Here is a 132,558-nt window from a genome sequence, read left to right on the forward strand (position 1 = left end):
CCAGAGTGGAGCTGCGCCGATCCGAAGCCAGGAGCCAGGAGCTCCCATCCGGGTCTCCCACGCAGGTGTAGGGGCCCAAGGACTTGGGCCATCTTCTACTGCTTTCCAGGCCACAGCATAGAGCTGGATCGGAAGAGGAACAGCCGGGACTAGAACCGGCGCCCATATGGGATGCCAGCGATTCAGGCCAGGGCTTTAACCCTCTGCGCCACAGCACCGGCCCGCCTTGGTCTTTTTTTAAAAAAGATTTTATTTGAAAGGCAGAACCACATAGAGACGGGGAGACAGATCTTCCATCCACGGTTTGCTCCCCAAGTGGCCAGAGCAGCCAGGACTGGGCCAGGAGCTCCGTGTGCGGCTCCCACGTGGGTGCGGGGGCCACGCACTTGGGCCACCACTGCTGCTTCCCCAGGCCATTAGCACGGCATTGGATCGGAAGCAGAGCAGCTGGGAAATGAACCGGTGGCCATGTGGGACGCCAGGCCCCTAGGTCACGCTGAGTGGGGGGCAGGGCTGGCCCGGCTCAGGGCCGTGGCTGCCTGTGCGTGGCTTTGCCCGCCCCCCCCCCCCCCAGCGGCCGACAGCCCCAGCTGCTTTGTTTTGTTCGTTTCCGGATTTACTTGGCCGACACTCGGTGAGGAGGCCTGTGCCGCAGTTGCCATGAGCTGGCGCGGCGTTTGGCCAGCCCGGGGGCCGTGGCGAGGGCTCCCCCCACACACCTGCTTCCCTGAGGGTCGTCCTCCCACGAGCTCACCCTCTCCCTCGGTGTGTGCTGCCCAGGCGGCCTCGTGCGCAAAGTCCCGGCACCCGGCCCTGCAAGCGGCCCCCGCGGCGTCGCCTGCCCCGACCACGCTCATCCCCGCCGCCCGGTCTGTCCCCGGCCCCGCAGGTGCACAGGATCTACCGAGGGGCTGGTGGAAGCTTCCAGAAGGCGCAGACGGAGTGGAGCACGGGCGCGTGGCGGAATCCCCCGTCCCGGGAGGCCCAGTACAACAACTTCTCAGGGAACAGCCTGCCGGAGTACCCCACCGTGCCCAGCTACCCGGCCAGCGGCGGTCAGTGGCCGTAGAGGGAGCCGTGGGCCCTCCACCTCGCCGTGGTCCCCACTACTGCCCCTCGGAGGCCCAGCTGGAACAGAAGAGGGTGGGAGGCCGCCGGGGGCCCCGACCCGTGTTCATCTCACTCCTGACGAGCTCCCGCGGTGCCTCCGTGCGGGCCGGGACACCCTCCTGCGGCCACTCTGCAGCCCCGGCCCTTTCTCCGGCGCGTGGAGTCGCCACCCCCCGCCTCAGGGCTGCTGGCAGCTGACGGGCGGTCCCACTGTGGGCTCCTGGGCGCACCGCCCGGCCCTTCCCAGGGGGAGACGCCCGCGGCCCATGGCCCCCAGCCTGGGAAGAGGCCTCCCGGGGCCAGGCTGTGCTCCCGGGCAGGTGTCAGGCTCCACGGTGCCCCCGCATCCCACCCCCATCCGTGTGCAGCCAGGGCTATGGGGGACGGTCGGCGGCAGGTCCACTGCCTCGGCCAATGATCCGTGCCTCCCTGCTGGCCTGTCCAGCCACGGGGCCTGCCCCACGCTCCCCAGCCCGGGCCAGGGGTTGGCACTGGTGCCTGGGCAGGACCTCGTTCTGCTGCCCCGGATCTGGGCCCAGTCTCCGGCGCAGGCGGCTCCGGCCCGTCCCTGCCATGAGCAGACCTGAGGGAGGCCACGTGTCAGCACAGTGGGCGTGGCGTGTGCCACGGGGGCCACCCGGGCACGTCCTGTGCCTCGTGAGGGCCTTGCGTCCCCCGCCCTGTGCAGGGATGGCTGTCCCCTTGGGAGACACAGAGCAGCCGAACCACAGACTCCTGCTCCGTGACGACCCCGCCCCCCCAGCCAGGTCCCCACGGGAGGAGGGGGCCAGCGCAGGGGCAGCACCCGGGCCCAGAGGTGTCCCCGCAGCCGCCTGCCGGACCCCTCGAGACACCGCTGTGGCTTTGTTAGCTGGAGCTTTGGGAATAAACCTTTTTGCCTTGAACCGCATGCAGGACAAGAGTGTGCCCGTGTGTCCGTGTGGGTCAGACCCGGGAGGGAGCGTGTGTGCCCGTGTGGGTCAGACACGGGAGGGAGCGTGTGTGCCCGTGTGGGTCAGACCCGGGAGGGAGTGTGTGTGCCCGTGTGTCCGTGTGTGTCAGACCCGGGAGGGAGCATGTGTGCCCGTGTGGGTCAGACACGGGAGGGAGCGTGTGTGTCCGTGTGTGTCAGACCCGGGAGGGAGTGTGTGTGCCCGTGTGGGTCAGACACGGGAGGGAGCGTGTGTGCCCGTGTGTGTCAGACACGGGAGGTAGCGTGTGTCCGTTGTGGGTCAGACACGGGAGGGAGCGTGTGTGCCCGTGTGGGTCAGACCCGGGAGGGAGCGTGTGTGACCGTGTGGGTCAGACACGGGGAGGGAGCGTGTGTGCCCGTGTGGGTCAGACCCGGGAGGGAGCATGTGTGCCCGTGTGTCCGTGTGTGTCAGACACGGGAGGGGAGCGTGTGTGCCCGTGTGGGTCAGACACAGGAGGGAGCGTGTGTGCCCGTGTGGGTCAGACACGGGAGGGAGTGTGTGTGCCCCTGTGGGTCAGACACGGGAGGGAGTGTGTTTGCCCGTGTGGGTCAGACACGGGAGGGAGCGTGTGTGCCCGTGTGTCCGTGTGTGTCAGACACGGGAGGGGAGCGTGTGTGCCCGTGTGGGTCAGACACGGGAGGGAGCGTGTTTGCCCGTGTGGGTCAGACACGGGAAGGGAGCGTGTGTGCCCGTGTGTCCGTGTGGTTCAGACCCCGGGAGGGAGCGTGTGTGCCCGTGTGGGTCAGACACGGGAGGGAGCGTTGTGTGCCCCTGTGGGTCAGACCCGGGAGGGAGCGTGTGTGCCCGTGTGTCCGTGTGGGTCAGACCCGGGAGGGAGCGTGTGTGCCCGTGTGGGTCAGACACGGGAGGGAGTGTGTGTGCCCGTGTGGGTCAGACACGGGAGGGGAGTGTGTTTGCCCGTGTGGGTCAGACACGGGAGGGAGCGTGTGTGCCCGTGTGGGTCAGACACGGGAGGGAGCATGTTTGCCCGTGTGGGTCAGACACGGGAGGGAGCGTGTGTGCCCGTGTGTCCGTGTGGTTCAGACCCGGGAGGGAGCGGTGTGCCCGTGTGGGTCAGACACGGGAGGGAGCGTGTGTGCCCGTGTACGTCAGACACGGGAGGGAGTGTGTGTGCCCCTGTGGGTCAGACACGGGAGGGAGCGTGTGTGCCCGTGTGTCCGTGTGGGTCAGACCTGGGAGGGGAGCGTGTGTGTCCGTGTGGGTCAGACCCGGGAGGGAGCGTGTGTGTCCGTGTGGGTCAGACCCGGGAGGGAGCGTGTGTGCCCGTGTGGGTCAGACACGGGAGGGAGCGTGTGTTCGTGTGGGTCAGACCCGGGAGGAGAGTGTGTGTGCCCGTGTGGGTCAGACACGGGAGGGAGCGTGTGTGCCCGTGTGGGTCAGACACAGGAGAGTGTGTGTGTGTCTGTGTGGGTCAGACATGGGAGGGAGCATGTGTGCCCGTGTGTCCGTGTGTGTCAGACACGGGAAGGGAGCGTGTGTGCCTATGTGTCCATGTGGGTCAGACACGGGAGGGAGCGTGTGTGCCCGTGTGTCCGTGTGGGTCAGACCCGGGAGGGAGTGTGTGTGCCCGTGTGCCCGTGTGGGTCAGACCCGGGAGGGAACGTGTGTGCCCGTGTGGGTCAGACCCGGGAGGGAGCGTGTGTGCCCGTGTGGGTCAGACCCGGGAGGGAGCGTGTGTGCCCGTGTGGGTCAGACCCGGGAGGGAACGTGTGTGCCCGTGTGGGTCAGACCCGGGAGGGGAGCGTGTGTGCCCGTGTGGGTCAGACACGGGAGGGAGTGTGTGTGCCCGTGTGGGTCAGATCCGGGAGGGAGTGTGTGTGTCCGTGTGTCCCGTGTGTGTCAGACACGGGAGGGAGCGTGTGTGCCCGTGTGGGTCAGACACGGGAGGGAGCGTGTGTGTCCGTGTGGGTCAGACACGGGAGGGAGCGTGTGTGCCCGTGTGTCCGTGTGTGTCAGACACGGGAGGGAGCGTGTGTGCCCGTGTGTGTCAGACACGGGAGGGAGCGTGTGTGCCCGTGTGGGTCAGACACGGGAGGGAGCGTGTGTGCCCGTGTGGGTCAGACACGGGAGAGAGCGTGTGTGTCCGTGTGGGTCAGACACGGGAGGGAGCGTGTGTGCCCGTGTGGGTCAGACACGGGAGGGAGTGTGTGTGTCTGTGTGGGTCAGACACGGGAGGGAGCGTGTGTGCCCGTGTGTCCCTGTGGGTCAGACCCGGGAGGGAGTGTGTGTGCCCGTGTGCCCGTGTGGGTCAGACCCGGGAGGGAGCGTGTGTGCCCGTGTGGGGTCAGACACGGGAGGGAGCGTGTGTGCCCGTGTGGGTCAGACCCGGGAGGGGAACGTGTGTGCCCGTGTGGGTCAGACACGGGAGGGAGCGTGTGTGTCCGTGTGGGTCAGACACGGGAGGGAGTGTGTGTGCCCGTGTGTCCGTGTGGGTCAGACCCGGGAGGGAGCGTGTGTGCCCGTGTGGGTCAGACCCGGGAGGGAGCGTGTGTGCCCGTGTGGGTCAGACCCGGGAGGGAGCGTGTGTGCCCGTGTGGGTCAGACACGGGAGGGAGCGTGTGTGCCCGTGTGGGTCAGACCCGGGAGGGAACGTGTGTGCCCGTGTGGGTCAGACACGGGAGGGAGCGTGTGTGTCCGTGTGGGTCAGACACGGGAGGGAGTGTGTGTGCCCGTGTGTCCGTGTGGGTCAGACCCGGGAGGGAGCGTGTGTGCCCGTGTGGGTCAGACCGGGAGGGAGCGTGTGTGCCCGTGTGGGTCAGACCCGGGAGGGAGCGTGTGTGCCCGTGTGGGTCAGACACGGGAGGGAGCGTGTGTGCCCCTGTGGGTCAGACACGGGAGGGGAGCGTGTGTGCCCCTGTGGGTCGACATGGGAGGGAGCGTGTGTGCCCGTATGTCCGTGTGGGTCAGACACGGGAGGGAGTGTGTGTGCCCGTGTGTCCGTGTGGGTCAGACCCGGGAGGGAGTGTGTGTGCCCGTGTGGGTCAGACACGGGAGGGAGCGTGTGTGCCCGTGTGGGTCGACATGGGAGGGGAGCGTGTGCCCGTGTGGCTGTCAGTGGCTCTGGGGACACGGGACACGTCCGTGGCTCTCGGAGCCACTCCTGACCATCCTGGCCGTGGCTGTGCAGGGCCACGCCACCTCCAGAGCCGCCACAGCTACAGCCTGACCCTGCTGTGGGAGCTGGAGACAGACGGACAAGGATCTCCCAGCCGGGGCTGGGCCGGGCCGTGCCGGGAGCCAGGGGCTGCATCCGGGTCCCGTGGGGGCGGGGCCCCCGGGCACGCGCAGTGTCAGCAGGAAGTGGACTGGGAAGTGGACCTGGGACCTCGATTCGGAATGTCGTTTTCCAAAAAGGCCAGCGTGGCCTTGCTCCCCGTGTCTGCCGAGGGGCTGGGGGCCGGCTGCACGGAGGACAGGCCTCGCCCCACCGTGTGCACCCACAGGTGTCGCGCTGCCCTGGAGGCCGGGGCCGGCGGGTTCATGGAGTGGGGGGGTGGGAGCCCCCTGTGGGAACGAGGAGGAAGCAGCCATGAGCAGCCCCTGCTCTGGCCTCCAAGCCCCTGCTGCCCTGTGTGCGCGTGCTCTGTGTGATCCGTGTGTGCTGTGTGCTGCACGTGTGTGCGCCCACGGCGGAGCGACTCTGGTTCCCAGCAACACTTCCCATGTGCACACACACACGTGTACAGTGCCCCGTGCACACACCAGCACACACACGTGTACAGTGCCCCATACACACAGCACGCACACACGCACGTGTACAGTGCCCCCGTGCACACAGCACACACACGTGTACACGTGCCCCCGTGCACACACCAGCACACACGTGTACAGTGCCCCGTGCACACACCAACACACACGTGTACACGTGCCCCATGCACACAGCACACACACACGTGTACAGTGCCCCCGTGCACACAGCACACACACGTGTACACGTGCCCCCGTGCACACACCAGCACACACACGTGTACAGTGCCCCATACACACACCAGCACACACACGTGTACAGTGCCCCATGCACACAGCACACACACACGTGTAACAGTGCCCCGTGCACACACCAGCACACACACGTGTACAGTGCCCCATGCACACAGCACACACACGTGTACAGTGCCCCGTGCACACACCAGCACACAGGTGCGCACACACACACTCCCATCCTTCAGACCAACAGCAGCGCGTGCACACGGCTTCACACACTCAACCACGGCGGTATCATGCCCGGCGCCCACTGGAGGACGCGGAGCCCCCGCCCTGAACCCCTCTGTCACCCCGGAGGCCGTCCCAGCCTCTGCCCTGAGTTGTCCCCCTGCCCCCTCTGAGCCGGGAGGGGTCCCACTGCTGGCTACAAACGCCAGCCCATGGTCTGACTTTCAGAAAGCTGGCGGGCCGTCGGAGCCCCACCCTGCTGCCTGCCAATCAACTAGCGAGCAGTGATGCCCCCTCCTGGGCCCAGGGCAGGCATCACCAATCAATCAGTGATGCCCTCCTACAGGGCAGGCATCACCAACCAATCAAGGATGCCCTCTTTACCGTGCTGGGCAGACAGCGACCATGAATCAGCCGCACCTGCAGGAAGCCAATTTGGCGGTTCAGGCCGCGTCCACTGCACCGTCACAGACGAGGCTGAGGCCAGGGCACTGGTCAGGGACAGCTATGGGGGCAGACCCACCCCTCTCAGGATCGGTGTCGCCTCCTGTTCCTGGAGCAAGCTATGCAAAGAGCAGGGTCGTGAGCGCGCCCCGCCTGGCCGGCGTCCCCGAGCCCTCCAGTGTCCCTCGCACCGGGCCGTCGTGACGGCGGGACCGTCGTGACGGCGGGAAACCCCTCTGTAATCGGAGCCGCCCGGTGGCTGCATCGCCCCTGGCTGGCAGCGCCAGGCTCCCTGGGAGGCCCAGGCCCCCAGTGCCGTGTCCACAGGGTGGCAGCCGGAGGGGCCCCCTGGTGTCCAGCGTTGGGACCGGCCACAGCTCCTTGGGGCCCACAGGGCGGCCGGGCTCGCGTCTCCTCTTCTGGAGGGTGGGGCTGCTCCCCAGCCGGCCCCCAGCGCTCCCGGGCGAGGAACTGCCCAGCGGCCTCAGGCACAGGTGGACAGACGCCGACGCCCAGTGTGGGGCGAGAAGCAGGTGGCAGGCTGGCCCGTCTCCCACTGGCTGAGTCATGGGTTCCCATGGTACATCCGTGAGGGCAGTGGTCAGCCCCAGCTGACCCATGAGGTGCAGGACCCTGGGGGGGTGCTGGCGACCTACCCTTGGCCACACAGCCGCTGTCGGGCCCCACTCCGCGCAAAGCCAGCACTCAGGTTTAGGAAAGATTGATCTGAAAGGCAGAGGGGGGGGAGAGGTAGGGAGAGGAAGGGAGCGAGAGGGAGGGAGAGGAAGGGAGAGAAAGGGAGGGAAGGGGAGAAAGGGAGGGAGGGAGAGAGAGGGAGGGGGAGAGAGAGGGAGGGAGGGGAGGGGAAGAGGGAGGGAGGAGAGGGAGGGGGAGGGGAGAGAGGAGGGAGAGAGAGAAGGGAGGGAGGGAGAGGAAGGGAGCGAGAGGGAGGGAGGAGAGGGAGGAGGGAGAGGGAGGAGGGAGAGGAGAGGGAGAGGGAGAGGGAGGGAGGGGAGGGAGGGGTCTCTCCTCCACTGATTCACTCCCCAAGGCTGTGCCAGGCCAAAGCCAGGAGCTCCCTGGGTCTCCTCGTGGGCGGCCAGCCCGCACCGCGCCCTGCCGGTCACACCTTCGCCCACTGCGATGCACAGAGCCCCCTGCCAGGGGCTGTGCTGAGGTCCCTGAGCGAGAGCCCAGGGACAGCGTGGCCGTCGCTCCCCACCCCGAGGGGCCGTGGAGCTCACATCCATCCCACGGTCCCTGCAGGCTGGAGCCCGTGGAGCCGGCACTGGTGCCGCACGGAGGGGACACGTGGGATCCTGGGGTGGGGAAGGAAGAGGGGGCTTGGAAGGCACGGGGGGTGGGGGGGAGGACGGCGCCAGCCCCACCTGGCTGTCCCGCCCCAGAGACAGCACCCACAGACGCCCCAGAGCACAGCACCAGACGCCCGGGTGACAGCACCGACAGACCCACAGACGCCCGGGTGACAGCACCCACAGACGCCCCAGAGCACAGCACCAGACGCCCGGGTGACAGCACCCACAGACCCACAGACGCCTGGGTGACAGCACCCACAGACGCCCGGGTGACAGCACCCACAGATGCCCCAGAGCACAGCACCAGACGCCCGGGTGACAGCACCACAGACCCACAGACGCCCCAGACCCACAGACGTCCAGGTGACACCCACAGACGCCCCAGAGCACAGCACCAGACGCCCGAGGTGACAGTACCCACAGACCCACAGACGCCTGGGTGACAGCACCCACAGACGCCCCAGAGCACAGCACCAGACGCCCGGGTGACAGCACCCACAGACCCACAGATGCCCCAGACCCACAGACGTCCAGGTGACACCCACAGATGCCCCAGAGCACAGCACCCAGACGCCCAGGTGACAGCGCCCACAGACCCACAGATGCCCCAGACCCACAGACGCCTGGGTGACAGCACCCACAGACGTCTGGGTGATGCCCACAGACACCCGGGTGACAGCGCCCACAAACCCACAGATGCCCCAGACCCGCAGACGCCTGAGTGACAGCACCCACAGACGCCCGGGTGACAGCACCCACAGACCCACAGACGCCCCAGATCCAGACGCCCGGGTGACACCCACAGACGCCCGGGTGACAGCACCCAGACGCCCGGGTGACAGCACCCACAGATGTCCGGGTGACGCCCACAGACGCCCCGGGTGGCACCCGCGGGTCCCAGCGCTGGGCTCGGCCCTCGGCGCCCCGCCCGTGGGGATCTGGTCCCCGCTTTCCCTCGCGGGCCGGGGCTTCTCTCTCCCAGCGCCCCCCGTCTGTCCTCCCTGCCCACGCGCCCCAGGCCCCCCACGCCAGCGGACCCACAGGGCTGAGGACTCCCTGGGCACCCCCTCGCGCCCCGGGGCGGACTTGGGTCCTGGGCCTTGGAGCTGCCCGCACCCGGAGGAGCCCCCCACGCCTTGGCCAGTCGGCCCTTGTCCGAGTCTCCTGTCCAGCACCGGGGCTGGACAGCGCGTGCCCGAGCAAGCCCGTGGACGGCTCCCGGCGCCGCCCGAGCGCCAGCTGGGCGCAGAGCTGCGCTGGCCAGTGGCCCGCGGTGACCCGCCGCCCGGGCCTGGGGCCTCGGGGGCCGGGGCCACAGCCTTTGCGATGCTTCCGTCCCCACGGGGCTGGGACCCCGGGAAGTCCACGCCCCCCCTCGGCCGCGGGGCCTGACCACTGCTCGGTGCCCCCGCCCAGAAGTCCAGGTGGGAAAACCCCTCCCGCCCCAGCCACACCACGTCCGGCCTCTGCCCGCTCCCCGGCGCGGACGCCCCGCCTGCCCGTGACGTCAGGTGGCGAGACCGTGACGTCACAGACAGGCCGGCGGGCGCGGCGTCGGGGCGACCAGCCACGCGTCGTCATGGCGACCGCGAGGCGGGGCGGGCCCGGAAACCACGCCCCCCGGGGGGTGGGCCAGGCAGTCGGCCCCTTCCCCACCCGCGCGCGCCCCCGCAGCCGCGTGTCTCCGCGTCCCAGAGCGGCAGCGGCGCGGAGTCTCGGCGCGGCCGCAAAGCGCGACGCTCGTCGTGCCGCGCCCCCCGCTGTCGCAAAGCGCCGCGACGCCGCCCGGCCCGGCCGGGGCTCCGCCCCCGCGCTGTGACGCGCACAGCGCGCGCGCCCCAGCTGCGCCTGCGCAGAGGCGCGCGCAGGCCGCCGCCCCCCGCTGGCCGACGCTGGCGGCGTAAGGCGCGCGGGCCCGAGCGGGCGCGGCGGAGCGCGGCGAGCCCGGCGCCTCCCGCCCCGAACATGCGGAGGCCGGCCCCGGCGGCGCGGGAGCCGGAGCGGGGGCCCGAGAGCGCGCCGCAGCCGGAGCCGGAGCGCGAGCGGGCGCGGGGGGCGGCGCGGCGCCGCTGAGGCCGGCCCGCCGCCCGCGGCCCTCGGCGGAGCCCAGGTAACGCCGCGCGCGCCCGTGTCCGCGGCCGCGCGCCCGGCCCCTCCCCCCGCCGCGGCCCCGGGCCCCAGCGTCCCGGTGACGCCCCCCCGAGACCCCCCCCCGCACCCCCCAGCCCCCCGCCCCCCGCCCGCCCGCGCTCCCGCGGCCCCTGAGCCCACGACCCCCGGGAGGTCTCGGGAGCCCCCGCCGCAGGCCCCGCCCCGCAGGGGCCCCGGGGTCCGGACGCCCCCCCGCACCTGTCCGCGCCCCGCCCTGTGCTCGGAGCCCCCCGCCCACCTGGGAGGGCCGGGCCGCTCCCCACGCCGCGGCGCCCTCCCCGCCTGTGGCCCTGAGACTTGGGTGGGGGGCCGGGGTCTGGCCGGGGGGAACCTGTTGCGGGTGCTCCTGGGAACTCCCGGCCCGGGCTGCGCCTCCCCCTTCCGCCCTGGCCACCGGCTTTGTTTTCCGGAAACAGGGACGGGGAGGGAGGGGGGAGACGTCTGAGCGGCGGCGGCCCCCCCGCAGCTTCCCCGGGGGCCGGGTGGGCCGTGGGGCAGCCCCTGGGCGCTGTAGGTGGACAGGCCAGCGCGGCCGGCCTGCTGGCTGCCGGGCACCGTGGCTGGTGGGGGTGGGAGGGCTGGGGGACCCGCGGACGCCCCTCCGGCCCTGGGGAGAGCCCAGCACCTGGCAGGGGTCAGCAAGGGGGGGAGGGGCGCCCTGGCCCCACCCTGGGCGGGGCCTCTGGCTGCGTCCTCCGGTTTGAAGGGGGAAGTTGGGTTCTGCCGGCACCTGGTCTGTATCTGCACCCAAACACCTGGGCAGCACACGTCTGGGCCAGGCGTTGGTTCAGCCACCCCGAGGTGCGCCCGGCCCAGCAGGGACCCCTAGATGCGCGCCGGCCAGCCGTGCAGGGACCCCCGGGTGCGCACCTGGCCCAGCAGGGACCCCCGGGTGCTCCCGGCCCAGCAGGGACCCCCAGGTGCGCCCGGTCGAGCAGGGACCCCCGGGTGCACCCAGCCCAGCAGGGAGGCTGGACCTATCTGGGGAGGGGTGGGAGGAGCTGGCTCTGCCTCCCGCCCGGGGCTGTCACGGTGCCCCGGGCCAGGCGGGACCTCCAGTGTGCCCACGGCTTCGTCTCCTGGCCCCCAGGACAGTGAAGGGCGAGGGTTGGCCGCAGCGCTCTGGGCAGCGCCAGCTCTGCGTGACAGGTGCAGGTTTCCAGGCTCCTCTTCTGGACCTCAGCCGTGCAGCGGGAAGTGGGCTCGGGGGCCAGCACCAGCCGGAGGGGGGCCAGCACCAGCCCGGGGGGGGGCCAGCACCAGCCAGGGGGGCCGGCACCAGCCGGGGGGGGGCCAGCACCAGCCAGGGGGGGGCCAGCACCAGCCCGGGCCTCCGTGGGGGGCGGTGGGTGCAGCCTGGCCCGGCCTTGGTGCCTGACGTGTGTCCAGGCACTGTGGGCACTGGGCTTTGCTGGGCTGCAGGTCAGACGGGCCGCAGCGGCTTCCCGGTGGCCATGGCCGTTGCCGGCCGGGCTGTGGGGACCTCTGAGACGTTGTTGAGGATCTGCTGCGGTTGGGGGCCGGGGCGGGCAGTGAACCACACCGAGAGGCTGTCTGCCTGCGGGGGCCCAGGCAGGGGCGACGCTGAGCAGGGCGCCCCGAGTGTGCAGCTCTGAGGCCGCTTCCTCCCCCAGGCGGGGCTGTGCCGCACGGAGGAAGTTGGGGCCCCCAGGCCCAGCTTGTGGCGAGGAGGACCTGGGGCCCCGCCCCTCCCCGTCCTGCCACTGGCCTTCCCGTGTCCATCTGCGCCCTCCCTCGCCGCCCCAGGGTGGAGGTGCACGGTGGACCTGCCCAGACCCGGCTGGCCTCGCTGGGCCGGGCGCCGCACCCTGTGGGCCTGGCCTGCTGGCCGTGGGGAGTTGCTGTGTGGCTTCAGGCCCTGTGGGTGGGAACCCAGCTGCCCAGCCCTGGTGAGGCCGTCTCTGGAGGCTGATGCTGGCACAGAGCAGGGCTCCGGGGGGCCCAGGGGCGCCCACCTGCCTGTGCTGCCTGTCCCCACTCCCGTGCCTGGTCACCTGCCAGGTGGCCGTGTGGGCCAGGGTCCCCTCGGTCTGCTCTGAGGGACCCGGTGTCCACCCTGCACAGGTGCGGGCCGTGTGGCCCTCGGCTGTCCCCAGGCTCCTGTCTACGTGGTGTGCCGAGCCCCTGGCTACCACACTGGGAGAGGCAGGTGGTCTGGTGCGGGCGGGAAGGCCAGTGGCTGCGGGGCCGCCCACAGGAGTGCCCTGGGAGGAAGGGCATTGTGGGGACCGGGGGCCACCATCAGGGCAGCAGAAGCCACAGCCCCGGTCAGAGGCAGCTGCTGGCCGTGGCCACGTCGAAGGCGGAGCTGTGGTTTCACCCTGGTCCACGGTCATTTGGAGCCAGTGACGGCGGACCCCGCCCTCTGCAGTGGGCCGAGCCCCGTGTGTGGATCTCGCCCGCAGGTCTGGGACTTGTTCCCAGGGTGACCCCAGGTGAGGTGGTGCCACCGTCGCCCGTGGCCCTGCCAGTGTGGGGGCGTGAGCTCACCGGGCCTCTGCGACATGGGCATCTGCAGGTGTGTGGGGAGCCCTGCTGACCAGGGCCACGCTGACCGGGGCCACGCTGACCGGGGCTGTGCCGACTGAGCGGTGCTGACTGGGGCCCTGCTGACTGGGGCCACGCTGACCGGGGCTGTGCCGACCGTGAGCTGTGCTGACTGGGGGTCGTGCTGGCCAGGGGCCCCGCTGATCTGGTGCCGTACTGTCTGTGAGCCGTGCTGACTGGGGGCCGTACTGACCGGGGGCTGTGCTGACCATGAGTTGTGCTGACCAGGGGCTGTGCTGACCGGGGGCCATGCTGACCGTGAGCTGTGCTGACCGGGGGCCGTGCTGACCAGGGGCCATGCTGACTGTGAGCTGTGCTGACCAGGGGCCGTGCTGACCGGGGGCCCTGCTGACCGTGAGCTGTGCTGACCGGGGGCCCTGCTGGCTGGGGGCCGTGCTGACCAGGGGCCATGCCAACTGTGAGCTGTGCTGACCAGGGGCCCTGCTGGCTGGGGGCTGTGCTGACCGGGGGCCGTGCTGACCAGGGGTGTGCTTACGGTGGGCACCTGTGGGTGTGTAGGGGGCTGTGCCGTCCATGGGCTGTGCCATCCATGGGCTGTGCTGACCGTGGGTGCTGCTGACCCTGGGCCTCGTGGGTGCGCTGTGTCGCGTGCCTGCAGCTGAGGAGGGTGGCCGGAACGCCCCTGCTCTGGCGGGGGCAGGGCGCTCCTCACTCGATTCCTCCAGTGGGGGGTCTCAAAGGACGAGGGGAGCGGGCTGCTCGGTGACAGCTGTGGTGGGGTGCACGTGGGGCGAGGGGAGCTCCGTCACGCTCGTCAAGGATGTGGTGCCTCCGCTCGAAGTGGTTGTGGCTGCCGCAGGGAGTGCCAGGGACCTCGGCCACCGGGGGTGGGGCTGGAGCAGTCCCGGGGGGGCCGTCGTGGCTGGGTCGTGGGTGTGCGGTCCCGGGGGGGGGCCGTCGTGGCTGGGCCGTGGGTGTGCGGTCCCGGGGGGGCCGTCGTGGCTGGGCCGTGGGTGTGCGGTCCCAGGGGCCGTCGTGGCTGGGCCGTGGGTGTGCGGTCCCGGGGGCCGTCGTGGCTGGGCCGTGGGTGTGCGGTCCCGGGGGGGCCGTCGTGGCTGGGCCGTGGGTGTGCGGTCCCGGGGGGGCCGTCGTGGCTGGGCCGTGGGTGTGCGGTCCCGGGGGGCCGTTGTGGCTGGGCCGTGGGTGTGTATGTGGGCCCTGTCACAGCAGAGATGCCGACTGTAGCTCCCGCTGTGAGAGCCGGGTGTGGCTTTGGTGGGCGTGGGCTGCGCAGGGACCCTGACCTCGCAGAGGCCAGCAGGTGTCCCCGTGCTGTCTGCCCTGGCCACCGTGCTCTCCGCCAGCTCTGGTCAGACAGCCTGCCTGTGCCTCGGCCAAGAGTCAGCCTGGGACGTCCGTGCCCCATCCCCCGCCTGCCGGGGTCCTAGGGACGTTTCCTTTCCTCCTGGGTTCTATTTATCTGAAGTCAGTTACACGGGGGAGACCCCTCCCTCCCTCACTGGCCCCCTCCCCAGGTGGCTGCCACCGCTGGGGCTGGGCCAGGCCGCAGCCAGGAGCCAGGAGCGCCAGCCGGGTCTCTGCTGCTCTCCCAGGCCACAGCAGGGAGCTGGATGGGAAGTGGAGCAGCTGGGACTCCACCCATATGGGATGCCGGTGCTGCCGGCGGCACCGCCATGCAGCCCCATCCTGGCTTCCATGGCAGTGTGTGGCTCAGGTTCCTGTCGATGCCCCGTCCTGTTACACAGAGGCTATGGGAGGAGTCGGCCCGTGGGCGCCCCTGGCACTTCCGCGGGGCCGTGCCTGCTTGTGCCCCGGGGTCACCCACAGGCTGCAGCCTGCGCGGCACCGGCCGTCCGAGGCTCCCCCGGCAGCGTCTGTCTGAAGGCCATTCAGGTTCTGTGTTAGAGGACGGCGCCAGGCCTCCACCCCTGGTTTAACTAAGGATTTGTTTTTATTGGGGCAGAGAGGGAGAGACGGGGGAGCTTCCATCTGCTAGTTTCTCCCCAAATGGCCACAGTGGCTGGGGCTGGGTCAGGCCGAAGCCGGGAGCCTGAGCTCCATCCGGGTCTCCCACGGGGGTGCAGGGGCCCCAGGCCATGGGCCATCTTCTGCTGCTCTCCCAGGCCACAACAGAGAGCTGGATGGGAAGTGGAGCAGCCGGGACTAGAACCAGCGCTCATGTGGGATGTTGGCACCGCAGACGCCGGCTTTACGTGCTATACCACAGCGTGGGTCCCATTTCTTCCTAAAGATTTATTTATTTACTTGAAAAGCAGAGTAACAGAGGGAGAGAGAAAGACAGAGGGGGGTCTCCCATCTGCTGGGTCACTCCCCAGACGGCCCCAGTTGCCGGCGCCGTGTGAGCCAGGAGCCAGGAGCGCCATCGGGGCTCCCGCGTGCGTGCCAGGGCCCAGCACTCGGGCCCTCAGTGCTGCTTCCCGGGTGCATCAGCGGGGAGCCGGATGGGACGCGGAGTGGCCAGGGCCCCCACGCCGTTCCCACAGTGCTGCCCTGGGCGTCCCCGCCGTCCTCCCGGCTGGTCTGCACCCAGCTCTTCCGAAGGCAGGCTTTGCTCCTGTGTGGCCAACTCCTGTGTCGTAGGTGGAAGGCAGAGAGGGGGACAGGTGGTCTCTTGTCCCTAAATGGCCCCGAGGGCCGGCCCAAGCCAGGAGCGTCGGGGCCTCCCACATGGGTGGCAGGGACCCAGGGCGTCCCAGGCAGCAGCTTCCCCTGCTCACCCGCCCACCCCGAGGCAGACGCCTGACCCGGCAGCCGCGGCCACCTTGCCCAGGTTACAGAGCGCAGAGAGAGAGAGGTCTTCCATCCCTTGGTCCACTCCCCAGATGGCCGCAACAGCTGGGGCTGCGCCGATCAGGAGCCAGGAGCCCCATCCAGGTCTCCCATGGGGTGCAGGGGCCCAGGGACGTGGGCCATCGTCCACTGCTTTCCCAGGCCACAGCAGAGCTGGGTCGCAAGTGGAGCAGCCGGGACTCGAAGCAGCGCCTGTGTGGGATGCAGGCCCTGCAGGCGGTGGCCCCACCCGCTGCGCCCAGCGCCGCCCACGCCTTATTCTCACTGCGGTGAGACCTGGGACGGCAGCCGCCTCCCGTGGCATCCCCAGCCTTAGCACCTGGTCCAGGCCAGGCTGCTCGCACCGCCACGGCAGACCCGGGGAGGGGCTGGCTCCTGGCTTCAGCCTGGCCGGGCCCCCGCCCCGAGGGCATCTGGGGAGTGGCCCAGCAAATGGAGGATCTTTCTGTCTCTCCACCTCTGTATCACTGTGCCTTTCAAAATAAAGAAATCTAAAAAAAAAAGAAAGAAAGAAAAAGTCCAGGGCTGGCTGACCTCGTCCCGATGTCTCTGCAGGTGGGGCTGTGGGGGCCCTGGGTGGGTTTCTCGTCAGGAGCGTGGCGTGGCGGCCATGGCTGGCACTGTGTGTGGCTCCCGGGGTGCCGAGACCCAGGTCCTGCTTTCTTGGGGCAGGATGAGTAGGGCAGGGGCCCCGTGTTCCCTGGGTTACGGGGCGGCCCACAGGCAGGGACCACCCGCCCCCTGCCCCATGGGCTCTGCCCCGCCCCTGTGGGCTCTGGGCTGGGGCTGTGCAGCTGATGTCAGCCCAGGGACTATGACATCACTGTGTCAGCCCACAGAAGGGGTTCCCGGGGCCCTGCAGCAGGGGAGGCGGCCTGGCCGTGGAAGATGGGGGGCTGCGGCAAGAGCAGGGCAGGTAACCGCCCGAGGTGGGCACTGCGTCGGGCAGAGCGGCCAGCCCCCAGCCCTGGGCCCTGAGGGTCAGGTGCAGGCCACGTTGGACCTGGCAGCCCTCCCCCGGGATGGTTATTTTTAGCTCCGGCATCTTGGGCCTGGGCTGTACTGGGGTCACCCCGCCTCAGTCAGGTGTGGCCTGAGCACGGGGGCGCGTGCCCACGCCCAGCCCCTCCCTGGTCCAGCCTGGCCTTGTTCCAGGGGCACGGCACCCGGGAGGGCCAGTGCCAGTGTTGTCCCCACACAGCCTTTCGAGTTGCTGTGGGGGACGCAGGCCCAGGTCTGGGGGGGCTGTGTTGTACTCGGGGCCGGGACCCAGGCCCAGGGCTGGGGGGGCCGTGTTGTGCTGTGGGGGACCCAGGCCCAGGGCTGAGGGGGCCATGTGCTGTTGGGGACCCAGGGCTGGGGGGGCTGTGATGTGCTGGGACCCAGGCCCAGGGCTGGGGGGGCCAAGTTGTGCTGTGAGGGACCCAGGCTCAGGTCTGGGGGGCTGTGTTGTGCTCGGGACCCAGGCCCAGGGCTGGGGGGGCCGTGTTGTGCTCAGGGCCAGGGCCCAGGCATAGGGCTGGGGGGGCCGTGTTGTGCTCGGGGCCAGGGCCCAGGCATAGGGCTGGGGGGGCCGTGTTGTGCTCGGGGCCAGGGCCCAGGCCCGGGGCTGGGGGGGCTGTGATGTGCTGGGGCCGGGACCCAGGCTCAGGGCTGGGGGGGTCGTGTTGTACTGTGAGGGACCCAGGCTCAGGTCTGGGGGGCTGTATTGTGCTCGGGGCCAGGGCCCAGGCCCAGGGCTGGGGGGGCTGTGATGTGCTGGGACGCAGGCCCAGGGCTGGGGGGGCCGAGTTGTGCTGTGAGGGACCCAGGCTCAGGTCTGGGGGGCTGTGTTGTGCTCGGGACCCAGGCCCAGGGCTGGGGGGGCCGTGTTGTGCTCGGGACCCAGGCATAGGGCTGGGGGGGCCGTGTTGTGCTCGGGGCCAGGGCCCAGGCCTAGGGCTGGGGGGCCGAGTTGTGCTGTGGGGGACCCAGGCCCAGGGCTGGGGGGGCTGTGATGTGCTGGGACGCAGGCCCAGGGCTGGGGGGGCCGAGTTGTGCTGTGAGGGACCCAGGCTCAGGTCTGGGGGGCTGTGTTGTGCTCGGGACCCAGGCCCAGGGCTGGGGGGGCGTGTTGTGCTCGGGACCCAGGCCCAGGGCTGGGGGGGCCGTGTTGTGCTCGGGGCCAGGGCCCAGGCCTAGGGCTGGGGGGGCTGTGATGTGCTGGTGCCGGGACCCAGGCCCAGGCTGGGGGGGCCGTGTTGTGCTCGGGGCCAGGGCCCAGGCCCAGGTCTGGGGGGCCGAGTTGTGCTGTGGGGGACCCAGGCCCAGGGCTGGGGGGCCGTGTGGTGCTCAGGGCTTTTCCTGGGTGGGGGTCACTGCTGCCCATGCCCTGCACCTGCCTGCTCTAAGCGCCGACGGCCCTCCTAGTCCCATGGGGCTGGTGGCTGCCGGGTGCCCCTGGTTGTATCTGGGGGCGCGTGTGGGGGTCTGCCTCCTCCACGGCTGTGGGCAGCACCGTCTCCTGGCCGCAGCGGCCCCATGGCTGGTGGGCGACGGCCCCGGCAGGTGGGACCTGAGCGTGCGGGTGGGAGGTGTCTGGCCCTGCCCGCCCCAGCTCGGAGCCCCCTCTGGGCGTGGGATAGGAGTTTTCCCCTGAGTGAAGCCGCGTGGGCAGTCAGTGCCCGTGGACAGAGCCGTCCCTGTTGCCAGGGCGGGGTCCCAGACTCTGGGCCTCCACTGGGGAGCTGGCATTGCATGGGGGTCCAAGCCCGGGGACCTGAACCAGCCTGCGTGTGCGAGGCCCTGCCCTGCGTGTGCGAGGCCCTGCCCTGGGTGTGCGAGGTCTGCCCTGGGTGTGCGAGGTCTGGCCTGGGTGTGGAGGCCCTGCCCTGGGTGTGCGAGGTCTGCCCTGGGTATAGGGGCCCTGGCCTGCATGTGGAGGCCCTGCCCTGGGTGTGCGAGGCCCTGCCCTGGGTGTGCGAGGTCTGGCCTGGGTGTGCGCCCTGCGTGTGCAAGGACTGGCCTGGGTGTAGAGGCCTTGCCCTGGGTGTGCGAGGTCTGGCCTGGGTGTGCAAGGTCTGCCCTGAGTGTGTGAGGTCTGGCCTGGGTGTAGGGGCCCTGTCCTGGGTGTGGAGGCCCTGCCCTGGGTGTGTGAGGTCTAGCCTGGGTGTGGAGGCCCTGCCCTGGGTATGGAGGCCCTGGCCTGTGTATGGAGGCCCTGCCCTGGGTGTGCAAGGTCTAGCCTGGGTGTAGGGGCCCTGCCCTGGGTGTAGGGGCCCTGCCCTGGGTGTGTGAGATCTAGCCTGGGTGTGGAGGTCCTGCCCTGGGTATGGAGGCCCTGGCCTGTGTATGGAGGCCCTGCCCTGGGTGTGCAAGGTCTGCCCTGGGTGTGTGAGGTCTAGCCTGGGTGTAGGGGCCCTGCCCTGGGTGTAGGGGCCCTGCCCTGGGTGTGTGAGATCTAGCCTGGGTGTGGAGGTCCTGCCCTGGGTATGGAGGCCCTGGCCTGTGTATGGAGGCCCTGCCCTGGGTGTGCAAGGTCTGCCCTGGGTGTGTGAGGTCTAGCCTGGGTGTAGGGGCCCTGTCCTGGGTGTGGAGGCCCTGCCCTGGGTGTGCGAGGTCTGGCCTGGGTGTGCGCCCTGTGTGTGTGAGGCCCTGTCTTGGATGTGGAGGCCCTGCCCTGGGTGTGCGAGGTCTGGCCTGGGTGTGCGCCCTGCGTGTGCAAGGTCTGGCCTGGGTGTAGAGGCCCTGCCCTGGGTGTGCGAGGTCTGGCCTGGGTGTGCGAGGCCCTGTCCTGGGTGTGCAAGGCCCTGCCCTGGGTGTGCGAGGTCTGGCCTGGGTGTGTGCCGTGTGTGCGAGGCCCTGTCCTGGGTGTGCGAAGCCCTGCCCTGGGTGTGTGAGATCTAGCCTGGGTGTAGGGGCCCTGTCCTGGGTGTGGAAGCCCTGCCCTGGGTGTGCGCCGTGTGTGCGAGGCCCTGTCCTGGGTGTGTGAGATCTAGCCTGGGTGTAGGGGCCCTGTCCTGGGTGTGGAGGCCCTGCCCTGGGTGTGCGCCCTGTGTGTGTGAGGCCCTGTCCTGGGTGTGGAGGCCCTGCCCTGGGTGTGTGAGGTCTAGCCTGGGTGTGGAGGCCCTGCCCTGGGTGTGCAAGGTCTGCCCTGGGTGTAGGGGCCCTGTCCTGGGTGTGGAGGCTCTGCCCTGGGTGTGCGAGGTCTGGCCTGGGTGTGCGCCCTGTGTGTCTGAGGCCCTGTCCTGTGTGTGGAGGCCCTGCCCTGGGTGTGTGAGGTCTAGCCTGGGTGTGGAGGCCCTGCCCTGGGTATGGAGGCCCTGGCCTGTGTATGGAGGCCCTGCCCTGGGTGTGTGAGGTCTAGCCTGGGTGTAGGGGCCCTGTCCTGGGTGTGGAGGCCCTGCCCTGGGTGTGCGAGGTCTGGCCTGGGTGTGCACCCTGTGTGTGTGAGGCCCTGTCTTCGATGTGGAGGCCCTGCCCTGGGTGTGCGAGGTCTGGCCTGGGTGTGCGCCCTGCGTGTGCAAGGTCTGGCCTGGGTGTAGAGGCCCTGCCCTGGGTGTGCGAGGTCTGGCCTGGGTGTGTGAGGCCCTGTCCTAGGTGTGCAAGGCCCTGCCCTGGGTGTGCAAGGTCTGGCCTGGGTGTGCGCCCTGCGTGTGCAAGGTCTGGCCTGGGTGTGCGAGGCCCTGTCCTGGGTGTGCAAGGCCCTGCCCTGGGTGTGGAGATCTAGCCTGGGTGTAGGGGCCCTGTCCTGGGTGTGGAGGCCATGCCCTGGGTGTGCGCCGTGTGTGCGAGGCCCTGTCCTGGGTGTGTGAGGCCCTGCCCTGGGTGTGTGAGATCTAGCCTGGGTGTAGGGGCCCTGTCCTGGGTGTGGAGGCCCTGCCCTGGGTGTGCGCCGTGTGTGCGAGGCCCTGTCCTGGGTGTGCGAGGCCCTGCCCTGGGTGTGTGAGATCTAGCCTGGGTGTAGGGGCCCTGTCCTGGGTGTGGAGGCCCTGCCCTGGGTGTGCGCCGTGTGTGCGAGGCCCTGTCCTGGGTGTGCGAGGCCCTGCCCTGGGTGTGTGAGATCTAGCCTGGGTGTAGGGGCCCTGTCCTGGGTGTGGAGGCCCTGCCCTGGGTGTGCGCCCTGTGTGTGTGAGGCCCTGTCCTGGGTGTGGAGGCCCTGCCCTTGGTGTGTGAGGTCTAGCCTGGGTGTGGAGGCCCTGCCCTGGGTGTGGAGGCCCTGCCCTGGGTATGGAGGCCCTGCCTGTGTATGGAGGCCCTGCCCTGGGTGTGCAAGGTCTGCCCTGGGTGTAGGGGCCCTGTCCTGGGTGTGGAGGCCCTGCCCTGGGTGTGTGAGGTCTGGCCTGGGTGTGCGCCCTGTGTGTCTGAGGCCCTGTCCTGTGTGTGGAGGCCCTGCCCTGGGTGTGTGAGGTCTAGCCTGGGTGTGGAGGCCCTGCCCTGGGTATGGAGGCCCTGGCCTGTGTATGGAGGCCCTGCCCTGGGTGTGCAAGGTCTGCCCTGGGTGTGTGAGGTCTAGCCTGGGTGTAGGGGCCCTGTCCTGGGTGTAGGGGCCCTGCCCTGGGTGTGTGAGGTCTGGCCTGGGTGTAGGGGCCCTGCCCTGGGTGTAGGGGCCCTGACCTGGGTGTGGAGGCCCTGCCCTGCGTGTGCGCCCTCACAGGCCGCGGCTGTAGGTGCTGGCTCTCTCGGGTGATGGCCCCAGGCTGGCTGTCACCCCACTTCCTGAGCGTGGGACCCCAGTGCAGTGCCCACCTGGGAGGTCTCCCCAGATCGTGGGCAGGTGGATGCTGGGCCTGAGGGGAAGTGGGTGTCGTCACGAGAGGGAGGCACTGGGGGCCCAGCCCAGTCAGGAGCCCTGCTGGGTATGGCCCCAGGACACAGAGGGGCCGTGGGTGGACCCCAGGGCTCGGGGACGGCTGGGGGTGGAGTGGACGCTTTGCTGACCTGCACAAGGGGGCCCGGGCGTGTCTGTCCCCGCGCTGGGGCGGCTCGTCCATCAGGCGAGGGGAGGCGGGACCCAGGAGTTGTGCTGGTCTGGGGGGCGCCCTGGGCAGTGGGGCAGCTTGGTTGCTGGGTCCCCCCGGCTGGCTTGCCGCTGGCTTGTGCTGATGCCACCAGCAGGGTGGGCCGAGTGGCCATGGGGGTGGGGCCGTGGTAGACCCTGGCGGCTCGGGGGAGCTCACACAGACAGGTGCGGACTGGCCTTCCCTGCCTCCCGTCTCTGTTCAGTGCCACGCCCAAGGCGCCCGAAGCCGCAGCTGGGGGCCGGGTGGGGGCGGAGCAGCTGGGGCGGGGGGGGGGGGGGTGCGGAGCAGCTGGGGGCGGGGGGGCAGCTGGGCGGGGCACACCCCTCAGCAAACACCTCCTCCCGGTGGCCCTTCCCTCGGGGGTCCTCATCCCGCGGGGCCCTCATCCCGGAGGTCCTAAGGCCAGGATGAGGGTGCCCCGTGGGGGCAGACACGCTGAGGTCCGGCTCCCGTGGGCTGAGCATGAGACGCGGTTCCAGAAAACCACGGTCAGTGAGAAGGGGCAGGCTACCGGGACCTGCCTTCCTCGGCCACCACCGTGTGCCCTCCCGCAGGGCCCGTCCAGGCCGGTGAGAGGGCCGTGACCAGAGGGAGGGCGACAGGACGAGAGGTGGTGCAGGGTCCCGCACACGGGGGACGCTGTACGGCCAGGGATGGGGTGGGGCAGGGCGCTGCGGGAGGTGTCGGGAGCAGGTGAATCCAGACTGGAGGTGGAGCTGTTTGACTTGCGTTTTTTGTATTTGAAAAGCAGGGTGGGGGGGTGGTGGGAGACAGCTCTTCCATCCCCTGGCTCACCCCCCCATGCCTGTAACAGCCAGGGCTGCCAGACTCAAACCGGAAGCCGGAAGCAATCCAGGCCTACCACGGGGGGGGGGGGGTCAGGGTGCCCAAGACCCCCGGGGTCTGCGTGCACTGGGCTGCGTGGGGGCGGGGCAGCTGGGACCAGAGCCAGTGCGCGTACCCGGTGCAGAGGGGCGTTCACGTGACCGTCATGTGGTGCACAGGGCGTGGTGCCGCTCCCACAGACCCTCTGGCTGTCTGCAGAGAGGGAGGGGAGACAGCTTCCACAGGGGCCTGCTGCCAGGACGCGCCCCTCATTTTCACAAAAGACTGATGACTTGAAAGGAGAGAAGTGCTTCCGCTGGGTCCCTCCCTGACGGCCGAGCCTGGGCCAGGTGGGGGCCAGGAGCCAGGAGCTCCCTCCGGGCCTCCCGCAGGGTCAGGGCCCAGTGCTGGGACAGGTGGCAACCGTGTGGGATGTGGCTTTGCCCACCGTGCCGCAGCGCCGGCCCCGAGGACCCTTTAAATTGAGCTGGCGTCCTGGGCAGCTCTGGGCCACGCAGAGGCTCCAGGTCTCCCGGGCGCTCGGGCACTCCGGCCCGCGGCCTCGGTGGGTTGGTTTTGTTCGGGGGTGAGGGCTTCACTCCCCAGGTTGCTCACAGGACTGGGGTTGGTCCGGGCTGACGCCAGGAGCCAGGAGCTCCGGCCGGGCCTCCCCTGTGGGCGACAGGGACCCAGATGCCTGAGCCACCCCCGCCGCCCCCGGGGTGGTCAGCTGGGAGCCGCGGCTCTGCCCTCGCTGGGTTCAACAAGCTCATGTGTGTATGTGTGTCTCTGCATGTGTGTGCCTGTATGTGTGTGCGTGTGCATTGTGTGTTTACAGATGTGTGTCTGTGCACGTATGTGTACACACGTGTCTGTTATGCGCATTTGTGTATGTGTGTTCAAGCGCACATGTGGGTGTGAGTGCACGTGTGTACGTGTGTGAGTGCACATGTGTGTACGTGTGTGTGTGTGTGTGTGTGTTTGGATGCAGCTTGGTGCCCAGTCGTGGCCGTGTAGGCGGCACTGTCTCCGGACGGAATGGCCGGTCCCTGGCTGGGAGACGAAGCCACGGGCACTGGTGCTGGATGGGTACAACGTGACCAAGCCCAGGGTAGGGACCCCGGGTGACCTCGGGCTCCTGCGGGCATTGAGGGCCTGGTCAGCCTGGGTCCTGGTGTTTCAGACCCCGAGAGCACCTGCTCTCCATTCTGTTCCTGGCCGCTGTGCCGGCCGCAGGGTCTGACCTCCGTTCCCCGTGAGGGGGCGCTGGGCCGCAGGGGGCCTGCTCCCGGTGCCGTGGTGGGCGCGTCACACGGCGGGGGGGGGGGGGGCTGCTCCTGGCGCCTGGTAGGCGTGCGGCCCGTGCACCGTGGCTGGATGCTGCACACGGGCGGTGTTGGCCGGAGGAGGGTGTGGCCTGTGCCGGTAGGCGGAGCTGTGGCACAGGCCAGTTGGCCTCACTGCGGGCTCCCCTTTCCAGGCCCTGCTGTGGTGGGGGCCTTGTGGGCGGCCCCACCCCTGCTCCGTGCTGAGTTCTGGGGGGGTCGTTCCCAGAGTGCACCAGGCCGGCAGGAGCCCTGTCCTCAGCGTGGTTCTCTGTGGCCCTCAGGTTCGTGGCCCCGTGGCCGCTTGTGGACGCCAGGAGCCAGGCCTCCCTCTGTCCCTGTGTGTGACACAGGAGTGGCCCTAGCCCCTCAGTCCCCTGCAGCAGGAGGCTCAGGGCCCGGGGGACAGCAGGCAGCGCCACCCTCCCCTCCCAGCACCCTGCGCGGCCCTCCATGGCAGGGTTCCCGCCCCGGGTGGTCCTGGGTGGAAGAGGCTGGGCCCCGCCAGGTGCCCACACTGCAGAGCGGGCACCTCCGGTCTCACAGATGCGGCTCGGGCTGGCCGTGCCCATGTGAGCCGGTCACTCCTTCGCCTTCTCGCTGGCAGGGCTGGGGGCCGGCCGGGCCGGTGCCTCCCAGGTTGATTCTGAGGGTGGGGCCTGGGGCCGGAGCAGCATTTCCCTCCGGCCTGAGCAGGAGAGGCCAGGCCGAGGGCAGGAGGGCGTGGCCCCAGGCTGGAGCAGGAGGGGCACGGCTCCCGGCGGCCTCTGCACAGGGCCCGGTGCGCACTGCTTTGCCAAAGGCCTGTGATGGGTGCAGCCTGCACCAGGCTTCCTGCCGTATGGGGATTCACGGCCGTGGACACGGACAGTGGCCGGGTAGCAGGAAGGGGACGGAGGGTGGGGTCTCGGCCGTCCCAGGAGCTGCGCTGTGTGCCAGTCCCCCTCCCCTCGGTTGGGGCCCCACTGTCCCACCTAGACTCGCCCCACTGCCCTCAGCCCCACGACGCCCCCCAGTGGCTGCTGGGAAAACAGCCTGGCCAGGGCACCCCTGCCGCTCCCCCCGGGTCAGGCACCACGGGCCCTCGGTTTACCCTGTGCCTTCTCTCCACAGCTGGGGGCCACGAGATTTGAGGTGCGGGGACCGCCAGCAGCATGTCTCCTGTGCCCGAGAGCCACCCTGAGGCCACCGAGATGCGCGCCACGGCCGGGCCCTCGAGGGTGCACGTGCCCGCCGGCGCGGGGCTGTGGTAGCCGCCGCGAGCCCGCGCCTCAGCCGTCCGCAGCCTCGGCGTGGGTGTGGCAGTCACCGTGGAGAGGCCAGGGTACCACAAACTTATGGATTTGGACAAGAAAGGAGGGAGAGGGGAGTTGGAAGAGGGCCGGAGGATGTCCAGGAGCGGCGGGGGCCGGAGCAGCCACGGCGTGCGCACCTCGGGGGCCAGCTCGGGGGTCCTGATGGTGGGCCCCAACTTCCGAGTCGGCAAGAAGATAGGCTGTGGCAACTTCGGGGAGCTCCGCCTAGGTGAGCCCCCTGCGTGGCGGCCGGCGGGTGGGGGGCGTTGGGAACCGGGACGCAGGTGGGACTTGGAGTTCTCCCTGGGGAGGTGGAGGGCGGAAGACATGCCAGCCCCTGGTGGGGGGAGGGGCAGAGGCCTGCCCTGGTCAGCTCACGGGACCCCGGCATCCAGCGGTGTCCGGTGTGAGTGACTGGCACTCCCCGGCCTTCCTCCCGCCGGCCCCACCTGAACAGGGCGTGTGGTTGAAGCCTGGTGGGCTGCCTGGGGCAGGTGCTGGTGAGTGGGGTGGACTTGGGCCTGGGGGAGCTCCCCGGAGTGCTCCCGGCCGCTCTGCAGACTGAGCGGCATCCTCACCAGGAGTGTGCGGGGGCCCTGGCGAGCAGCCTCGCAGCTCAGGTGTCCCGTGGGTGCCGGCGCTGCCCCGCGGGCTCCGTGCCGAGCCGAGCCGAGCCCCTCCGGGTGCAGAATGTCCCGTGTACTCTCTGTCCTTCACATTGCACCTTTGGTTTCAGAATGTGTGCTTGTTCGGGCACGGTTCATTTGTAATTAAAATTTTAAATGTTTAAGATGTATTTATTTGAAAGGCAGAATGATAGAGAAAAATCTTCCATCATTGGTCCCCTCCCCAAACGGACCACGGCAGCCAGGACTGGGCCAGGAGCTGCACCCGGGCCGGAGACCCAGGCGCCGGGCTCGGAGCAGGCACTTGGCGACGGGCGTGGGCGCCAGGTGCTCCGTGGCCGCCCGCGGTGTGGTTTTAGGATTGTGGCTTCCTTCTGGTTCCTCCCCGGGTGAGCCCAGCGGCCAGCCCGGAAGCCACACCTGGTCCAGGTGTGTGGGCTGGAGCTGGGCCCAGGCGCTGCCTTTGGCGGCCCGCGATGTGCACACGCTGCCCAGGGGCCGCGGGGCCGGGCCGGGTGACTGCCTGCTGGGACCCGCCCAGCCGCCCGGCCCTGCCCGGCAACGGGCCAGTCACTCTGCGCTCGCTGTCCCTCTCGCACGCGGCACGCGGACGTTGGGCGGGGCTTCAGCTAAGGTTCCGTGTGTCTATGTCTGTATGTATGAATGTCTGTATGTCTGTCTGTATGCGTTGGAAGGCAGGGAGGGAGAGAGGCTTAAGTCCTGAGCGAGTTTGAAGCGATGGCTCCTTCCAGTCCACACCCGGGGTCCCCGGCTCATTTACCTGGAGGGGGAGCTGGGAGCCCCAGGCCAGGGCTTGTGCTGGAGAAGGCCCCCTGCCCGCGGCTCTGCGCGCTGTCCGCCAGCTGTCTCCCGCCACGGGAGACCGTGTTCTGGGAACACGCCAGCCTGAATTCTAGATTTTTTGTAGCAAATTAAACTTCCCCTTTGATTCCCTCTTCCCTGGAGCCCTCCCCCGCCGTGCTCCCCGTCTCGTGCGTGGGCAGGGTCTCGCCGCGGGGTGGCTCCCGCACAGCCTCTGCGTGAGCCCCGTGGCTCAGAGGGAGGTCTCCGCGCCCCGGCGGCCGGTTCCGGGGCTCTCAGCCCTCGCAGTGTCCCCAAGAGGCCTGCGTGAGGCTCGGAGCCCAGAGCCGAGCTCCTGCAGGGCTGCCCCACGGAGACGTGCGACACTGCTCATGGCCGCTGTGGCCAAATGCAGGACAGGTGGGCAGAGAGGCGCAGCCGGGTTGCCGTGGGGGTGCGCCAGCCGCAGGCCGGGGTCGCTGGCAGCCGTCCATCCGGGACGTGTCAATGCCTGGACAAAGCTTGGAGCGAGACCGCGGCCCAGCACGCGAGCAGAGCACCGCGCACGCGCGGCCTGAGCACACGCGCAGGTGCCCAGGGGTCCTGGGCTCGCTGCCAGCGGTGAAGACCTCCAGGTGCCGCCTTCCGGTCCCACCGCGTGCCATGTGCATGCGCAGCCCCGGGGGCAGCCGCGAAGGCCCAGGCACTTGGGCCCCTGACACCCACACGGGAGACCTGATGGGGCCCCACGCGGGACTTCGGCCTGGCCCACCCTGCCTGTCGCAGGCATTTGGGGAGCAAACCAGTACTGCCAGAGCTCTGCCTCTCAGGGATTGTTTTAAATGACGGCTTATGTAACACACACACATACACACAGAGCTGGGTGTTCCCCGGGGCTGACGTCCTGTGCGGGCGCCTGTGCGACCTGGAGCAGGAGGAAGCCGGGCAGGCCCGCGGGGACAGCCGCAGCCGGAACCGAAGCCGGGCCGAGCTGTGCGCTGGCCCTGGCGAGGCGGGGCTCCGCAGGGCGCTCGGCCGGAGGTTCTGGAGAGCCTGCGCAGCCACGCACCTCCGGGACCGGGGCCCCGCGCCGTGGGCTGTGATGGGAGGTGGCCTCGGGGAGCCCACGGGAGCTGGGTCGGGGCGGGGTTGCCATGGCGCAAAGCCGCGTGAAGACGCACTGGCTCTTACGCACCAGGAGCTGGCCGGCCTGGGCCTTAGGTCGCCCGGGGCGGGCGGGGGGACACGCCCTGGACTGGAGCGAGGCCGCACCGCAGTGGCCGAGCGGCTCAGGACTTGGCCCAGGCTCTGCCCTGACCTGCGAGGGCCTGGGCAGGTGTGCGCAGCTGTCCTGTCGGGCCTCCGACCCAGGGCGGGGTCGCTGGTGGCTCCCGCCGGTCCGCCTGGGGACGGGCGGGGCCTGCTGCCCTGACCGCGCCTCTGTCCCCGCAGGGAAGAATCTGTACACGAACGAGTACGTGGCCATCAAACTGGTGAGTGCGCCCCCCCCCCAGCCCACTGCAAGCTTCAGGCCGGGCCCGGGGCCGCTGCTAAACCCCGCGCCTGTCCCCAGGAGCCCATCAAGTCTCGGGCGCCGCAGCTGCACCTGGAGTATCGCTTCTACAAGCAGCTGAGCACGGCAGGTAGGCGGGCGGGGGCGGCCGGGGGCGGGCCGGGCCGCCGGGGGCGGGGCCGCAGGCACAGCCCGCCACGCCCCGCCTCTGCCCGCAGAGGGTGTCCCCCAGGTGTACTACTTCGGGCCGTGCGGCAAGTACAACGCCATGGTGCTGGAGCTGCTGGGGCCCAGCCTGGAGGACCTGTTCGACCTGTGCGACCGCACGTTCACGCTGAAGACCGTGCTCATGATCGCCATCCAGCTGGTGCGGGCGGGCGGGGGGCGGGGGCCGGGGGCGGGGCCCGGACCGCGGGGGCGGGGCCGGGTCGGGGCCGGGTCGCTGGGGCTGAGCCGCGCCCCCGCGCGCAGATCTCGCGCATGGAGTACGTGCACACCAAGAGCCTCATCTACCGCGACGTGAAGCCGGAGAACTTCCTGGTGGGCCGGCCGGGCTCCAAGCGGCAGCACGCGATCCACATCATCGACTTCGGGCTGGCCAAGGAGTACATCGACCCCGAGACCAAGAAGCACATCCCGTACCGCGAGCACAAGAGCCTCACGGGCACGGCGCGCTACATGAGCATCAACACGCACCTGGGCAAGGGTGAGCGCGGGGCGGCGCGGCGCGGGGGCTCCGTGAGCGTCAACACGCACCTGGGCAAGTGAGCGCGGGGCGGGGGCGGGCGCGACCCTCGCGGCCTCCCTGACCCCCGCCCCGCCCCCACCCGCAGAGCAGAGCCGCCGCGACGACCTGGAGGCGCTGGGCCACATGTTCATGTACTTCCTGCGCGGGAGCCTGCCCTGGCAGGGGCTCAAGGTGCGGGGCCGGGCTGCGGGGCGGGGCGGGGGCCGGGACCCCCCCTCCCCCGGGCGCTGACCCCGCCGGCCGCCCGCAGGCCGACACGCTCAAGGAGCGCTACCAGAAGATCGGCGACACCAAGCGCGCCACGCCCATCGAGGTGCTGTGCGAGAGCTTCCCAGGTGAGGGCGGGGGCCGCCGCGCCCCCTCCCCGCCCGCCCCCGCCCCGCCCCGCGCGCCCCCCGCCCGCCCGGCCCCGCCCCGCGAGCCGCCGCTCTGCCCGCAGAGGAGATGGCCACGTACCTGCGCTACGTGCGGCGCCTCGACTTCTTCGAGAAGCCGGACTACGACTACCTGCGCAAGCTCTTCACCGACCTGTTCGACCGCAGCGGCTTCGTGTTCGACTACGAGTACGACTGGGCGGGGAAGCCGCTGGTAGGTGGGCGGGGCTCCGGCGGGCGGGGCGGGGGCGGGGAAGCCGCTGGTAGGGGGGCGGGGCTCCGGCGGGCGGGGCGGGGGCGGGGAAGCCGCTGGTATGGGGGCGGGGCTACGACTGGGCGAAGCCGCTGGGGGCGGGCCGGGGCGGGGCTTCGTGTTCCACGGGACTACGACCGGGCAGGAAGACCACGGTAGGTGAGGGCGGTGCGCTGCTGGGCGGGGGAAGGGGGCCGGGCCTGGGGCGGGGCCAGGGCGGGGGCGCCGGCCCTGACCGCGGCCGCTCCCGCAGCCCACGCCCATCGGTACCGTGCACTCGGACCTGCCCGCCCAGCCGCAGCTGCGGGACAAGGCGCAGCCGCACAGCAAAAACCAGGTGAGGGCCGCCCAGGGCGCCGGGCCGGGGGAGGGGCGCGGGCGCCGCCGCCGCCTGACGCCCCCGCCCCCGCCCCCGCCACAGGCGCTCAACTCGACGAATGGGGAGCTGAACGCGGACGACCCCACGGCCGGTCACTCCAACGCCCCCATCACGGCCCCCGCGGAGGTGGAGGTGACCGACGACACCAAGTAAGGCCCCGCGCCCCCCCGCCCGCCCCCGGTGCCCCCGCCCCCGGTGCTCCCCGCCCGCCCCCGCCCGGTGCTCCCCGCGCCCCCTCCCGCCCGGTGCCCCGCGCCTCCGCCCACCGCCCGCGCCCCGCCCGCAGGTGCTGCTGCTTCTTCAAGAGGCGGAAGCGGAAATCCACGCAGCGGCGCACGTGAGCGGGGCCGCGGGGCGCGGGGTCGCCGCTGCGCGTTAGCCCGCGGCCGTCTGCGCCCGGCCCGGCCTCCCCGAGCGCCCCGCGTTCAGACCCGGCGCCGCGCGCATAAAGTCCGCCTTGATCCCTCGATCCAAAGCCGTTTTCTCGAGGGGCCGGGCCCGGCGGGGCGGGGCCGGCGGGGGCGGGGGTCCCGCAGCCCAGGGGCCGGCGGGGGCGGGGCCGCAGCCCAGGGCGCCGCCCCCCGCCCACAATGCTGCACCAAAGCTCGGCCCGCGGGCGGCCCCGGGGCCCCGCTGCGGGGGACTGGCCTTACAGCCCCGGCGGGGGCGCGGCCGAGTCTGGGTCTCGCTTTACGTGTACAGAAATGGCAGTGACCTGCTCCGATGCTTCCTCGAAGCCATAGAACTTAGGGGCTTTTTGTAAAAAAATAAAAAAACCAAAAACAAAACCACCCCCGCGTTAGCGTTTGGTCATTCCCGGGTGGCGTGGCCTGGACGGGGGCGCCGCCTGCACGCCCCTGCCCGGAGGAGCCGCTTCCGGGCTGTGGGACGCGGTGGTTTGGAGAGGGGTCCGCGGACAGGGGCGCCGGCCGCCGGGGAGGAAGGGGCGACGTCGGCCCGCGCGACCCACGGAACACACGGAGACCGCGCGTGACGCCGGGCGCTGCCTCCCCCGCCAGCTCCCTGGGAGGCGGCAGCCACGGCAGGTGTCCCCGGGTCCCTGCCACCGACGCGGGGGCCCCGACGGCTGTCTGGCCGGTGTCCCCGGGGAGACGGGGGCGGCACGCGCCCCCTAACTGGGGAGCCCCCTGCGCGGGGCCCAGGGCGCAGGTGGGAAGGTGGAGCGGGTTCATGGGGTACCAGGCCAGGTAGGGTTCCCCTCCGAACAGAGAGGATTCTCCCCGGGGGCTCGCCCTGGGGGGCGTGCTGGGGCCACCCCGGAAGTTTTCAGGGTTCGGGCGGGGCTGCTTCCGGAGAGAGCCCTGTGGGGCCCTCGCACCGCTGAGCCGCCGCCATCCCTAACTTCCCCAACACCAGCCGTGCACAGGTGTGGGGCCCAGAGGCTTCCGCGGGTAACACGGGTGCAGGGGTGGAGCGGCGCGCGTGCGTGTCCGTGTGCCCGCCTGCCGCCCGGGCGTACGTGCGCGGAGCTCGTCTGGTGCGCTGCGTGGCTTGCGCGTGCGTGGCCTCCTGGCTGTGCCTAGACGGCTCAGAGGGCGTAGCTGCCAGGGTCGTCCGAGCTGTTGCGGATTCGCCCCCCCCCGACGGGCGCCCTCTGCCGCAGAGCAGGGCGAGCTCGCGTGTGGGTCGCAGGCTCCTGCGGGTTTGGGCAGCCCTGGCGTCCTGGGGGCATGGACCGGGAGTGGACGAACACGCGCCCCCGCCGGCGCCCTTGTCGCCTGAGCCCGCGTCGGGTCCCGCGTCTGGGACATTTCCTGGGCCTGCCCCCAGCCCCTCACCCGCAAGGGTGCCTCCCAGAGGGTGCGGTGGGCGGCTCGGGGACACCGCACCCCAGCCCCGAGCGCCCCGTGCAAGTCCCGGCTGCTCCGCCTCCCTGGGCCACCCGGCCCCAGCGAGCTGGCCCCTCGGCCCCTCCTCTGCCGGGCCCTGGGCCTTCTCAGGCGCCGTGTGCCCGCCGAGCTGCGGGCTGAGCCGTGGCCCTCGGGGCGCCCTCGCGACGGGGTGCACGTCTCTCTCCAAGGGGCTGCGCCTGGGCCCTGGCGGCCGCCGTCCCTGGCACGCCCTCTGCTGCGGACGCCGACGCCAGCGCCCCGCGCGAGGAGCCGGGCCCCGCCGCCCCCGCCGCCCGCTGTCTCTCCGCAGGGCTCCGTTTCTCTGCTGGTTTCGCCCTTCTGCCCCTCGCCCTCTATTACTGTAAAATGTTTATTATTTATTTGTTTACTTGAGTGTTCAGAGGGCAGACAAGGGGGGCAGGAAGAGAGAGAGAGAGTCTTCCACCCGCTGGCTCACTCCCCAAATGCCCGCAGCAGCCGGGGCTGGGTCAGGCCGCAGGGCCAGGAGCCGGGAGCTCCACCCGGGTCTCCGGCGCCGGTGCAGGGCCCAGCACTCAGGTCACCGCTGCTGGCCAACGGGCGCAGTGCAGGGGCTGGGCGGGAAGAGCAGCAGCCCCCACCCCCGCGACCACCCCCCAGCTCGGCTGTGGCGGCCCCGCCTCCCGCGGTGGCCTCCTGTCCTGCACTTGACCCTGCGGTTTGAATGGCGCTCCGGAAGGTTCCGTTCCCTTTGGGCTGTAGCCAGGCCTCCAAGGTGAGCGTCATGTCGGGGTCCCCCGCCCAAAGGAACCGCTGGTGTTTGTCCCGGAACGCAGCCCAGCGCGCAGGGGACCCCGACTCCCAGCGTGGGGGGACAGGGGACGCCGCTGGCTGCCCAGGCCTGGGCGCCGGGGCCACGAACGTCCCGGGCAAAGTCACGTTCAGCCGGCGGCCCTGCCCCCACGTCCCACTCCGGCGTGGCCCGGTCCAGTGGGCATTTGGGAGGGAGCCTGCAAAGAAGCTCCCATTTTTATGTAAGTTTCTTTAATGAAAATTTTATTTTGCCACAAAACATGTTTAAGTCCGTATGTAGGAGGACCTGCAGTTTGTGAAAATAGATTGGGGGGCCGGCGCCTGCACTGCCGCCATCCATGTGGTTGCCCCTCTTCCGGTCCAGCTCTCTGCTGTGGCAGTGGACGATGGCCCAAGTCCCTGGGCCCCTGCACCCTTGTGGGGGACCCGGATGGAGCTCCCAGCTCCTGGTCGGCGCAGCCCTGGCCGTTGTGGCCGATTGGGGAGTGACCCAGCGGATGGAGGACCTCTCTCTCTCTCTGCCCTTCAAATAACAACTCTTCAAGAACAGACTGCGATGGACCCGTGAATGGTGTAAATGTCTATTTGAAGAGCGACGTGAAGGCAGAGGTCCACTGGGCTCTCCCATCCGCGGCCGGGCCGAGCCCAGGAGCCCACCGCCTCCCCGGCCGTCAGCAGGGCGCCACGTGGGCGGCAGAGGCGGAACCCCAGTGCCCCCTCCCCGGGTGTGTGCGTGGGTGGGGGTGTCGGCTTCTGGCCACCACTCGTCTCCCGCGGATGGTGCGTGCCGGCTCGGACCCCCGCGCTCTTCGGGGGTGGCTTCTGTGTGGCTGTGGCCCCGGGGCCACACCTCCCGTGGGGCCGTGGGCTGCGCCCGTGGGCTGAGCGCGGACGGAAGGGATGCGGCTCCAGACACGTGCGTTTCTTCCTTTATTTAAAAAAATCATCTGGGGGCGCGTGAGCGGCCTCCCATGGCAGGGGTCGTGGGGCGGGGGCTAGGCTATGTACAGGTGGGTGCCGCCCTGGGTTTGGCCAAAGCCTCAGCCCCGCCCCCGGCCTGGGCGGCCACACCCACAGCCACAGCGGCCACGCCCACAGCCACAGCAGCCACGGCGGGGGGCTCTGGGCGCCGAGGCCGGCCCCCACGGCGAGGCCCCGAGCTAGGTGTAGAAGACCCCGGGGCTCTGGGCCCGCTAGGTGTAGAAGATGACCCCAGAGCCCCGCGGCCCCGCTAGCTGTAGAAGATGACCCCGGGGACTGGGGGGCTCCGGGGGGCTCGGCCCGTTAGCTGTAGAAGACCCCGGGACTCTGGGGGACTCCGGGGGGCTCGGCCTGCTAGCTATAGAAGACCCCGGGACTCTGGGGGACTCCGGGGGGCTCGGCCCGCTAGGTGTAGAAGATGACCTCGGGGATCTGGCCGTCCTCCACCGAGGTGCCGTTGTTGTTCCCCGCGGCGTAGCAGAAGGTGAAGCAGGTCTTGGCGCCAGTGCTGGGGGACTCGTGGGTCACCTTGCGCAGGCCCTTGGTGCCGTAGTGGGAGTCGGGGCCCTGAGGGACAGGGGGCGCTCAGCGGGGCAGGCGGGCGCCCCTTGAGTGTGGCTGGTGGGGGCGGGGCTGGGGCACTGGGGGCGGGGCCGTGTACGGGGGCGGGGCGAGCCGGCACCTTGAGCGTGGTTGGTGGGGGCGGGGCCGGGTATGTGGGCGGGGCCCGTGGTGGGGGCGGGCGCACCTTGAGCGTGGCGCAGGCCGTGTAGTTGACGCTGGGCAGCACCTCCACCGGCTCCCTGAACATGACGCGGAAGGTGCCGGCCGAGCCGTCGCAGCTGAAGCCGGTGTCGTTCTGGCCCAGGACGGTGTTGCTGTCCGTGTGGATGATCTGGGGGAGGGGCGGGGTGAGGGGCGCCGCGTGCGGGGTCCCTGCCTCCCCCCGGGGGCGGGGCGGCCCGGCGCACCTGGATGTTTACTTGGTAGTCGGTGGGGCCGTGGATGGAGCCGTACAGCCCGAAGCCCACCACGAAGATGCGCTTGTTGACCGAGAACCTGGGGGGAGGGGCCGCGTGAGCGTGCGGGGGGGGGGGGGGGCGAGGGCTGCGTGATCCTGCGGGGGGCGGGGGGCCACGCCGCACCTGATGCGGTCGCTGGTGCCGCTGTAGCCCCAGCGGCTCTCCACCTGCTGGAAGCGGCTCACGCTGCACTCCTTCCCGCGTAGGCAGCAGCGCGGCCGGTCGATGAAGTCCACGCGCGGCTTGGGGTTCACGGTGAAGTGCAGGAAGAGGCTAACCACCTCGCGGTCGCCCAGGATGCCCGACTGCGCGGGGCCTGCACGGGCGACGCGCTCAGCGGGCAGTCGCCCACACCCCCACCCCCGCCCAGGCCAGCTGAGCCCCGCGTGGCTGCGCCAGCGCCCGCACCCGACGCCGGGAACGGCCCCAGGGCCCCTGGCACCCACGGGTGCAGGGTCGGTGCCCGGGGCACAGGGCGCACGGGGCTCCCCACACCCGCCCCACGGATGCGCCGGAGCAGGGTGGGCGCGGGCCCCCTCGGCAGGGCCGCCCCGCGTGGGACCGCCCGGCGCCGCGCACCTGCCGCGAACTCCTCGATGGTCATGAGCGGGAAGCGGATGAGGCCCAGGGCGGCGCCCAGCACCGCGCGCTTGTTCTCGGGCGTCAGGGGCAGCTGCTGCCGCTGGCACTCGGCCTCGGACCAGCGCACCGCGGCGCTGAACAGCCGCACCTCGCGGATGCCCAGCGTGTCGCGCTCCAGCACGGCCACCAGCGTGTCTGCGGGCGCGGTGCACGCTGTCACCGGAGCGCGCCCGGCCGCTCGGCCCCTCCCTGCCCCGCCCCCATCCGTGTCAGTCTGCTCGGCCCCGCCCCCGCCCCGCGGGCCCCGCCCCTCACCCAGGTCGATGTCCGTGAAGCCCTCGGCGGCGATGGCGTCGGCCGTGTGCTTGTCGATGCTCTCCAGACACAGGCTGGCCAGCTGCGGCTCGTCGAACAGGCGGGCCTGGGGACAGCAAGGCCGCCCGGTCCAGCCCCGCTCCGCGCCGCGCCCGCCGCGCGCCCGCCCCGCGCCCGCCCCGCGCACCTGCGTGAGCAGCATGAAGGCGTTGTCGGCCCGCAGGTTCTTCTTGAGGAAGTCCACGCAGTGGGCCTCCAGCGCCGGCACCGCGTACTTCTTGGCCGTGTACAGCGTGGTCATGACCGTCTCGGGCCCGATCTGCACCTCATCCGAGTACAGGAACCTGATGGTGGGCGCAGGGCTCTGAGGCGCCGGCCCGGCCCGGGGAGCCAGCACCCCACCCCCAGCCGCGACTTCCCCAGGAACCTTCTAGAATGTGTCCGTGGGCTGGGCTCCCCCCAACCCCCAGGAAAAGGCGCGCCCCGCCCAAGGCAAGCCCAGCACCGGCCACCGCCCTGCTCCACTCTGTGGGTGCACCTGGGGTCAACTAAGAAACCAGGAGGCAGAGCCGCTCATCCCGCAGGGCGCCGGTTCGAGTCCCGGCTGCTCCAGCTCCCACCCAGCTCCCTGCTGTGGCCTGGGAGAGCAGCGGAGGACGGCCCAGGTCCTCAGGTCCCTGCACCCGCGTGGGTGACCCAGAGGACACTCCTGGCTTCAGCCTGGCCCGCCCCCGCCGCTGCGGCCATCTGGGCGTGGCCGGTGGACCCCCCCCCCCCCCAAACCACCAGGCCTCACTTGAGCAGCGCCAGGAAGGCGGCGGGCTCCACGTCCGGCAGCTCGATCTCCGTGGACGTGGTGGCCATGCCCCCGTTGAACATGGCGTCAAAGACGGCGCTGCCCACGGCCAGCACGAACCTGAGGGAGACGGACGCCCTCAGCCTCCGCCAGCCCAGCGGGTGCCCCGCCGAGCACCCCGGAAGGCAGAGGATGGAGGCCAGGGAGACCCGGCCCCGGCCGCCCACCCACCCTCGCCCTGACGGACTCCCCGGGCGGAGGTGCAGGGAGCAGCCGGAGTCGCGTGGAGGGAGCGACGGCCCAAGAGGTGACGGTGGGGGTGACTGTGGTACAGCAGGTAAATGTTGCCTGCAGGGCCTGCATCCCATGTGGGCGCCGGTTCGAGTCCCAGCTGCTCCACTTCCTGTCCAGCTCCCTGCTGTGGCCCGGGAGAGCAGTGGACGATGGCCCAAGGCTTGGGCCCTTGCACCCCATGGGAGACCCACACGGAGCTCCTGGCTTCAGCCCGGCCGTTGCAGCCGTTTGGGGAGCGAACCAGCGGCTGGAAGACCCCCTCTCCCTCTCCCTCTGTACCTGTGTCTTTCAAATAAACAACACAACAGCAAAGCCAAGGCGCCAGGTCTTTGGGGTCTTCACCTCAAAGACCCGCAGCGAGGGCACTGCCCGGCCACCCGCAGAGCCGGGCTCCCACCGCTCCAGGGACCCGGGGGAGGGCGCCGGCCGGCAGGGGCGGGGCGGCTCTGTGCGGTGAGCAACGCGGAGAGCCCTGAGCACCCCGGCGTGTGGACACGCGTGTGCAGGTGGAAACCCACGCACACAGGGCTCTTCAGGCCCTCGCGGACACGCCCGTCTGAGGACCCCACGAGCCTCCTCGTCACGCCCAGCCGTTTCCATGCAGGCGGGGGCGGCCCACGGTGTCGGTCACAGGTGCCCAGAGCACCCCGCCCCCGCGTGGGGAGGCCCGGCCACCTCAGCGAGAGCCTGCTTTTCTACTTTTGAGTATTTCTTTTATTTATTTGAAAAAGTTAGGGGGGGGGGGTCTTCCAGCCACTGGTTCACTCTCCAGAGCTGGGCTGATCCGGAGCCAGGAGCCAGGAGCTCCATCCGGGTCTCCCACGCGGGTGCAGGGGTCCCAGCACTAGGGCCATCGTCCACTGCTCTCCCAGGCCACAGCAGAGAGCTGGCTGGGAAGTGGAGCAGCCGGGACTCGAACCGGCACCACATGGGACACGGCCCCTGCGCCGGCCCCTCTATTTTTGTCAAGGCCGATTTACTTGCGGGCTGGCGCAGCGGGCTAAGCCTCCAGCTAGGCACCAGCATCCCGGCCGCTCTCCCCCCAGCTCCCTGCCCGGCCTGGGGGGGCAGCAGTGGTGGCCAGGTGCTGGGCCCCTGTACCCGCCTGGGAGCCCCGGCCGGAGCGGGGAGGGAGGGGCGGCGGAGCGGCGAGAGGTGTGGGTGCCGGGGGCCACCGGGTTCAAAGTGTGCGGTGACCAGCACGGTCTCGCCGCCCTCACCGCGGACGGCCGCCTGCCGGCCAGACCCTAGTCAGCAGCGGCCCCGACAGGCCCCGCGGCCACGGAGATCGGAACCCAAACGACCCGCCCGCCTTCCAAGCAAATGAACCAAGTCTGAGTGAGTAAAACACACACTGTGGCAGCGGGCCGCAGACACCCCCAGCCTCCAGAAACGACTGGGGGAGCGGCCACGGCCACGGCCACGGCACCAGGCAGCCAGGGCCGGGCGCGGTGGGCCCCACGCCCGCTCCTGACCCCAGCTGCCCACCAACGCTGAGCCCCCAGCCCCCTGCCCCAGCAGCAGGGGAGCGAACGCCGGGTGGGCGGGCGGGAGCCGTGTCTGCCTCCAGGAAAAGACCAGCAATGCACACGCAAGGCGCAGGGGCACTCACACACCGCACGGCCCTGAGCACGGCGAGACCCCGGGGAGCGCCAGCCGCCCCCAGCACACCGGCCAGCCCGAGTTGCAGGACCAGAGAATGATCTAGCGTCCACTCTGGGTCACTCCCAAATGCCCGCAGCAGCTGGGGCTGGGCCAGGCTGCAGCCAGGGGCTCCGTCCGGGACTCCCCAGGGGCCCGAGCACTTGGGCCCTCATCTGCTGCCTCCCAGGCCCACCGGCAAGAAGCCGGATTAGAAGCGGAGCAGCCGGGACTCGAACCGGCGCCCACCCGGGATGCTGGCCTTGCAGATGGCGGCTTGGCCTGCTGGCCTTCACAAATAAAGTTTTATTGGAACAAAAGCACGCGCCTTTGCTGGTGGCTGCACAGAACCAGGGAGACGCGGAGGGGGCTGCACACGCAGGGGTGAGTGGCGGCACCGCCGCCCAGTCCAGGGGAAGGAGGAGCTGCCCGCGGCTCTCAGGTATCTGGGACCGCCCCACCGGGACCCACAAGCCACAGGTGAGGGCCGAGACCCTGCCCCAGGCTCCGCCCAGGCCTGGTGCCCACAGGCCCACCTGTGTGTGGTGGCCCCGGCCCCGCCTCCCCCGCACCGGCGCTCAGGGCCTGATCCCGACCCAGCACCCTCGCCCAGGGCCCAGGACCCCCGCCAGGACTCCGGTCACTGCTACCAGGGGCGGCGTGGGCAGGGCCGTGCCCTTCCCGCCTCTCTGGGGTCCGGGGGCACCAGCGGGGGGGGCTTCTCCGCTGCCCCCAGCCCCCCCCCCGGACGCTGCCACAGGGGGGCGCCGCTGCCCCACCTGCAAACGGTGCCAGCTGCACCCAGTGGACCCTCGGGTGTGGACGCGGGGGTGTGGGGGGCCGGAGGGCAGGGCCGCCCCCCACACCCGGTGCACCTCGGGGGCTGTCCCTTGTCCTGTGTTCCCAGGGAGTAGCGCGGCCCAGCCCACCCTGTGGCGAGCGGAGAGCCCAGGACCCCTGTGTTGGGCTAGGGGGTCCCAGCAGACTGGGGAGGGACGCACTGAGTGACCCATTGCACAGGCGTGGAAACTGAGGCACGGCAGGCTGGGCCCCGCACCTCTGCCCGCTACTCCTGCACCTGTCCCCACGGGGACGCTCAGCCACACACCCGAGACCTTGGCGGCGGCTCCATGGAAGCCGGGACCCGCGCATCCCAGCTCTGCGGCCGCCCCGGACCCCCCCAGGGGCTCCCCCTGCACCTCAAAGCCCCCGGGGCCAGGCCACGGCGCCCCTCACTTCTGTGGCTCCCGCCTGCTCACGCGGCCGCGCCCGGACCCCAGGCCCCCTCCACTGCTCTCAGAAGAGCGGCCGAAACACCTGTCCCCTCCGTGGTCCCCCTCCCTCTGATGGCCAAGTCCACGGGGCACACTCCGCCCCCAAGCCAAGGTCAGTCCGGGGCCCCAGCAGCGCCCCCCACCCCAGAGATCCGACCCCGGCTGGACCCCGCCGGGGGGCCGGCCCGCTCCTAGGATGACAGAGCAGAGCGCGGAGACCCGACGCACGGCAGGCCGGGGGCCCCGAGGACCCTGACACGGGGAGGAACGCACCGGGGGGGGACAGCCTTGCCCAGAACCGGGGGAACCCGGGAGGGGGGGGTGTGCGCACCCGGGAGGACCCCGCGCCCCCAACCCTGGCCCACCGCGGGAGCCCCAGGAGGGGGTCTGCTCCCCAGCCGCCGCCCCCCGCTCTTCCGGAAGGCGGCCTCGCGACGGGGAGGGGAGCCTGCGGCGGGGGCCGCGCGCCCACCTGTGCGCCGGGACGCGCTGCGCGCCGAGCCCCTTGCCCACCAGGAAGTGCACGTCGCACAGCACCTCGTTGTTGAAGAGGAAGGCGAAGCGCTCCTGCACCGTGGGCTTCGACGCCTGCCAGTTGTACGCGGGCTCGCGCAGCAGCGCCCCCGCCGCCTCCTCGCGCTCGGCGCCCGCGGCCTGCGCGTCCGCCCCGGGGCCCGGCGCGGCGGCGGCGGCGGCGGGGGCCGACCCGGGCGAGGAGGCGGCGGCGGCGGCGGCGGCGGCAGCGGCGGCGGCGGCGGCAGCGGCAGCGGCGGCCGCGTTGCCCGGGGCAGGCGCGGCGGCGTTGGCGCTGGGCCCCGGGGCGCCCCCCGCGCCCGGGCCGACCCCCGGCGGGCACGACGCGCGCCCGCCGCTGCCTCCCGCCGCCATCTTGTCGCTGCGGCGCGGGGGCGGGGCCTGGTGGGCGGGGCCGCGAGGGGCCGATGGGAGGCGGGAGGGCGGGAACAGGAGGCGGGCCGGGGGCGGGGCCAGGGAGGCTGCACGGGAAGTGGGAGTCTGGGGCCGGGGCGGGGCCCGGCGGGCGGTCCTGGGGAGGAGCCTGGGGCGGGGCCATGGAGGCGGGAGGGCGGGAACAGGAGGCGGGCCGGGGGCGGGGCCAGGGAGGCTGCACGGGAAGTGGGAGTCTGGGGCCGGGGCGGGGCCCGGCGGGCGGTCCTGGGGAGGAGCCTGGGGCGGGGCCGATGGGAGGGGACAGGAGGCGGGGCCGGGGCGGGGCCAGGGAGGCTGCACGGGAAGTGGGAGTCGGGACGGGGCGGAGCCCGGCGGGCGGTCCTGGGGAGGAGCCTGGGGCGGGGCCGATGGGAGGGGACAGGAGGCGGGGCCGGGGCGGGGCCAGGGAGGCTGCACGGGAAGTGGGAGTCTGGGGCCGGGGCGGGGCCCGGCGGGCGGTCCTGGGGAGGAGCCTGGGGCGGGGCCATGGAGGCGGGAGGGCGGGGACAGGAGGAGGGCCGGGGGCGGGGCCTGGGAGGCTTCACGGGAAGTGGGAGTCGGGAAGGGGCGGAGCCTGATGGGCGGGCCTCGGGCGGAGCCTGGTGGGCGGGGCCGATGAGAGGGGAACAGGAGGCGGGGCCGGGGCGGGGCCAGGGTGCCTGCACAGGAAGTGGGAGTCGGGACGGGGCGGAGCCCGGCGGGCGGTCCTGGGGAGGAGCCTGGGGCGGGGCCGATGGAGGCGGGAGGGCGGGGACAGGAGGCGGGCCGGGGGCGGGGCCTGGGAGGCTTCGCGGGAAGTGGGAGTCGGGACGGGGCGGAGCCTGATGGGCGGGCCTTAGGCGGAGCTTGGTGGGAAGGGCGGGGCCGGGGCGGGGCCAGGGGCTGCACAGGAAGTGGGAGTAGGGACGGGGCGGAGCCTGATGGGCGGGCCTTGGGCGGAGCCGATGGGAGGGGCAGGAGGCGGGGCCGGGGCGGGGCCAGGGGTGCCCCGGGAATGGAGAGTTGAGGGGGGGGCGGGGCGGGTTGTGGAGAGGGGGCTTCGGTTCTGAGCCCCGGACCCCAGAGCCAGCATCACACACTGGACCCGAACCCCTAACCCAGGTCTTGACTCCTGAGCCCCAGACCGCAGACGGTGAGCCCCTCGCCTCGGACCCGCGACCCCTGCCCTACGCTCCGTACCCCGACTCCGGGTCAGGCCCTGGATCCTGGATCCGTGTCCGACTGCCCAGCGCAGGGGACGCCTACACAGACGAGGACCCTCCAGGTCGCCAGGCGCCAGCAGTGGACACTCCGGTGACCCAGGACTGCGGGTCTAGGGGACCCCAAAACACGGACCGCGCGCGCAGTTCCGAGCTAGGAGAGCCTAAGGTGGGGCTCCTGGAGCGCCTCCCACGCGGCGCATCGGGCCGGCCCCTCCCCCGCCACACCTTCATTCTGCCCCGCAGTCCCCCCAGTCTTGCCCACTCTTCATATTTTTATTTTTAAGGCTTTGCTTTATTTATTTGAGAGGCGAGTGACAGAGAGGGGTCTTCCCTCTGCGGGTCCACTCCCCAGATGCCAACAGCCAGGGCTGGGCCGGGCTGGGTTGGGGGGGGAGGGGTGCAGGGCGCTCATAGGTCACCGCTGCCCCCCCGGGGTGCGCATGAGCGCGGGGGCTGGGACAAGGGTGCGCATGAGCGGGGGAGGGTCCTGAGCGGCGCTGTGACCCGGGGTGCTTATAAGGGCGGGGGGCTGGAGCTGGGAGTGGCGCTGGGACCAGTGGAGCGCTTGAGCGCGGGGAGGGGGAGCTGGGACCGGGGTGCGCACGAGCGGGGGGCTGGGACCCCGGGGTGCGCCGGCCCCGCCGCTGGCCTGCTCCCCGGGAGCCGCGCGTGTGTGGGCGGTGCCGCTGGGGGACTCACGGGCGCTTCTCCACTCGGGTGGGGGGCAGCTTCACTCAGCGTCGGCCAGGACTGGCACCCGCGTCCCTGCCCCGCCACGCACGGGCGTGGGAAGCGCCCTTGCGCAGAGCCAGCCGTTCTCGGGGACGCAATGATGGGCGACCCCTCGGATCCTTGCCCCCGATCGCTGGTGGGACCGCCTCCACCTGCGGCAGTGTCCACGCCCCCTCGTTTGCATACTACCGCTAAGGCCACGCCCCTCATTTGCATGCTGCCTGGGTGCTCCTGCTGGCTTAGAACAGGACTGGGTAACAGGTGATGGAAATGCTTTTTTTTTTTTTAATGATTTATTTATTTGAAAGACTTGGAGAGGGAAAGAGATCTGTCCGCTGGTTCCCTCCCTAAATGGCTGCTGTGGCCGGGGCTGGGCCAGGCTGGAGCCAGGAGCCCGGAGCTCCATCTGGGCCTCCCCCATGGCGCAGGGGCCTCACGGCTGCCTCCCGGGTGTGACAAGGAGACGGGGGTGCACGGGTGCGCCCAGGACGGAGCCTGGGAGTCAGCAGGGCCCTGGGGGTGCAGCCAGCACGGGCAGTTCCTGGGAAGGTCACTTCCTCAGCTGCTGGCCGCCCTGGCCTGCCACGGAGCCGCATTCGGGCCCAGCGCCTGCCTCCCCCCTCCCCCTCCCCCGGTGCCAGCTCCATTGGGAGGGGTCAGGAGCTGGGTCTCCACCCCAGGGGGCAGGGCTGCAGCATGGGGCCGCCGCTGCCCCCAGGGCAGGACTGGCCAAGCCTGTGCACCTGAGGGGTGACGCTTTCGGCGTGCAGGTAACACGCTGGCCGCGGGACACCCCCCCCCCCCAGCTGTCTGTGAATCCGACGGCACTGGGGACCCTCCTCGCCCAGGTCAGGCATTCCCCCGCCAGGGGTCTTCAGGCGAGACCCCTGGGAACCCTGCTGCCCGCTGTCATTGTCCAAGGCGTCAGCCATATCCAGAGGGAAACTGAGGCAGGGCCGGGCTTGGCTGTTGTTGCCCTAATTCCACGTGGAGAAGTTGAGTTTCAGTGGGGAGGGGGCTGGGGGAAAAGTCACCTCAAAGCCACAAAGCAGGAGCGGGGTGGCTGGGGGTGAAGCCGCCGCCCGCCAGCTGGTGGCCTGGGGGGGCTCCCTGCCCCACCCCCGCCTGCCCTCTGTCCGCCCCTCTGATCTCCGTCAGGGTCAGTGCAGGTGGCAAAGGGAGCATCGATGGCCTTTAGCACATTCACGAGGTCGGGGCACGGTCACCACACTGTAGAACGACCCGTCACCCCCAGCCCCGGGAGCGGTCAGCCCAGCCCCTGGCGACCCCGCGGCCTCTGTCCTGGACGCGGCCTGGCCTTCTGGGTCGAAGTCTCTCCTTGTAGCTTTTAAATAAAATCCATCTGGGCTCAGAAGGTGGCAAAGGGCTCCCCTCACCCGTTCTGGGCTCTGGGCACGCAGGCCCAGCACGGCCCTCATCTCACACCGGCTGCCCAGGGGTGGGGCTGAGATCCGGCCCGGGCCCCACCCGCTCCGGGATTTTCCTGCCGGAGAAGTGAGGTGTGGGGAGGGCGGGATCGGACAGGAAACCGCAGAAATAAAGCGCAGAGCCGCTGCTTGGAGGACAGACTGTCCCTGGCACGCAGCAGGGGCCACGGAGCGGTCAGCGGCCAGGCCTGCTGCCACCTGGGACGCGCCGCTCGGGCCTGCGGCTCCCCCGTGTCACCTTGCACACGCACATGCACACACGGGCACGCACACGCCAGCTGGGGCAGAGCCCTGGGGCCGGCAGGAGCCGGTGCTGCGCTCACGCTCGCGGGTGAAGGAACCGCGGGTCTCCTTGGCCACGCGCAGGGTGGACGCTCAGCCAAAGGCAGGGGTCTCCACAGCCAGGCCGGGGCAGCTGCTCCAGGCTGGGGTGAGGGGCTGGCACGCGAGCCTGCCCAGTGCTGTGGTGGCCCGGCAGGGCCAGGGCGAGGCCCGGCTGGACAACGGGGCAGGGGGCCGTGAGCCAGGTGACCTGGGTTCCTGGGCACTGCTGTCCACACCCGCTCAGGCCAACTGTTCTCTGACAGGTAACTGAGGTGGGCGGCCCCCCGCCCCCGTGTGCTGCTGGCCCCCATGACCTGTCCAGGGGCACGGATGGCCTCTCTGGACCTGCTTCCCAGGTGTCTCTGGCTGTAGGATTCCTCCAACCCACAGAACCACAGGGACGGGGAGCCCCGGAGACCCCAGCCTCCACAGGGCATGGCCAGGGAGCGGTGAAGCCCCCCACCCCCCCGGGGTCCCAGGTACAGAGCAGTTTGGAACATGCCCCTCCCCGTGGCAGGAACTTCTGGTCCCACATGCCCATCCTACAGGTGAGGCAACTGAGGCTGGCCCAGAACTGGGGGGGGGGGGCACCTGGACTCCGTGTGAGCGGCGGGGCTGGGGCCCAGGGAGGCTGCACCTAAACTTGGCTGGGGGGAGCAGTGCCAGCCCTAGGTGGGGCCCACCAGAGCTCTGCCAGGTGACGGCGGCACACTTCGGGGTGCTGGGGGTCCGGGTACAACCCGGGTGCTCTCACCGAAGGTCGGGGCTCAGCCACCAGGGCCCCGCAGGTTTGCGTTGACTTTTATTAAATGCGTACAAAACGGATACAAAAGCCGCGCGGTAAAGTGCTCGGTCCCCGCGGTGCCGGGCGTCCGCCCCTCGGCCGCCCCTCGGCCCGGTTCCGCGGGCCCCCGCCGGCCAGGCCCCGCCAACGCTCAGGTACCGACAACGGGGACGCCGAGTCAGCCCAGTTCTCTTGGTTTTGCTTTTTTGTTGTTGTTTTTTTTTAAAAAAAAAAACTAAACACGACGGCCGACCCGGACCCCGACTCGGCTGGGCCCGCGGACGCGCAGCGGGGGGTGGAAGCTCGGATTGCATAGTTTTCACCGCGGTCCGCGGCCGGCTGCCCCGGCTGGGGGGGCCCCCCCCCGCACTCCCGGGGCGGCCGAGGCCGATTTTCCTGAAGGTGGACAGCGCGGACGCTGCCCGTGGGGCCCGGGCCGGACGTGGCCGCGGTCAGACGGAGCCCTGAGAAGGGGCACTGCGGGCCCCCGTGTCGCTGACAGGCGGCTGTCCACCCCCCCTCCGCCGCGGGCCGGCCCCGGGCGGGGGGGGGGGGTCCCCAAGGTCAGCTGCAGTTTAAGGTCAAGGTCAAGGTCAGGGGCCTCGGAGGAAGCCTGGATTGTCAACTCTCCCCGGGACCAGGCGGGCCGGGGGCAGAGGGCGGGCAGCGGGGCGGGCCAGGCCCCAGGGGCCACTGTCCGTCCACCTGGGGGAGGGCGGGCCGGGGGCTGAGGGCGGGCAGCGGGGCGGGCCAGGCCCCAGGGGCCACTGTCCGTCCACCTGGGGGAGGGGCGGCCGGGGGTCCGGGCTTCACAGTAGGCGCCCTCGCTCTCGCCGGCGGCGGCGTGGCTTTGACACCGTTGAAAGGGGGAAAAACGTTGGGGTGCGAGGCGGGGAGAAACGGAAAAAAGGGGAAAACCCAACAGCAAACACCTATACACACACACAGCCGGGCCGCAGCCCGCTCAGCCGCGCTCGCCCACCAGCACCACGGCGCCGGCCGCCGGGCTGGCGCGCTGCCGCCGCTGGGCCAGCTGGGACTCGGAGGGCGGCGACAGCGGCAGGCAGCGTGAGGTAGCTCGGATGACCACGGGCGGGGCCGCCTCGGCCGCGTCCTCGCGCTGGGCCAGCTGCCGGTTCACGGCCATGGCCTCGGCCGCGAACGACGTGAGGTCTTTGGCACAGCTGTTCCTGCGGGGGCGGGGCAGGCGCTCAGGGAGGGTCCGGCGGAGGCCCCGCCCCCGCCCCAGGCCCCGCCCCCTCCCAGAGCGGCTCTCACCTCTGCAGGACCATGGGCGTGGGCAGGGTGTTCTCGGGGGCGCACTGCAAGGAGACGACGGGAGGGGCTCGACAGCGGGCCGCGGGGTCACCTGGGGTCCCAGGGCCAGGCCTAGCCCCCGCCCCGCCCCCACCTGCCCCCCCCAGGGCCAGGCTGAGACCTGCCCCGCCCATACCTGCCCCCCCCCAGGGCCAGGCCTAGCCCCCGCCCCGCCCCACCTGCGCCCCATCTCCAGGCCAGGTTGCGACAGCGGCTGCAGGACACACAGCCCCCACCCCGCCCCGCCCCGCCCCGCGGGCCCGGGTCCTCACCCCCTGCACCCAGGGGTGCTGCAGGACCTGCGCGGCGCTCAGCCGCTGCTTGGCGTCCCGCACCAGCAGCTTGGAGATGAGGTCTTTGGCGGCGAGGGAGATGTGCGCCCAGTCCTTGTCGGGGAACTCGTACTTGCCCTGCTGGATGCTCTCGAACAGCATGTTCTGGGGGCGCAGAGGGCTGGGCTGAGTGGCCGGGCGGGCGGGGGGCGCGAGTCGGATCCCTGCCCCGCCCCCAGCCCTGCACAGCGCACTCCGCCCCCGCCCCGCCCCCGCGCACCTGGCAGGCAGGGCAGGCTGCACAGGAGGAACCCTGCCCCGCCCCCAGCACACCGGCACGAACACTGCCCCGCCCCCGCCCCGCCCACTCCGCCCGCCCCGCCCCCAGCCCCGCCCCCGCGCACCTGGCAGGCCGGGCAGGCCTCGCCGCGGTCCCAGCCGCAGTCGCTGCCGCAGCGGCCCACGAAGGGCGGGTAGCCGCTGAGCAGGATGTAGAGGATGACGCCCAGGCTCCACAGGTCACAGCGCTTGTCATAGATGCTGGCTTCCTCGCTGAACGCCTCCACCACCTCCGGGGCCATGTACTCTGCAGAGCCGCACTGCGCAAGCGCGGGCGGGCGGGGTCAGTGGCTTCCGTGCCGCCCCGCCAACCAGAGTTGGAAGCCGGCAGCGCCCCGCCTCGTCAGCAGGTGCCACGGACCTGCCCCGCCCCGCCCCGCCCCCTCTGCTCCGCCCGACCAATCAGCAGCTGCTGTTGCAAGCCCGCTCGGCCCCGCCCAATCGGCAGGTGCTGCCCGTGGTCCCGCCCCTCCCCGCGCCTGACCGCTCAGCGTCTGGGGCTGCAGCCCGCCCCGCCCCGCCTCGCCCCGCCCAGCCAATCAGCCGCTGTTGCTAAGCAGAAGCCCCAGCTCCGAGGCCAGAGCGGCAGGACCGCGGCACCTGAGGGTTGCGCAACCACAGGTCCCCTTGGCCCCGGAGCCCCCGCCCCGCGGGCCCTCACCGGGGTGAGCAGCTCCGGGGTGGAGATGGGCGAGCAGTCCCCGTTCAGTTTGATGCCGCTGCCCAGGTCGAAGTCGCAGATCTTCACGGGGGACACCTGGCGGGCGGGCAGGGGGGGCGGTGAGCGGCCCGGGGGGCCCCGCGGCCCGCGCTGCCCACCTGCCCTGCGGCCGGCTCACCTGGTCGGGGTGCTCACACAGGATGTTCTCGGGCTTCAGGTCCCTGTGGGCGATGCCTGGGGGCGGGCAGAGGGCAGGGTCAGGGGTGCAGCGGTGACACCCGGTGGGCAGGGCGGGGCCGGGACAGCCGAGCGCGCACCTTTGTTATGCAGGAAGTCCAGGGCGCTGGCCACGTCCTGCACCACCACGCTGGCCTCCAGCTCGTTGAAGTGCCGCCGCTGGTGGATGTGGTTCAGGATAGAGCCTGTGGGACATGGCGGTCAGCGCCCCGCGCCCGCCTCCGCCCCGCCCGGCCCGGCCCAGCCCGGCCGGCCCCGCCTACCGCCCCTCATCTTCTCAAACACCAGGTAGAAGCGGTCCTCTTCCTCGAAGAACTCGATCAGCTCCAGAACATTCCTGGGGGAGGAGTTGAGGCCCCTGAGGCCCTGGGCCCCACTGTGCCGCCTGGGGGCGCCTACCTGTGTCCCCGGGGGGGAGGCGCCCCCCTGTGTCCCTGGGGGGCTGGGGCAAGCACCCTACCTGTGTCCCTGGGGGGGAGGCGCACCCCCTGTATCCCTGGAGGGGAGGCGCCCACTACCTGTGTCCCTGGGGGGGAGGTGCCCCCTACCTGTGTCCCTGGGGGGCTGGGGCAAGCACCCTGTGTCCCTGGGGGGCTGGGGCAAGCACCCTACCTGTATCCCTGGGGGGGGGCGCCCCCTACCTGTGTCCCTGGGGGGGAGGCGCCCCCTACCTGTGTCCCTGGGGGGCTGGGGCAAGCACCCTGTGTCCCTGGGGGTGAGGCGCCCCCTACCTGTGTCCCTGGCACTGGTACAGCATCTCCACCTCCCGGAAGACCCGGCTCCGGATGTGGCCCGGCTGCTTCTCAATGATCTGCATGGGCAGGGGACACTGGTCAGCGGGGGGACACTGGCGGCCCTGGGGGGACAGTGGCGGTCAGCGGGGGGCAGTGGCGGTCAGCGGGGCACTGGCAGTCAGCGGGGGGCAGTGGCGGTCAGCGGGCTGCCCGGGGCCCAGCCGGAGACTCAGCGCAACCTTTGCCCTCCATTCGGCAGTGCGGTCGAGGGGGCGCGAGGCTTGCTGGAGGCCAGAACTGCGGCGTCGGCAGGAGCGCCCACCCCTCCACAGGTCCAGAGGCTTCTGTGCCACCCCCCCCCCCCCCGCAGTCAGGTGGCTCAGCCGGGAGCAGCCACGGCTCTGCCCCACGTGACCCAGGAACCGGAGGCCTCGTGGCACCTGGCGGCCAGCCCGGCCGCTCGCTCTGGCCCTGCGGCTGCTGCCCCCGCCCTGCCCCCTGGCTCTGTGCCAGCCCGGGCAGCCGCCGTCCCCCACCCCTGGGGGCTGACCCTGAGAGCTGCCTGGCCACCCCGGGAAGCCAGCCTTGGTCTCCGTGGCCCCGTCCCGCCCCGGGCCACAGCGCCGGGCAGGCGCCTGCTGACTCCCAGGCCGCGCTGGGGTTGGCTTCCCAGGCTGCACATTCCAGCCCGTCCTGGCTGGGCTGGGCGGCCACTCGTGCCCAGGGCACCCTGCCCGGCGCTCTGTTCTGTTCCGTGACAAACACACCTGTGCCAGGAAGGGCAGAGGCGGCCTCGGCCGTGAGCCAGGCCCACAGGGCTCCCCGGAGCCCAGCCAGCCCCTGGGGACACAGCAGGGTCCCTCCCCGCTGGTGGGAGTCTTCTGGGGTCCCAGCTGGGGTCTGAGCCCCCAAGCCGCACCAGCCTCGGTGCCACCTCCCAAGAGGCGGCCAGGAGCTTCCAGGAGCCCCAGTTACCCTACCCGTGCCACACGGACAGAGCAAGGCCACTGGTCAGGAGGACGCTGGCCCCACACCCACCCCTGCGCAGGGCCGGGACCACGCCTTCCTACCCGGGGCGGGGGGGGGGGGGCCTGCCGAGGCCACGCCCGGCCTCGTGCCAGGGAGCACCTGGTGCTGCTTCCCAGGGAGCCTGGGAGCCGGCCGTGGCCGCGTGGGGGAGTGCAGGAGGTCTCAGTCACGGGGCGGGCCAGGGTCTGGGTGGGCAGGAGTGAGCCCAGGCTGGGTCTGCTGCCCGTGATGTCCCCTCTGCCGGGCTCACCCTGGGGCCAGCCGGCCTGCGTGGCCTCCGACCCAAGCCCCAGCTCTGGCAGGCCCAGCCCTGGCCGCCTGGGCAGGGGTGGGAGGGGCCCCAGCCCTCACCTTGACCGCGTACTCCTGGTTGGTGATGAGGTTGACGCAAGTCTGCACGCGGGCATGGGCGCCTTCCCCCAGCACATCCTCCTGCAGCTGGTAGACATCTGGGGCAGCGGGCGCCGTGAGGGCCTGGGCCCCCAGTGCACACCCGGCACACGCACACACACCCCGTGCACACACACAGAGCGCACACACCCTGTGCACTCACACACACCCAGCATGTCCTTCTGCAGCTGGTAGACATCTGGGGGCAGCGGGCGCCGTGAGGGCCTGGGCCCCCAGTGCACACCCAGCACACGCGCACACACCCTGTGCACACACACCCTGTGCACACACACCCCCTGTGCACACACACCCCATGCACACTCACACTCACACTCCCGGCACACATGCGAACACACACACACACCCCCTGCGCACACTCACACACGCACCCGCGCTCACCTTCGAACCTGCCCGAGAAGCTGTCGGTGGCGCGGCCCCGTTTCTTCTTCTTGCCCCTCTTCTTAGCATCCGGGATGTCGATGGGCTGGCTGGCGGGCATGTCTGTGCCGATGGCCGGGCCGGGGTCAGCAGGGCGCCCCCGGCCTCGACCCCCGCTCTCACCCACCCCCGCCCCGCCGCTCACCGGGGCGGGCCTCGAGCTCCGGGCTGTGGTCCGTGTCCCCGAGGTGGGCCTGCTCTAGGGACAAGGCCAGCTCCAAAGGGTCCTGTGCCTGCGGGGGGGGGGGGGGGACAGCGCACTCAGGCCCCGCCCCCCGCCAGGCTGGGACCCTGAGACCAGGGCCTGCCCACCCCAGGCAGCGGTGGCACCAGGGGCTCCCTGGCCCCGGGCGTCACGCTGGGGGGACTCTGCTCTCGAGGGGACACTGGGCCGAGCCTGGGACCTACGCGTGGCCACCGTGCCTGGGGTGCTGCCAGGGCCGGGGCTGGGCTCTGGCCTCGGTCTGCTCATCTCAGAACAGGGGCAGCCTGCACGGCCGGCTGACCACGGGCAGCCGGGACATCAAAGGGAACGGGCAGTAGGAGGGGTGAGTCACCGGGCGGGGCTCTCGCCGGGCGGCCGGGCCTGCTTTCCCACGGCCGGTGACCCTGGGCATGGCCCTCAGCGCCCCCCTCCCTCCCCACCTGGGGGAGCCCTGGTCTGACGAGGGCCGGGCCGCGTCCACACCTCCACGCGTGCCTGTGGCTGCCCGGACCGCCCGCTCCATCCAGCTCCGTCCAGCTCGGGGCGGGCAGCCCCCAGCCAAGCCCGACACAGCTGCTGACTCGGCAGACAGCGCCTCACACCCCTGCGCACCGGGGTCTGGCTGGGCTTGTGGGACCGGCGCTGGCGCTCGGGAGCCAGCCAGGAGGTGCTGCCCAGGCCCCACGGCCCCGGGGGCAAAGCCCAAGGCCTGCGGGCAGGACACAGAAGCCCCCCCGGCCCCTGACCGCATCCCTGCGTGAACCGGGGCCAGGCTCACCCCCGGGGGCCTGCAGGCCACTGGGGTGGGGTGGACGGGCAAGGTGGTCCTGCAGGGGCCGCAGTGGGAGGCGCGGGCGAGACCCTGAGGGCTCCATGGCAGAGGCGCCGGCCGCCTGTGCTCAGGCCTGGGCCACGGGATGGAGACGAGCCCGCGGGATGGCACGGTGACCGTGGCCCCGGCCCCCAGAGTGGCGGGAGGCTGGCACGGCACCTGCGGCTCCCCGTACCCTGAGACCGCCCAAGCCGGCCACAGCAAGGGGACCGTGGGGTGGGGGACACGAGGCTCGGGCAAGGCTCAGCCATGGCTGAGGCTGCCCACCCCAGGGCCAGTTGGCGTGGCCGAGACACAGCGCGGCTGCCCCAGGCAGGGGCGCTCCCAGGGCCCCCAGGCCTGGCTGAGCGCCTGTGCCTGTCCCCAGGGGCCTGGGACCTGCGCCGTGCACGGGGCTCCCCACCGTGTCACCCTGAAGGAGGTGCTGGGGAGGGAGAACCCCGGCGGCAGGAGGGCCGCCCCGGGTCAGGGCTCCCCGTCCACAGGCGGCTCCATCTCGGCTCTGGGCAGTCTTCGTGGCGGCCCGCGGTGTGGGCGGGCCTGGCGGGAGGCGCAGCCGCCCTGGTCTGTCCACTGACTCCCTCTGGGCTCCCGCCTGCCCCACGAGGGGAGAGACCAGGCCAGGAGGTGTCTCAGGCCCACCCAGGGCCTCGGGACCGCCAAGGCCACAGCCCCGATGGCCCCTGGGGACACTGGCTGAGTGGGGCCTGAGGTTCTGCCCACTCCACGCTGGCTCCCCCACCCTGGAGCTCCACCCGCACACACGCACACACACACATGTACACACACCACACACTCAGTTACAGTCACCCTCACATACACATGCCATCAGTGACTCTCACACGTGCCTGCCACACACCACGTTCACATACACTCAAACGCAGTCACCCTTACACACTGGCACGCACATAAATGTACACACATGTAGTCACCCTCACATGTGCACACGTATGCACACACCTGCACACACTCACACATAAATGTACACATGTAACCACCCTCACGTGCACACGTGCGCACACACATGTACTCACATGTACACACAAGTGCACGCTCACGCTCACATGTACAAACATGTAGTCACCCTCACGTGCACACGCACATATACGCACATACTAATGCGGTCACACTCACATGTACACACACATGCACATGCTCACACACTCACGTCCCGCCTCCTCCACCGGGCAACAGGTCCCCGTCCCGGGAAGCCGGGGAGCCATTACATAACCCGGCCGCGGGCGGGGCGGGCGCTGACATCAGCGCGTCCCCTGGGCCAGGCCCCGCGGGGCCCCTGCCCGGCACCTGCCCTCCCGCCCCGCCCCAGCCGCTCATGTGAGACCGGGCCGGGGCGCCGCCGCCAACTTCCCCGCCCCGACAGGAAGCGGCCCTCGGGCCGGGGTGCGGGGCTGCGGGGGCTCACCGCGCCCCCCACCGCACAGCCCGCGGCGGGAGCCAGGGGGGCTGCGACCCCAGGGAGGCCGCCCCCGGCCGCACGGAGGGCGGACCCCTCCCCACCGGGCCGGGGCTCGCGGGGGTCACGCGGCCCGGCTGGATCCCGACCGAGGGGACCCACAGGCCCTGCAGACCCCTCCCCACGGCGCTCGCCCGCCCGGCGCCTGCTGGACACACGGAGCCGGGGTCCCCGCGGGCGGACACACCGCGGGCCGCCCTGGGGTTCTGACGCCCTGGCCACACCGGGGGCCGGGGTGCAGCCTGGGGACCCCCCCTCACACACACCGGCGCCGACCCCGGCCTCACCTTGAACGAACGGTGGAAGCGCTGGAGGTCGGCTGTTTTCCGGTGCACCATCTTCTGTCCGGGCCCCGCCGGCGGGGGAGGGGACGCAGGGCCCGGGGGGCGGCCCGCGGGCGGGGGGGCGGCCGGGGACCGGACCCTGAGGGCGGGAGCAGACAAAGGGACGCGGTGAGCGGCGGCGCCCGGCCTGCTGGGGGCGGCGAGGGCTCCGCCGGGCCCCTCTGCCCGCGCCCGGGTCGGGGTCCCCGGGGCCCGCGGGCCGCACTCACCGGAGTCGGGCTCGGGCCGGGGCCGCAGTGCCGCCGCCGCCGCCGCCGCCCGACGTCGCGCAGCCCGGACCCCGCTCCGCGGACCGCGCGGGGAACAGCGCCGCCACCGCCGCCACCGCGGGACTCCCCCGTCTGGGCCGCCGCCGCCGAGAGGAGCCGGGCGCGCCGCCGCCGCCGCCGCTTTTATAGGCCCGACCCCTCGGCCAGGTCCCGCCCCCCGACGCAGGACACGCCTCGGCCACGCCCCCGCGCGGGAAGGGTGGGTTGCGAGGGGCGGGGCCTGCCCAGGTGTCGAGTGCGGCTGCGCGTCCTGGGGGCAGGCTGTGCCCGACTTCCTGGCGCGCGCCTGCGCAGTGCGGCGCACCGCGCTGGGTCCGTCGTCCACCTGCCCCTGGCCTTCTGGCCCTGGCGGCGGCGGCAGGACCTTGGCTCTGAGCCGGCTCCTGCCATATGGCCCCCTTTCTGGCCGTGCCCCCGGCCCGTCGGCAAGGTGCTGGATCCGCTCCCTCTCTCAGCGACGCCTCGCTCTGCACCTGCCATGGCTCCCACTCCCGGTTCCCCGAATCTGGCTCAGCTGCCCGCGGCCTGGGAGCCTGGCTGCGGAGGAGCCCTAGGGGTGGCCGCGGGGGACCAGGAAGGGGGCGCCTCCTGCAGCTTCTGCAAACCCTGACTTCCAAGATGGGGAGCCCCGGCCCCTCGGCTGCCGCCCCGCCCACCATCCCAGAATCGCGCATCCCTATACTGGTGAACGCCTTCCACTCCAAAGCAGCGGCCTCCACGCACTTGCTGCCCCTCCCCCCAGGCCACAGGGGCCTCCTCCACCCTGGGGCCGTTGGTGGTGTGTGTGTGAGGGAGTGGTCAGTGCTGCTGGCCCAGCCCAGGAGTGACCCCTCCCTCCTGTGTTCTCCCCTCCCCTCCCTGCCGTGGTGGTCCCCTGGGGGTCTGCGTGCAGGAGTCAGGGCAGTGGGGCCTCTGCCTCGACCAGGGTACAGCCACACTGCGAGGACGTGGGCGGGTGCTGGCCAGACGCGCGTGTGCACACGCGTGCTGTGTGTAGGCTTGTGAGCTTGGGGGGGGGGCTGCACACGAGCATCGCCTGGGCCACGTTTGAGGTCACGGCCGCAGCCCTGGCCCGGGGGCCACATCCTCCTAGCCTCCTCCCTGTGTGTCCCCTGGGCCCCGTCATGGCGCCCGTGTGCTGGGCGCTGGTTCCAGTCCCGGCTGCTCCGCTTCCTATCCAGCCCCCTGTTGATGGCGACAGCCAGAGTGCTGGCCCCTGCGCCCACGGGGGAGCCCTGGGTGGAGCTCCTGGCTTCGTCCTGGCCCCTCCCACCCCACTCCAGGAGCACCCCCGTTGCGACAGCACAGGGCTCCCCTGAATCACCCGAGGTCAGAGCCCTCTGCACGTACCCGGGGGGCAGCCAAGCCCCGTGTGTCAGGACGCGGGGGCAGGCGTTGGTGGGGGGCTGGGAGGGGCTCCAGGACACGTCCCGGGCACACACGTCTCTGTTGTCCATGGGTGCATGGACGCTGGACCTGTGGAGACCCCCGCAGGGGTCCTGAGCCCCACCTGGGAGGGGCAGGCCGGGCAGCCAGGGAGAGGGACCCATGGCTGGAGGAGCTCCTGGGAGGTGCTGGCCCCCAAAGGGACAAACAGGAAACGGGGCGGGACGCAGGTCCTGGCTCGCCCCCGCCCTCCACCCTCTTCCTTCCCTCGCTTCCCTGCCTCCCCCTCCGGCCGCCGGACCCCCCAGCCTGGCCACTGGCACCCCCACACCTGAAGCAGCACACAGCAGGGCACCCTGTCTCTCCCCAGGAACCCTCCGGTGCCCCTTCCAGGCTCAGTGCTGGCTTCTTGTCCTGGGGTCTCAGTGGGGGGGGGCCCAGTTCCCCCCACCCAGGCTCAGCCCCATTGCTTCCTACTCGGGTGGCCCTGTCCCTGTAGCCTGGGGAGCAGGTGTCAGGAGCGGCCCCTTGGCCCCGCCCACCCCGGCCTTGCAGATGGGGCCTGGGGTGAGCAGGTGCGGGGCTCTGGGCCCCTCTGAGCCCCGGGATGCCACCAGTCTCCCCCCAGCTGAAGCCGCAGGGAGCCCCCAGCCAGCACCTGCTGTCCCACCCCACAGGCCAGGGCTCACAGCACAGCCGCCCCTGGGGGCTCCAGCATCCAGCCCCGGGCCCAGGGATGGCCATGTCCCCTAGGCCCCGCCCCCATGCCCGGGCTGGAGGGGCGTGGCCAGTCTCAGCACCTGCGGCTCAGAGACCTCCTGGCCTTCCCGCCCTCCCTGGCCCTGGGCCTTTGGTTTTGCGCTGGGGGGGCGGGGCTCACTCGACCACTCCTCCTTGGGTCTGGCTAGGACCTAGGGGTTCCGTCATCCGGAGTCCACCTCCTGGGCAGTGTCCAGGGCTTCTCAGGGTCTCCACAGCCCAGCTAGCCACAGGGGGGGCCCTCTGTCCCAGCTGTAAAGATGCTGCTTGGGACGCGACGCCTGGGTTCGAGCCCTGGTTCTGACTGCAGCTTCCCGGCTGCTTCCGGCGCCTGGGGAGTGACCCAGCGGGTGGGAGCCCGGTCAGTCTCTCTGCCTTTCAAACTGACCCGGTGTCGGTGACTGCTCTGGGCTACCGGCACCGTGTGCACCGGCCCCACCAGGGGTCACAGCGGCCCGCAAAGCTGGCGTCTCGCGTGTGCAGAAGCAGGCGTGCACACTGTGCATCCGTGGAGAGGGGGGGGGGGGCGTGACCCTGAGCGCCCTCCCCAGCCCGTGCCCTGCTCGGAGCCGGCTCCTGAGCCTCGGGCAGGGCTCAGACCTGGTGCGGGAGGAGCGCCCGGGGCTCAGGGCCAGTGGGACCAGGTGCAGCCCGGCCCCTGCACCCCCTTCCCATTAGGGCCCCTGGGGGTCCCCGGATAAGCAAGGGGCTCGGCAGGGGCGTGGCCTCCCTCCCCGCTGGCAGGGACATCTGATGCAAGTGGCCGTAAGAGTCCCGTCCTGCCGGCTGACTCACAGGCCACATCCCAGCGGCTCGGCCAGGGCCGCGCTGTCCTTGCTGGGGGCGGGGAGGGAGGGGCGTGGCCAGGAGCTGCCGGTGCTGGGCAGCTGTGGGGCCCACGGCCAAAGGTCACCAGCGTGCCCCAGTGACCGCGACCAGGCCCCGAGGAACCCGGGCAGCACTCTGGACACTGGGGGCGCCCAGTGTCCAGGCCCGGACGACAGGCACGCGGGCCACCCTGGGAGGGGCACGGCCACGGTGGGCAGGTCTGGGTCCGGACCAGCAGGCGCGGGAGGGGTGCGCGTCCCCGGAGGCAGAGGCCCGGGGAGGGGCCCTGGGCCAGGGCGCTCACGGACCTGCCCGGCCCTGCCTGGGGTCAGCTGGGACTGCCGACCCCCGGAACCCTGAGAAGACCCCTCCCCGCCGCTTCAGGCCCGAGCCCACCCCGCGCCGGCTCCCCCCAGACACCCCAAGGCGCCTCCTCTCCCGGGCTGTCGGGCCCCTGGGCCGCCCGTCGCCCTCCACCCCGTCAGGACCCCGGGGGCCACCGCAGGCTGCGGTCGCGGATCAAGGACCGCGCGCCTGCGCCCTGGGCACCCCGCGCCCTCAGGGACCGCGCGCCTGCGCCCTGGCCGGAGGACCCGGAACCCTGGCCCTGGGGGCGGGGGCGGTTGCCGAGGTAACGCGTTTGCGTCACGAGCCTGGCGCCGAGCCCGGGCTCTGAGGGCGTGAGAGGCGAGGCCCGAATGATAGACCAATAGGATCCCAGAGACCGTTCGAGAAGGGCGTGGCCAGGGCCCGCGCTCTAGCCAATGGGACTGTTGTTGTCGGGGCCGCGTGAGGAGGGCCGCGCCTCTCTTAAAGGGGCCGTGCATTGCTTACCTCCAGGTTGCCAGCAGAGGCCTGGGTCCAGGTCTGGGGTCACCGGGGCTGCTGGCCGAGGGCAGAGGGCGCCGACCTGAGGTTGGGGTTGGCGAGCCTTGCGGAGCCCTGTCTCTTCTTCTGCCCGGTTGTGTGACTCTGGGGAGACTCAGTTTCCTAGGGGACTTGCCAAGAATCTTCGGTACCCCTGCACCTGCCGGGGGTCGGAGAGACAGGCCCCCGAGGACTGGGCCCAGGGCACTGGCCCCAGCACAAGTCCCCGCCCCAGCTAGCGCTGCTGTCCACTCCCAGGCGGCCCCGCCCAGACCTCTCACCTGCTGACCCCTGCCACGTCCCAACCCTCAGCCAGCGTTCCAGGCTCGTGCCGGGGAGGGTGGCTTGCCTGCCCGCCCTCCCAGGGGAACCCGGGCCTGGCCCCGGAATCCCTCAGGGCGGCGTTCCAAGCCCCACACTTCCCTTTAACTTTGATTTTTTCCCTGGTAGTTCCTTCTGTTCCAGAAACACAGGGCTGCGGCTCGCGCAGCTCTTGTCCTCCCCAGGGTCCCCAGGCCGCCGTTCTCTCCTTCCAGCCCAGGCCTCAGCGCCAGCCCCCCAGGTGACATGGGCGGGACCCCCCAGACCTGCTGGGCTGTATCCGGGGGGCAGTGCCTGTAGCCTCCCTCCCTGCACCCACACCTCGGGCACCTGGCACCTGCCTCCCCCAGGGCCGTGCTCTGGCCAGAAGCCCCCCTGGACCCCCACGTCCTACCTGTCCCCTGCCGGCACCCCCATGCAGGGACCCTAGACCCCAGACAGGAAGGGGGCGGGGCTGGAGAGTGGACCCCAGACCCACAGACAGGAAGGGGGCGGGGCAGCGAGTGCCTCCCAGGACACAGCTTCCGTGTGGGGACAGAAGGTTCTGGAAGACACCTCGGCCCCAGCCCCACAGAACCCGGCTCAGGGGCCCCCCAGCCGGTGCTGGTTCCCTGGCAGTGCACGCGGGTCCCGGTGTCCTGTGTCCACCTGAGGGCCGGGCCCCGAGGCGGGGATGGGACCCTGGGCTGCGTCCTGGCCCGTAATGACCGGGGCCGAGGCGTGGGGGACCCCGGATGGCTCACTCGGTCCATGCACACAGCGTGGGGCTCCAGCAACAGGAAGCGTCCAGGACAGGGGCGTCCACAGGGACAGGAGGGAGGAGGGCTGCTCGCCAGGGGCTGGGGGGCTGCCGGGGGGGGGGACTGCTCCTGGGGGCAGGGCCGCTTCTTGGGGTGAGGACAAATCCTCAGAGCCACAGCCGAGCTCCTGCCCCCCCCCCCCCCAGGCGCTCTGTGGGACCCTGCGGGGACAGAGTATGGGCGTGCAGGTGACACAAGGCCCGTGGCCTGGGGAGGACAGGGGACACGGGGCCATGTCTGGGGACGGCTGTGGCTGCCACAGTGGGTGGGGCCAGGTACGCAGCAGCCCACCCCAAAGAGCCGGCCTGAGTCCGCCGTGCGTGGGTGGGTGGGGGATTCTCCGGAGACCCTCCCCAAGGCGGGAGCGGGTGGGGGACGTAGCGTGGCTGCTACCACGGGAGCTGAGGGCCAGCCCCGCCCAGTAACCCCGTGGGCCGTGTCACCACCTGTCACCATCGGGGGAAGCGGCACTGGGGGGGCCGGCCCAGCTCCCCGGCCACGTGGTCACTGCACAGCTTCTGCCATGAGCGGCCTGGGGTATTTTTCGGAGCGCCACCAGCTTCTTGGCGGGGAGCAGGTCTCAGCTCCGGACCCCGGCTTCCTGCTGGTGCCGACTCCGGGAGGCAGCGGCCGCCGAGTGGTTGGGCCCCCGCCGCCGCCGCCCCGGCTGGAGCTCCCAGCTCCCGGCTTTGGCAGCAGCCCCGGGCCCCACCGCAGGCCGCAGATGGGAGCAGCCGTCCCCAGCAAACAACACAGAAGCGGGGGTCTCTAAGAGGTCAGAGGACCCCGGCTTTCCCTTCCCTCCGCTGCCCACGAGCTGGGCGCCTGGCCACTTTCCCACGGCTGCGCCCTCTACTGGCGGACAGCGGCGCTCGGCGGGGACCCGCGCCCGGGCTCCCTCGCGGGGGCTCTCGTGGGCCGATCCGCTCCCTGGTCGGCGGCAGGGGCTGCGGCCAGGGCCACCCCAGTCCGTCAGAGCCGGACCCTGGAGCCGACCGGCCCCCGAGGCTGTCCTCCAGCCCCACATTTCTTTTTAGTAATTTTTAAAAGATTATTTGAAAGGCAGAGAGGAATGGGTGCTGGGGCAGGGCTGGGCCCGACGGGAGCCGGGAGCTTCTCCCAGGCCTCCCCGTGGGTGCGGGGCCCGAGGGCAGAGGGCGCCGGGGCCCTCCGCTGCCCTCCCAGGCCATCGGCAGGGAGCCGGACAGGAAGCGGAGCGGCCGGGACTCGAACGTGGGCGCCGGCGCTGCAGGCGGTTAAAGACACAGCGCCACAGCCCCGCCCCCAAATCCCACATTTCGCATCAAAAAAAAAAAAAAAAAAGAGGGTAAATTCTGTCCCGTGTAAGGCCGTGGAACTGGGCAGCGCTGGATGGCGTGGCTGCCCGTGTGGCACAGTGACAGCACCGGGACGTGGCGGCCCACATGGGAGAGCCTGAGCTCCAGTGCCGGGGCCCCTGCACCCACGGGGCCCCGGGTGGAGCTCCCGGCCCGGCCCTGGCTGCTGTGGGCATCTGGGGAGGGGCCTGGGGGCAGATCCCGGTCTCTGCTCCTTAGCACCTGGGTGAGGCAGAGCCAGAATCAGACCTGGGGGCCGGCTGGGGCACAGTGGGTGGAGCCCCAGCCTGCACTGCCTGCATCCCATGTGGGCGCAGGTTCGAGTCCTGGCTGCTCCACTTCCGATCCAGCTCCCTGCTGTGGCCTGGGAGAGCAGTGGACAATGGCCCAAGCCCCGCGTGGGAGACCCGGATGGAGCTCCTGGCTCCTGATCGGCCCAGCTCCGGCCACTGCGGCCATCTGGGGAGTGACCCAGCGGATGGAAGACCTCCCTCTCTCTCTCTCTCTCTCCCCCCCCCCCTCTCTCTCCGAGAAATAAATAAATCTTAAAAAAAAAAAAAAATCCCACTTGGCAGAGGGCGCACGGGGCGGGGGAGGACAGAGACCGCTTCCCGGGCCCCTCCCTCCCGGGGCCTGTGCGGGAAAGCCCGGGGGGGGGGGGGTCAGGCCGGCGCAGGCGCAGACATGGGAGCCACAGTGGGGGAGGGCAGTTTATTCTGATGTCTGTGGGGGGGTGGAGCGAGGCAGAGGGGACCCCAGCCCCAGGCCCTCCCCGAAGGCGGCACATCCGGTCACCCGGTCCTGGCGCTGCCGGCGTCCCGGAAGGCGCCGGGCTTGGGGCAGGCGGTGAGGACGTGTGCAGTGTGCACGGCACTTGTTGGGCCCACAGCAGGCACTGGCGCTTCCTGGGGGGGCGGGGAGGCGGCCCCGTCCCTCCGTGTCCGGTCCCAGGAGCTCGGCCCCCGAGCCCGCGGCTCCGGAGCAATCCGCGGAGAAGCTGGCTAAGGCAGCCGGGTCCCGGTCGTACCTCCGGCAGGCAGACGCCCTCGCGGCCGTGACGGCGGAGCTGGCGTCCACAGCGCGTCTCCTCCCTCCCGGACGGCCGCGCTGGCCCGGAGGCGGCGCTGCACATGCGCGCCGTGGGCTCCTGCACGGCCGGCCGGGCTCAGTGGCACATCCGCGCGGTCATCTCTTTCTGTGAAGAGCCAGGGGACGAGGGGACGTCAGACGGGGGACACCCGGGGGAGGACGGGCGCGGGCGGGCCCAGCGCGCCCCCCCCCAGGCCCGAGGGTGCTGGAAGGTTCCGGAGCTGGCGGCGGTGGGAGCCGGCCGGCTTTGGGTGCTGAGTGAACACGGGGGCGCGGGGCAGGGATGCGGGGCCGCCCAGGCCTGGTCACCCGCACTGCTGGGCGCGGGGGCGGCTCCCGACAGGGCCCACCCCACGCTCCGGGCTGGCCCTTCCTGGGGGCTCCGCGCTGCTCCGGGCGGCTGGCGGGGACCAGACCTGGGCGTCTCCGCCTCCCGTGACCCCGCCTCCCCGTGTCTCCGCCCCCGTGTCTCTGCCTCCCCCGCGTCTCTGCCCCCATGTCTCCGCCTCCCCATAACTCCGCCCCGTGACCCCGCCTCCCCATAACTCCGCCCCGTGTCTCCGCACCGTGTCTCCACCTCCCCCGTGACCCCGCCTCCCCATAACTCCGCCCCCGTGTCTCCGCCCCCCGACTCCACCCGTGTCTCCGCCCCCCGTGACTCCGCCCCGTGTCTCCACCTCCTCCCCGTGTCTCCGCCCCCAGTGCCTCCGCCTCCCCATAACTCCGCCCCCGTGTCTCCACCTCCCCCGTGACCCCGCCTCCCCATAACTCCGCCCCCCCGTGACTCCGCCCCGTGACTCCACCCCGTGTCTCCACCCCCCGTGACTCCGCCCCCAGTGCCTCCGCCTCCCCATAACTCCACCCCGTGTCTCCGCCCCCCCGTGACCCCCGCCTCCCGTGTCTCTGCCCCCATGTCTCCGCCTCCCCGTGTCTCCACCCCCCGTGTCTCCGCCTCCCCCGTGACTCTGCTTCCCCGGTGACTCCGCCTCCCCGTGTCTCCACCTCCCCGTGACTCTGCTTCCCGGTGACTCCGCCTCCCCCAGGTCTCCGCCTCCCCCGTGACCCCGCCTCCCCGTGACCCCGCCTCCCCGTGTCTCCGCCCCGTGTCTCCACCTCCCCCGTGACCCCGCCTCCCCATAACTCCGCCCCCAGTGCCTCCGCCTCCCCATAACTCCGCCCCTGTCTCCGCCCCCCGCGGCTGGGCAGGGCCGCGCAGCCCCCTCCCGCCCGGCGCCTCACCAGCGGCTCCAGCTCCTTGGTGTCGATGAGGCCGAACTCGGTGACGAAGTAGTAGAAGTGCTTGTAGCAGGTGTTGACGTGCGCCTCGGAGCCCATGTGCGCGATGCGGTCGAAGTGGTGGATGTACACGTGCACGAACACGCGGAAGAGGCGCGACAGGATCTTCCGCACGGCCTGCAGGAAGTTCTTGGGGAACGGCGTGCCTGGGGGGAGGCGCGGCTCAGGGGCGGGGCGCTGCCAGGCACAGAGGGCCCCACGCCCGCGGACCCCGTGCCCGCGGCTGTGACGGCAGGTGCTGGTGCCCGCGCGTGGGCACGGAGCGCGCTCTCCCCACCTGGCCCTCTCCGCGGCCCCGCCCTCTGCCCGGCCGGCCCCGCCCTCTGCCCGCCCGCCCCTGGCCAGGCCCTGCCCTCTCCCCACCTGGCCCTCTCCGCGGCCCGCCCTCTGCCCGGCCGGCCCCGCCCTCTACCCCACCCCGCCCGCCCCTGGCCAGGCCCTCTCCGCGGCCCCGCCCTCTGCCCGGCCGGCCCCGCCCTCTGCCCGCCCGCCCCTGGCCAGGCCCTGCCCTCTCCCCACCTGGCCCTCTCCCCGCCCGCGCCCTGGCCAGGCCCTGCCCTCTCCCCACCTGGCCCTCTCCGCGGCCCGCCCTCTGCCCGGCCGGCCCCGCCCTCTACCCCACCCCGCCCGCCCCTGGCCAGGCCCTCTCCGCGGCCCCGCCCTCTGCCCGGCCGGCCCCGCCCCAGCCAGGCCCCGCCCTCTCCCCCACCCCCGCCCGCCCCTGCCAGGCCCTGCCCTCTCCCCCACCCCACCTGCCCCTGGCCAGGCCCTGCCCTCTCCCCAGGCCCCGCCCTCTCTCCCCCCGCCCCTAGCCAGGCCCCGCCCCCGCCCCGCCCCGCCCGCCCGCTCACCCACGCTCGTGGGGAACAGCTCCTCGTTGTTGATCTGCACTCGATCCAGTCCATCAGCAGGTCCACGTAGCGCGGGGCCGACAGCGCCGTGGGCTTCCGGAAGCGGTGCTCGTCCTGCCAGCGGTACTCGTACTTGGGGCCGCCGACATGACCGGGCACGACTGCTCGGTGCAGCCGTCGCTCACCGTGCCGTAGACCAGGTTGACGCGGTTGAAGAAGTCCACCACGTGCAACGGCCACCCAGTCGTGCAGCTCCTCGCCGGGCGGCAGCTTCACGGCCAGCCGCAGGTCCAGCCCCGCGTTCAGCGACGCCTGCGCCCGCTTGTGCAGCTCGAAGCGCTGCGTGCCCGGCTCGACTTGCGCTTGGGGCGGAAGGTCTTGTCCTTGCTGAAGACCTGCTTCAGGAAGGGGCTGGACATGGCGGCCGCCGGCCCGCGGACCTGGGACACGGGGGGGGGGGGGGGGGCAGTGAGGACCCCGCCCAGACCTGGGACACAGGGGGGAGGGGGCGGTGAGGACCCCGCCCAGACCTGGGACACAGTGGGGAGGGGGCAGTGAGGACCCCGCCCAGACCTGGGACACACAGAGGGGGTGAGGACCCGCCCAGACCTGGGACACACAGAGGGGGTGAGGACCCGGCCCAGACCTGGGACACACAGAGGGGGTGAGGACCCGGCCCAGACCTGGGACACACAGAGACCAGCGGTGCAGACCCAGGCAGCCAGGGGCTGTCAGGACGTTCAGGCCCACAAGCACAGAGGCCTGATTTGGGGTGTTGGCCGAGGCTTTTAAGAAAACTTATTTGAGGGGGCCGGCGCCGTGGTATAGGTTAAGCCTCCGCTTGCGGCGCCGGCATCCCATACAGGCACGGGCTGAGTCCCGGCTGCTCCACTTCCGACCAGCTCTCTGCTGTGGCCTGGGAGGGCAGTGACGATGGCCCAAGTCCCTGGGCCCCTGCACCTGTGTGGGAGACCCGGATGGAGCTCCTGGCTCCTGGCTGGCCCAGCCCTGGCTCCTGTGGACATCTGGGGAGTGACCAGCACGTGGGACACTCACGGGTGCCTGTGGGATGCCCATGCCCTCACCCTGACGTGGACAGGGGTCTCTGGGGGTCAGGTGGGTCTGCAGGGTGGGCCCTGGTCCCCGGGAGGGGCCGACAGGGCACTGCAGCCCCAGACCCTGCTGGCCGCCCACAGAGGCCGGGGCCGGGAGCCAGTGCTGCCCACACCCTCCTGGCAGACCCCGGCTCAGGAGGCGCCCTGGCGTCTCCTCTGCCCCCGGCACCTGGCGCCCCCACCTTCACTTCCCACACCTGCTGCAAAGCCTCCACTTCCGGTCAGGCCCGTGACAGACGCCACCCACACATACCGCGGCGGGTCCCGCCTGTCAGTGCCGTGGCTGCCTGTCCCCGAGGTGCCCACCCACGTCCAGCCCCGCTCACCCCCCTGCACTCCCGCGCCCGCCTCCCAGAGCCCTCCTGCCACCCAGCCAGAAGGGTGGCGGGTGGCCCCTAGACAGACCTCCAGGGAGCACGGACCTGGGGGGGGGCTCAGAAGAGGAAGTGCCAGAGGGGAAGTGGGGAGGGGAGGCAGGAGGGGCAGCGTTGGCCTCTGCCAGGCCTCGGCGCCCACCCAGACGACATAAGGCCAGCAGGCTGGGCGTCCCCCGCGAGGGGCCAGCAGCCTGGCGCTGGGGCGGTGCCGGGCCAAGGTGGCAGCTGTGGCCACGCTGGGTGGGTGTGGCCCCCCATGCTGTCTCATGCTCACAGCCCACGGTGGACGGAGCGGTCCCCTCAGGGAATGACCTGGCCCCCAACATCAACAGTACCGGGGGTCCGGCATCAATGGGGTGCAGGGGCTGGACCCGAGAGAGGCGCTGGTGTCTCCCAGGCCCTCCTGGGAGGAGCCAGAGGGCCAGAGTCGGGGGGCCGCGAGCCCAGGGCCGCGGCGCGTCCAGAGCTGGCAAACGCGGGACGGGGAATCTCCCAGGAGCCTCAGGGAGGGACAGCCCTGCCCACACCCGGACCTCCGCCCAGGGCGAGGGTGCGTCTGCGTGGCTACGCCATCGCGCGGCCTGCTCCAGCGGGCCGCAAACAGCGACAGTGGCACCGACGCACCTGACACGGGCCACGCAGGTCCCGGCGCCCAGGCCTGGCCAGGCCTGGCAGCTCTAACACCGGCTCCCCGAGGCAGACTCGGCAGCACCATGGGCACTGCGGGTGGCAGCTCCGAGGCCAGGGCTGGAGAAGCCCCGGAGAGGGGACAGCCGCGCCATGGGGGCTCCACTGAGACGCCCACAGGAGCGGACTTGTGGCCCCCAGAGACAGGGCCGGCTGGAGACTGCTGATGGGAACAGAGGTGATGGTGTCCAGCCTCGCAGTTACCACGCGGCTCAACGCCTGGACCCGAGCCCTGCGGGGCTCCCGATGCCCAGTGCCGCCCTCGGGGCTCCCGGCGCCCAGGTGCCGCCCTGCTGGGGCTCCTGGCTCCGGGTCTGGCCTCTTCAGTCTCAGCCCGTGGGGCATCTGGGGGCGGGAGCTCTCTGTCTGTCAAACAGCTGACAGATCCAGAGGGGGCAGCCCTCTGGGTGAGACCCCGCCCCAACCTGGAAAGGACCCACAGTGGCCCCTCTGGGCTCCGCCGCGGGCAATCAGAGAGGAGACCAGTAAGAGGGCGCGGAGACCTGGCCCTGTGGGGGCAGCCAGCTCAGGGGGTGGCTGCCACCACCCTCCGCCCTCCCCCCACACCCTGGCCGCTCCTGGGAGCGCCTGACTGAGGCCGCCTGGGCCGAGCAGGGCCCTCATGCCCGGGACCGCTCCCCGGACAGAGCCCCCATAGCAGCCCCTTCCGGGGGCCCCCACGCCCTCGCCTGGGCGGGCACCGCGCACACGCGGGCTCCCCTCGCTTCTCCCGGGGGCCGGCCCAGCTGCAAACTCCCACAGGCAAGAAGCCGCAGGCCGGCCTTTCCAGGGCTGTCAGGGGGCTGCCCCTGCGATGACATCACCCGGCCAGGCCAGGGAGGGGCCTGCACGGCCTGTGTGGCTGGTGCCAGGGACAGCACGCAGGCCGGGCCCGGGGCCGAGCTCCTCCTGTGTTCTCACACACAGGACTGGGCAGGTGCGTCCGTCTCCTCCTCCCAGAAAGCGGGAGGGTCCTGCGGGGCTCCCGGGGGCCAGCGCCCGGCACGAGCAGGCAGCTGTGTGGCCGGCCGGGGGCCAGCGCCATGGGCCCCAGCAGCCTCCCCACCTGCTGCCCCCGAGGCCCGGTTACCGTCGGTGGGGTTCGGACTCCTCTCTTGGCTCCTGCTGGTCCCCTCACAGGTGCGTGGAAACTTCTAGAAGCAAGGAGGACAGACAAGCTGACGAACGCCCCAGACAGACCCCTGCCCCCCTCGGGAAGCGCAGCACAGTTCCTCCAGGCAGCGCGGCCCGGCGCCCACTTCCTTCCGGCGCCTGCCACATCCTGCCACGGCCGTGGGCCACGCCCCGGGCTCCCACGGCTCACGGCTCACAGGCCGCAGACCCTGGGCGCCAGCCCCCCACCCTGAGCGGCCTGGGCTGCGGAACCTGCAGAAGGTGGGCTTCACGGCGGCCCCACGGGAGAGGCGACCCAGGCGCCCACCGACCCAGGCCCCCGCCGACCCCCGGGCCCCACCGACCCAGGCCCCCGCTGACCCCCCGGCCCCGCCAACCCCTGGGCCCCACCGACCCAGGCCCCCGCTGACCCCCCGGGCCCCGCCGACCCCCGGACCCCACCGACCCAGGCCCCCGCCGACCCCCGGGCCCCGCCGACCCAGGCCCCCGCCGACCCCCGGGCCCCACAGACCCAGGCCCCCGCCGACCCCCCGGCCCCGCCGACCCAGGCCCCCGCCGACCCCCGGACCCCACCGACCCAGGCCCCGCCGACCCCTGGGCCCAGGTTGAGGAGCCCCCGTTCCACCATCAGCACAGACCAGACCGTGAGCCGGGGTCCCTCCCGGCCCCACGGACACAAGGACCACACCCTGGGCCGGCAGCGCCCCCGAGGGAGTTGTGGCCACCACAGATGTCCCCAGACGTGGCCCGCTGCCCCCAGGGGTTGGGAGCTCCCCGAGGGCAAGCCCTGTGTCATCTCAGAGCGGCTCCTCACCACCTGCCTGGCCAGGTCCTGTCCCCCGGCCCACCTCCCACCTGCCCCCGGGGGACGGGAGCCCTCGCTGTGACCTGCGCCCGGCCCTGGCCACCCGTCCTGCTCCCACTTTTGCCTGGCGGTAAGGAAGGTGCAGGGGTGAGCTGGGGCCCACGCCCACCCCCTCCGGCCCCCCGGCAGCCATCCCACCCCATGTCACTGGGGGTGGACTCCAGGGACGCCGCTCGGCACCCCGCAGGCCCCAGCGCGGTCTGGCTCCTGTGTCCACTCCACAGTGCCCGGGCCCCCACCCCCAAGGGCTATGCAGTGAATGAAACTGGACATTTCAAGCAGCAACAACCAGCCGTGGTGCCCATTTCTACGTCTATAAACCAGGGCCGGGGGGGGCGCGGGTTCGAGTCCCGGCTGCTCCACTTCCCAGCCAACTCCCTGCTGTGGCCTGGGAGAGCAGTGGACGATGGCCCAAGTCCTTGGGCCCCTGCACCTGCGTGGGAGACCCGGATGGAGCTCCTGGCTCCTGGCCTTGGATCAGCCCAGCTCCAGCCACTGTGGCCATTTGGGGAGTGAACCAGAGGATGGAAGACCCCCTCTCTCCCTCTCTCTCCCTCTCTCTCCCTCTCCTCTCTCCCTCTCCCCCTCTCTCTCCCTCCCTCTCTCCCTCCCTCCCTCTCTCTCTCTCCTCCTTCCTCCCTCTCTCTCTCCCTCTCTCCCTCCATCTCTCCCTACCCCTCTCTCTCCCTCTCTCCCTCCCTCTCTCCCCCTTTCTCCCCCTCCTCCCTCTCTCTCTCTCCCTCTCTCTCCCTCTCCTCTCTCCCTCTCCCCCTCTCTCTCCCTCCCTCTCTCCCTCCCTCCCTCTCTCTCTCTCCCCCTTCCTCCCTCTCTCTCTCCCTCTCTCCCTCCCTCCCTCTCCCTCTCTCTCCCTCCCTCTCCCTCCCTCTCTCTCTCTCTCCCTCCCTCTCTCGCTCTCTCTCCCTCTGTAACCGCATCTCAAACAAATCTTTAAGAGCGGGGTCAGCGTGTCTGAGCCGCACAGCCCAGCCCTGGGGCTCTCGGCCTGGCCCGCCCCGGCCGTGGGGGCCTCTGGGGAGCGGACAGGGACGAGGACCTCCGTCTGCCTCCCTCCCTCGAGCCTGACAAGGAACAAGGAAGCGGGGGAAGCCGCGTCCTCCGGGTCCTCCAGGAACTGAGCCCTGGGCCGGGACGCCAAGGACTTCCCCCAGGAAAACCCCCCGCTGCCCGCCAGCCTGGGGGGCTTCCAGGACCCCGCCCCACGGCCCTGACGGGAGGGAGCCGCTGGCCCGGGTGAGGTCCGCCCTGACGAACCCCCAGAAGCGGGAATCTCACCGAGGCCCAGGCCCCGCGGCCACCTGGGAGCCTGAGGACACCCACGACACCCACGTCACCCACGTCCACGGCTCTCAGACCTGGCACCTCCCAGCCCCGGAAAGCGGAGGACTCGTGGGGCAGTGAGCCAGGGCGGGGACACAGACACAGAGACAGGGACAGACAGGGACACAGAGACAGGGACCAGCGACACGGACGGGGACACAGACACACGGGACCAGCGACACGGACGGGGACACAGACACAGACAGACACAGAGACACAGAGGGACCAGCGACACGGACGGGGACACAGACACAGAGGGACCAGCGACACGGACGGGGACACAGACACAGACAGACACAGAGACACAGAGGGACCAGCGACACAGACGGGGACACAGACACAGACAGACACAGAGACACAGAGGGACCAGCGACACGGACGGGGACACAGACACAGACAGACACAGAGACACAGAGGGACCAGCGACACGGACGGGGACACAGACACAGACAGACACAGAGACACAGAGGAACCAGCGACACGGACCGGGACACAGACACACAGGGACACAGACGGGGACACAGACACAGAGAGACAGGGACAGACACAGAGGGACCAGAGACACACAGGGACCAGCGACACGGACGGGGACACAGACACACAGGGACACAGACAGACAGACACAGACACACAGAGACCAGAGACACGGACGGGGACACAGACACACAGGGACACACACCAGGATCCTGGGACAGCCCGGGGTGGGGGGCTGCTGGGAGTGGGGGGCGGCCGAGGGCGGGGCTGCTGGGGGGCCCAGGGGGGCTGCACCTTGGCCTCGCTCAGCCCCCAGACCCAGTGGCTGCCAGGCGCAGGCCCTGCCGCTCCGCCCGGTCCGGCTGCAGAGGAAGTGCGGCTCAGCGGGCAGCGCCGGGCCTGAGGTCCCCCGGGCACTCCAGGAGGCAGGGCCGGCGGACCCCGGCCCACGTGCGCGCCCACCGCGCCCACCACACGCCTGACTCCGGCCGGCCGCTCTGCTCCGGTCAGCGCGCGGGACCCGCGGGGCCCTGAGCCTGGAGGGGGCCTGACCCAAACTGCGGGGCGCAGAGCTGCGGGTGAACCCCGAAGGGGCGGATGCGCCCCGAAGCCGGTCCACGCTGGCCACCTGCCCGCTGTCCGCCTTCTGCCCGAGTGCCCTGCGGGCCCCGCCCCAGTCCCGCCCCAGCCCCGCGCTCCCCAGCCCCGCACTCCCCAGCCCCACACTCTGCCCCAGCCCCGCCCAGCCCCGCGCTCCCCAGCCCCGCACTCCGCCCCAGCCCCGCGCTCCCCAGTCCCGCACTCCCCAGCCCCACACTCTGCCCCAGCCCCGCCCAGCCCCGCGCTCCCCAGCCCCGCACTCCGCCCCAGCCCCGCGCTCCCCAGCCCCGCGCCGCGCTCCCCAGCTCCGCGCTCCCCAGCCCCGCACTCCCCAGCCCCGCGCACCCACCTGGCCCCGCGCTCCCCAGCCCCGCACTCCGCCCCCGCCCCGCACTCCGCCCCAGCCCCGCTCCCACCGGAGCCCCGCGCTCCCCAGCCCCGCGCTCCCCAGCCCCGCGCTCCCCCAGCCCCGCACTCCGCCCCAGCCCCGCTCCCACCGGAGCCCCGCGCTCCCCAGCCCCGCGCTCCCCCAGCCCCGCACTCCGCCCCAGCCCCGCGCTCCCCAGCCCCGCACTCCCCAGCCCCGCGCACGCCACCTGGCCCCGCGCTCCCCGGCCCCGCGCTCCCCAGCCCCGCGCACCCACCTGAGCCCCGCGCTCCCCAGCCCCGCGCTCCCCCAGCCCCGCACTCCGCCCCAGCCCCGCTCCCACCGGAGCCCCGCGCTCCCCAGCCCCGCGCTCCCCAGCCCCGCACTCCGCCCCAGCCCCGCGCTCCCCAGCCCCGCGCTCCCCAGCCCCGCGCTCCCCAGCCCCGCACTCCCCAGCCCCGCGCTCCCCAGCCCCGCGCACCCACCTGAGCCCCGCGCTCCCGCGCCGTCCGGCCGCTCCCGCCCGCCGCCGCGCTCGGTCCCGGCCGTCCCCGCGGAGGGACACGCGTGCCACAAGCCCCGCCCCGGCCGCACCCGCGCAGCCGGACCTACTTTTCTTAAAGGGCCCGCAGCGTCGCGAGGACGCAGTCTCGCGGGCTCGAAGGCGGCCGGGGTCCGCAGGGGCGCGCGGCCCGCGCCCCCGGGAAAGCAGCCCCGCCAGGCCGGACGCCCCGGCCGAGCCCCCCAGAAGGACGGGACGGCGCGCCGTTGCCTAGCAACCGGGGCGGCCCGTGGGCGGGGCTTGCGCCGCGGGGGCGGGCCCACGATGTGGGTGGGGCTCTCTGCGTGTGGGCGGGGCCTGGAGAAAGAGCGGGCGTGGTCGGTTGTCGGTGGAGCCCGGACGGGCCCCGAGCTGGGGGCGTGGAGGGGCGCGGCCTCGGCCCGAGCCGGCGCCGTTGGTTGGTGCGCGCCGGGGGGCGTGGCGCGGGCGCCGCCGTTGGTTGGTCGGCGGCGGGCGGGGGCGGGCCATGGCCTTGCTGCTGTGCCTGGGCATGACGGCGGCGCTGGCCGGCGGCTGCCTGCACTGCCACGGGAACTTCTCGGAGAAGTTCTCCTTCTACCGCAACCACGTGAACCTCAAGTCCTGGTGGGTGGGCGACATCCCCGTGTCGGGCGCGCTGCTCACCGACTGGAGCCGGGACACGATGAAGGAGCTGCGCCTGGCCATCCCCGCCGAGATCAGTGAGTGTCCGCGCCCGGCGCCGGCTGGGCACGCCCCGCGCGGCCGGGCGGTCACCGCCGCCCCCTCTCGCTCCAGCCCGGGCGAAGCTGGACCAAGTGGCGACAGCGGTGTACCAGAGGATGGATCAGCTGTACCAGGGGAAGATGTACTTCCCGGGTAAGGGGCGGACTGCGGGGCGGGGCCGCCCGCCGCCCGCCGCCCGGGCCTGACCGCCCTGTTCCCGCGCGCCCAACCCTTCAGGGTATTTCCCCAGCGAGCTGCGGGCCATCTTCCGGGAGCAGGTGCACCTCCTGCAGAACGCCATCATCGAGAGTGAGCACAGGGAGGGTGGGGGCGGCTCCCGGAGCGGGGCCCGCGGTCGCCGGCGCAGGGTCCGCGGGGCGTCCCCGTGGACACGCGTTGCCTCCCGCCCCCCCCCCCCCCGCAGGCCGCATCGACTGTCAGCGCCACTGTGGTGAGTGAGGCGGGCGGGGGCGGCGGGGGCCCAGGGCCGCCTGCACCTACAGCCGGGCGCCTTGCAGGCATCTTCCAGTACGAGACGGTCTCCTGCGGCAACTGCACCGACTCGCACGTCGTCTGCTTCGGCTACAACTGCGAGTAGGGCTGGGGGCCGCCCACGCCGGCGGGGGGCGCGGCGGGGCCCCCAGCTCCCCTGGGCAGGGCGGGGGCCTCGGGGCCAGGCCGCCTCCCAGCCCGCTGTGCCCTCAGGTCCTCGGCGCAGTGGGAGACGGCGGTGAAGGGGCTCCTTGCCTACCTGTGAGTCGGGGCTCTGGCGCGGACTCAGGGAGGGGCAGCGGCCAGGGCCACTCGGCCGCCCTGACCCCACACCTGCTGTTGTTGCAGAAATAACTGGCACAAGTAAGTCCCCCTCCCCCGCCCACGGCGGTGAGTACCGGGCCCCCGGGCACCGTGGGGGTCGGAGGGCCTGGCTGGAGGGTCCCTGTGGTGTCCGTTCCTGCCCCGAGCTGTGGGCAGAGCCCCAGTGGCCAGGCCCTAGGGCCACGGAGGCACAGCCTCAGCCCCATAGGCTGGGGTCTGACCTGGGCCCCGTGGTCTTTCAGCCAGGACATAAACACGAGGTAGGCGGGGCCTGGGCTGGCGCGTGGGGGGGGCAGGGAAGGTGGGGCCTGGGCTGGAGCGTGGGGGGGCAGGGAAGGCGGGGCCTGGGCTGGCAGGGTGGGTGCAGGGTGGGGTCCTTGGGGACCGGAAGGCGGGGCCTGGGCGGGCAGGGTGGGGTCCTTGGGGACCGGAAGGCGGGTCTGCACCTGGGACCCACCGGACGTCACTTCCTCATCCACCGCCCGCCGTGCACCAACTCCTGCTGGCCCGGGACCCCCAGAACCACCCCAGCCTTGTGAGTGACAGGAGGGAGGCTGCAGCTGGGGGTGGGGCGGGGGGCCCCTGGGTTGGGGGAGCAGGGCTGAGGGCGCCTGCCCCCCCCCCCGCAGCCTGGTGTCACCGAGCCTCCCGTGCCTGGAGCCCCAGCACCTGGCCAACCTGACCCTGGAGAACGCCTCCAAGTGCCTGACCCAGCACTGACGGCCGGGCCCTGCCGGCCCGCGCCTGCTCCTGCTGCAGGCTCGCTGCGGCCCCCGCCCCGGCCCCGGCCCCGGCCCCGGCCCCGGCCCCGGCCCCACCCGGCCGTGCAGGCCTGGGGAGAGGGTGGTGGGTGTGCACATAGCAGGGGCTCCTGGGCGGGGACCCAGAGCTACCCGGGGACATTAAAACTGTGAGTTCTCACCTGGGAGCGGTTCTTGTCCAGCAGGGGCACGGGGGAGGCAGGCACCAGGCAGGTCCGGGCGTGCAGGCCCCGGGTCCCCCACGGCCCCAGCAGAGCCCAGGCAGAGGGAGGGGTGCATCTCGGTCCTGGTCGCCACCCGAGCCTGGGCCTGGTGGCGGTGGTGCCCGTGGCGAGCCTGGGCCTGGTGGCGGTGGTGCCCGTGGCGTGGCTAAGCGCAGCACACAGGCTGCGGGCGCTGCTTCCTGGGAGGTCTCCCTGCCCTGGGGGTGGGGTCCGGGAAGGGCCGAGCCGTGATGTGGGACACGTGGGGGAAGCTCCATGGGTCAGAGCCACGCGTGGCCGCTGAGCACGCCCAGGGGGCCACTGCACTCGGCTGGGAGCCATGGCAGCCGGGCCCAGCGGCCACCCAGGTCCACGCAGCTCCTGCCGGGTCTCAGGTACTGCTTTGGGACCCCTCCGAGGGACGGCCGGTGTGGTCACACCCAGGCGCGTGCTGGCTGGGGGTCACGGCTTCGTTTTGAGAGGCAGATCTGGGTCATTCTGAAACGTCTTCAGTAGGCAGGGGGGGGCCAGCTCACAGCTGGGCACCCACGTGGGGACGGGCCCCCAACTCCCAGCAGGACGCCAGGATCCAGAGTGGAGGGGGGCCCAGGCCCCTGGACACGGGGTGCGGGCCTCTTCCCCGGGGCAGCACGCCCGGCCCAGCGGCACCGCAGGGGTCACGGGCTCCCGCGCCTTTCCTGGCTCTGTCCCACAGCCCTGGGCAGGGGGCTCCCAGGAGAGTCGGGGTGAAGGGGCCCCGTGGGGACCATGGGGGGCGGGGGCGGGGCCACAGGCACTCAGCAGGCCGCACGCCAGGCTCCATTTGCAACTTTATTGATCATCTGGACACAGATCACGACAGTGGCGGGCAGGCCCCGTGCCCTCGGGACGCGTCCTGGGGTCACGCGCACGCTGTGCTAGGAACGCTACATGCTAAGTGACATCGAGGGGAGGTACAGCGTCACGAGGCCGTCAGCGCCGAGGAAGAGGCCGGGGTCCCCCCACCGTGCCTGGGGACGGCCAGCCCCAGGGCGCCACCACCGGCGGCGCGGGCAGCGAGCGCACCCAGGGTGCTGGCCCTGCGCCATCAGGGCGCCCACAGGTGCCTCCCGCAGCTGTGGGTGCCACGTAGGGACAGACAGGACACGGAATGACGACGCCAGTCACCCCTGAGCAGAGCCCAGCGAGACGGGCTCCCCCTGAACAAGACGGTGGCGCCAAAGGTCCCATCCCCTGGCCCGGCGGCCACATCCGTTCCCACCGCGGGTCCTGGAGGGCAGCCGGCCTGCCCTGTGCCTCCCCCACCGCCCCGCCACTCGGGGTGTCTGGGGGCGCGAGCAGCTGATGGCCCCGGGGGTGGGTGGGCACCACATCTACCCGCCGAGCACCCGCCCCTGCTGCCTGCCAGGCCCCAGCCCGGGGGTCCCGGCGGCCGGGGGCAGCCCCCGCGCCGGGGCCGCCGCCTGCTGGTCTGGGGCTGGGTGAGGGCAGAGTCGGAGGACAAATAAACCAACGCCACAGGCCCGGCCGTCTGCACAGTGGACAGCGGTGCGGTTCAATGCGCGCGGCTCAGCACTGGGCCAGCGTCCCCTTGAGCTCGTCTAGCAGGCTGCCCAGCATGGTCGCGTCGCTGCACTTCCCGTCCACGGACACGGAGCGCTCGCCCTGGGGGGAAGGGGCGGGCTCAGACCGGCCAGGCCACGGCACAGCAGGTGAACCCGCTGTCTGCCGCGCCGGCGGCCCGGCCTGATGTGTGGGCCCCTGCCGCCACGTGGGAGGCCGGTGCTCCAGAGTTCACTCGGCGTCGCACGGCCCAAAGCCTCCCTGTGAGGGCGCTGCACCGGCACCAAGTCCGCGCTTTCTCCTGCCGCCCTCCCGCCTCGGGGCCCAGGCGCGGCTGGAGGCCGTGAGAAGCCCAGGAGTCTGGGCAGAGCTGCCCTGGCGGGGGTGGCTCTGACCCCACACAGCAGGGGACACGCCAGGCCCTCCAGGGCAGGACAGGCGGCCACGGCCCTCGGAGGCAGCTGGGAGGTGACGCCTAAGCCAGCCGACCCAGGATCCGATGGCGGCCGGACGCAGGTCGTCCAAACTCGCCCAGCTCCCAGGCGGAGCCGCATGAGGCACCTCCAGGAAGAGGCTGGCAACTCCCTCCCCACACTGCAGAGACGGGGAGACAGGGGGAGACGGGGAGAGACAGGGAGACAGGGAGATGGGGACACGGAGAGACGGGGAGACAGGGAGACAGGGGGAGACGGGGAGAGACAGGGGGAGACGGGGAGACACGGGGAGACAGGGGGAAACGGGGGGAGACGGGGAGAGACGGAGAGACGGGGGAGACAGGGAGAGACAGGGGGAGACGGGGGGAGACGGGGAGAGACGGGGAGAGACAGGGGGAGAGACAGGGGGAGACGGGGAGAGACAGGGAGACAGGGGGAGACAGGGAGATGGGGACACGGAGAGACGGGGAGACAGGGAGACAGGGGGAGAGACAGGGGGAGACACGGGGAGACAGGGGGAAACGGGGGGAGACGGGGAGAGACGGGGAGAGACGGGGGAGACAGGGAGAGACAGGGGGAGACGGGGGGAGACGGGGAGACGGGGAGAGACGGGGAGAGACAGGGGGAGACGGGGAGAGACAGGGGGAGACGGGGAGAGACGGAGGGAGACGGGGAGAGACAGGGAGAGAGGGGGAGACGGGGAGACACGGGGAGATGGGGACACAGAGACAGGGAGACACAGAGAGATGGGGACACGGGGAGACAGGGAGAGATGGGGACACGGAGAGAAGGGGACACAGATGGAGAGACAGAGACGAGGAGACATGGGGAAACATGAAGAGACACAGGGAGACAGGGAGAGACGGGGAGACAGGGAGGCCGAGACCAGGAGCTCCCCAAGTGGGTGACGGGGCAGCGAACCTGAGTGTGTATGGCCAGATGTACCCACTATGACAGAGCTGGCTGGCCCCCCAACAGGTGCCCAGCTCCACATGGGCGCCGCACGCGCCCGTGCTGACCCCCACCCGGGCGAGCCACCCATGGAAGCCGGCGGGCTCACCACACGCAGCAGAAACCAGGGCCACCGTGAGCTCCTGTGTCCGGGGCCATGCAGACAGGAGGCTCCGCACACACGCGCTCCCTGCAGTGTCCCAGCTGCACACGGCGCCTCAGGGAGGCTCACGGGCTCACGGGCCCACCCCAGGGCCACGGCCAACAGCGGGGGGGGGGGGGGGGGGAGCCAGCGCCCGGCCCGCCGCACCCACTCAGTGCTGGCTCGAGTCCCGGCCGCCGCGCTTCCAATCCGGCCCCCTTCTCACGCCTCCGGGGAGGTGGTGGTGACGGCCGCAGCACGCGGGCCCCGGGACACTGTCCTGCAGTCCCAGGCTCTGGGCTCAGGCTGGCCAGGCCTGGCCGCTGTGGGCATTTGCACAGGGGGCCCACTCTCCCTCTCTGCCTTCCACGTACAATAAATACATCTTTAAGATAAAAGCGGTCACAGCCCGCAGCGCAACAGCGGAGTAGGCCCCCAGAGCCCCGGCGGGCGGGCGGGCGGGCCCTGGCTGCCCCAGCTCACCTTCTTCACCAGCAGGCACACGTGGTGGCCCTGGATGGAGCGGCTGTACATGGAGGCGCAGGAGTCCACCCTCTCCACCACTGTAACAGAGCGGGCGCCTGAGCCACGCGCGCTCCCATGGCGGCGTCTCCCACGTGGAGCGTGGTCCCCGGGGGCCCTCCCACGGTAGTGTCTCCCACGTGGAGCGTGGTCCCCGGGGCCCTCCCAGGACAGCGCCTGCGGGCAGGGCAGGGCCCCTTCGCGGAGGCCACCCTCAGCAGTGGCTCCGAGGGGCCCAGCAGGGCAGAGGCTCCAGTGGACACAGGGAGCCCCAAGCACGCGGCCAGACGGAGGGGGGGCTGCGGGGGCACGTCACCCCCTTACCGGAGAAATGGTGGTGAAAGCAGATCTTTGCCAGAAGGTTCTGGAAGGACATGCTGATGCCGTCAACCTTGACGGAGCTCACGCTCAGGTCCCCAGACTCCAACAACTTGGCAAAGGCGTCGCTGGGGAGGACAAGGGACAGGGAGGGGGGCGAGAGGTGGGGACAGGCACGGGGACGCCAGCCTCGATGCGGCTGGAACGCCCCCACCCGGGTGCAGAGGGCCCTCCTTGGTGGGGCTGGGCCTGGGGGTCTCCGAGGGTCTTGGAGATGCTGACTGGGCCCCTCACGCAGAAGTCCTAACACCCAGTGCCCCCGTGGGAGTGTCTGACGCCCCGTCCCCCCAGCCTCCGGGGGGGCTGTCTGGAGAGGGGTGAAGGCTGGTGGCACGAGCTGGTGAGACCAGCACGCCCATCGGGACGGCTGTGGGACAGCCGAGACCGTGCCACCACAAGCCAGGGACGGCCCCACAGCGGCAGTGCCCGGAACGGAGAGGGGGTGGCCGCTGCCAAGGCCACGGCCCGCGGCGAGTGCGGCCTCTGTGCTCTGTCCCGGAGCAGGCGGCAGCCGGGCCACACCTGTAGCACGGCGTGGTGACCAGGTACGAGCTGCAGCTGAAGAGCAGCTTGAAGTCCAGCTTCTCATGGGTGGCCCCCTCCTCGTCCTGCGGCAGAGCACGGGGAGGGGCTGAGGGGACAGCGCGCCCCGCCCTGCAGCCCCGCCCTCCTGAGGCCGGCTCGCGCCCCGGTACCTTCGCGATGAACGACAGGGTGCCCTTGAGCTTCTGGGCCATGACGATGCTCTGGACGCTGAACACGAACCGGGCTTCGTTGGAGACCCCTGGCGGGCGCAGGAAACAAGACCTGAGACTAGGGCCGGGCTCGCCCAGGAGGAGGGAGAGTGGGAGGAGCCGCTGCCTGGCGCGGCCTGGCCTGGCCGGCCCAGGAGAGGCCACGCCGCGGCTGACCTGGGGGCAGCTGGAAAGGCACGGGGACGCCGGCGTGGACGGAGCAGCCCTCGGGCCGGGCCATGCGGGCGTTGAGCGAGTCCAGCACGTTGAGCTCCATGCCCTTCAGCAGGCTGCGGCCGTGGTTCTCCAGGATGATGGACACGGTCACCTGGCTGTCCTGCAGGCTGCCCTGGACGTCGTACGTCTGTGCGGCCAAGGCCAGGGTGGGCAGGTGGCGGGAGCTCAGGGGCCCACCGGAGTTCCCTGATGTGAACCCCGCACGCCCTCCGCCCACGGGGGCTCCCCCTGCAGGGACGGCGCCGTGCTGGCCCTGTGGCCGCCCTGGCCACAGCAAGCGGACCTCGTGGCCTGCAGCGGGACACCGCCCTGGGAACCTGCCTGGGCGCCCCTCGCCGTCAGCACGCCCTGCCTGGCCCGCCCAGGGCCCTGCCCGCCCACTCACCATTTTAACGTACTCGTTCTCGGCCAGGAGACAGTAGCTGGACATGGGCTGGGGAGAGACAGACACTTGAGGGGTGCGTCACAAGCCCTGCGGCGCCCCTGCTGGGGGGTTGGGCTCTGATCCCGAGACACGGCCTCCAGGGCCAGGACCACGCCAGCTGTACCCCGGTGCTGACGAGGGGCTGCGGCTCTGCCCGAGGCCGCCACGTGCCCAGCTCCGGGCCCCACTGCCCGCACGCCCCGGGAGCGGAGCCGAGCGGCGCGGGAGGCAGCCTCACCGGCAGGGGCTCCTCCTCCAAGGAGCCGTTCTCCACGGGCTCCGGCGCCTCCTCCGGCTCCGGCCTCTTCTTCTTGGGTTTCTTCTTATCTTTGGATCTCTCCTCCTTCTCCTTCTTGTGTTTCTTCTTCTTGTGTGTGGACGACTTCTGGGACAGGAGGGGAATCTGGGTCGGCTCCGGCCCACAGGCAGCCACTGTGGAGGGACTCAGGCCGGCAGAGCACCAGTCCCAGGGTCAATCGGCAAGAGCATCGGGTGAGAGGGCCGGCAGCTGCCCAGTGTGCACGCCCACGCACGCGCCCACAGGACCCAGGCCATGTGCAGAGTGGAGCCCTACGCAGCCAGGGCCCGGTGAGGTTCAGGGAGACAACGCTGGCCACCAAAGGCCACGCGGTACGGACTCCAGACAGGAAGGGGACCCGTGGTCGCCCAGGCTGGACCGGCAGACGGGGACAGGTGATGGAACGTTCTGGAATCAGGCGCCCCTGACCTCAGAGGTCGTGACGGACAGCGCCAGAGCAGAGGACGCGACCCGGGGACGGGGTGTGTGGGGGGGGCCCTCCTTGGTCCCCCGGGGGCAGCAGTCGACCTCCCGTATCTGGGGGCCTGGGTCCCAGGGCAGCTTTCTGCTAACTCCCCAGGGGCAGCGATGGCCCCGTGTCTGGGTCCCTGCTGGGAAACCCGGATGCAGCTCCTGGCTCTCGGCTTCAGCCGGGCCCAGCCCTGCTGCTGTGGGCAAGTGGGGCGTGAACCAGCGAGCCAGCGACAGCGGTTCTGTCCCCGAACACAAAGCAGACGGCTCTGGCAGCATCCGCAGCCTGCAGATCCCCCACAGGGCCCCGCTCCAGGCCCGGCCGCGGCCCCAGCCCTCACCTTGCCCAGGTCCTGTGCCGCCTCCTCCTCTCTCTTGGGCTCCTCACTGCCGTCCTTGGGAGCAGCGACGGCGCTCACCCCGAGCTCAGCCTGCGGGCACCATCGGGGACTCAGGGCAGGGACCCCGGGGCCACACCTGAGGAGGCCGGGGCTCCGCACCCCAGCCCAGCCGGCCCTGTGTCGGGGCCCAAGGGCTGCCCTCCCGCCTTGGCCTCACCCTGCGGGGTCCCACAGGGCAACGGGGCCGCCTGGGAAGTGGCAGAGGCCAGCCGTGGGGAGAGACGGCCCCAGAGCCCCGGGTCCCTCGTCCCTCCACCAGCACTGTGCTGGGCGCACCCCAAGAGTGGAGGCTCTTACCGTGGACGGGGCGGTGGACAGCCAGAGGTCCAAGTCGTCACCCTGAGAGCACCACAGGCTGTCAGCAGAGGCGGGACAGCCCTGCAGGGGAGGGGCAGGGGACGCGGGGCAGCAGGGACGGGCGCCCCCACAAACGAGCACCAGGGGACACCGGTGTCCTGGGCTGGCCGCCCCGCCCCCACCCCATCTCCAGCCCTGGCTATTGCTGGCCACGGAAGGTCCAGACACCCTGTGGTCCCGCAGGGCTGACCCAGGTGCAAACAGGCAGTGCAGGGGACACGCCTGGGGCCCCACAGGGGAGCCACTGCCTCCGCGCCCCCTCCCGCCACGGCCTGCCCCCTCCTCTCTCCACTGCCCCCTCCGCCCTCACCTGCTCGCCCTCCTGCCCCCTCCTCGCTCTGCCCCTGCCCCGCTCCTTGTGCGGCTTCTCCTTCTTCTTGGGCTTCTTGCTCTTCCTCTCCGCCGCGGGACCCTCCTTCTCGGGGGACTTCGTGGCCTCCACATCCCTGTGCTTCGGGACGGGCAGCTTCTCGCTGTCGGCCAAGGGCCTGGGGGCGGAGCAGGGCCGTGGGGGTCGGGGGTGGCCTCGCGGCAGGCCCTGGGGCCCTGGCCAGCCCGCGCCTGCGCTCCCTGCCAGGGAGCCCCAGCCCACCCCGGGGTGGCCCTCCCTTACTTGTCCAGGTCGATGTCCAGGGCCCTGTAGGGGTCGTTGGGGTCTTTGTCGTCCTCATCACTGGGCAGAGCGTTCTGTGGGCACAGAGGAGTTACCCGCGTCGCCGGGGGCCACCGCGGGCCATGGTCCCCTCCTTGCCGTCCACCTCAGCTGCCTCAGCAACCGGGCCTGGCGCGTGGGGCTGCCCAGGGCCCCCCGGACACAGCCCGGTGGGAGGCTGCTGGCGGCCACAGCCCCGGGGACGGCGGACATGGGCAGGGCGGGCGCGGCGGGGATGGGCAGGGCGGGCGTGGCGGGGACGGGCAGGGCGGGCGCGGCGGGCACAAGGGCAGCAGGCGGACCTCGGGCATCTCCTCGGTGACGATGTCCACCTGCTGGGCGGGCGCGATGTCCTCGTCGCTCTCGGTGGGCAGGGAGCCGTGCCGGCGCCGGCCCCGCTTCTCCTCCTTCTTCTTCCTCTTCTTCCTCTTGTCTTTCTCCAGCTTCTGCCGGTGCCGCCGCTCCTCCTCCAGCCTCACGTACTGGTCCGACAAGGGCAGGCCTGCGGGGGCAGGGCGCTCAGCCCAGCCCGGCGGAGCAGCCCCCCGCCCCCCGCCCCGCCGGGAGGAGCAGCGGGCTCTTGCCTGGAACTTTGAGCGGCACCGAGAGGTCGATCTGCACCACGGGGATGTGCTCCACGCCCGGGGCGTCCTGGTAGCGCTGCGAAGCCAACGCCGAGGTGTCAGGGACACGGGCACGGCCGCGCCGGGACAGCTCGGTGCAGACGCCGCCTCAGCCGCCCGCAGGCCCCAGTCCCAGCAGAGGGGGTGTCCGGAGACCCTGGGCCACGAGCAGCCCCGCGGCACGGCGGGGTCCTGAGGCGGGGGAGGCTCCGGCACTCGGGCACAGTATCTCCGCTCTGCCGAGGAATCCCCTCGTCCACCGCTGACTTTAAAATAACAAACAACCGGGGCCGGCGCCGGGGCACAGCGGATAAAGCCGCCTGCAGCGCCCGCAACCCACGTGGGCGCCGGTTCGAGTCCCGGCTGCTCCACTTCCCATCCAGCTCTCTGTTGTGGCCTGGGAGAGCAGAAGATGGCCCAGGGCCTTGGGCCCCTGACCGGGGGGGGGAGACCTGATCGCCACATCTCTGGCCATTGCGGCCAACTGGGGAGTGACCCAGCGGCTGGAAGACGCCCCCCCCCTTCAGATAAATAAAGTCCTCTCCCAGAACCTGCCTGGGAGCCTACAGCCCTGAGGGATGCTGGGGCGGGCAGGGTGTGCGGCGGGGCAGAGGCGGAACCGACCAGCGGGCCCACCCCGGGCCGACCCAGACGCTCCAGGGCGGCTGTGCCCCGGCCAGCACAGCTTCCTCCTGCCAAGAGGCACGGCCCTCCACTTCCCACTCACTGCCTGCGCCCGTCCCGGCAGAGCCACGGGCTCCCCCACAGCCCAGTGTGAACGCCCACACAGCCCTCCCGACAGAGCCCACGGCCCAGCGTGGACGCCCACACAGCCCTCCCGACAGAGTCCACGGCCCAGTGTGAACGCCCACACAGTCCTCCTGACCACAGAGCCCACGGCCCAGTGTGGACGCCCACACAGCCCTCCTGACCACAGAGCCCACGGCCCAGTGTGGACGCCCACACAGCCCTCCTGACCACAGAGCCCACGGCCCAGTGTGGACGCCCACACAGCCCTCCTGACCACAGAGCCCACGGCCCAGTGTGGACGCCCACACAGCCCTCCTGACCACAGAGCCCACGGCCCAGTGTGGACGCCCACACAGCCCTCCTGACCACAGAGCCCACGGCCCAGTGTGGACGCCCACACAGCCCTCCTGACCACAGAGCCCACGGCCCAGTGTGGACGCCCACACAGCCCTCCTGACCACAGAGCCCACGGCCCAGTGTGAACGCCCACACAACCCTCCCGACAGAGCCCACGGCCCAGTGTGAACACCCACACAGCCCTCCTGACCACAGAGCCCACAGCCCAGCGTGAACGCCCACACAGCCCTCCTGACCACAGAGCCCACGGCCCAGCGTGAACGCCCACACAGCCCTCCTGACCACAGAGCCCACGGCCCAGTGTGAACGCCCACACAGCCCTCCTGAACACAGAGCCCACGGCCCAGTGTGGACGCCCACACAGCCCTCCCGACAGAGCCCACGGCCCAGTGTGAACGCCCACACAGCCCTCCTGACCACAGAGCCCACGGCCCAGCGTGGACGCCCACACAGCCCTCCCGACAGAGCCCACGGCCCAGCGTGGACGCCCACACAGCCCTCCCGACAGAGCCCACGGCCCAGTGTGAACGCCCACACAGCCCTCCCGACAGAGCCCACGGCCCAGTGTGGACGCCCACACAGCCTTCCCGACGACAGAGCCACGGCCCAGCGTGGACGCCCACACAGCCCTCCTGACCACAGAGCCCACGGCCCAGTGTGAACGCCCACACAGCCCTCCTGACCACAGAGCCCACGGCCCAGTGTGAACGCCCACACAGCCCTCCTGACCACAGAGCCCACGGCCCAGTGTGGACGCCCACACAGCCCTCCCGACAGAGTCCACGGCCCAGTGTGAACGCCCACACAGTCCTCCTGACCACAGAGCCCACGGCCCAGTGTGGACGCCCACACAGCCCTCCCGACAGAGCCCACGGCCCAGTGTGGACGCCCACACAGCCTTCCCGACGACAGAGCCACGGCCCAGCGTGGACGCCCACACAGCCCTCTTGACCACAGAGCCCACGGCCCAGTGTGAACGCCCACACAGCCCTCCTGACCACAGAGCCCACGGCCCAGTGTGAACGCCCACACAGCCCTCCTGACCACAGAGCCCACGGCCCAGTGTGGACGCCCACACAGCCCTCCCGACAGAGCCCACGGCCCAGCGTGGACGCCCACACAGCCCTCCCGACAGCCCACGGCCCAGTGAGCGCCCACACAGCCCTGCCCGCTGCCCTCGGCACAGCTGCACTGGCGGCCCAGGCTCACCTTCTGGGGGGACGGCGAGCTCTTGATGTAGAACGGGTTGCTGGCCTGCTCCTGCCTCCTGGCCTCTCGCCGCTGCAGGGACAGGGGGCCGTGAGCAGGGCTGTGGGAACACGCGGGAGCATGCCTCCACCCCCAGCCCTGGGGTTTTGTTGTCGTTCACTCCTGGGCAACTGGGCCGGGAGGCTGGAGGCGTGCGTGGTGGCACAGCCCAGCAGGCAGGGACAGCCGTCTCAGGACGGCCTGGAGCCGCCCGGCCTCTCTGCACAGCAGGACTGTGACCTGGGTCTACGTCCCCCGGCCCCCAGGGCTCCTGCAGCCATGGCTCTCGGCCCCTCTGGGGGTTCAGGACAGAAAGAGGGGCTCGCAGGAGGGGCTGCTGCTCTTGCCTCCAAGAGAGGACGGGGCCGGGGGGGGGTCACAATGCAGACAGAAAGGCGCCCCACGCAGGGAAGTGACACGGACGGCAAGGAGGGGACCGAGCGCCCCCTGCGGGCCTGGCACTGGCACTGCAAGGGTTCCAGTGTGTGGCAGGTCACCAACAGGGTGCCACGCAGGGAGCGCGGTGGGACACACACCGTGGCCGGGAGCCTGGCTCAGGGGAAGGACACGGAAGTGAGGCCCCGAGCCTCGGCACGGCCCGCTCACCCGGGCCAGCTCCTCCTCGTCCAGCTCGGGCTGCCGGGGCCCGGCCTGCCTCTGCTCCTCGTCGTGGAAGATGGCCTTGGGCCTCTCGTCCTCGGACTCGCTGTCTGAGGGGGGCTCGTTGATCCAGGCATCCAGATCTAGGCTGCGCCGACACGGGGGTCACACAGCGGCCCCCCGAGAGCTGCACCCCGCCAGCCAGAGCATCTGCCCCGGGCGGGGATCACCGCGGCCCTTCTGTGTGACGCCCACACAGGGCTGTGCCTTACAGACGAGGCACCCCGGGGCCTGGTGCTGAGCCCCACCCCCCGCGCTGTCCCCCCCACAGGGCCCGGTGCAGGTGGCCGTGGCTGCAGCACCCCTGCCCCAGATCCCTCTGTCCTCACCCTTCAGGAACCGGAACCTTCTTCTGGGCCTTGGGGGCTACGGGGTTCAGCTCCCCAGCGAAGAGAGCACTGACTTCCTCGCCCACGGGCACGGCCTTGGCCTGCAGCTTCTGCACGTGTTTGACCAGCTGCAGGATGCAGGACGCCTGCGGGCGACGGGCAGGGCAGTCAGACGCCCACTCCCGCTCGCAGCCCGGCTCACCTGGAGAGGCCCAGCCCTGCAGAGCCTCTGCCACGTTCTCGTTACCCGGAGAAGGTGCAGAGAGGCCCACGTTCACGGACGGAACGAGGGTGGGGTGACCACAAAGGGGACACACCGTACCTTGCGTCTGCACCCGAGAGCCCACCGCCCTGCCACGGCACAGGGAGAGGCCCCGCGTCCCAGCGCCAGCGCCTCCCAGGGGTCAGCGTCACCCACCTGCCCTCCCGAGTAGGGACAGGGACCAGGAGGCGCCGTGCTAGCCTGCGGTCTGGCTCACGGGACCCAAAGGTTCCAGGCCCTGCTGTGAGCCTCCATGTGTGGCCAGGAAGGTGCAGAGCCCCGGGGCCGCCTGCTGCCAGCCCGAGGCTGCCTCTGGGCTGACGGACCCAGTCCCAGCTGCGGCTGAGCTACGAGAAAGGATCCCACCAACTTGCTTGGGAAAAGGCAACACAGCGGCCCAGGCGGGCAGAGGGCGCAAGGTCGGAGGTTGGAGGTCGGGGGCCAGCCTTACCCGCTCCTGCACCTCCAGGTCCGCGCTCTGCACGAACTGGGGCAGCCGCTCCACCAGCAGCTGGGTGACCTCGTGCGCGGCCTCCGGCTCGCCCGCCTGCTCCTTCTGCTGCAGGATGCACGCATAGAGCTTGAGCACGTTCTGCACGTACACGGCCTGGATGTGGCCTGGCAGCGTGGTGACCTTGGGCCGCAGCATGGCCTCCAGGGTGTGCTGGGGCTCCTGCAGGTGCCTGGGGGACGAGGGGCCGGCTGAGGCCACACACTCCCCTCCCCGGCAGCACCCCAGCAGTGAGGAATGGACCCAGGGGCCCAAGACGGGGTCTGAGGGGACACCCCTGGGGCCCGGGGGCGGGCACGGCGGCTCCGTCATCAGCGACGCCCAGGTGCCGAGGCCCAGCCTCCCAGCCACGGCGAGGCCACGGCGAGACCCCGGCCTGCCACGCGCACACCCCAAGGGAAGCGTGTTCCGCCAGCTTCTAAACCAAGAAGACCGCGGCTGAAGGCACCGCCCGCGACCCCGACTGGCGCCCCTCTGGCTGCTCTGCTTCTGGTGCCGGGGAGAGCGCCGGAGCGTGGCCCGCCGCTCCACTTCCAGTCCAGCTCCCTGCTAACGTGCCTGGGAGAGAAGGCGGCCCAACTCCCTGGGCTCCTACATGCACGTGGGAGACCCAGGAGGTGCTCCAGCTCTGGCGTCAGCCTGGCCCAGCCCTGGTCGCTGCAGCCATGTGGGGACTAAGCCAGCAGACGAAGACCTCTCACTCTGTGACCGGCCTTTTAAATAACCTTTAAAAAAAAGGGCTAGTACAACACCAGACGAAGAAGGAGGAAGAGCAGCTGGGACTGGGAGCGGCGTTCACGGGGAGCGCGCATCGGAAGCGGCTGCACCGCCGTGTCTAAGACCTTGCTACCCTTGTCTGACAGCCACAGGTCTCCGGGCTCGCCATGGGCGGGGACCTGCCCCGGGCATCGGGGGCCTAGGGCAGACAGGACCAGCCCCTCGCAGCTCCCGGGGCCCTGGAGCCGTGTCAGCACAGGGAGGGCAGCAGGCCGAGGACGCAGACCGGCCTGAGAGGGCGTGAGCCAGCAGACGCCCAGGCAAGGCAGCTGTGGGGCTGTGGGCACCGGGAAGGCCTGGCCGGCTGCGCACCCCTGCCCCCAGGCCCATATAGCTCGGGGCCGTGGGCACCAGGAAGGCCTGGCCGGCCGCACACCCCCGCTCCCCGCAGGCCCACACAGATGGGGGCCGTGGGCACCAGGAAGGCCTGGCCGGCCACACACACCCGCCCCCAGGCCCACACAGCTCGGGGCCGTGGGTACCGGGAAGGCCTGGCCGGCCGCACACCCCCACCCCCCCCCAGGCCCACACAGATGGGGGCCGTGGGCACCAGGAAGGCCTGGCCAGCCGCGCACCCCCACCCCCAGGCCCACACAGATGGGGACCGTGGGCACCGGGAAGGCCCGGCCGGCCGTGCACCCCCCCACCCCCAGGCCCACTCACTCCGAGAACTCCCCACAGATCCAGGCGGCGGCGTAGAGCACCTCGCAGATGCCGTTCCGCTGCGTGCTGCTGGCCACCAGGTGCGCGCTGTCGAGCAGCGCGGACATCTGCGACACGGCAAACCTGCGGATGGCCTTCACGCGGATGGCCACGTCCAGCATCTGGGCGGCGATGAGGTGGCCGTGGCGCGTGCCCTCCAGCCGGGTCAGCTCCACCAGGATGCTGATGTACCTGTGGGGGAGGCCGTGAGAGGCGGCCGCAGCCGGCGGGGTGGGGGGGTCCGCACCACGCCAAGCTGGTGATGTGCTGGGGGGGTCCGCACCACTCGAAGTTGGTGATGTGCTGGTAGTTGGACTGGCTGCAGATGTCGATGATCTTGGTGAGCAGCTCGTCCCGGTAGCCGGTGCCCTCGGCCTTGTCCACGTGTGCCATCAGCTTCTTCACGATCTCCATCAGGTTCTTCTTGGACACCTGCGGGGCAGGCGGTGAGGGCCAGGGCCCGGGGAGCGACACCGTGCCCAGGGGACCCGGCAGGCAGTGAGGGCCAGGGCCCGGGGAGCGACACCGTGCCCGTGGGACCCGGCAGGCGGTGAGGGACAGGGCCCAGGGAGCGACACCGTGCCCGGGGGACCCGGCAGGCGGTGAGGGACAGGGCCCGGGGAGCGACACCGTGCCCGGGGGACCCGGCAGGCGGTGAGGGACAGGGCCCGGGGAGCGACACCGTGCCCGGGGGACCCGGCAGGCGGTGAGGGACAGGGCCCGGGGAGCGACACCGTGCCCGGGGGACCCGGCAGGCGGTGAGGGACAGGGCCCAGGGAGCGACACTGTGCCCGGGGGACCCGGCAGGCAGTTAGGGCCAGGGCCTGGGGAACCTGGCAGGCAGTGAGGGGCCAGGGCCCGGGGAACCCAGCAGGCAGTGGACAGCGCAGCCAGCCCGCCCAGGGACGCGGTGAACCCATCCCCACAGGAGGACTCCCGGACACGGGGTACACAGGCGGCCACCAGGCCCTGCAACTGCACAGGGAGGAGGAGGCGCGCCCCGACGCCCGCACTGGCCCCCAGGCCACAGGGGCCCCTAGGACAGACACTGAGCAGGAGCCAGGCCCCTGCACTCGCTGCCGCTGTGAGGCGGCACGTGAGAACAGTGACACGCGTGTGCTCCGCGGGGCTGGCACCCCGAGAGCTCACGTTTGCCCGTCAGGGCAGGCGGGCGGTCGGGCGGGCGCGCACCATCCCGTAGAGCAGGTCCAGGGCGCGCAGGCGGATGGACTCGTCCTTGTCGTCCAGGCACTGCAGCACGAGGTCTTTGTGGGACTGCACGGACTTGGGGTGTGTCTTCAGGATCTTGGACATGGCCAGCAGCCCCAGGTACTTCACTGCGCAGAGGTGGGGAGAAGCAGTTTAGCCGGGACACGGCGACAAGGGTGCCAGAGCGGTGGGCCACTGCCCGGCCCCGACAGGCGGGGTGCCGAGGGGACATGGCTCCCCGCTGGTACAGCTGCACGGCCCTTGGAGCCAGGGCAGAGGCTGTGCACCGCGCCTCCAGCAAGGCTCCGTGCGGTGCCCGCTGTAAGACAGAGTAGCAACACGGCACAGAGCCCCGGAAGGCCCTGCTGCTCGCCCAGGTCCTCCTGGCCACTGCTCCCAGGGTGAGGGTCAGGGTCCAACAGCGATCACCAGTGTCCCTCCAGCCACCCGGCGCGCAGGGGTGGGAAGACTCGGGCCAAGGAGGGGCCCCAGCCAGGAGAAGCACCTGCGGCCCCAAGCCCCCTCCCGTGTGCACACTGTGCCCCCACTATACCCCAGGCGGGTCTGCGCAGGAGCAGGCCTCTCCGGGACCACCGGAAAGCTGGTGCAGACCAGGAGAGGGGAGCGGGGCCCTGGGGGCAGCACTACGGCCTCGGTCCATGCAGAGGCCAGGCCCCAGGGCTCCAGGGTGACACAGCCTGCAGGGTTGGGGGGGACTTACAGTTCTGGTCAGAGTCTTCTATTAATATCCTCAACTTCTGAACACAGAGCTGCAAAGAGGGAGCCCTGGTCACACACCACCTGCTGCAGCCAGAGTGGGCCCCTGCCCTGCCCTAGGTGCCGGGGACCAGCCTCGGCCCGCAAGACAGAGGGGAGAGCAGCGGGGGGAAGGGGAGGACAGAGGACCCCGTGCTGAACCCACACAGTGGACAGGTGGGGGCGAGGAGTGGCCCTGACAGACTGGGGCACCCCAAACCCCAGCACGCCACATGCAGAAGCAGGTGCGGCGGCAGTGCCCTGTGCAGAGGGCCGGTCAGGGAGCCCCAGGGCCGGTCCTTGGGTGGACAGGGGTCACAGGCAGTGAAGCCAACGTGGAGGCCCCAGGGTCAGGCCCAGAGCTGTGCCCTGGGGGGCACTGGGGAGCCAGGAGCCAGCAGAGACCCCAGCAGGAGCGCTGGCTCCAGAGTGCAGAGCCGGCCAGGGGCTTCTGGCCACTGCTCAGCGGTGTGCTCACCCCACAGACAGGGGCACAACCCTGCAGGGACAGGGCCGGGTGGGGGCCCGCTGGAGGGGCAGAGAGGCACGGCTGGTTCCGCCCAGCCCTCCCACAGGCCCCAGCACCACCCGCTCCGGCCGGGGTACCTGGATGCTGGCGCTGTGGTTGGGCATGCCCGAGGACAGGGAGATGAGCACTGAAACAGAGGGCCCGGTCAGTCCCACGGAGCCACCGTCCCCCGTGTCCCCCGCACCTGGCCGCCGCCCAGGAGGCACGCGCCGCGGGAGCTCCAGCGGCGCACAGCTGGCCCCGCAGGCCCACGGCTGTGCCCTGAGAAGGCAGCAGCGAGGCTGCCCCATGCCACACCGGGAAGCCTGCACCTGGGGGCCTGCCCGGACCCGACGGGGGCCCGGGACCAAACTGCTGCTGCAGACACGCGGCTCACGCCAACCCCTCTACTGGATCAGGACCCCAGGTGCGAGCCCGGGTGCTGGGGCTCCTGCAGGCCGCGGGGCAGAGGGCTGCAGCCCCTCCACCCATCTCGCCGAGGCCCTCCGTTCCTTGTCCCTGGCTGCTGCTCTGGCAAAGCCAGGTGGCAGAGATGGCCACCTGCAGAGCCCCAGGGTCCTCCCACACCTGGGGCGGTCCTGGGTCCCCAATTCGGTCACCCCCGGCTGCCTTGGTATCTCACTGCACTCAGCCCTCATGCATGGAGCCGAGAGCCCCAAGCCATATCATACGCCGACAGGCTGGGGCTCAGGGCTCAGCCCAGCCCCGAGGCCTCGGGCTCCCTGTCCAAGGCTGCACAGGCCGGGCCATGCCACACACTGCTCTGCACGTGCCAGGCCCCAGAACAGCTCAGCTGGGCCCATCCCCCGCCCCCTCCATCCCCAGGGCCACCTCGACCCTGCCCAGGCCCACCCTGGCCCACGTCCCAGACGCCTCCGCCCACTCCGGAAGTGCAAGGCTGCTCACAGACCCCAGGCCGGCTTCTCGGGAATGACTTAGCAGCCTCCCCGGGCACCCAGGAGGGGCGACCGCTGTCAGAGACACGGGTGCCCTAGCCCAGGGCTCCCCGGCCAGCCAGCCAGGCAGGCAGGAGAACGCCAGCTCTGGAAACCAGTGTGCAGGAAACAGCACAGGGAATGGCGCCACGCGCACTGGGTAGCCCAGCACTGCAGCGCCGGCATCCCGACCCCGGCTGCTCCACTCCCATCCAGCTCCCTGCTGCGGCTGGGAAAGCAGAAGACGGCCCGACTCCTCAGGCCCTGCACCCGCGTGGGGACCATGAAGATGCTCCTGGCTTTAGCCTGGCCCAGCCACGGTATTGCAGCCCTTTGGGGAGTGACCCAGCAGACGGAAGATCTCTCTCTAGCTCTTTCAAACAGATAAATCGACAAACAAGAAAGAAAGAAAAGGAAAAAGAGAGAGAAAGAGAGAGAGAGAGAGAGAGAGAGAGAGAGAAAGGAAGGAAGGAAGGACGGACGGACGGAAGGAAGGAAGGAAGGAAGGGCGGGCAAGACAGGAGACGGCCAGCCGCACCCCGGAGCAGGAGTACCGCCTCGGCTTCTCCCACGTGCGAGGCGGGAGCAACAGGGCGCGGGGCCTTCTCATGGCCCAGGCACCAGAAACACATCCGCCCGAGGCTGTGCGTGGCCTGGCCGCATGCGGACTGGAACCGACTGGGCGACGGCTGATCCGGCCAGGGGCGCGGCAGGACTGGGCGTCCCGGTCATCCCGCAGGACCCCGGGAACACACGGAATCTGCCTGCAGGAGCGCTCGGCGTGGACACACGCACCAGGGGCTTGCGTCACAGCGACACCTCTCAGAGGCTATGCCGGGAGCCAGGGGCCGGTGGACCTCACCCTCTCACACTCCCCAGGGACCTGGCGGGGGAAGGCCATGAGCCGCCAAGGCTGGTGGGCATCGGTCCACTCCAGGTGACCCGAGGGCCACGCCAGCTGCAGGCCAAGCCACCTAGCTCTGTTCCTCGGCTCCGGCAGGGACAACGCTTGGGGTCACTGGGCCTGGGCCCCCACCCCCACCCCGCGTCTACACTCACCTGCGATCACAGTGTTCACACATTCATAGAGGAGGGACATGGCCGACGTGCTGAGGAGAGAAGCGCGAGCCGGGTCAGCAGGGCCCGCGAGGGAGGGGCCCAGTGCGGGCCCGGTCAGCACGGCCCGTGAGGGGGCGCCCAGTGCGAGCCGGGTCAGCAGGGCCCGCAAGGGGGGGGCCCAGTGCGGGCCGGGTCAGCGGGGCCACAGCGGCCGACCCTCCAGACCCAGCCTGGCCGAGATGGGGGGACACACTCCAGGACCTGCATCACAAGGTCCCGACGACTCCTCGCCCCTGCCGAGCACCCTACACAGGCCCCTCCGCCTCTTGTGGCTGCTCCGGGCTCCCGTCCAGGGTCCTGCACCTCCCCAACATCAGCACAGCCCGCAGCCGCTGCCCGCACTGTCCCTGGGGCGGAAGCCGGCCCACCTCTAATAACCACACAGCCCCACCTGCACAGCCCTGCCCTACCCCGTGACGTGCAGTACCACAGAGGGCACCCAGCACCCAACCGCCCCGCGGGTCTACTCTAGGGCAAGACCTGAGGCACAGGTGGACAAGGCCTGGCGCACTCGGCGGACAGCGTGGCCCGGCCACCCTCTCCCTGGCTGGGCTCTGGACAGCGAGCAGCACAGCCCCTGGGCAGGGCAGGCACAGGAAGCTCTCCACTCGGATGCTCCCAGGGAGCGACCTCAGCCCCGACCACTGGAGCCGGGGAGAGAAGGCGGCCGTGGGCTGGGCCCGTGGGAGCCGTTCCTGAGGTCTCAGGAACCACGCAGCCTTCAGGCCCGCCGGCCGCAGCTACGAAAATACCCAGCCCCAGACAGCAGGGCTCTGACTCCATGACCCCAGCAGACGCCGGGAGACCTGGGTGGGGCCCGGGGTCCCAGCTCACGCTGAGCAGCAGGGGCGGGGAGATGCTCCTTCCTGGCTCCTCCCATCACCCACAGCCGCTTGGGGGAGGGGTCCGGAAGCGAGGTGGCCTGTGCACCTGCCCCTGCAGCGCTGCAGCTGCTCCTAGCTCAGAGCCCTGGGCGTGACGAGAAGGCGTGTCCCCCTTGGGGATGGTCCCTGCCGCCTCCCTCGGCCCCGCCCGGCGTCTGTGGCTTCTCGGAGCTGACGAAGGGCCCCTCTGAGACCTGCCCCGTGCGGCAGCCGGCGCGGGCGCTCACCTGTGGATGAGGTTGGTGAGGGGCTCGATCAGCTTCTTGCCCAGCCTCGGCTCCAGCGGGGTCAGAGCGCCGAACTGCAGGGAGAGAGGAGCCGCGGTGAGCGGGGCCGCGCGGCGGGGCTGCGCCCACCGGGCCGCGGGTGCGGGCACTTGCCAGCTTGATGATCTTGATGAGCACCCAGTTGTTGGTGGATGACGTCATCAACTTGAAGAACAGCGGGGCCAGGGACAGGTAGTTCTTGGGGTTGCGCCGGGCCAGCTCGCAGATGACATTGACGGCCGCAGACTGCACCCCTGTGGTCACAAGGGGGCGCCCTCGTCAACGGGGGGGCGGCCCTCAGCAGCAAGGGAGGGCGTCCTCACCCACGGGAGCCTGAAAGACGTCCAGGGACTGGAGTCCTGGGAGCTGGTGATCCCAGACACGCGTGTGAGCCCTGACACACCCAGGTAGACACACACGTGATCCAACACAGCTGGGCACAGGCAACACATGTGACCCCTGCCACCTGGGTGCACACGCGTGTGCAGGTGGTGAGAACTGCCCCCCCACACACACACACACTCCTCCTGGCTTTGCTGAGCAGGCCTGGAAGCAACCACGCTTCAAGGAGCAAACCTGGGTCTGGGTCTCGGTCCCTGGCCACCACCCACCAGTGAGGAACCAGGGTGCTCGAGGCACAGGGGCTCCAGGGTGAGAACAGCGCCGGGCGGGGACAGGAAGGGGGGGTCTGGCGGGGACACGTCTCACAGGGGCGCCAAGCACTGACGCGGGGGCTGTGGTGCAGAGCGGGGTAGACGTGCACAAGTCCACCCCAGGGCAGGCGCACGAGGGGCAGGGAGAGGAAAGGCCACCGCCAGCGAGGGCCGTGGGCGGGGCTGCGGGCGGGGCGGCCGGCTGACCACCAGCAAGGGCCGTCAGTGGGGCTGTGGGTGGGGCCAGCTGACCACCAGCGGGGGCCGTCAGCAGGGGCCGTGGGCAGGGCGGCAGGCTGACCACCAGCGGGGGCCGTCAGCAGGGGCCGTGGGTGGGGCAGGCTGACCACCAGTGGGGGCCGTGGGCGGGGCAGGCTGACCACCAGCGGGGGCCGTCAGCAGGGGCCGTGGGCAGGGCGGCAGGCTGACCACCAGCGGGGGCCGTCAGCAGGGGCCGTGGGTGGGGCAGGCTGACCACCAGTGGGGGCCGTGGGCGGGGCAGGCTGACCACCAGCGGGGGGCGTCAGCAGGGGCCGTGGGCAGGGCGGCAGGCTGACCACCAGTGGGGGCCGTGGGCGGGGCAGGCTGACCACCAGCGGGGGGCGTCAGCAGGGCCGTGGGCGGGGCGGGCTGACCACCAGCAGGGCCGTGGGCGGGGCAGGCTGACCACCAGTGGGGGGCCGTGGGCGGGGCGGGCTGACCACCAGCGGGGGGCCGTGGGCGGGGCAGGCTGACCACCAGTGGGGGGCCGTTCGCGGGGCCGTGGGCGGGGCGGGCTGACCACCAGCGGGGCCATGGGCGGGGCGGGCTGACCACCAGCGGGGCCATCAGTGGGGTCATGGGCGGGGCGGCAGGCTGACCACCAGTGGGGGCCGTGGGGCAGGGCCTTGGGCGCCCACATCCCACAGGGGCACCGGTTCCAGTCCCGGCTGCTCCACTGCCAACCCGGCTCCCCGCTAATGTACTCGGGAAGGCAGCAGATGCCAGACACCTGGCCCCTGCACCACACAGGAAACTCGAATGGAGTCCCAGCTCCCGGCCGTGCCTGGCTCAGCCTGGGCCGCTGCAGCCGTCGGGGGAGCGACAGCAGAGGGGAGATCTCTGCCCCTCCCCCACCCCCTCCCTAAAGGACAGCACCACCAGCGGAAGGCACTAAGCCTTGTGGGCAGCATAGTCCCGGAGGGCAGGTGGCCCCCGGGTTCTCCCTGGGGAGCCAAGCGGCAGCGTGCCCTGGCCAGATCCAGGCTCCCCACACAACCCCAGGACAACACTGAACCTTGAGCTCCACCCGAGGCCGCTCTGCCCCAGGACAGGGCTGGTGGAGCCGGACCGGGGTGTTCAGGAAACCGCCAGGTCACACACGCACACAGGGACAGCAGCCAGCCCAAGGTGCTCTGACACGGGGGCCACACCCGGCCACACCACTGAGCACTGCTCCCCTAGCCACACCACTGAGCACCACTAACCCTAGCCACACCACTGTGCACCACTAACCCCAGCCTCACCACCGAGCAACACTCCCCCAGCCACACCACCGAGCACCGCTCCCCCAGCCTCACCACCGAGCAACACTACCCCAGCCACACCACCGAGCACCGCTCCCCCAGCCTCACCACCGAGCACCGCTCCCCCAGCCACACCACCGAGCAACACTACCCCAGCCACACCACTGTGCAACACTACCCCAGCCACACCACTGAGCAACACTACCCTAGCCACACCACCGAGCACCGCTCCCCCAGCCTCACCACCGAGCAACGCTCCCCCAGCCACACCACCGAGCAACACTCCCCCAGCCACACCACCGAGCACCTCTACCCCAGCCACACCACCGAGCAACACTCCCCCAGCCACACCACCGAGCACCGCTCCCCCAGCCTCACCACCGAGCACCGCTCCCCCAGCCTCACCACCGAGCACCGCTCCCCCAGCCTCACCACTGAGCAACACTACCCCAGCCTCACCACCGAGCACCGCTCCCCCAGCCTCACCACCGAGCACCGCTCCCCCAGCGGCAGGCCTGCACCAGCCATCACGCGCTTTGCCCGCCCCTTGGGCTCCGTCTCCTGCCCCGTGCTGCAGGGGAGTCTGGCTGGGAGCCCGTGGTCCCCGCGGTCCCTGCCCGTGTGGTGCTAGGGCCACACCGCCCACGCTAAGTGGACGCTCAGTGACCCTTGCTGGCCGTGCTGGTACAGCCTCGCCTTCCTCGCCCAAGTCGCCTCAGTTTCCAGCTCTCCACCCCTCCTGGCACCAGCTCCCCAGGGGAGGGACAGCCAGGTGCAGCCTGCTCCACACCGCCCACTCCTGCCGCAGTGACCCCACACAGCGCACGTCTGCCAGCGGGACCTCCCCACTGGACCCCAGGAAAGCCACAGGCCTAGGGTTCCCGCGCCTTCTCCTCCAGCCTAGGTCTCTCTACCACTAGGGGGCGCACTCGGCAAAGCCCACCCCCGCGGTCCAGCAACCTCAGATACAACCAGCACGCTCGCTGCAAACCTCCAACAGCCTCCCAGGGATGAGGGGAGCCGCGGTGGACGGCTGAGCCGGCCCCTGGGGAGCTCCCGGCCCCTCCCGCCCTGCCCCATCCTCACCAATGGCTGCACTGGGCCTTGCAGTCCCCCCAGGCCATGCCGAGCCCCACCATGGCCGGGACGACCCGGGAACGCCCCCAGCACGCATGGAGGGGACGTGGGGGGTTCCCGGGGGCTGCTGCCCCCACAGCCCCCCGAGCCCTGACGCAGAGCCACAAACCAGGGTCGGGGTCCTCCAGCTTCTCCTTCAGCCGGGGGAAGGCGGGGCGCAGCGACTCGGGGTGCTTCAGGAACACCTTGTACATGATCAGCACGGCCTTCTTCCTGATGTAGGGCTTCGTGTGCGACATCTGCGGGCGGGCGGCCGTGGCGTGGGGCTCTGCACCCCTCTCCGCGCCCCTGCCCACCTCCCCACGGCCCTGGCAGCATCGCCCCCAGAGGGGGTGCGACAGACAGGGAGGCGGGAAAGCCTAGTGGTTCCAGCAGCCATCGGCCTGGGGCTCCTGGGGCTGCCCCCGCCCAGGGTGGCCCTCAACTGCTGGCCCATCCCATTGGCCGGGCACCGCGACCCTGGCTGCAGGCCTGCACCGGCCACACCACAGTGCCTCTGAGCCCACCGAGGACGGGTGTCGCCCGAGGCTGTGACGCCCCAGCCCCCACACGGAAGCTGAGCGCCAGAGCCGCCCGCCTTCCAGACCACAGGACAAGGTGTGGACATGGCCATGGAGAGGGGCTGCCAGGCGGGGGGCCCTGGCGAGAACCTGCGGCCCCAGGGCCCTGGCCACGGTCCTGCGGTCAGAGGAGGAAGCCTCCCGGCCTGGCCCCCTCACAGCCGGGCTCCCCGGGGACGTGGGGGTGCGCACACTCACCAGGGTCATGATGTCATTTGCCAAGTCTCTGGCAAGATCTGGGGTAACAAAACAGGAGAGACCCGTCAGTGCAACTCCAGTGTCGTGCTGGCTGGGGCTGCTCAGGTCCTAGAAGAGGAGGGGCGGCCGCTCAGCGGACCCAGGCCACGCCCCCGCCACGCCCCCACCTGCCCCTGGACAGGGAGGAAGGACTTCCAGCCTCCTTGGGACAGAGGCCTGGGGAGGGGGCTCCGACTGCAGGTGGGGAGGGGGCTGGGTGCTCCTCACCAGCAGAGGGCTGGCCCAGCTCTGGGCCTCAGACACAGAGGAACACGGTCTGGGCGAGGGGCTGGCTTAAGAAACCCCAGGGGCTTCTCAGTCACATATCTGTGCACCCCAAGATGCCGGCTGCGTGCTGACCTAGGCCATGGCAGTGAACGTGAAAACCCAGGCTGTAAAGGTCGCTGTGTCGGGACGGCGCTGTGGCGTAGCGGGTAAAGCTGCCGCCTGTGACACTGGCATCCTATACGGGCACCAGTTCGAGTCCCGGCTGCCCCACTTCCCATCCAGCTCCCTGCTGCGGCCTGGGTGCCAAGCAGCAGAAGGTGGCTCGGGTCCTAGGGCCCCTGCACCCGCGTGGGAGACCCGGAAGCAGCTCCTGGCTCCTGGCTTCGGACCAGCCCAGCTCTGGCCATTGTGGCCATCTGGGGAGTGACCCAGCGGGTGGAAGACCTCCGTCTCTCCTACTCTGTGTAACTCTACCCTTCAAATACCTAAAGTAAATCTTTAAAGAAATTAAATTTAAAAGGTAATAAACAGTAGGAGTCGCTGTGCCCCTAGGCCAAGGAGGGAACTTGAGAACCCCCACACAGGGGCGGGCACGCACCCACGTCCCACATCACAGTCCCTGGGTTCAAGCCCCAGCTCCGGCTCCTGACCCCACTTCCGACTAACACGCACCCTGGGAGGCAGCAGTGACACTCCAGGCCTTGGGTCCCTTCCACCCACGTGAGAGACCCGGATGGGGTTCCTGGCCTGTGGCTTCAGTGCCAGCTGGGGTCACTGGGGGACTGGGGAGGGAACCAGCAGATGGAAGCGCTGTCTCTCAGCACAGCCCCAGCCCCTCAGTGGTCAGACGTCCACTGGAGCAAAGCTGACCGCAGGGCGGAAGCAGAGCTGTGGGAGCCCCCGGGAAGTTGCCCCGTGAAGAGGGGAGAGAGGGCCACAGCCAGCCCACTCCCGGGCCCTCTGCCAGCTTCAGGGGCCACAAGGAATGCATTCCCGCTGTGAGTGGCCGAACACTGAGGGGCAGGTGGGGCCGTGTCTACAACGTCTGGCGAGGGCCTGGGAGGCAACGTGGGCACAGCACGAGAGCCCCGAGCCCCACCGTGTACTAGCCTCCCCCCCGAGAGCCCCCCCACCCCGTCAGCTGGAGCCCAGACCCAGCCCGAGCCTGCTGGCCCCGGACACACAGAGCTCTCCTTTTCTGTCACCCTGCCTGCCCACCGTCCCGGAACCCACTCCCTTCCTCTGTCTGACTCCAGTCCCCTGACGCCTCCCACCAGGTCCCCTCTCCGCTCCTGGCCAAGTCTGCCCCATAGCCCCAGGGCTCCGGGCTGCACTGGCCCCACAGCCGGCAGCTCCACAACGCGGCTCCCAGCAGCCTCCTCAGCCGCGCACAGCACGGCCACAGCACGGCCACAGCACGGCCCAGGACCCAAGCCCAGGTCACTGGGCCAGCCTGGGTGGCCTGGAGCTGGAATGGGGCCAGCTGCCCACGCCAGGCGGACGGCCTTCTCCAACACCCGGCAGGAGACAAGAACCGCTCCAAGCACTGGGGCCCGAGGGCAACGCCGCAGCTGGACAGCTTCAGAACCTCAACTTCACGCGCCACTCCGACGCCGCACGCCGCGGGACTCGAAGGGGCAGCGCCCACGGGGCCAGCCCTGGGCACACCCTGCAGTGCCACTAAGGAAAATGAAGGCGAGGGGACCCAGCGCCGCTGGCCTCGCACCCACAGGAGCAAAGCTCAGGCGTGGATGTCCCGTGGGTATGACGCGTGCGCTCTGCTGGCGCCGGGAGCCAGCAGCTCCCCAGCACTGGATGCGGCCCTGCGGCCGAGGGCTGTGGCGGGGGAGGGCCGCAGTGGGGGAGGGCCACCTACCTTCCGGATCTGATTGGTCGTCAGCATGATGACGTCGGTGCCTTCGTGGAAGCACTGGGAAGCCGCGAGGTAGCCGATGCGCTGCGGGGGAAGACAGAGCGGTCAGGGGCAACTCCGCCCGGGGCCCAGGAAGCCGCTGCCCACAGGGCTGGGAGCCGCTGTCTTCTAAGGCTTGTGCCCACATCCAACCCCATCACCAACATCCTGCAGCCCCACCAGGGGCCGCGTCTCCGGTCTCGGTCTGCAAGGGGCAAGTGGCAGCTTTGGGACACTCCAAACTCTCTGCCAGGCGGGGCCTCCTGCAGAGGGAGCTGGAGCTCAACCCATCTCTTCACAGAAGAAAACACCGCCCGGGCAGTGCACAACGCCGTGGTGACGCCGACGACACCCGCGACGCGGCGCCACGTGCGGTTTGTTACTCTGGTCTTTCGGGATTTCTCTTTTTGCTTTCTTGTAACTAGAGTTTCCATTAGCAAACACTTAGGCGTGAGGACATTCAATGACAGCGCCCGTGGGACGAACTCACCCCGGCCAGTGGAGCTGTCCTCCGGGCGACAGAGGCCCCGCCCGGGCTCCCTGACCCCACACCCCTAACCTTCCTCAGCCGCGATTGCTTTTTATAAAACAAGAAACTCACGCTGGATGGGAACTGCCCGCGTGAGGACCGGTGGAGAGGACAGCGCTGGGAGGGCCACGCGGCCCCACCCCAGGCCCCGCGCTCGCGGCCCATGCGGGGCCTCAGGGCTCACCTTGAACGTGAACTTGGAGGCGCTCATCACTTCGATGATGTTGAAGGCGGCCCAGCTGATGTCGTATCCCAGCATCTGTAACTGTGACGGGGTGGGGAGGGGGACGGGGTCTTCACTGGCAAGGCTGAGACCAGGGGCTCACCCCCACCACGGAACTCCTTCCCGGCACACGGGCTGGACTTCATCTACCACGCCTCCGCCCTTGGACCTCCACCCATGTGAGTGACACGGACAGGCCACACACCCACCCCGTGAGAGGGCCAAGGCCTGCCGCCAAACCTGGCCTGGCTGAAGTCCCCCTGCCCCTGCGCGTCAGTGACCGGCGCTTCCCGACAGCCACAACTCCTGGACAAGGCCTCCGCCTCCGTCCCGCCGAGCGAACAGGCAGAGGGGGCGAGCAGTGCCCAGCGGAGGGGGGCGCAGGACTCACGTAGGTCAGCTTGCAGACGGCGTTGGCCTTCACGGCGATGCTGTCCTGCTTCAGCTCCTGCTTGATCTCATCAATGCACTGCGAGATGTACTTTGCCTAAAGGAGAGGGGCAAAATGCCGGGGTCTACAGAACGTTCCAGAAGGCGGTCAGGACCGCCGCGCTCTGAGACCTGAGTATGAACTGTGCTGCTGCAGCCATTTGGGGGTTGAACTAGCGAATTGAAGCCCTCCCTCTCCCCACTTCCCCGTCTCTGTAACTGTGCCTTTCCAATCCATAGATTATTTTTTTAGGTTCATTTATTTGACACAGAGTTACAGAGGGAGAGGCAGAGAGAGGTATTCAGTTGCTAGACGGCCACAATAGCCAAGACCCGGCCAGGCGGAGCCAGGAGCTTCGTCAGGGACTCCCACACAGATGCAGGGGCTCTCCCAGGCGCATCAGCGGGGACCTGGGTGGGAAGCCGAGCAGCCGGGACTCAGCAGCGCCCACACAGGAAGCCAATGCCGCGGGCGCAGGTGGCGGCTTTACCACCACGCCACAGCACCGGCCCCAAAGTCAATAAATCATAAGAAATAAATAGTCCCGGCCAGTGCCGTGGCTTAACAGGCTAATCCTCCGCCTTGCGGCGCCGGCACACCAGGTTCTAGTCCCGGTCGGGGCACCGATCCTGTCCCAGTTGCCCCTCTTCCGGGCCAGCTCTCTGCTGTGGTCGGGGAGTGCAGTGGAGGATGGCCCAAGTGCTTGGGCCCTGCACCCGCATGGGAGACCAGGAGAAGCACCTGGCTCCTGCCATCGGATCAGCGCGGTACGCCAGCCGCGGTGCGCCAGCCGCAGTGCGCCTACCGCGGCAGCCATTGGAGGGTGAACCAACGGCAAAGGAAGACCTTTCTCTCTGTCTCCCTCTACTGTCCACTCTGCCTGTCAAAAAAAAATAAAAAAAAAAAAAAAAAAGAAAGAAATAGTCCCCTATTTTAACTGTTTTCCATAGGCTGTTTAAAGTTTATCTTTATTTACTGCAAGTGCAGAGAGAGAGAGCTTCCCCCCACTGCTTCACTCCCCAGATGCCCTCACCAGCGGGGCTGGGCCGGGCTGAAGCCAGGAGCCCAAGCCCTGGAGTCGCTGCCTGCTCCCTCCCAGGAGGCCGGGTGGGACGAGGGGGTCCTGACCCCGGGCCCCACGTGGCAGCCCCACGGCACCCCCGGCTGTCTCACGTGCTAACAGCAGCCGTTCCTGAGGACGCCAGCCGTCCGCAGATGACGGTCGCCCACGATGGGGCGCGCTGCACGCGGCTCTGGACCGTCCAGGGCCTGAGGGAGCCACTGCCAGCACGGAGAGCGGCTCCTGTCAGACAGAGCCTCCCACACGCGCTGTGGCTGCAGGAGGTTCCGGGGAGCAGGCGGTCCCGCTCGCCGGGGCTGTCTCCACTGGCCCGCCCCCTGCCCCCAGCAGCCACAAGGCGCAGTGCACCGAGCACAGCGGCTACGGTGAGGGACAGACCCCAGAGAGCGAGAGGGAGAGCGGCAGGGAGAGCAGCAGGGTGTCCGCGTGCCGAACCGGAACTCTGCCCAGATCTCTGGATGTCCCCGGAACGTCGCACGCCCCGGCAAGCTCCCCAGCCTCCCGCCTCTCGCCCACCACAGGGCGTGGCACGGCACCTTCAGCCCAGACCAGTCAGAGGCCCCATAAACACCCCCTCCAGGCACCACTCCTGAGAAACCCGACGGATCCAGGTGCCGCAACGTCCCAGCTATGCCCAGCAAACCACCCCCAGTTACGCACGACCAGAGGCTGGAAACATAACCTTCACTCAAGAAAAAGCCATCCAGGACCCCCCCACCCAGCCACCTCAGCCCGGCACTGTCACAGGCCAGGCAGGAGCCGCCGCCCAGCGCAGAGTGAGCCCCGGCCCGTCCAGGTCACCGCCTCCCGCAGCCCCCGCCCCCTCCCGGAGCCGGGCCGCCCAGCTGCTGGCAGGCCTGAGAGCCAGCACCCACCCCCGGTCTGAGGGGCAGCCCTCAGGTCTCTGGGGACCCCTAGGGGGCAAGACCAACAGGCTGTGCTTGTTTCCAAGGCGCTCAGACGTCAGCTCAGAAAAGTTCCCAAAGTCTGTCTACCCTGCCACGGATTCTGGGTGGAAGGAAGCAGGAACAAGCGCACCTGCTCAGCTCCGGCTCCAGGACTCTCCCGACGGCGCCCCCCAGGCCCCCCACCACCACACGTGAGGGCCGCGCCTGAGGTGCACAGACGTCAGACCCCGACACGACCTGCCGAGCCCGAGTCACTGCAGGGCGAGACAGCCGCCGACCGGGACCGCAGGGGTGTCCAGGGTGGAGCCGGGGGAACTGCGGCCAGGAGGCCCCGTGCACGGAGACAGCAGGAGTGGGGACTTGGCCAGCAGGTGTGCGGGGGGGGGGGGGCCCTGGGCACAGCATGCGCTGGGACACTGGACAGACAGGTCCCGAAGCCAGGATCTGGGCTGCAGACAAGGAGCGGGGCAGGACCGCCCTGCCACGGGCTTCGTGGGGGCGGCCAGCGGCCCCGTGCCCGGCCCTGCGCCCCTCTTCCAGGACGCGGCTGCGGCGCGAGGAGGTCACACAGGAGATGAGGCAGAAAGGCCACGGGCACGGAAGGTCCCGGGGCCCAGGGCACTCATGGGGACTGGGGAGACTTCCTGGAGAACCGGGGACCTGGGCAGGCAGCGGCCCCCACAGTGCAGGTTCCCCAGCAGGGCAGCCACGGGGCTCCCAGGACAGCGAGAGGACCAGGGTGGGGCAGTGGGGGACAGGAGGGGGTGCGGGTTCCCCAGGACAGCGAGAGGACCAGGGTGGGGCAGTGGGGGACAGGTGGGAGTGCGGGTTCCCCAGGACAGCAAGAGGACCAGGGTGGGGCAGTGGGGGGCAGGAGGTGTGCGGGTTCCCCAGGACAGGTGGGGGAAGCGGGTTCCCCAGGACAGCGAGAGGACCAGGGTGGGGCAGTGGGGGACAGGAGGGGGTGTGGGTTCCCCAGGACAGCCAGAGGACCAGGGTGGGGTAGTGGGGGACAGGAGGGGGTGCGGGTTCCCCAGGACAGCCAGAGGACCAGGGTGGGGCAGTGGGGGACAGGAGGGGGTGCGGGTTCCCCAGGACAGCCAGAGGACCAGGGAGGGGGCAGTGGGTGACAGGAGGGGTGCGGGTTCCCCAGGACAGCCAGAGGACCAGGGAGGGGGCAGTGGGGGACAGGAGGGGGTGTGGGTTCCCCAGGACAGCCAGAGGACCAGGGAGGGGGCAGTGGGGGACAGGAGGGGGTGCGGGTTCCCCAGGACAGCGAGAGGACCAGGGTGGGGCAGTGGGGGGCAGGAGGTGTGCGGGTTCCCCAGGACAGCCAGAGGACCAGGATGGGGGCAGTGGGGGACAGGTGGGGGTGCGGGTTCCCCAGGACAGCCAGAGGACCAGGGTGGGGCAGTGGGGGACAGGAGGGGGTGTGGGTTCCCCAGGACAGCCAGAGGACCAGGGCAAGGGGAGTGGGGGACAGGAGGGGGTGCGGGTTCCCCAGGACAGCCAGAGGACCAGGATGGGGGCAGTGGGGGACAGGTGGGGGTGCGGGTTCCCCAGGACAGCCAGAGGACCAGGGTGGGGCAGTGGGGGACAGGAGGGGGTGCGGGTTCCCCAGGACAGGTGGGGGTGCGGGTTCCCCAGGACAGCCAGAGGACCAGGGAGGGGGCAGTGGGGGACAGGAGGGGTGCGGGTTCCCCAGGACAGGTGGGGGTGCGGGTTCCCCAGGACAGCCAGAGGACCAGGGAGGGGGCAGTGGGGGACAGGAGGGGGTGCGGGTTCCCCAGGACAGTGAGAGGACCAGGGTGGGGCAGTGGGGGACAGGAGGGGGTGTGGGTTCCCCAGGACAGCCAGAGGACCAGGGAGGGGGCAGTGGGGGACAGGAGGGGGTGCAGGTTCCCCAGGACAGCCAGAGGACCAGGGAGGGGGCAGTGGGGGACAGGAGGGGTGCGGGTTCCCCAGGACAGCCAGAGGACCAGGGAGGGGGCAGTGGGGGACAGGAGAGGGTGTGGGTTCCCCAGGACAGCCAGAGGACCAGGGAGGGAGCAGTGGGGGACAGGAGGGGGTGCGGGTTCCCCAGGACAGCCAGAGGACCAGGGTGGGGCAGTGGGGGACAGGTGGGGGTGCGGGTTCCCCAGGACAGCCAGAGGACCAGGGTGGGGCAGTGGGGGACAGGAGGTGTGCGGGTTCCCCAGGACAGCCAGAGGACCAGGATGGGGGCAGTGGGGGACAGGTGGAGGTGCGGGTTCCCCAGGACAGCCAGAGGACCAGGGTGGGGCAGTGGGGGACAGGAGGGGGTGCGGGTCAGAGGCTGTGGCACAGGGCGTGGCAGCAGGAGATGCGGGCTGTCACAATGCCCAGTGCGGACTCTCACAGTCTGGGAGAGTCCCACCTGGCCTCACCGGGCTCCCGGGGGACGTGGGCCCCGCCTTCTCCGGCGTCTGGCGCTGACCCTGGGCCCCTCCTATCTCAGTGTCCTTGCAGAGTGGGGCGAGGTGCACCCGCACCACCCCGGAGGGAGACCACAGAAAGGAGGCAGTGGCTGGAACCCGGGGCTGGAGGAGGAGGTCCCAACCCTGAACAGCGGACAGCACCGGCCCGGGGGACCGCCCCTCGTGACCCCGCGCCCCAGCAAGGTGCCGCTCCTGCCTGCTCAGCCTCCAACCCCGCTTTCTGCTAGACACACCTGGGACGAGAAGACACGTGGCCCAGGCTGCCCCCACCACGCGGGCGACCCTGGCTCCAGCCTGGAGCAGCCCCAGCCCTTCGGGGAACGAACCAGAGAAGCGCCCAGGGAGCAGCAGGCCCTATATGCCAGGAGATGCGGCCTCCACACCCGGGGCACGGGCATCCTGGCACGGCGGGTAAAGCCACAACGACGCCGGCACCCCACATGGGCGCCGGTTCAAGTCCTGGCTGCTCCGCTCCCCATCCAGCTCCTGCTAAATGGCCTGGGAGAGCGGGAAGACGGCCCGAGTGTTCGCAGCCCTGCCGCCACGCAGCAGACCTGGGGACGCTCCTGGCTCCGCCTGGCCCAGCCCTGACCCTGCCACCACCTGGGGAGTGAGCAGACCACGGAAGACCAGCCTCCCTCTGTAACTCCTTCAGATAAACAAACAGGTCTTTAAAGAGACAGAACCTGGACCTGCAGTAGCGGCATCGCCTGTGAGAGGGGGCGTGGCCGAAAACTGCAGGGGACCCCTCCCCCCATACACACACAGACACACACACAGAGACACAGACACACACAGAACACACAGGTGGGGACTGCCCTCCCCCCATACACACACAGGTGGGGACCGCCGTCCCCCCATACACACACACACACACAGGTGGGGACCGCCCTCCCCCCCCCACACACACACACAGGTGGGGACCGCCCTCCCCCCCACACACACAGGTGGGGACCGCCCTCCCCCCATACGCACACACACACACAGGTGGGGACCGCCCTCCCCCCATACGCACACACACACGTGGTGGCTGCCCTCCCCCCCCCCACACACAGGGGTCTTTACAACACCGGGGGAACACGCATGTTAAAAACCGCCTGGAATTCAAAAACTCCTGCACCAAAATCAACTTCATCTTCTCCCTCCTTTTCCACAAACTGTGAAATCCCCGGAGCGGGAAGAGACTGGGCAGGAGGAGGGACTTCCCGAGCCGGCAGAGCCTGGGGGCCGGCGCCCCACCCCGCCCCGCCCCGCGAGCAGCTGCAGCCCCGGGCTCCAGCGCTGGGGACTGAACCAGCGGAGAGGCACAGCCCGCGGTCCCGGGGCACAGGGACACCCCTGCGGGCCAGAGCCGCGCGCCGGCCCGGGGGTCCCAGCAGAACCAGACCACACCCCGCCCCCCGCCCCTCAGCCCAGCGGCGCAGGGGAACCGCGGAGCCAGAGCGCAGGGGGCGGGCGGGGAGGGACCGCGGCCCGGCCCAGGTGCGGGCCAGGTGCGGGCGAGCTGGCCCAGGTGTCCGAGGACCCTGCAGGGGGCGGGCGGAGAGGGACCGCGGCCGGCCCAGGTGCGGGCCAGCGGCTGTCCGAGGGCCCTGCAGGGGGCGGGCGGGGAGGGACCGCGGCCGGCCCAGGTGCGGGCGAGCGGCTGTCCGAGGGCCCCGGCCCAGGTGCGGGCGAGCGGCTGTCCGAGGGCCCCGGCCCAGGTGCGGGCGAGCGGCTGTCCGAGGGCCCTGCAGGGCGGGCGGGGAGGGACCCCGGCCCAGGTGCGGGCGAGCGGCTGTCCGAGGGGCCCTGCAGGGGGCGGGCGGGGAGGGACCCCGGCCCAGGTGCGGGCGAGCGGCTGTCCGAGGGCCCTGCAGGGGGCGGGCGGGGAGGGGCCCCGGCCCAGGTGCGGGCCAGCGGCTGTCCGAGGACCCTGCAGGGGGCGGGCGCGGAGGGACCCCGGCCCAGGTGCGGGCGAGCGGCTGTCCGAGGGCCCTGCAGGGCGGGCGGGGAGGGACCGAGGCCCCGGCCCAGGTGCGGGCGAGCGGCTGTCCGAGGGCCCTGCAGGGCGGGCGGGGAGGGACCGAGGCCCCGGCCCAGGTGCGGGCGAGCGGCTGTCCGAGGGCCCTGCAGGGCGGGCGGGGAGGGACCGAGGCCCCGGCCCAGGTGCGGGCGAGCGGCTGTCCGAGGGGCCCTGCAGAGGGCGGGCGGGGAGGGACCCCGGCCCAGGTGCGGGCGAGCGGCCGTCCGAGGGCCCTGCCGGGCGGGGCGCCTGCACCTGCTCCGAGGCGCCGGCCGCTCCTCCCCGATCCGGGTCACGCGCTGGGGGCAGGGAGGGACGAGGCCCACTTCGGGAACCCGCGGCCGCGCCCCGGAATCGGCCTCCCGCTCCCAGCCGGCCCCCAGCCCGGGGGCCCTGCGCTGCGGTCGCCCCAGCCGCCGAGCCGAGGCCCCGCACGTCCCCGGATGCGGCGGTAAACTGAGGCCGGGCGGGCGGGGGCGCGCGGGGGGCCGGCTCACCTCGTCCTCCTTGTGGTTGCGGATGCCGCGGACCAGGTCTTGCAGGTTCTTGTCAAACATGCGGTCGATGCTGCCCTTGACCATCTTGAGGGCCATCGCGGCGGCCCTCGGGCTCTGGCCCCGGGAGGCCCGCGGCCGGGCGCCGCCGAGCGGGGGCCAGGAGGCCGCGCCTACCGCCCGCGGAGCGCTGCGCTGCCGGCCGCCGCGCCGGGGCGGACTCCCAGGCCAGGGTGGCGGCGGGGTCCGGGGACAGCGGCGGCGGCAGCGACCCGCCAAGCAGGAGCCCCGCTCCCGCTCCCGGCCGCTGGCAAATGGCGGACAAGATGGCGGCCCGGTCAGCTGACGACGGCGCCCGGTCTCCGGCTGCCCACCCCCGGAAGCCCCGCCTCCCCGACGGCCACGCCCCCGTACCTCCGGGGCAACGCGTCTCCCTGACGTAGACAGACCGCCCAATGGCAATGCGGACACCGCCCCCTCCGCGGCTAGACCACGCCCCCTCCCGCACAGGGCTCTGCGCTCATTGGTCACCAGCCTCTGGAATTCCACCCACATGCTCGTTCCGGGTTCCAACCACGCCCTGCCCCGCCCCTCAGCTCAGTGACAGCTCTGGGCGTGGCCGGGTGTGGGCGGGGCCAGAGGTGGGCGGAGCGTCCACGTAGAGCTTACCTGGCCAATTTCTTCTACAGCATCAGCTCCGCCATCTGCGAACCTGCCGCTGCGTGCGACACCGGCGGGACTCGAACCAGCGACCTCAGGCCGCAGCTAGGCCCCCGACGCAGCCCTTCGTCCAGTATGCGATTCTCAAGGGCTTCTCCCATGGGGGGCTTGGTCGGGGTGGGGGGGCCTTGGACACTGAAGGACAAGCGGCCAACCTGGCCGGAGACTCGTGTCCAAAACACACCCGATCCGGCAGGCAGAACGGGGATTGGAATTCCTACCAGCCACGAACACGAGATAAAAGGCGAACTCAGCCCTTAATCCAAGGTGGGCTCTGGTCACTGACCCCTTGCACTGGCTACTGTAGGAAGACCTGGTCCAGGGCAGCACGACCGTGGGATGGGGGCACGACCCCCCAGCTGCACCCCAGTGCTGACCGGCTCACCCCAAGACCCAGCGGGCCCCCTGCAAATGGAGCACTGGCCGGGCGGGCGAGGACCACACGCACAGGGCTGGACAGAACAGGCCGGCCACACGGAACAGTGCCCACGCGTGGGGCTGCCGTGGCTGGGAGGTTTGCAAGCGGGAGCCACGGAGCTGGCGCTGCAGGTGAAGCCCCCTGCCCACAGCACTGGCTGCTCCTATCAGAGGTGGCTGCCACCTGTCCAGTCCACCCCCTGCTTGGCCACCTGGGAAAGCACCGGAGGACGGCCCCAGTGCCTGGGTCCCCGCCACCTGCAAGGGAGACCTGGAGGAAGCTCCTGGCTCCTGGCTTCGGATCAGCACAGCTCTGGCCGTGGCCATCTGGGGAGTGAACCAGCGGATGGAAGACCTCCCTCTCTCTCTCTCTCTCTCTCTCTCTCTGCCTCTCCTCCCTCTCTCTCTCTCTCTGCCTCTCCCTCTCCCCCTCCTCCTCTCCCTGCCTCCCTGTAACTCTGCCTTTCACATAAATAAATGAGCCACCCTGCCGCATCACCCCCCACGAGCCTCTTCTACTCCTGCAGCCCCAGCCCTCCCTGAGCCACAGCAGAACCCCAGACGGCTCTCGCAAGGGTCGGAAGCTGGGGAGCGCTGGCCGGGCGCCCCCGTTTGGGGCCGCAGTGAACCCTAAGACGGCAGGGAACCCCATGCTACCACGGGAAGTAAGGCTTGGCTCGCACCTGCTGGCTTCCCAGCCCCCTTTTGTCTTTGTAATTTTCCTATTTATCCATTTGACAGAGCTGCTCCCAGCTGTCAGGACTGCCTGAGCCCGGGCGAAGCTCGGAGCTGGGGGCGCGGCTGCGGGCTCCTGTGTTCCTGACGGACCCCAGCACCTGCGCCATCGCCTGCCGCCTCCCAGGCCCCACTGGCAGGAAGCTGGAGCCAGGAGCCGGAGCCGGGACTTGAACCCGGCACTCAGAGGTGCCAGACAGACAGGTTGGCCGGAAGCTGGATCAAGTCTGGAGGCAGAACAGAACCCAGACTTGGGGTGTGGGTGTCTCAAGGGGTGGCTTAACCCACACAGCTCACTGCAAGACCAACTTTTAAAAGACCCAGGCCAGCGCCGCGGCTCACTAGGCTAATCCTCTGCCTGCGGCACCAGCACCCCAGGTTCTAGTCCCGGTCGGGGTGCCGGATTCTGTCCCGGTTGCCCCTCTTCCAGGCCAGCTCTCTGCTGTGGCCCGGGAGTGCAGTGGAGGATGGCCCAAGTGCTTGGGCCCTGCACCCCATGGGAGACCAGGAGAAGCACCTGGCTCCTGGCTTCGGATCAGTGCGGTGCACCTGCCGCGGCGGCCATTGGAGGGTGAACCAACAGAAAAAGACCTTTCTCTCTGTCTCTCTCTCTCTCTCTAACTCTGCCTTGCAAATAAAAGAAAGATCCATTGTCTCCGAGTTTCCAGTGGGTAGGTGCAACCCTCGGAACGTGGCCAGTGAGCCTGAGACACTGAACTTGGACTGTGATGGAGACGGGGGTGTCGTCTCATCCAAACGCAGCTGGAACCCAGAGTCGGCAAGGACGTCCTGTGAGCAGCTGGCGGGAGCGTGACCGCAGCTTCCTGCTGGTGCACCCTGGGAGCAGCCATGATGGCTCAATACTCTGGAGACCCGGAAGAGCTCACAGCTCCAGCCCCCAGCCAGCCCTGCCTGCTGGGAGCACCTGCGGAGGGAAACAGAGGACGGGAGATTCCCTCCTCCTGTCTTCTGACCCTATGTTTCCTACTAGCCATTTTGGGTGTTGGTCTGAGCCACCGCCCCCCACCTGGACACGCGCAGAGACTGTGGCTTTGTCTTGTTTGCTAAGCAGGTGGGCTGCCTGCAATGCCCGGGGCTGCCAGCAGGGGGCAGTGCTAGCCAGGCTCGTCTCTGGCACGGACTTGGCCAGGAGCCCGGAGCTCTGGGAAGCAGACTGGAGGTGCAGACGTCTGTGGGCAGCTCACCCAGCCTCGCTTCCCTTGTTCACAAGAGATCCAGCCGCCCACCCGCCCATCATCCACTCATCTGTCTATACACACACAGGCACCCCCAGCCATTCACCCATCACCCATCTGTCCATTCACCATCCATCCATCCATCCATCCCAAGGAGATTCTGAGGGACTGGTACTGTGGCACAGCAACACCGTTGTCCCATATGGGTGCCGGTTCGAGTCCCGGCTGCTCCACTTCAGAGCCAGCTCCCTGCTAACGCGCCTGGGAAAGCAGTGGACGATGGCCCAAGTCCTTGGGTCCCTGCACCCACAAGGGAGCCCTGGAAGAAGCTCCTGGCTCCAGCCTGGCCCAGCCCTAGCCGCTGCAGCCATTTGGGGAGTGGAGCAGTGTCTGGAAGACACCTCCCTCTCTGGCACATGAGGGGTCCCGTGTCAGAGCACTGCTTCCTGCTGAGGTACTGGGAAGGCAGCAGGTGGGGGCTCCCTGGCTGGGGCCCCTGCAGGAGCTGAGGTGGTCTCCCCCTCTTCCTGGAGACCTGGAATCACAGGTGAGGGAAGAGGGAGGGGCCGCTGCTGGCCCCACCCCGGCGTCCTCCCAGCTCCCAGCCATCAGGAGTGGTGGTGGCCCCGTCAGGAGGGCACGGAGGGACCCAAGCATTCGCCCCGGCTCCCGGCACCACCCTGGGGGCTCTGTCACAGGTGTCTCTCACTCTGAGCCGGGCAACACAACTGCTCCAACGCGGTGGCCCCATGGCACGTGTCTGTCCCTGTAGGCACTCGACAAACATTGTGGACAAAATCAGCCACGGAGGGCATTCAGTTCACCGACAGGCACGGCCATCAGGACCGAAAATTCCCCCGGGAGCCAGCAGCATCCTGGTGCAGCCGGTGAACCCCACCCCGGCCATGCCCCCCTCCCGGGTCACCAGGTCCTGTCCCGGCTGCTCCACTGCGGATCCAGGTTCCTGCCAGCGCAGCTGGAAGCGGCTCAGGTTCCTGGGCTCCGCCACCCATGTGGGAGACCCGGTGGGGTCCTGAACTCCCGACTGCACCCGGCCCAGCCCTGGCTGTGCTGGGCGCTGTGGGAGGGAAACCTCTATCCCCCCACCCCGTGACCGCCTCTTTCAAATGAGAAGAGAGGTCCTCCCGCTCCTGCCCCTGCCCGTCTCTGCGAGGATCTCGGACCTGGAATCAAACCACGTTCATAAAGGCACAGCCAGCCGAGGCCTCAGAGGCGCAGGTGCTCCGTCCAGGTGCTGAGGGCCCCGCCACGCCGTCCTGGCCCATAGAGGGCGATACTGACTCACTCATCTAAGATTGGTTTTACTGGGACGGGCGTTGTGGGGAACTGGGCTAAGCCGCTGCCTGCAATCCTGCAGCCCCTGTTGGGCGCCGGTTTGAACCCCGGCTGCTCCACTTTCGATCCGGCTCCCTGCTAAGGCACCTGGGAAGGCAGCAGAGATGGCCCAAGTGCTTGGGCCCTGCACCCGCATGGGAGACCAGGAGAAGCACCTGGCTCCTGGATTAGGATCAACGTGGTGCACCTCTCACGGCGGCCATTGAAGGGTGAACCAACGGCAAAGGAAGACCTTTCTCTCTGTCTCTCTCTCACTGTCCACTCTGCCTGTCAAAAATAAATAAATAAACTTTTTAAAATAAGATTTATTTTATTTATTGGAAAGATAGAGTGACACAGAGAGAGAGATCTTCCATCTACTGGCTCACTCCCCACATGGCCACAACGGCCTGGGCTGGGCCAGGCGGGAGCCAGGAGCCAGGAGCTTCCTCCGGGTCTCCCACGCGGGTGCAGGGGCCCAGCACTGGGCCATTCCCGCTGCCTTCCCAGGTGCATTAGCAGGGAGCTGGATCGGAAGTGGAGCAGCCAGGACTGGAGCCGGTGATCCAGTGACCCGGTGACCCAGTGACCCGGTGACCCGGTGACCTGGCCTCCTGTGGTTTAACCACTGTGTGCAGCCGATCCAGGGCCAAGCCTTTACCCAGGGCCTCTCCTAGAATCTTCCATTGTTCTGTTGCTGTTCCTGGGGTGGCCCCCGACATTCCTGGGTGGCCCCCAAATTTCCTGGAGTGGTCCCCGACATTCCTGGGGTGGCCCCTGATATTCCTGGGGTGGCCCCTGACATTCCTGGGGTGGTCCCCGACATTCCTGGGTGGCCCCCAAATTTCCTGGGGTGGCCCCCGACATTCCTGGGGTGGCCCCCGACATTCCTGGGTGGCCCCCAAATTTCCTGGAGTGGCCCCCGACATTCCTGGGGTGGCCCCTGATATTCCTGGGGTGGCCCCTGACATTCCTGGGGTGGTCCCCGACATTCCTGGGTGGCCCCCAAATTTCCTGGGGTGGCCCCCGACATTCCTGGGGTGGCCCCCGACATTCCTGGGTGGCCCCCAAATTTCCTGGGGTGGCCCCAGACATTCCTGGGGTGGCCCCTGACATTCCTGGGGTGGCCCCCAAATTTCCTGGGGTGGCCCCCGACATTCCTGGGGTGGTCCCCGACATTCCTGGGGTGGCCCTCGAATTTCCTGGGGTGGCCCCAGACATTCCTGGGGTGGCCCCTGACATTCCTGGGGTGGTCCCCGACATTCCTGGGTGGCCCCCAAATTTCCTGGGGTGGCCCCTGACATTCCTGGGGTGGTCCCTGACATTCCTAGGGTGGTCCCCGACATTCCTGGGTGGCCCCCAAATTTCCTGGGGTGGCCCCAGCCATTCCTGGGGTGGCCCCTGACATTCCTGGGGTGGTCCCCAATGCTGTGGATGGGGACGAAGCTCAGAACGGTTGCAGCCCAGGGCCCTCGGCTGGGGTCTCGGAGCACCAGGGCCCCAGGGCCCCAGCTTGCACCCTGGCCTTTCTGGCTGCTGGGCCAGGTGTCCCGCCCTGTGCGTGGCCCGAGGGACACTGCCACCTGCTAATCCACACAGAAGTGTCCCCGGGAGGGGCAGCAGGGAGTGGAACCCTTAGTTGCTGCTGGCTTCTGGGACCTCTGGGAGCAGGAAGCTGGCGTAAGGAGCCAGAGCCACGTGGGCCCCGGCACTGTGACGACTTGGGCCCAGGCACCGTGATGTGGACCCAGGCACGTGGACCCAGGCACCGTGACTACATGGGCCCCGGCGCTGTGACAACGTGGACCCAGGCACCGTGACGTGGGGCCCACAGTGTGTTAACCCTCACAAGGGCTCTGCCAAGCCACTGATTCCCGCCCCGGGCTTTGAACTGCTGAACCACCTTGCTGGCCCAAAAAATCTTACAAACAAAACAAAACAAGGGGCTGGCGCTGTGGCACAACGGGTAAAGCCTCCACTTGCAGCACCAGTGTCCTACATGGGCGCCGGTTCGAGTCCCGGCAGCTCCACTCTGACCCAGCTCTCTGCTATGGCCTGGGAAAGCAGTGGACGATGGCCCTTCAAGTCCTTGGGCCCCTGCACCCACGTGGGAGACCTGGAAGAAGCTCCTGGCTCCCAGCTTCGGGTCGGTAGCTTTGGGATCCACAGGAAAGAAAGCCCACACTTCGGGGAACGGAGAGTCCCTACCACACTTACGGGAACAAAAAGTCCTTGCCAAGATCCCCGCGGGTGCCTAAAAGGTCAAACCAATGAGGGTCAGACGTGCCTCAACCTTTAACCCCCATGCCCTGTATCTGTAAAAGGAGCCCTGCCAACCTCTGCTGGGCAGCTTCCCTGTCCCCTGCTCTGTTGGGGCCGGTGAACTTCGCCCGGGGACGGAATCCCGGTAACAGCCTGTGCACGGGTTCATCGGGCTGGGAGACTTGTCACGCACTGGACGCTGTGCACGGAGCAGCAGGGTTCTGGCTGTTGCAGAGTGACCCGGCGGGGGGCAGACCCCTCTCCTCTCTCTGTAACTCTGCCTCTCAAATAAATACATAAAGGAGATTTACTTTTTAAAAGCGTTATGCGAAAAGAGCGACAGAGAATGTATTATCGCCTTGGTTCTGTCCCATGTGGAAGAATTTCCAAGCAGAGATTTAAAAAGCAAGAGTTATTGAGGCCGGCGCCGCGGTTCACTAGGCTAATCCCCTGCCTTGCGGCGCCGGCACACCGGGTTCTAGTCCCGGTCGGGGCGCCGGATTCTGTCCCGGTTCCCTCTTCCAGTCCAGCTCTCTGCTGTGGCCCGGGAGGGCAGTGGAGGATGGCCCAAGTGCTTGGGCCCTGCACCCCATGGGAGACCAGGAGAAGCACCTGGCTCCTGGCTTCGGATCAGCGCAGTGCGCCGGCCGCGGCGGCCATTAGAGGGCGAACCAACAGAAGGAAGACCTTTCTCTCTGTCTCTGTCTCACTGTCTACTCTGCCTGTCAAAAAAAAAAAAAAAAAAAAGAGTTATTGGCGTCCAAGCCCTCCGGCCAGAGCGGCTCGGAGAGGGGGCTCCCAAGAGAGGAAAAGCCCGAGGGCTGGGGGTGGTGGGGGTCTAAGCACAATTTTGATTGGCATTCAGTTACAGGGCAGGAAGACCTGGGTTACAATCTATCCTACATGGAAACCCCCAGGAGGGTGGGGCAGGTGACTCCTCTACACCAGGAGCTCTGAGCTCAGGGGGACAAAGGACTGCTCTCTGTGAGCTCAGGGGGACCAGCGACCACTCTCTGTGAGCTCAGGGGGACCAGTGACTGCTCTGTGAGCTCAGGGGGACCAGCGACCACTCTCTGTGAGCTCAGGGAGTCCAGCGACCACACCCTCGCTATTCTCATGGGAAATGTGGAAGCCCCCAAGGAGTGGGCAGGCAGGCACTAAAAAAAAAAAGGGGGGGGGGCTGGCGCCGCGGCTCACTAGGCTAATCCCCCGCCTAGCAGCGCTGGCACACCGGGTTATAGTCCCCGTCGGGGAGCCGGATTCTATCCCGGTTGCCCCTCTTCCAGGCCAGCTCTCTGCTGTGGCCCGGGAGTGCAGTGGAGGATGGCCCAAGTGCTTGGGCCCTGCACACGCATGGGAGACCAGGAGAAGCACCTGGCTCCTGCCATCGGATCAGCACGGTGCGCCGGCAGCAGCGTGCTGGCCGCGGTGGCCATTGGAGGGTGAACCAACGGCAAAAAGGAAGACCTTTCTCTCTGTCTCTCTCACTGTCCACTCTGCCTGTCAAAAAAAAAAAAATTAATTAAAAAAATTTTTTAAAGGATTAATTTAATTTTATCCATTTGAAAGACAGAGTTAGGGAGAGAGGCAGAGCCAGGGAGTGGCCTTCCATCCTCTGGTTCACTCCCCAGATGGCCACAAGGGCCAGACCTGGGTTGATCTGAAGCCAGGAGCCAGGAGCTCCTTCCGGGTCTCCCACGTGGGTTCAGGGGCCCAAGGATTTGGGCCATCGTCCACTGCTCTCCCAGGCCACAGCAGGGAGTTGGATCGGAAGAGGAGCAGCCAGGACTCGAACCGGTTCCCATATTGAAAGGAAAAGCCAGCACAAAACACACCAAACGCTGGAATAATGGAACAGGTTTACTGTGGGGTGGGGAGGTGGGGGAACCCGACAGGCGGCCTCCCGGGCCACAGAAAACAGAGCTTAGGAAGGGAGCGGCAAATTCCGTGAGGGTGGGGGTGGAGCCTGACACCCCACGCGGTGGTCGGGCCCCGTGGACGCCTGGCTTCCAGCAGTGGCGGCAGGAGCTGGAGCCCAGGGTGGTGTCAGGGTGCAGATCCTGCCACAGATAAGACTGGGCCATCTTACTGACACCTGCGCCGGCCCTGCAGGCCAGGGCCTTAACCGGCCGAGCCACAGCACTGCCCCCACCCCAGGCACTTCTGACCTTGCTGGGGATAAACTTGGAGGGGGACAAGCTCTCCACACCCCAAGTCCCGCTGGGACCACCCCAACTGCCTGTTAACCCCTCTTACTCCTCAGAAAACCACAGCCCCTCCCACCAAGACCTCCAGGGGCAGGGTGGGGGTGGGGGGCCCAGAGAGTCAGGCGGGAGAACTTCCGGCAGCTGCACGGGGAGGGTGGCAGACGGAGGCAGGGCAGTCTGGGGCGTCCGGGGCGCAAGAAGCTGGGTTTGACTGGCACAGCACAGAGAGGGGCTGTGGGGTGGGTCCTGCTTCCGTGGCAACCACGCCCTGCCCAGTGAGGTCAAAACTCCCCTGTGAACCCCGGGCCTGGGCAGGGGGTCTAGGCTGCTTCCGGGAGCCCCACCCAGCCTCCAGGCCAGGGCTGGGTGCCGGCTCTCCCCAACCTGCCTGCAGACAGGGAACACTGAAAATAATTTTTTATTGGTGCTGGCATCCCTCACAGGCGCCGGTTCCAGTCCCGGCTGCTCCTCTTCCCATCCAGCTCCCTGCTGTGGCCTGGGAAAGCAGTGGACGATGGCCCAAGTGCTCGGGCCCCCGCACCCTTGTGGCTTCAGGTCAGCTCAGCTCCGGCCACTGCGGCCATCTGGGGAGTGAACCAGCAGGTGGAAGACCTCTCTCTCTGTCTCTGTAACTCTACTTCTCAAATAAACAAAATCTTAAAAATATGTATTATTTATTTGGAAGGCAGAGATACAGAGAGAGCTCCTATCTGCTGTCTCACCCTCCCCCAATGCCCCCAATGCCCACAGCGGCTGGCGCTGGGGGCTCCACCCGGGTCTCCCGCACGGGTGGCAGGGACCCAAGTCCTGGAGCCCCCGCTGCTGCCTCCCGGGGTGCACATCAGAGGCTGGAGTGGGCAGCAGCACCGGGACCCGGGCTAGGCACCTGAGGGTGGTCTTGGCTGCCGAACGAGTGCCGGTCTCTCTGTGCCTTTGTCACAAGCTCCTCCCTAAAGAGGCCGGGGCACCTTACAGCAGCGCCACGGCCTCGACCTTGGCACCAGGATTCCTTACCCTCCTCCCTGGCCAAGACGGCCACCCCCCACCACCAGCCAAACCCGTCGCAGGGTCTCTGAGGCTGAGGTTGTGGTCAGCAAGACCCCACCTCCCTGCCCCCACCCTCAGCTTAACTGCTAATTAACCACTTGCTAAAAGCAGCCCCAGAAACTTCCAGGCAATTAGCATCTGGATGGGGGGCATTGTCTGGGGTGGGGGGCAGGACCACCTGCAGTGGCCCCAGGCTGAAGGAAGCCCGCCTGCCCATCACAAAGAACCCCGTGGAAGCCCGACAGGGGAAGGCGGTGTTGGGGTGCTGGCCGCCCAGGGGAAGGCGGTGTTGGGGTGCTGGCCGCCGGGCTCCTGGCTTGCTGCTTAGCAACGGAAGCTCCTTTGCCCCCAGCGGAAGCTCCTTTGCCCCAGGCTGGCTGGCTTCCTGCCCACGGGCAGTGAACGCCGCCTGAGGGTTAGGCAGCAGCTGCTCCGACTGGTCCTGGGGCTTTCAGGAGCTCGCCGGCCCCCCCCCCCCCCCCCCCCCCGCCCAGGACGACCTCGTGGTCTCCAGCCAGCAAGGCCAGTTCCTCTTATCTACTGTTCCTCTTATCTACAGCGCGATCTACACCTGGACGCCATCCTAGGCTCTGGCCCCATCCAGGCTCCGGGGGTCTCGGACTTCAGGCCAGGAGCCCACCCTCAAGTTCAGAGGTAGCCATTACAATCCTCATTCTGTTTGCTACCATCTACTTCTCGCTTAAAGTATTTGGGAGCCAGAGAGAGACAGAGAGATGGAGAGAACATCAGGGCCCCCACTGCTGGGTGGTCACCCCCGGTCTCACCAGGGCCATCGGCAGTGTAAGGCCACCACCAAGCACCAAGCACAGGAGTCAGTGGGAGGGTTTATTGGGGAAACTGGACAGAGGGTGTTTGGGGGGGGGGGGGCGGGACAGGGAAGTAGGAGCAGCGAATCCCATTAGGGTGGGGGTGGAATCCCATTAGGGTGGGGGTGGAGCTGACACGGGTGGTTGGGCCCTGGGGTCGCCTGGCGGTGGTGGGGCCAGAGCCTAGGATGGTGTAGATGGAGCTGTAGATAAGAGGAACAGTAGATAAGAGGAACTGGCCGGAAGCTGGATCTGAATAGGAGCACCTGGGAATGAATATGCAAATTCACAGAGACAGGAAATCGTTTTTGTTCCTGTCTACATTTATCCACTTATTTAAGACAGGGGCCGACAGTTGGACCTACAGGGGCCGACAGTTGACCTTCTACTTGCTGGTTCACTCTCCAAAGTCCTGCAAGGGCTGGGGCCGGGCCAGGCCAAAGCCAGGAGCCAGAAAACACAATCCAGGCCTCCTACAAGGGTGCCGGGGCCCCGGGGACTTGGGGACAGCCTCTGCTGCTTTCCCAGCGCAGGCGTCAGCTGGGGCGGAAGCGGAGCGGCCGGGCCTCGGTCCGGCACTTGTGGGATGTGAGTGCCTGGACCGTCGTGCAGCCCACTGCACCCCAGTGGCCGCCCCGGCTTAGTAGCCTTTACTACAGAGAGCTCACGGAGGGCGGGCCTGCCTGTGGCACCCAGCAAGGGGGCAGGTGTCCGGCTTAGACGCTGAGATGCCCAGGCCCCACATCCTGTTAGGCAGGAAGTTGGGCGCTCTCTCTGTCCCTTCCGTTCTGACGGACGCCCTGTCCCCAGTGACGCCCAATCACCCCGCGCTCTCTCACCCCTGAATTCTATTAAGATATAAGAGGTCCTGGTGTTGTGGCACCCTGGGCTATGTCATAGCCTGAGACACTAAACATCCCACGTGGGCACCGGTTCGAGTCCCGGCTGCTCCACTTCTGACCCAGCTCTCTGCTGTGGCCTGGGAAAGCAGTGGAAGATGGAGCAGGTGCCTGGGCCCCTGTACCCACATGGGAGACCCGGATGGAGCTCCTGGCTTCGGAGTGGTTCAACACTGACCATTCCAGCTACTGGGGGCTGTGAACCAGCAGACGGAAGACCTCTCTCTGTGTGTCTTCCTGGAACTATCTCTGCCTTTCAAATAAATAAATACTGCGGCCGGCGCTGTGGGACAGAGGGTTAATCCGCTGCCTGTGGTGCCTGCATCCCATATGGGCGCCGGTTCGAGTCCCAGCTGCTCCTCTTCCGATCCAGCTCTCTGCTGTGGCCTGGGAGAGCAGTGGATGATGGCCCGAGTCCTCATGATATCGGAATCACAATGTGGCCCCGTAAGGTTCCCCAGAAGTCCCATCTGGGGTGCCACATGATGTCACCATATGCTTATTACTAAATCCCCAATATTAATACTCCCGAGTGGGTTCTTCCCTAATATTTAGAAAAAAAATTATAAATACCGGCATCAATGAATGCGGCAGCATGGTGCATTTTAGGCTTTTATTTAGTGCGGAAGATGCATAGGAGAGTGAGGGCTTTATCTATAGGGGAGAGGCAGATCTGGGTTCATAAGGAGCACCAGGAACCAGCCACATGCAGGCACAGGGCGGTGCTGGGTGGCCCGAAGGTCATGCCCTGGGGGCACAGGGCAGCAGCCAACCCCCTACTGACCATTGGCCAGAGCAAAGAGAAAGCAGGAAAGGGGCGGACACACCCTCTCCCAGGTTTTTAATCCACTTGCAAAGGGGAGGGGTTAATTAACCTGATTGTCCAGGGGGTGCTCAGGTGTGGCCAGGTAGGGGCGTGAGGTCACACAGGGGCGTGGCGAAGGCATGGTCTTCCAGCTCACAAATCTGATCAATTTTTTTTTTTTTGGACAGGCAGAGTGGACAGTGAGAGAGAGAGAGAGACAGAGAGAAAGGTCTTCCTTTGCCGTTGGTTCACCCTCTAATGGCCGCCGCGGTAGCGCGCTGCGGCCGGCGCACCGCGCTGTTCCGATGGCAGGAGCCAGGTGCTTCTCCTGGTCTCCCATGGGGTGCAGAGCCCAAACACTTGGGCCATCCTCCACTGCACTCCCTGGCCACAGCAGAGAGCTGGCCTGGAAGAGGGGCAACCGGGACAGGATCGGTGCCCCGACCGGGACTAGAACCCGGTGTGCTGGCGCCGCAAGGCGGAGGATTAGCCTGTTGAGCCACGGCGCCGGCCAAATCTGATCAATTTTAACCTGCATGCCTGCCTACCTCACCTGGGCCCCTGCACCCGCGTGGGAGACCCAGAGGAAGCTCCTGGCTCCCGGCTCCGGATCGGCGCAGCTCTGGCCGTTGCGACCATCTGGGGAGTGAACCAGCAGATGGGAGACCTCTCTCTCTCTCTCGTCTGTCTCTACCTCTCTCTGTAACTCTGTCTTTCAAATAAATACAATAAATCTGCCTCCATTATTGCTATAGCAGCGGAATGAACCAAGACAGGGTCGCCTTTCACACACATCCCATTTTACAGATGAACAAACTGAGGTTCAGACAATCCCAACAGCTGGCCAGAGTCACAAGCAGGTGCTTAGTGGCTGAGCTGGCCTTGGGAAAAAACTCACATCACCCTAGAACCCACGCCATCCTCCAGCGCCGGTGACCGGCAGGGCCTCCAGACAGCCGTGTGCAAGGGGGGCCTGTGTCAGGTGCACGTGGGGCTCAGGGAACCGAGGTGGGCAGGAGCCGCTGTGGCGAAGTCCGTGCGGGCCCCCTACCCTGTGGGTGCGGCATCTCTCCTCCTCCCGCAGGATCCGGCGTCTGGTCTCAGCCCTGGCTGGGCAGCTCGGAGCTGTCCACGGTGCTGAAATGGCCCTCGCTGGTCACTCTCGGCCGCCGTCTGGACCCTGCGTCCTGCTCCTCCCGTGCTGTCACGCTATACCCCGGCCACGCAGGAGCGTGAGCTCTCTGGACCTTGGGGATCCCGGCTGCTGGGCCGTCAATGAGCTCCGGGGCTGCGGGACGCCTTGTTCCTGGCTGGGAACAAGGACAGGAAGACACCTGTACAAGCTTAGATGCCCACGTCCCCGCCCCGGGATCCCCCTGCACCCTCTCAGGCGCCGGCGTCCTGGCCCCCGGATCCACCAGCCGACTCCAAGCAAACAGAAACAAACCCTGTTCTATTCTGAACCCAGGGCAGCCTCCGGGAGTCAGCTGTTCGGCCACGTGGCTCTCTGAGAGCCTCAGACCTCGTTATTTATTTATTGTTTAAAAATAGATCTCAATGGCTTTGTTTATGAACAAACTAGGATAACAGCTCCTCTGATCATTATTTGTCATGTAAGGTTTTTTTTTTTTTTCCCCTCCAAAATTCTGCAACAGCCAGAGCCGGGTCGGGGGATGCCAGGAGCCAAGATCTCCATCCAGGTCTCCCAAGCTCTTGGGCCGTCACTGCCGCCTCCCCGGGTCGGCTTTAGTGGGGGAGCTGATGCAGTGGTGTAGCCGGGGTAAAGTCGCTGCCTGCAGGGCCGGCATCCCATATGGGCGGTGGTTGGAGCTCTGGCCACTCCACTTCCGATCCAGCTCTCTGCTGTGGCCTGGGAGAGCAGTGGACGATGGGCCAAGTCCTTAGGGCCCTGCACCTGCGTGGGAGCCCCGGATGGAGCTCCTGGCTCCCGACTCCAGCCTGGCCCAGCCTGGTTGTTGCAGCCATTTGGGGAGTGACCCAGTGCCTGGAAAGAGCGCTCTCTCTCTGTCTCTCAAATATATAAATCTTAAGGAAAAGGAAGCACCCATGTCCCAGGGCCGTCTACGGCGCCGGCGTCCCACATGGTGTCTGTTGGAGCCCAGGCTGGGGATGGGCACACACGTGTCCATTCATCACCGAACGTCGTGCCAATCTCCGAGGTTACAGTGGACAGGGCCTGGGGGAGCCGAGCTGTCAGTAACCGTGGCCCAGGGTCTCTGGACACTGGGGCCGGATCCTTCCCTGAGGGGGGCTGTCTGGGCTTCAGGGTACAGAGCAGCGTTCCCGGTCTCGCCGTCTTCAGCTCAGGAGCACCCATGGTTGTGAGACCACAGGTGCCCCAGACACTGCCCAGGGCCCCCTGGGGGCTGGGCTCTGCCTCCATGGCTTCTGCTTCTGGACTTAAAGGGACGCCGGTCTCTTCCCCTCTCCCCCCGCTGTCCCCTGTGTGCAGCAGGAACGTGGGTGGGTACTTAGTAGCTATTTTTGGTCAAATATTCTTTTTTTTTTATTTGACAGATAGAGTTATAGACAGTGAGAGAGAGAGAGAGAGACAGAGGAGAGAGGGGAGAGAGAGAGAGGGAGAGAGAGAGAGAAAGAGAGAGAGGAAGAGAGAGAGAGACAGGGAGAGAGAGAGAGGGAGGGGAGAGAGAGGGAGAGAGAGGGAGGGAAAAGGAGAGAAAGAGAGAGAGGGAGGGAGAGAGAGGGAGAGAGGGGAGAGAGAGGGAGAGAGAGGGAGGGAGAGGGAGAGAAAGAGAGAGAGAGAGAGGAAGAGAGAGGGAGGGAGGGAGGGAGGGAGGAGAGAGAGAGAGAGAGAGAGAGAGAAAGGTCTTCCATCCATTGGTTCATCCCCTGAATGGCCTCCACGGCCGGTGCCGCGCTGATCCGAAGCCAGGAGCCAGGTGCTTCTCCTGGTCTCCCATGGGGTGCAGGGCCCAAGCACTTGGGCCATCCTCCACTGCACTCCCGGGCCATAGCAGAGAGCTGGACTGGAAGAGGGGCTACCGGGACAGAATCCGGCGCCCCGACTGGGACTAGAACCCGGTGTGCCAGCGCCGCAGGCGGAGGATCAGCCTAGTGAGCCACAGCGCCGGCCCCCATTTTTTCTATTAACATTTATTTACTTGAAAGGCAGGATGAGAGAATTTCCATCCGTTGGTTCACTCCCCAGACGGCCACGAAGGCCAGACCTGGGCCTGGAGCCCCATCCGGGTCTCCCACGTGGGTGCAGGGGCCCAAGTCCCTGGGCCATCGTCGGCTGCCTGCCCCGGCGCATTAGCAGGGAGCCGGATGGGACAGAAGTGGAGCAGCCGGGAGCCTGCCCGGTGACCCCTGTGCTGGGGGCCTTGCTGGCGTCCCGACACCTCCACCAGGCAGGGCTGCAATAACTCAGGGCCTCCTCGCAGGCCCCTCCCAGAGTTCTCTCCTCTGCCCCATGGGGCCCAGAACAGCCTCGGGCAGGGGCCCCGGCCTCCACTGCTGGAGGGGAAGCCCAGGGTCCAGGGCACCTAGGTCGCTCGGCCTGGAAGGGTGGGGCCAGGCCTGGAATCTGGTGGTGCAGGGCGGGTTCTGGCCTCCTCCCTGGGGCAGGGCTGGGGGAGGGGTAGTCCCAGGCGTCCTGGGTCCAAGGTCAGGCCTGGCCCAGGGCTTGCTGTGCCGGCAAAGTTCGCTGCAGAACCCCTAAGGCTGGGCCTGCAGGTCGCCTGGTGCAGAGAAAGCCGACCACAGACATCCGGCGTTTTATTGCCAAACTCGGGGGCGGCGTCCTGGCCTGGGGGGTTAAGCTGCGGCCTGCAAAGCCCGCGTCCCTTATGGGCACCGGGCTGCTCCCTGCCACCCACGCCGGGGACCCGGGTCCTGGCAGTCACTTGGGGAGGGAGCCGGCAGATGCAAATCTCTGAGTCGCCCTCTCGAAGCTACGGGCAGAACAGGGCGACTCAAAGGCATGCAGGCCACTGCCATTATCCTCCCGGCGGCCTCAGCAAACAGCGGCATCGCAGCCGGGGACGAGGCGCGGACGTGCGGTTTCACACGCGGCCGAGCGCGGACCGGGGACTCGAACTCGCCAACCACCCCCTCCGCCCGCAGGGCTTCCCCCGGGTTCCCGCTTCCGGCCGGCGGGGGCAGCCTAGGGCAGCCGAGGACGCGCGTGCGAGCGTGCGAGCGTGCGTGCGTGCGTGCCTGCGTGTGTTCGCGCCGCCGGGCGAGCCCACAGGGCGGGGCGCCGGGGGGGGTGGCGCGCGCGGCGCGGCGGGCGGGGCCGTGGGCGCGCGCCGCCTCCTCGCGCCGGCCCCCCCCGCGGCCGCGCGGCGAGTGGTTCGGCCCGGCCCCCGGCTCATTGTGCTCGCCTCCCGCCGGCCCAAGATGGCGGCGGCGCTGGCGGCCCCGGGCCTGTGACCACAAAGAGGGAGCCGGGGCCCGGACGGGAGCGCGGCGGCGGCGGCGGCGGCGGCGGCCGAGCCCCAGGCCAGGCCCCCTCCCCTCAGCCTCCCGCCCCTCCCCGCCCCGCCCCGCCCGCCGGCGGCCCCGCCCCTCCCCCACCGCCCGCCTAGCATGGTGCGGCGGCCGCGCGCGTCGACATGGGCGAGAAGCTGGAGCTGAGGCTCAAGTCGCCCGTGGGGGCCGAGCCCGCCGTCTACCCGTGGCCTCTGCCGGTCTACGTGAGTGTCGTGCCCGCGCGCGGGGGAGGGGGCCGAAACCGCTGTTGGCGACGCCGCGGGGCCGGTGGTCCGCGTGGACGCGGGCGCCGGCGGGGCGCGGCCCGCGTGGCCCCGGCGCCGCGGCGGCGGGGTGGTCGCGCGGTCCGCCGTGGGGCGGTGGGCTCGGCCGGGCCCTGGGGGCGGGGCGGCGGTTGCCCCGCTCCCGGGGCGCCCCTCGGCCCGCCGGGCTCCCGCGCGCTGCGCCGGTGTCGGTTTCTGGGAGCGCGGGGGCGGGGCCTGCGGGGCGGCGCGGGGGAGGGGGAGGGGGAGGGGAGGGGGGAGGGGGAGGGGGCGGCGGGGCTTCCTCCTGCGGCCGCGGGCCCCGAGCCGCCCGACCCGGCCGGGAGCGGGGAGCGCCCCGGGCGCCCGCGCCTGCCCAGCCCCGGCCGCGCGAGCCGGACGTTGCAGCCCGCTCTTGGGTTACGTGCAGTGGAGTTCACTTCCTTTTGCATTTTTGTAACTTTCGGGAATATTCCAAAGGCGCAGACCGAGGCGGGCAGGGGGCACAGAGCCTCCCTCCGTCGTCCCCCGCCCCATGTCCAGCAGCCAGGAGCGGGGCCGGGCTGAGCCGCTCGCCCACGTGGGTGGCGGGGACCCCGCACTTGGGGCCTCGCCTGCTCTGCCCGGGGGCTGCGGGGCCGAGAGCCAGCCCCCTCCCCCAGCCCGGTCCGGGCCCCGTGGCAGGGCCGCGGCTCCCGCGCGTGCAGCGTCCAGGGCGGGTTTCTCTGTGAGCTGGAGTGGGGAGAGGCCCGGGAGGCGGCTGCTGGCCTGTGCTGAGGTCGTGCGCGGCGCTGCCCCCAGCCGCAGACCCCTGCCCTCGGCTTCCCGGCGGGCGGGGCTGGGTGGCTCCTGGCCGCCCCTCGCTGGCCCGGCCTCGCGTGGCAGGGCCCGTGGGTGCTGAAGTCCGCAGTGCGTGGAGTGGCAGGCGGCGGCCCGAGTGAGGCCGGGCGGGTCTGCGGCACCGGGCAAGCGCAGAGCTGGGGCAGGTGCCTTCCCATGCTGGGTTCGCCGGGGCACCTGCACGACGGAGAGGGCAGCCCAGCGGAGTCAAGGGGGCGGGGGCTAGAGCGAGGCCCACGCTTCCCTGCCCGCTGTCCACAGGGCAGCCCAGCGGAGTTACGGGGGGGGGGGGGCTAGAGCGAGGCCCACGCTGCCCCTGCCCGCAGTCGGGGTGGGGGGCGGGCAGCCGGCCTAGGCTCGCGGCACAGGCTCCGGGGTGCATGTGGTGCTCGTGGTTGCCTGGCTGGCAGGAGAGGGCTGGAGGGCGCCCTCTGCAGTGACTCAGGGCGGGGGGGGGGGGCGGGGGGGCGGTACGGAGAAGTGCCTTCGCGGGTCCCTGCTCCCTGAAGGTGCCGGCCGGGGGCGGAGTGAGCCATCCCCGCCCTGACTCAGAGCCTATTTCTGGGGCTGACCCGGGGATGAGTGTCCCGCGGAAGCTGCTCTGGCGGCCGTGACCTTCACACGGTGTGTGGGCGGGGCCGTGCTGCGGGGAGACCCAGCCGCGCTCGGGTTCAGACTTGTGGGGCCTCCTTGCCTGCAGGGGTGAGGTGTGTGCGCCCAGGAGCCAGGGGCTGCGGGGAGGCCCCTCCGCCCAGGAGCCAGAGGGAACTTGTGTCTGCCCGTCCGCTCTCCCCTGATGCCCACGACCAGGGCTGCACAGGCTGGGGCCCGGAGCAGAAACAACTGGCCTCCAGTGTGGGTGGCGCGGTGCTGGGAGCTGGAGCCGATGTGGAGGGGCCGGCTCTGGGGTGCCCTGCTGCCCCCTCTTTTTGTCCAATTAAAAAAGTATTTGAATTTCGGCGTGGTGGCGAGACTGATCTTCCATCCACTGGGTCACTCCCCAGATGGCCTCAGGGACGCGGGCTGAGCCAGACCAGAGTCAGGAGCCAGGAGCTTCCGGGTCTCCCACGTGGGTGCAGGGGCCCAAGGACTTGTGGGCCGTCTTCTTCCGCTCTCCCAGGCCCTTAGCAGGGAGCTGGATCGGAAGTGGAGCAGCCGGGTGTTGAACGGGTGCCCGTGTGGGATGCCAGCCCTGTGTACCACGCTGGGCCCCCGTGCCGTCCCCCACACACGTCTTTTTTTTTTTTTTTTTTTTAAGATTGATTTTTTTTGTTTGTTTATTTGAAAGTCAGAGTTACACAGAGAAAGAGAGGGAGAGAAAGAGGGGCGTCTCCCATCTGCTGGTTCACTCCCCACATGGCTGCAACGTCCGGAGCTGGGCCGATCCAAAGCCAGGAGCCAGGAGCTTCTTCTGGGTCTCCCACGTGCATGCAGAGGCCCAAGCACTTGGGTCATCCTCTACTGCTCTCCCAGGCCACAGTAGAGAGCTGGATTGGAAGTGGAGCAGCCGGGACTCGAACCGGCGCCCATATGGGATGCCGGCGCTTTAGGCCAGGGCGTTAACCCACTACACCACAGCATCGGCCCCATCACGTGAGGATGGTGCCTGGCAGGACCACTTGGGGGCTGGGCTGACGGTGCCCTCCGTGTGCCCATGCCCTCCCCGGTGTCCAGTGTGTTTTCTGGGGTGCTTGCCCCTGTGCGCCCCTGGGAGCCTGGGCCCCGGTGTCCATCAGCACAGCGGTCCCTCCTGCCCACAGCACGCAGGGCTGCCGACGCGCGTGGCCTGGGGCCCTGGCCCGGTGGTGGCTGCTGCTTCTCTGCGTGTGTCCCCAGCCTCCAGGAAGAGGGCTGCCTGTGTGCCCAGGCCTGGCGTCTGCCGGGGCGTCACTGCGTGGGCAGGGCCCTCGGGTCTCACCGCCGCAGATGGGCTGGGAGTGCTTGGAGCTGGCTTTGTTTGTAGAAATATTTATTTGTTGGGTTAATCTTCCGCCTGCGGCGCCGGCATCCTATATGGGCACTGGGTTCTGTCCCGGTTGCCCCTCTTCCAGGCCAGCTCTCTGCTGTGGCCCGGGAAGGCAGTGGAGGATGGCCCAAGTGCTTGGGCCCTGCACCCGCATGGGAGACCAGGAGAGGCACCTGGCTCCTGGCTTCAGATCGGCGTAGCGCTGGCCGTGGCAGCCATTTAGGGGGTGAACCAACGAAGGAAGACCTTTCTCTCTGTCTCTCTCTCTCTCATTGTCTAACTCTGCCTGTCAAATTAAAAAAAAAAAAAAAAGAAATATTTATTTGTTTGAGTTGAGTTACAGGGAGAGAGACCTTCCCTCTGCTGTGCCACTCCCCATATGGCTGCCGTGGCCGGCGCTGGACCAGGTCAGATCCAGGAGCCTTATCCAGGTCGCCCATGTGGCTGCAGGGGCCCAAACACTTGGGTCATCTTCTGCTTTTCCCAGGCCGGGAGCAGGGAGCAGGATTGGAGGAGCAGCCGGGACAGGAACCGGTATCGTGACGAAGGTGACTCGCTGTGCCACAGCTTGGCGCTGGCTTTCCCACGCTTGGTGACGGAAGACGAGAGCCCCCAGCCCTGGCGCAGTGTCAGGCCCGCGCTAGGACGTTCCAGGGTCCCGGCAGTGAGCTGCGTGGACGCGGGTCAGGGCCGCGAGGCGGCACCATGGAAGTGCCCGCTCGTGGAAGGGCTCCCGACACCTCGTTGACCCGGCACAGCTGACGCTACCGTCTTGGCGTGGACCTTGGCCCTGGGTGTCCACGGTGCCGCGGTGTCTGTGAGGGCCCCGGCGTGGTGGCATCCCATGTGTGTGCCACCCAATTCCTGTCCGGCGCCCTGCTGGTGCTCACCTGGAAGGCGGCTGGGAGGGCCCCCCCCCCCCGGAGGCCCTGGTGGCGTTCCTGGCTCCTGGCTCTGGACGGGCCCAGCCCCACCGCTGGCCACCGAGGCGAGGAGGAGTGGACAGGAGCCCGCCCTCCCTCTGTAGCGCCTCTCAGGCGTGGAATAGTTGAGAAGGCCGTGGGGGCGGGGGCGGGGGCGTGGGGTGAGCCCTGGGCTGGGGCTGCTCCCGGCCGCTGCTGCTCTGCTTCCCATCCCGCTCCTGGCTCCTGAGCCTGGGAGGCCGCCACCCTCGTGGCACTGCTGCGTCCCGCTGGCCTGGACCTGGCTGTTGAGGCCACGTGGGGAGGAGCCCGCAGGCCAGGGCTCTGTCTGCTTCCCCGCGGCGCCGCCTTTCACGTGGCGCAGAATACATCTTGAAGTCCTTGGGAGCAGTGTTCTGTGTGTGTGAGTGTGTGTGGGGTGTGTGTGTGTGTATGTGTGTGAGCATGGGTGTGTGTGAATGTGTGCGTGGGTGTGTGTGTGAGCGTGTGTGTGGGTGTGTGTGTGAGCGTGGGTGTGGGTGTGTGTGTGAGCGTGGGTGTGTGGGTGTGAGCGTGGGTGTGTGGGTGTGAGCGTGGGTGTGTCTGCACGCATGTGTGAGCCTGTGTGTGTGTGGGGTGTGTATGTGCATGTGTGAGTGTGTGTGAGCGTGGGTGTGTGTGTGTGAGCGTGGGTGTGTGTGTGTGTGAGCATGGGTGTGTGTATGTGAGCGTGGGTGTGTGTGTGAGCATGGGTGTGTCTGCGCGCATGTGTGAACCTGTGTGTGTGAGTGTGTGGGGTGTGTATGTGCATGTGTGAGTGTGTGTGAGCGTGTGTGCGCGCATGTGTGAACCTGTGTGTGTGAGTGTGTGGGGGTGTGTGTGCATATGTGAGTATGTGTGAGTGTGTGGGGGTGTGCATGTGAGGGTGTGGGTGTGGGGTGTGTATGTGTGTGCATATGTGAGTATGTGTGAGCGTGTGTGTGCGCACATGTGTGAACCTGTGTGGGAGTGTGTATGTGTTTGCATGAGTGTGTGTGAGCGTGTGTGCGCACATGTGTGAACCTGTGTGGGAGTGTGTATGTGTTTGCATGAGTGTGCGCACATGTGTGAACCTGTGTGAGTGTGTGGGGTGTGTATGTGTGTGAATGTGTGTGTGGGGTGTGTATGTGTGTGCATGTGTGAGTGTGTGTGAGCGTGTGTGCGTGTGTGTGTGCACGCGCGTGCTCATTCCACAGCCTGCTGGGTTAGTTGTGCCTGGCACCTCTCCAGCCAACCGCATGCCGAGGGCCCAGGGTGCTTTGTGGCCCGTGGCTGCCGTCAGAACCCCTCTTCCCATGAGGTCCCCCGAGCCTGTGACCCCGGGAGCTGGGCGGAGCGTGGGGCCCAGGGGGCTTGTGGGGCTCTGCTCCTGCGAGGCACAGCTGCTGGGGCGCCGCGCGGGGCCCCGCCGTGTCCCCTGCCTCCTCTCTCCCCGCTGGCCTGGGAGGGATCCCCGGTCCCTTCCTGTTCCTGCACACATCCCAGGCCTCTGCCAGGGCCTCCCGTGTCGGGCGGCAGCACTGTCTCGGGGGGCTGTGCCAGACGGGCAGGGTATTTTTAGCTGCGGCTTTGTGCTGTGAGCACGGGTCAGGACCGCGCTGAGCAGGGGTGAGTGGTGGCGCGCGCAGCCTCCTTCCTGTGACTCACCCTGCGTGGAGGAGTGGGCACGCTGGGCAGTGACTCACAGGTGTGTGCGGGAGCCGCACGCAGTGACTCAGCCCCACTCGCAGCCAGGGCCACCCAGAGGCCACGGCGCTGAGCTCGGCTTCTGGGAGCCTGTGGCCGTGGGGGCTGAGCTGGGCGGCGCTGCCAGGAGTGTGACGGCTGCCCTCAGCTGCCCTCTCGGGGGCCGCCCGGGGGCGGGGCCGGGGACAGGTGCGCCTCTCCCTGGCCTGTGTGTGAGCCAGCCGCTGGGTCCCCCCACGCAGGGATCTCGCGCTGTGGCTCAGCGGTTGCCTGGGACCCGCACCCCGGTGGGCGCTGGCGGAGCCCCTGCCCCACGCGGGAGACCGGGTGGGCTCTCTGCTGCTGGCCTCGGCCTGGCCAGGCCGTCTGGGGTGGCCAGCAGGTGGAGGTCTCTGTCTGAGTCTTCCTTTCAAATAAATCACTGTTGAAGCCCCAGCAGACGGTGCTGTGCGGGGACCACCCACAGTGAACTGACTTTTCTCATGGTTTGTTTATTTATTTGAAAGTCAGAGTTACACTGAGAGAGCAGAGAGAGAGAGAGAGACAGACTGACAGAGGTCTTCCATCTGTTGGGTCACTCCCCAGTTGGCCACAAAGGCCGGAGCTGGGCCAATCCGGAGTCAGGAGCCAGGAGCCTCCTCCTGGTCTCCCACGCAGGTGCAGGGGCCCAAGGAACCAGGCCATCCTCCACTGCTCTCCCAGGCCACAACAGAGAGCTGGATGGGACGTGGAGCAGCCGGGTCTTGAACCTGCGCCCATATGGGATGCCAGCCCTGCAGGTGGTGGATTTACCTGCTGTGCCAGGGCGCCAGGCCCTAAACTTAATTCCGTTTTCCCCCTCCTGTCCAGGATGGTGCTGTCCAAGGTTACAGGTATCCTCCCTAACTCCCTCGGATCGGTGAGGGGAGACGATGGGCCGTGGGTCAGGTCAGGAGCAGCTATTTATTAAGGTGATGGATGCTCCAGTAGAGCACCTGGGATGGGGAGCCCGTGCCCACCCCATGCCCATCACCTGTCTGGGCGTAGGCAGCCCCGTGCCCATCACCTGTCTGGGCGTAGGCAGCCCCGTGCCCATCACCTGTCTGGGCGTAGGCAGCCCCGTGCCCATCACCTGTCTGGGCGTAGGGAGCCCCGTGCCCATCACCTGTCTGGGCGTAGGCAGCCCCGTGCCCATCACCTGTCTGGGCGTAGGCAGCCCCGTGCCCACCCCGTGCCCATCACCTGTCTGGGCGTAGGGAGCCCCGTGCCCATCACCTGTCTGGGCGTAGGGAGCCCCGTGCCCACCCCGTGCCCATCACCTGTCTGGGCGTAGGCAGCCCCGTGCCCACCCCGTGCCCATCACCTGTCTGGGCGTAGGGAGCCCCGTGCCCACCCCGTGCCCATCACCTGTCTGGGTGTAGGGAGCCCCGTGCCCACCCCGTGCCCATCACCTGTCTGGGCGTAGGCAGCCCCGTGCCCACCCCGTGCCCATCACCTGTCTGGGCGTAGGGAGCCCCGTGCCCATCACCTGTCTGGGCGTAGGGAGCCCCGTGCCCATCACCTGTCTGGGCGTAGGCAGCCCCGTGCCCATCACCTGTCTGGGCGTAGGCAGCCCCGTGCCCACCCCGTGCCCATCACCTGTCTGGGCGTAGGGAGCCCCGTGCCCATCACCTGTCTGGGCGTAGGCAGCCCCGTGCCCATCACCTGTCTGGGCATAGGCAGCCCCGTGCCCACCCCGTGCCCATCACCTGTCTGGGCGTAGGCAGCCCCGTGCCCATCACCTGTCTGGGCGTAGGGAGCCCCGTGCCCACCCCGTGCCCATCACCTGTCTGGGCGTAGGCAGCCCGTGCCCACCCCGTGCCCATCACCTGTCTGGGCGTAGGCAGCCCCGTGCCCATCACCTGTCTGGGCGTAGGGAGCCCCGTGCCCATCACCTGTCTGGGCGTAGGCAGCCCCGTGCCCACCCCGTGCCCATCACCTGTCTGGGCGTAGGGAGCCCCGTGCCCATCACCTGTCTGGGCGTAGGGAGCCCCGTGCCCATCACCTGTCTGGGCGTAGGCAGCCCGTGCCCATCACCTGTCTGGGCGTAGGGAGCCCCGTGCCCATCACCTGTCTGGGCGTAGGGAGCCCCGTGCCCATCACCTGTCTGGGCGTAGGCAGCCCCGTGCCCATCACCTGTCTGGGCGTAGGCAGCCCCGTGCCCACCCCGTGCCCATCACCTGTCTGGGCGTAGGGAGCCCCGTGCCCATCACCTGTCTGGGCGTAGGCAGCCCCGTGCCCACCCCGTGCCCATCACCTGTCTGGGCGTAGGGAGCCCCGTGCCCATCACCTGTCTGGGCGTAGGCAGCCCCGTGCCCACCCCGTGCCCATCACCTGTCTGGGCGTAGGCAGCCCCGTGCCCACCCCGTGCCCATCACCTGCTGTTTTCAGGCTCAGTTGATCAGTGAGGGGGACAGTCCCTTGCTCAGCAAGAGGAGCGCCTGCAGTGCCGGTGGTCACAGGGGTGGGGGGGATGGGGGTGTCCCTGCCGTGATGGGGGGATGGGGGGTGTCCCTGCCGTGATGGGGGGATGGGGGGTGTCCCTGCCGTGATGGGGGGGATGGGGGTGTCCCTGCCGTGATGGGGGGATGGGGGGTGTCCCTGCCGTGATGGGGGGATGAGCTTGTCCCTGCCATGATGGGGGCAGTGATGGGCATGTCCCTGCTGTGGGGACAGTGATGGGGGTGTCTGCTGTGGGGGCAGTGATGGGGGTGTCTGCTGTGGGGGGCAGTGATGGGGGTCTCTGCTGTGGGGGCAGTGATGGGGGTGTCTCTGCTGTGGGGGGCAGTGATGGGGGTGTCTGCTGTGGGGGGCAGTGATGGGGGTGTCTGCTGTGGGGGCAGTGATGGGGGTGTCTGCTGGGGGGCAGTGATGGGGGTGTCTGCTGTGGGGGCAGTGATGGGGGTGTCTGCTGTGGGGGCAGTGATGGGGGTGTCTGCTTTGGGGGCAGTGATGGGGGTGTCTGCTGTGGGGGGCAGTGATGGGCGTGTCTGCTGTGGGGGCAGTGATGGGGGTGTCTGCTGTGGGGGCAGTGATGGGGGTGTCTGCTGTGGGGGGCAGTGATGGGGTGTCTGCTGTGGGGCAGTGATGGGGGTGTCTGCTTTGGGGGCAGTGATGGGGGTGTCTGCTGTGGGGGGGCAGTGATGGGCGTGTCTGCTGTGGGGGCAGTGATGGGCGTGTCTGCTGTGGGGGCAGTGATGGGGGTGTCTGCTGTGGGGGGGCAGTGATGGGGGTGTCTGCTGTGGGGGCAGTGATGGGGGTGTCTGCTGTGGGGGGGCAGTGATGGTGGTGTCTGCTGTGGGGGGGCAGTGATGGGGGTGTCTGCTGTGGGGGACAGTGATGGGCTTGTCTGCTGTGGGGGCAGTGATGGGGGTGTCTGCTGTG

The 132,558-nt window shown here is 69.8% G+C and overlaps 8 protein-coding genes across 12 annotated transcripts in view; 3 read left to right on the plus strand and 5 right to left on the minus strand.

The window, feature by feature from the left end:
* Nucleotides 1-24,794: 24,794 nt before the first annotated feature.
* CSNK1G2 (casein kinase 1 gamma 2) lies at nt 24,795-30,461 on the plus strand. 3 transcript variants are annotated; one of them, XM_062184952.1, is made up of 11 exons: nt 24,795-25,205; nt 27,856-27,896; nt 27,977-28,046; nt 28,135-28,283; nt 28,388-28,622; nt 28,750-28,835; nt 28,915-28,999; nt 29,104-29,252; nt 29,545-29,628; nt 29,713-29,819; nt 29,957-30,461. In XM_062184952.1, the coding sequence occupies exons 1-11, from the start codon at nt 25,019-25,021 to the stop codon at nt 30,009-30,011; spliced, it is 1,248 nt and encodes a 415-aa protein (XP_062040936.1). In that variant the 5' UTR covers nt 24,795-25,018; the 3' UTR covers nt 30,012-30,461. The 3 variants fall into 3 exon arrangements, with proteins under 3 accessions (XP_062040936.1, XP_062040935.1, XP_062040934.1); XM_062184951.1 differs by having other exon boundaries at nt 28,755-28,835; XM_062184950.1 differs by having other exon boundaries at nt 29,545-29,819.
* A 2,103-nt stretch (nt 30,462-32,564) lies between these two features.
* Nucleotides 32,565-40,108, minus strand: BTBD2 (BTB domain containing 2). Its single transcript, XM_062184932.1, has 9 exons — nt 39,693-40,108; nt 36,012-36,131; nt 35,403-35,559; nt 35,216-35,321; nt 34,898-35,095; nt 34,442-34,634; nt 34,268-34,355; nt 34,045-34,191; nt 32,565-33,863 (listed from the first exon to the last, which is right to left on the minus strand). The coding sequence occupies exons 1-9, from the start codon at nt 40,106-40,108 to the stop codon at nt 33,702-33,704; spliced, it is 1,587 nt and encodes a 528-aa protein (XP_062040916.1). The 3' UTR covers nt 32,565-33,701.
* A 4,551-nt stretch (nt 40,109-44,659) lies between these two features.
* On the minus strand, nt 44,660-52,992 carry MKNK2 (MAPK interacting serine/threonine kinase 2). Its single transcript, XM_062184929.1, has 13 exons — nt 52,874-52,992; nt 50,221-50,308; nt 50,037-50,138; nt 49,599-49,696; nt 48,216-48,295; nt 47,748-47,821; nt 47,565-47,669; nt 47,426-47,481; nt 47,248-47,343; nt 46,652-46,846; nt 46,248-46,412; nt 45,937-45,980; nt 44,660-45,848 (listed from the first exon to the last, which is right to left on the minus strand). The coding sequence occupies exons 1-13, from the start codon at nt 52,922-52,924 to the stop codon at nt 45,623-45,625; spliced, it is 1,380 nt and encodes a 459-aa protein (XP_062040913.1). The 5' UTR covers nt 52,925-52,992; the 3' UTR covers nt 44,660-45,622.
* Nucleotides 52,993-60,199: 7,207 nt separating this feature from the next.
* On the minus strand, nt 60,200-70,252 carry MOB3A (MOB kinase activator 3A). The gene is given in 9 exon segments (XM_062184891.1): nt 60,200-60,692; nt 61,826-62,028; nt 62,734-62,772; nt 62,775-62,879; nt 62,882-62,963; nt 62,965-63,089; nt 63,092-63,173; nt 66,003-66,066; nt 70,176-70,252. Coding segments are annotated over 7 exon segments (645 nt in total). The 5' UTR covers nt 63,153-63,173; nt 66,003-66,066; nt 70,176-70,252; the 3' UTR covers nt 60,200-60,662.
* A 445-nt stretch (nt 70,253-70,697) lies between these two features.
* On the plus strand, nt 70,698-72,550 carry IZUMO4 (IZUMO family member 4). 2 transcript variants are annotated; one of them, XR_009865232.1, is made up of 9 exons: nt 70,698-70,932; nt 71,009-71,089; nt 71,174-71,245; nt 71,361-71,387; nt 71,455-71,530; nt 71,642-71,689; nt 71,777-72,012; nt 72,273-72,287; nt 72,382-72,550. XR_009865232.1 is itself a non-coding variant. In XM_062184895.1 (9 exons), the coding sequence occupies exons 1-9, from the start codon at nt 70,719-70,721 to the stop codon at nt 72,470-72,472; spliced, it is 642 nt and encodes a 213-aa protein (XP_062040879.1). In that variant the 3' UTR covers nt 72,473-72,550. The 2 variants fall into 2 exon arrangements, 1 of the variants encoding a protein (XP_062040879.1); XM_062184895.1 differs by lacking the exon at nt 72,273-72,287 and having other exon boundaries at nt 70,719-70,932; nt 71,777-71,791; nt 71,995-72,012.
* A 988-nt stretch (nt 72,551-73,538) lies between these two features.
* On the minus strand, nt 73,539-106,710 carry AP3D1 (adaptor related protein complex 3 subunit delta 1). 2 transcript variants are annotated; one of them, XM_062184879.1, is made up of 32 exons: nt 106,559-106,710; nt 99,573-99,668; nt 99,143-99,223; nt 98,394-98,474; nt 96,251-96,358; nt 95,602-95,731; nt 92,312-92,451; nt 92,159-92,232; nt 90,988-91,037; nt 89,071-89,120; nt 88,430-88,478; nt 87,691-87,836; nt 86,783-86,931; nt 86,461-86,691; nt 84,961-85,192; nt 84,248-84,393; nt 83,865-84,006; nt 83,220-83,291; nt 80,865-80,940; nt 80,583-80,782; nt 80,242-80,315; nt 79,939-80,116; nt 79,569-79,610; nt 79,212-79,301; nt 78,340-78,486; nt 78,063-78,110; nt 77,618-77,804; nt 77,402-77,490; nt 77,229-77,314; nt 76,653-76,774; nt 76,290-76,369; nt 73,539-74,381 (listed from the first exon to the last, which is right to left on the minus strand). In XM_062184879.1, the coding sequence occupies exons 1-32, from the start codon at nt 106,652-106,654 to the stop codon at nt 74,286-74,288; spliced, it is 3,588 nt and encodes a 1,195-aa protein (XP_062040863.1). In that variant the 5' UTR covers nt 106,655-106,710; the 3' UTR covers nt 73,539-74,285. The 2 variants fall into 2 exon arrangements, with proteins under 2 accessions (XP_062040863.1, XP_062040862.1); XM_062184878.1 differs by having other exon boundaries at nt 78,340-78,483; nt 106,559-106,708.
* Nucleotides 74,511-75,885, minus strand: LOC133754437 (uncharacterized). The gene has a single exon (XM_062184944.1). It carries the CDS (start codon nt 75,753-75,755, stop codon nt 74,511-74,513), a length of 1,245 nt encoding a protein of 414 aa, XP_062040928.1. The 5' UTR covers nt 75,756-75,885.
* Nucleotides 106,711-123,573: 16,863 nt separating the features above from the next.
* LOC133754392 (histone-lysine N-methyltransferase, H3 lysine-79 specific-like) overlaps nt 123,574-132,558 on the plus strand; it is a 43,721-nt gene continuing 34,736 nt past the window's right edge. The window contains exon 1 of the mRNA XM_062184867.1: nt 123,574-123,684. Coding sequence (XP_062040851.1) covers nt 123,604-123,684 — 81 coding nt within the window. The 5' untranslated portion in view covers nt 123,574-123,603. The remainder of the gene's footprint in view (nt 123,685-132,558) is intronic.

This window comes from Lepus europaeus, unplaced genomic scaffold, assembly GCF_033115175.1.
Source record: "Lepus europaeus isolate LE1 unplaced genomic scaffold, mLepTim1.pri SCAFFOLD_105, whole genome shotgun sequence".
Classification (NCBI taxonomy): Eukaryota; Metazoa; Chordata; class Mammalia; order Lagomorpha; family Leporidae; genus Lepus; species Lepus europaeus.

Bases quoted from the DNA above. Each gene is read 5' to 3' on its own strand.
- CSNK1G2 (XM_062184950.1), top strand. From the start codon at position 25,019: ATGGATTTGGACAAGAAAGGAGGGAGAGGGGAGTTGGAAGAGGGCCGG. The intron at 28,284-28,387 runs GTGCGGGCGGGC...CCCCGCGCGCAG, and splicing joins TCATGATCGCCATCCAGCTG to ATCTCGCGCATGGAGTACGT. The intron at 29,253-29,544 runs GTAGGTGGGCGG...CCGCTCCCGCAG, and splicing joins ACTGGGCGGGGAAGCCGCTG to CCCACGCCCATCGGTACCGT.
- BTBD2 (XM_062184932.1), bottom strand. From the start codon at position 40,108: ATGGCGGCGGGAGGCAGCGGCGGGCGCGCGTCGTGCCCGCCGGGGGTC. The intron at 34,356-34,441 runs GTGCGGCGTGGC...CCCTCCCCCCAG, and splicing joins GGCACCAGCGACCGCATCAG to GTTCTCGGTCAACAAGCGCA. The intron at 33,864-34,044 runs GTGCGCCCGCCC...CCTGTCCCTCAG, and splicing joins CGGCCTGCGCCACGCTCAAG to GGCCCCGACTCCCACTACGG.
- MKNK2 (XM_062184929.1), bottom strand. From the start codon at position 52,924: ATGGTGCACCGGAAAACAGCCGACCTCCAGCGCTTCCACCGTTCGTTC. The intron at 47,344-47,425 runs GTGAGCCGGCCG...CCCGCCCGCCAG, and splicing joins TGTGTGAGCACCCCGACCAG to GTGTCCCCCGTGAAGATCTG. The intron at 45,981-46,247 runs GTGAGGACCCGG...GTCTCCTTGCAG, and splicing joins AGCACCCCTGGGTGCAGGGG to TGCGCCCCCGAGAACACCCT.
- IZUMO4 (XM_062184895.1), top strand. From the start codon at position 70,719: ATGGCCTTGCTGCTGTGCCTGGGCATGACGGCGGCGCTGGCCGGCGGC. The intron at 71,246-71,360 runs GTGAGCACAGGG...CCCCCCCCGCAG, and splicing joins GCAGAACGCCATCATCGAGA to GCCGCATCGACTGTCAGCGC. The intron at 71,531-71,641 runs GTAGGGCTGGGG...CTGTGCCCTCAG, and splicing joins TGCTTCGGCTACAACTGCGA to GTCCTCGGCGCAGTGGGAGA.
- LOC133754437 (XM_062184944.1), bottom strand. From the start codon at position 75,755: ATGGGTGGCTCGCCCGGGTGGGGGTCAGCACGGGCGCGTGCGGCGCCC.
- AP3D1 (XM_062184879.1), bottom strand. From the start codon at position 106,654: ATGGCCCTCAAGATGGTCAAGGGCAGCATCGACCGCATGTTTGACAAG. The intron at 89,121-90,987 runs GTGAGTGTAGAC...CCTCTGTTTCAG, and splicing joins TGTGAACACTGTGATCGCAG to TGCTCATCTCCCTGTCCTCG. The intron at 80,117-80,241 runs GTAAGGGAGGGC...CTCCGCCCCCAG, and splicing joins CTGGACATCGACCTGGACAA to GCCCTTGGCCGACAGCGAGA.